This window comes from Dipteris shenzhenensis, chromosome 27 (genome assembly GCF_047967505.1).
Source record: "Dipteris shenzhenensis isolate YYH24624 ecotype China chromosome 27, Dip_SZ_1.0, whole genome shotgun sequence".
NCBI lineage: Eukaryota > Viridiplantae > Streptophyta > Polypodiopsida > Gleicheniales > Dipteridaceae > Dipteris > Dipteris shenzhenensis.
The window spans coordinates 2608364-2750838 of NC_141622.1; the positions used below are offsets into that span (position 1 = coordinate 2608364).

Below are 142475 nucleotides of genomic sequence, written 5' to 3' on the forward strand. Positions count from 1 at the left end.
GTGATGCATGAGGGTCCAAAACCATATGTCGAGGTGCCCCATTCAAACATGTGAGTCTTTGATGGACACAATACTTAGTAGAGGCCTTAACCTCATCCACTTTAAGACTTGTGAAAAGTACCGTGTCCATAAGATGTCATTTGAATGGTTCGGAAAGCATTTTTCCTTGTCTTTTACCACCCGTCAATATGAGGGTCAAAAAACACACGTTGGGGTGCCTCCTTCGAATGTGCAAGTCTTTGATGGGAATAGCCTAGTCTCTAATGGGTCTTAATATTACTTTAAAGACCGTTCAAAATATTTTATCCATCGAATATCATTTGCATGGTCAGGGATACATTTTTCCTTGTTTTGTACCATCCGTCATGCACAAGGATACAAAAACACACATTAGTGTGTCTCATTCAAATGTGCGAGTCTCCAATGGGCATGGTAATTTGATTTGGCCTTAATTTTATATAATTTAATGCCTATTCAAAGTACCATGTCCCATATAATATCGTCCTCATGTTTGCAAAAGCTTATTTTCTTATTTTCTTCCGCTGGTCATGCATGAGGGTCAAGAAACACGCATTGGGGTGTCTCGCTTGATGTGCAATTCTGTGATGGGCATATACCTTGCACAAGCTTTCATATCATCTAATTTAAAGAATTTTGCAAAGTATCATGCCCATAGATATCATTTGCATGGTTGAGGATGCATTTTTTCTTATTTTCCACCACTCGTCATCATCGAGGTTCAAAAAACCATATCGAGGTGTAAACGTGTAAGTCTCCAATGGGCATGGTACTTTGAACATCCATAAATTCATCCACTTTAAGGCCCATGAAAAGTACCACTCCCATGAGATATGATTTACATAGTTGGGAAAGCATTTTATTTATTTCTGACCATTCGTCATGCATGAGCGTCTAAAAACATGCATTGGGGTTTTGGGTCAAATGTGCCAGTCTTTGATGGTCATGATGCTTTGCACAATCTTAAATATCACATTCCTTAAGTCTCACGCAAAGTGACATTCCCAATGGATATCATTTGCATATTTGGAGATGCATTTTTTCTTATTTTTTAGCACTTGTTATGAATGAGGGTCAGAGAACTGCCCCATTCAAATGAGTGAGTCTTTGATGGACATGGTAGTTTGCACAAAACTTAATCTCATCCACTTTAATACTATGCAAAGAATCGTGTTTGTTATATTTCATTCTCATATTGGAGGAAGCATTTTTCTTTGTTCTCCACCACTCATAATGCACAAGGGTCCAAAACATGCGTGGAGCTGTCTCATTTAAACATGCCAATCTCTAATGGACATGGTACTTTTCACATGCCTTGTTTTAATCCACTTTAAGGCCCATGCAAATTATCATGCCCATTTGATATCATTTGCGTTGTCATGGATGCATTTTTTCTTGTTTTTCACTACTAGTCATGCACAAGGGTTCAAAAACATGCTTTGGGGTGTCCCATTCAAACATCCGAGTCTTTGATAGGCAAGATAATTTACACATGATTTACTCTCATCCACTTTAAGTTTTGATTTGTTGATGGACTCCCTGGTGGATCTTTCATCCTTGTGGAGCACTTTGCTTATCAAGATGACAAAAAATGTGTGCTGCAAATTTTCACCAACACTATGATTCATTTACCTTGGATATGTATGCAAGTTGCCCATGCTCTAGGCTCCATGAAGTAAATAAACCTATTATTACTAGATTGCATAATGGAAGGAATTGCTTATCATAGAATGGAATTGCCATGCCCATATCCCCTTGATTCATGGTGTTGCACATGTTCTAGGCCTAAAAATTGGAAGAAGCAACCAAGTACCATGGAGCCTACTCCTCACCCTTACCCTCAAATCCCTACAAATGCCCTCGATGGGCCATAGATAGTACATCCATTGCCAATAAGCTTAGAAAAGATTCAAAGAAGAAAAGTATCTATTACAATCAACACTACTGCACTCAACACACCCATTCCTTTGTGTTCTCTCCATGCACCCATATATTCTAGGTTCACACTTGCCCATGAAACACATTTCAACTGGACCTGTACAATTGGTACGACTACTGCAAACACTCTCATACTCTTCTTAGTGCTCGTTCACAACCATTATGCAATGACTACTCTCCTTCACCACCCCTACAATTGCCTACTAACTACTTAAGTGTTCTCCCCCTATTAAGCTTAGCATATTCTCCATTAAGAGTCTCGTTGCCACTAGTGTAGCCAAAACCATTGGTAGGAGATACCACCAAGACTATTGTGCTGAAATCTCTATGTGAAATTTGGCCACCCTCCTCTATAGCTTCTCGTCGCACCTCTATCATTGACTTTTTTAGTCTCACAACTTGAATGAAATTTCAAAACATGTTGTATGATAAGGCTCTTTTGGTTGTTGCATAAATATACGTGGATTTGATATTTAGAGGGAGATGCTAAGTTGTGGGTGATCTTTGATGAAGATGTCTTTGAGTTTGTTGGATTTCAAAGAGGCACTATGGACGTTGAAAGGTTACCATTTGACTGTAATAATGTAAAGGTGTATAGTTAAGCAATGTACCGTAACTATGACAAATATTGAAGATTATGTTTGCCTTAAACCTCCACCTCCAAGTGCTTTAAATGAGGAGACATAAATTTGAAATTACTTTAACAAATGTACTTCAAGCTTTAAAAAATATGTGTACTTATAGGGAGAGGAACTAATTTTGAGATATATAGGAGTACATCCTAGCTAAAAATGAATTGTAAACACATGTGCTACTATAAGAATATTAAACTATATGCAAAGTAGAAATGAAGTAGAGCATGTAGTAAATGAAGAAGACTTTAATGATGCAGTGATGCAAGAGTCAATTCATGCCTATTTCACATCCCGTCTCTTGATCCACACAAGAATATCCTCATCATTCCATGAGTCCCAAGGAAGAGAGATTAAAAGATTGGGCAAATACCATGATATACAAACATGCAATCAAATCTCATATTGCAACAACCATTCTTTTGATTCTAATATTTCAAGCAACTTAAGGTCTATGCATAAGCGCCCAGCAAGCAACAAGATAGTTTTTATCAAGCCACTTTTAGAGATTAGCTAACAATACAAGGGTGGGTAAGAGCCCACCACGGGAGTCATGAAGGAAAGATAGTTTCTATCACACAACCTTAGGACCTTAGCTAGCAAGTGTTGGGGTGGAGTATTTATTTATTTTACTAAGTTACATAAAGATTAGTATCTTAAGCATTTTATCTCAATCAGGATAGGAAATTTTAATTGAATCAAAATGCCTTCACAAATTGTTGATATGTCTAGAAGATGAACAATTATTACATGATATATACGATTGACGGTCGAGGAGAGTGCCATTTCACTCATTGCAAGGTGCAAGATATACTTGTGTTGTATGCAAAAAGTTTTACTACATGATATAGAAGTTAGAGAATTACTACATGATACATACGATTTTCAATTGGGGAGAGTGCCATTTTACTCATTGCAAAGTACGTGAGGTACTTGTGTTTCATGTAAAAAGTTTTACTTTTTTTTTTGCTGGGTAGGGGGGAATTCTAGACAATGTTTATATTTGGAATTGTGCAATACTTACAACATATACTTTTTGGACATGTCCCATTGGTTGTAAAAGAACATGGAATAGAAAATCCACTCTTTAACACAATGTTGTTATACAAAGTAATGCGCTCATTGAGGGCTTCATGAGATGAAAGAGGTGGCCTTGATGGCGTGAGACATTTGGAAATGATGTTTTATGGCTTGTAGGCACAACACATGGTTGCATAGTCAATCAATGAGAGAATTATACTAGATATGAATGAGTTATTTGTGACACGTAAATTAGTACATTAGTACATGCATGGAATTGTAATCTCGTGGAATCACATAGGTTGTGACCATGGATGACAATTTATGCTTCATCATGCGTTGAAATTCTTTTGCTCTTTTACTAACGATCTATGCAACAAATTGAATTAATAAACTTAACTTACCTCGTCTTACAAGCTTTAAATTCCCCTCTACATTCATTGACAAGGATAGAACTAATAAGATATCTAGAGCCAGATTGCACCTCTTATAGCCCTACACCTATGCAAGCAATGTGTCAAAAATATAAGAGAGCTCCCTATCCACCATTGACTCCTCTTGTCCCCTAAGTTAAATAGTCTCATACAAAGTGAATTTCTAGTACTGAACTTCATTTTCAAACTTTAAATTTCCTTTTACATTCCTTGGTAAATATAGGATCAATAATTCATATAAAGGGAAGCCTCCCATAACTCTATTGTAGCTCTTATTGTGCTACGCATGTGTAAGCAAACATGCCAAAATTATAGGAGGGATCCCTATCTATGGACTCCTCTTCTACCTTGAGTTCAACATCCCAAGATGATCCTAATCCTCCTCTAAAGTCATCCACACTTTGTGAAGACATTATCTCTTTTCAATGACTTTGTTTATAGTGTGAGCGCACAATGGAAACGTATGAGAAGGAAGAGAAGTAGCAAAATGGGAGCCAGTAGTTTGGTGGGTGCAAGATCACCCTAATCTTATGTATGCTCTTATTTATATGTTTGAGTATATGGATATGTGTATAATCGGGGTTACCTAGGCACCAGGGCCTTTAAAACCACAACCTCCCACTTAAAGGACAATTATCAAGAAGGCAATTAGCTTTATAGGTGATTTCCTATCTTAATATAAAAGCCTTGAGTGATTGATTAAAGCAAATCCTACAACACAAGAGGAAAATCCTCATTATTTTTATCATTCTCTCAAATTTCAAAGTGATAAATATGACCAAGCTGATATGCGTACTTAGGTTGGGATCAATTTCAATGTTTAAACTACTCTCAACTTCTTCTCCTCCTCCTCTACTATAAGTAGCAAAATGGTTTGAGCTTATTGGGGAAAATCTGTTAGTATTTAAGGCATTGTCATAATTGCTGGTTCGCCCTACAAATGTATTTGTTAAAGATGACACCAATTGACATGCTGTATGTTTTGATTTTGCCTTTTTAGGGGAAATGAGAATTTAAAATTTAAACTAGAATGGAGACCATTGGATATTCTTAGCATATTTTCCATTCCACATGTGAATCACGGGGAGCTTCAAAACATAAAGTATTTAATTCACAAGGATTTAGACTAAATATATAAGCTAACAAACCCACAATCTCACAAGGGGAAAGAATAATAATTGGTTGATTGAAACCTACTTTATGGAGATTAAATCTACATTTATTTACAGTGTATGATTTTCTTAATATTACTACATTTGTATCTAGGAGAAACACAATACCATGTCTTAGTGTTGCTTTGTTTTTTATTTTTAGAGATCAGGGAGACATAGTTTGGATGGTAGAGGCATCAACAACTCGTGCCATTATGGGAGATTATGCATAAAAAGGGATAGACTGCACCTTGGGCACCAAATGGACTAGGAGATGAGTATGGGTTCATCCTTCACTTATGGCTATACTTAGTTAGGGATTTCCTTACATGTTGTATGATATTGAATAGACAATTTGACAATGCGAGAGATTATTTTGTGGGATTTTATTTGGTGTATCCACTACGCTCTTCCTTTAAATGGTTTTTATTTTAGGGGCTTCCTTTAAACGTTTGAGATGTTTAGAGGCAAGTGGAATTGGCACTACAAAGGATATAGCGGTATGGGTCTAGGATGTTTGCATTTGTGGGGTAGAGGGACTAGGTGAATGAGAGCTGCTGGTAGTGAAAGGGGACAGCTTCGGAAGCCGCAGAGCAGCACAGCACAAGCTGAGAGACTGTAGCTTTAGTTTGCTTGCTTAGCTTAGCAGTAGGAAGAGGCAGGATGATCGTAGGCGCAAGGTGGCAAGAAGGGCTATGGCGCTTGGCACTCCCTGCGCCCCCGTCCCGCTCCTCGTGCTCTTCCCCTCGTTGTCTTGTTATCCATGGGAAGGAACATGGCCTCAAGTCTCACGACGCAGATAGCATTGGTACCGCCACAATCAAGCTCTCTGCCGATACTAAGCACCCTCCACCTCTTCCGCTGCCTGCTTCTGATGTGCCACCACATATTCCGCAGTCCAAGAGTCTGGATGGTCCCCTTCTACACCCGGTTTCCGTTGCCATTCCTTATGGAAATAGACAAGTAACGATTGTTCCTTCCCTTCCTCTTTTTTTTTTTGGGGTTTTCGATTCTGGCTCTATGGCTCATGTATCTCTGCAACAGATAACGTTGGAGACTGGTGCTATTGGAAGGCAAGCTAGCGGGTCTGTTATGGTCACCGATGGGGAGACCGTACGTTACTTTCCTTAAATGTGCGAATTTGCTGTGAAGACGCTTCCTTTGTGAGAAGAGACGCTGCACTTCCAGAATACGCGTATCGTTTGACGAGCACAGCTGGCAATACGGATGTATATATCTCTTGCAAGCCTCATCATCGCTAATTTATGCGTTCTTTTAAATAGATACTCTATGCTACTGCGTGTGCTGCTGAGGATGTAAGGGAACCCACGGATTTCATTCCTCTCTCTGTACATTACCAAGAACGCTTTTCAGCTGCTGGTCGAACGAGGTGACTACGCTTCCTCTTTTAATACTATATCAGATGAAAACAGCACAATTTCTTTCGTTCAAAAATATCTTACATTGGGGCTTATTCATGGTACATTGATGCAGCGGTGGCTTTTTCAAGCGGGAAGGCAGGGCTAGAGACCATGAGGTAAGGACACTCCTTGCGGGGAATCCAGAGCAGGAAACTTATTATTATCTGTCGAGTTTTAAGGAAAGGAGTATGTACCAGTGCTTTGCCTCTTTTCTAGCCCAAGTAGAAGTCAAGAACATATATGGGAATAGTTAAGGGACCCATGATTTCAGGAATGAATCTTGCATGTTTAAAGGTTCTGCTCTTAATGTTTTAATAGAAAAGTTCTTTTGGGGGATATTAACGGGATTAATAACGATTTGTGATGTTAAGGGGGATAATAAGCATGCTTAATATGCTGAGGTTGATATTATAGCAATGGAGAGGAACATTGTGCCGTTCGGGATGACTTGGTGAGCCTATCCCAAGTGTTAAAATAAGTAGTGGTGGATGTCTTTGACCTCTAGACACGTCAAGTCAATATAGTCTTGCGAGTCTGGTCGTCTGTCCTTTTCATAATATGCATTGTTCCCTTCAGATATCTCAGTATTCTCTAGACAGTTTTCCAATAAATGGCCTTGGGATGTGTTAGAAAAGACCCAACAAAGGGTTCACACAGCGGAAGACTTATAGTAATGCCCAGGAGCTCACACAGTGTGCGGTGTGGGTGTGGAATCGCAAACTTCTTTACTTATGTGCATACAATAGGTGTGCAGACTCATCAATAGACAATGAACCATCCAGAGAGAGAAACCACCAAAAATATATATTTCCGTCCACAAATATGGACACAATACAAAATAGACAGATCCAGAGTCCCACCAATGGTGTGGTCCTCTGATCTTACCACAAGGTCCTTCTCCTATCTGCTGGCTATCTCTAGACTTGAGCCCGCGTGCTCCACCTCGAGCGTAAGTAGACTTTCCGTCTAGATCCCTTCCACCTTGCTGTCTTTGCACCAGCCTAGGTGGGCAGCACCCTCAGCTAAGTCTGCAGCTACTGTATGCCCTCTTCTCCTCCAGTGATGAGGCCCAAGACAAGCTTCCTGCTGCTCCTTTCTGCTGGTACATGTGCTGCTCCAAGTGATGTCAAATGAGGCTCAAATGGCCTCTTTATATAGGCCCCAAGGGGGCTGGTAAAAAACCGACCAGCCTGTTACAGACTGGCCGACCAGTCTGTGGACCTAAAAGGGCACACCCCCCAGGGCTTTTGGCCCACACTTTCAGGGTCCTCTGGCCCTCCTTTCAAGGCAGGTCTCCAGCCTATAAAAGGCCTGCCTCCTGCCCACTGACAGCCACAGTTCCTGCTGCAGATCTGGGCCTGCACATCCTGCCATATCTGCGCCTCTGCCAGGTCCTCTTCCCAGCCACGTGTCCTGCGCCGTACACTGCTGATGTCATCGCGCCCTGCCAGATCAGATCTAGGGCTTGCTGTCCCCGCCTTCTGCTCCTTCCACAGGTTCCGTCCTTTGGAGCTCTTCTCTTGTGAGGTGCTGCCCATGTGGCAGCCCCCTCTCTCTTTCTTCTCTGGGCATCTTCTGCCCTAGGTCTCCCTCCCCCACGCTCTCCTCATTTGGGGGCTTACAGATGGGGAGGTGACCTTTCCAACACCCCCTCTCACTGACACATCTCGGCCCAATGCCAACACGTCGATGAAAATGCTCCAGTAACTCCCTTGTCGTAGTTCTCTGGAACCTTTCAGTGTCGAAATCTTTTCCTGGCTTTTCATCCAGTGGCTCTTGCTCCACCAGGTCCGGTTCCGCTTCCGCACACCATCCTGGTACACAAGTCCATCTCTGGTAGCACCTCCTGGTACCACCTCCTTCAGTCACGTCCCCGCCTCTGAACTTGAGCAATCCAGCCGTCACGATCTTCTAGTCGTCCCCCTCATTATGAGTGAACAACCTGGAGTCTTCCAGGCACCATGCTCTGAGGGTTTGTTTCAACCCGTCCTTCCTTTGGAAAGGTCTGCAACAAATGAATATTTCCAGATAACCTGGACCATGAACTCTTGCTGAGTTCTCAAGCAGGTACTCTTCTGGCTTCAGTACTCTTTGTCCATCACCTTCTAGCAATCTGCGTCCGAGATTTGAAGAAGCACCAATACTTCCCCTTCTGCCTTCGAAGAAGGCCAATTCCTTCCAATCTCTTATCACCTGAGACAAATGAAGAGCAAAGTCTCTCCACAGCATGCTATAAAGGCTCAAATGCAGAATATCAAATACATACCAGACTCTTGTACTGCCTGAATGTTCGCTCTGAAAGCAAACTCTCATTGAGGCACCCACCAAGCGCTTGTGTAATCGTGTATTGTCCCCTTCTGAACTCCAGCATCCATCTGACCATGAGACCCCAGGGCTTTCCATGGAATCCACCCTCGTGTCAGTGTCAACAGCCACACACCTGGAAGGTACCAAGCGCTCCATGCTGTCCTTCACCTTCACAAAAGCATCTAACTCCTCGTCGACCCACATCTCTATGTCAAACATCCTTACTGTGATTTTTGGATCAACATATCTGACCTCGGTAACACTCGGTGATGTCACCAGGAACAACTCTTCGATTACCACATTTGCTTTGGTATTTCCCTCTGAATCTGAGTCAGACTCCTGTTTGTTTTTCAGATCCGCCTTTTTCTTTCTGCAGTCCTTTGCAAAATGTCTGGGCGTATCACAATAGAAACACTTCTTCTTTTGCTTCCTCTTCGAAGTCCCCTTGTCGTCAGAGTCGTCTTTACTGGACTTGTCACCGTTAGGCTTGCCCTTTCCTTTGCCAGCAGAATGCTTTGCCAGCATCGCCTTGTCGTCTTTGTCCTCGTTGTAGAGCTTCTCCCGAGCTTCCTCGTGTAGCAGTAATGGACACAACTCCTCAAACGTCAGAGGTTTGGTCTCTGTCCTGCTGTCACAGCCGTAACAAAGCTTTTGAAACTCCGAGGCAATCTCCTTAGTACCATCAGGGCCAGATGGCATGAGTCTGTCTTCTGACCAATTGCTGCCAACTGATCCCGAACCACCTTGACCTTCGTCAAATGGCTATGTACCGTATCTCCTTCTTCCATATCAAGATTGTAGAGTTGATGTTGAAGAAGCACGATCCGGGAGGTATTGTCTATCTCGTACAGATCTTTCAGTGTGGCCCACGCCTCTACTGACGTCTCGGCCAGTTGGATATGCGGAAGAACAGAGTCCGCCATAGTCCCTATGATTATTGCCGGGGCATGGGCATCTCTTTCTTCCCAGGCTTCAAGCTCCTCTCTGTCTACTGCCATGAGTACCTCCCCTTTACTGTCCACCATGTCCTCCGGCTTTGACTCCTCTCTCGTGGTCAGCTTCCACAACTTCCGAGCCACTAAATGACTCCGGATCTTCACTTTCCAGATCGGGTAATTAGTCCCGTCCAGGTTCCCCGACTCTCCAAAATTAGGGATAGTGAAAGAGAGAAAACTGGGGGAGGAGGAAGGGAAAGCAGGGGCTGAAGAGGCTGTAGAGGTCGACATCTCTGCTGTTTATACCATACAGCAAAGTCAACCAAACTCAATTTCAGTAAACCAGAATTCTGAACGCACCTGACTGAACCTGAGTCACCCTCCTTCTCGCAAGGGCACAATCCTCCAATTGTGGAAGTCGATTCCCTAGAGCTTCTGAATTAGGGTCGTCCTTCAGCAAGGTCCCTGCCTTCAGGCTCCCACACATGTGAGCCTCCTACTTGGGCTCTGATACCATGTTAGAAAAGACCCAACAGAGGGTTCACGCAGCGGAAGACTTATAGTAATGCCCAGGAGCTCACACAGTGTGCGGTGTGGGTGTGGAATCACAACCTTCTTTACTTATGTGCATACAATAGGTGTGCAGACTCATCAATAGACAATGAACCATCCAGAGAGAGAAACCACCAAAAATATATATTTCCGTCCACAAATATGGACACAATACAAAATAGACAGATCCAGAGTCCCACCAATGGTGTGGTCCTCTGATCTTACCACAAGGTTCTTCTCCTATCTGCTGGCTATCTCTAGACTTGAGCCCGCGTGCTCCACCTCGAGCGTAAGTAGACTTTCCGTCTAGATCCCTTCCACCTTGCTGTCTTTGCACCAGCCTAGGTGGGCAGCACCCTCAGCTAAGTCTGCAGCTACTGTATGCCCTCTTCTCCTCCAGTGATGAGGCCCAAGACAAGCTTCCTGCTGCTCCTTTCTGCTGGTACATGTGCTGCTCCAAGTGATGTCAAATGAGGCTCAAATGGCCTCTTTATATAGGCCCCAAGGGGGCTGGTAAAAAACCGACCAGCCTGTTACAGACTGGCCGACCAGTCTGTGGACCTAAAAGGGTACACCCCCCAGGGCTTTTGGCCCACACTTTCAGGGTCCTCTGGCCCTCCTTTCAAGGCAGGTCTCCAGCCTATAAAAGGCCTGCCTCCTGCCCACTGACAGCCACAGTTCCTGCTGCAGATCTGGGCCTGCACATCCTGCCATATCTGCGCCTCTGCCAGGTCCTCTTCCCAGCCACGTGTCCTGCGCCGTACACTGCTGATGTCATCGCGCCCTGCCAGATCAGATCTAGGGCTTGCTGTCCCCGCTTTCTGCTCCTTCCACAGGTTCCGTTCTTTGTCTTCTCTTGTGAGGTGCTGCCCATGTGGCAGCCCCCTCTCTCTTTCTTCTCTGGGCATCTTCTGCCCTAGGTCTCCCTCCCCCACGCTCTCCTCATTTAGGGGCTTACAGATGGGGAGGTGACCTTTCCAACAGGATGGCCATCAGCTGGCTAAGAGTAGCCAATGCATGTGATAAAGGAATGTAGTAGTGATACAAAAATAAGACTGGCTGCTAGTTGTTTGTACTGGATAGTATCCACACCTCCAACATCCTTCCCTATTCTCTTATATCTTGTGTCCATTGGTCAGCATCAAAATACTGTATCTCTTATATCTTGTGTCCTTTGCAGCCTTCTTATATACTGTATTCCCTATTCTCTTATATCTTGTGTCCTTTGCAGCCTTCTTCTCTTGTGAGGTGCTGCCCATGTGGCAGCCCCCTCTCTCTTTCTTCTTTGGGCATCTTCTGCCCTAGGTCTCCCTCCCCCACGCTGTCCTCATTTGGGGGCTTACAGATGGGGAGGTGACCTTTCCAACAGGATGGCCATCAGCTGGCTAAGAGTAGCCAATGCATGTGATAAAGGAATGTAGTAGTGATACAAAAATAAGACTGGCTGCTAGTTGTTTGTACTGGATAGTATCCACACCTCCAACATCCTTCCCTATTCTCTTATATCTTGTGTCCATTGGTCAGCATCAAAATACTGTACTTCACATCCGTTGGAGGGAATGTTGGGCTGTTCAGGTAATCACTACTATGATGGTGTTGTGCGCTGCTATGGGTGGAAATGTCTCAAAGTAGTCAACTGTCTCTACCTTGTGCTTTGCTGCTCTTGCACGTCTCCCGTCTTCCTCTGAGTAGTCTTTGGAAATAAGCATGGCTTTTTACTAATTTATGCAGTGGGTTTTGTCATGCAAAGAACACTTGCATCCAGTGACATTCTTGATAGATCGACAAACATCACAATGTTGCTCTTCAAGATGGCATCAATTCAGCCTGCATGGATTCCTCCAATTTTCTTGTTTTTAAGGCATTTGACCATCTGCAACCTTCTCAGAAGCTTTGAGCTTTGTAGTTAATGTTAGAAGTGCCAATGACACCCCCTATGAGGAGGACAAGGGGTCAGTGAGTTAGGATTACATGGAGAAGGGTACTGCGCATCTGTCTGCAACTATGTGGAGACTGTCTATGTCTGAAAGCGGAGCAGAAAGAGCCGCATGGATGACAGCAGGTCTGCCTGCAGAGGGCACCACTTGAACTGCACTGCCAGGGCCTATTAGAGACCTGCCATTAGTTGTCTTCAGCAGCGGCAGTTCCAGTCAAAACAGGAGCAGTGGGGCAGTTACCAGTGAGGTATTTTTGGAGCAAGACCTGGTCTGTCCCTGCAGACACCAGTTGGGTGTTGTGCAGACTGGGTTGGCTATTTTGGTGCAGGGTTCAGCAGTCCACATTGCCTAATGCCTATCTCAACATACTTGCTAGCAGCCACTGAAGCCTCTGAAGGCTCCACATATTGAAAGGATTGTGATGTATCCATCTGTTCTGTAGTTCTCGGTAGGAAGCAATCATCCTTCATTGCTATTTTGTCCAGCATCTCTGGCTAGATGTATTCAGCTCATCCTTGAGCAGTTTTCCCACAGTTGTGGATGAATATATTATGAGTTCTACTTCTCCTTTCTATGCTGTGCTTTCTGTGTGGCATTTCAGTGAGTGACTGCTTCTATCTTTAGAGAGATACAGTGAGGATTTGAGATCATTCCACTGGATTAGGGGTTCTATTCAAAAACATCCCTTTCATTCTAACAATTGAGGGGCCCAAACCTCATGTGCCATAGCTCACCGAGCTTGGTCAGCAGCTCTCCAGCATGGTGTTTCACTAGCTTGCCTTCCACTCTGTAAGATCCTAAGTTGAGACTTACTTTGCAATGAGCTTCATGTCTTTCTTCTTGTCTTTCACAAGCATGTCCCTGCGACAGAATTCACCATGCACCCATGCACAATAGCGGAGCAATCTAACTGAAGACTGTTTCACATGTACAGCATGAAGATGAACAAAGAAGATCCCATATAGATGCTGCTGAAACAGGCTGAAATAAGAAATAGTTTAGTGGCGTCAACTGTTACTTTCGGTGCTTGTTGAATCATTGCATCCGATTCTGTAGGATTGAAGAGATCCACCTGCTCATGAATGGAATGGTGTTCACCCTTATACTTCCGTGCTGGCCCTTGTGGTGGCTTAACGATCAAAGATCTCAATCTTTAGCAGAGCTCAAAACTATGCGGATGAAAATACTTTTGAAAATTTCCATGTTTTTGCTCCCTCTTTGTGTGCTTCAATGGCTTGCCACCAAAGAGCGGCTTCATCTTGCCGATTCAGAACGTTTCCACTCACAATGCTCTGAATCCAACCCAAAAGAGCTTCGGAGGTTTATGATCATGATGATTGTGCCTAGTAGTCAAGTGTTTGATCTTGTTGTGCCACCGCTGACCCTTGAACAGTCCTAAGAAGAGGAGGATGAAGAATGGTAATGTGTATTTTTCTCACTTTTGCACTTTCTTCCTTCATGTTCAGTATCAGTGGCCAATCTTGTTTCCGTTCTTCCGGCTTTTGTTGGGAAGTATCTATGTGTGTGTGTATGCCTATGTGTGTGTGTGGGGGGTGTGTGTGTCTATATATATATATATATAGAGAGAGAGAGAGAGAGAGAGAGAGAGAGAGAGAGAGAGAGAGAGACGTGTCAAAACCAAGTACAGAACCTGCCATATCTGTACCAATGCCTGGAGCAAACGCACGCTGAGGTCGGGCATGAAAACTCAGGCTCTGTTTGCTCAAGTTCTTGCTGTAGACCTATCCTAGATCACAAGGTGCTTCACACAGGCTTCAGTAGCTGCTCTACGTGAGGCCTCCAGTTCACCCTCCTTGCTCCGCACACTGACTCTGCTATGCTGGGGTAGATCTGCCTCTGCATGAGCTTCTGGAAGGCCCAAACGTCTGCAGTCTGAACAGCTGAAAGTCCCACCAGGGGGGCCTTTTATAAGTCACTAGGCCATCTGATCTGGTGGACCGGACTGACAGATTGGCCGACCTGGCAGACTGCCAGCCGACTTTGCCATGTGGCAGTCTGGCGTGGCCTGACCCAGCAGACTTACTGCCACCCTGCAGGAGCCCTGAATCTGCTGGCCTAGTCGCCATACCTACTGCTACCGTACTACCACTGTTGTAGACATCTGCACCTGATGAAAACTTCGCAAGGTGGAATTTGCATGTCTGCTAATACAATATCTAGATGAATCCAAGAATGTGCCCAAACTCATCCTCTAAAAACACAACATAGTGCAGTTTCAATCTCATGATAGTCACTCATATGGTTGAAAACCATAAACTCCATCATGCATAGCAGGGACTGGCTACTATGATCCCCACTGACGTCATCAGTGCCCAACAGTGTCAGGGCAGTGTTTGGGGCTGTTTGGAGCTTAGCCATGAACCCATGGAAAGGGTCCAAGGGGTTGGGACAGGACAACGCATTGGAGCAGCAAGTACCACAGGAGGTATGGCTCCTGCAGCAGCAGGTATAGCTGTGTTGCGGCCTGCTGGTATTGCGATAATTCTTTCTATCTTAAGTGGTGCATTGCCCTATCAGCTAGATTTAGATGCTCGTATGGGACAGAATAAAATGAAAACGTTTGGTCTTCACAAGCAGTTGTAGCTTGAATGAAGAGAGTTTGGACTACATTTTGATTAGCCTTCTCCTTTAGTGCTAGCCTTCATCATGGCTGAGGGTGCCCTTTACCTCCGGAGTGCCGACAGAAACTCAGCACGAAGACTTTGTATAAATGGATGCTCATGTTAGAAAACAAGAGGGAATGAATCACTCAAACCTCCACCCAAGATCTCTCCAACTCTTACACACACTCAACTCAGATAGATGATCACAGATGCAACAAACACTCTCTCAGAAATAAATATGGATGGAGAGAGAAAGAGAGTATATTCATCCACCAGATGGTGGGCAGAAAAATAGCTCCAAGGGAGGAGTACAAAACACAGCAAAGTGCTGGAGAATATTGATGGACTCTCTCTCTCACCAACTGCTCCAGATCTGAGTGCTGAACATAGCCTTGGAGAGGGGCTTTCAGTCTTGCACTGGATGCTGGAATGAATGGAGGAGTAGGCCTTTTATAGGCACTGCCCAGGCCCCTTGAGTTGACCGACCAGCAGGGTCGGTACCCTATCTGGTGGCAGACCACATGGGCCCTAGAAAACCGACCAGGGTTGGCCCTGGTCGGTGGCCCTGGTTGGGCCGACTTAGCTAGCCACAGGCCCTTATTTAAGGGCGCCCTGGGCGACCAGTCAATGCTGCTCCTGGTGCCTCTGTGTGAGGCCTAGAGCCCCTTTATTCCTGCTGTTGCAGACTGCAACCAGCCCGTGTGCTGGTTGCCTATGATGCCGGCCTGAGTCTCTCTCTCCCCCCAGCCCTCCTACCTCTCATTGCCCCTTGTCCCCTCAAATCGGGGGCTCACAGGTGGGCACAGTGAGTTTCTAACACCTCCCCTCAATGTCACAACTGTGGGCCAATCCCCATTCGTTTGATGAGGTGCTCCATCTGTTCTCGAGGAAGTGCCTTCGTGAAGAGGTCGGACAAGTTGTCGGCGGTCGGGTAGTACATAAGCTCGATCACGTCGTCGATGATGAGCTCTCGAACAAAGTGGTAATGAACTTCGATGTGCTTGGTCCGCGCATGGTACACTGGATTCTTGGCAATGGCTATGCAACTCTGATTGTCGCACATCAACACTGTTGCGTCCTCCTGACACACGTCCATGTCCTCTAGAATCCACCTCAACCACAATGTCTCACAAGCTACTGTAAACGTGGCTCTGTACTCTGCCTCTGTAGATGAAAGGGCCACTGTGGGTTGCTTCTTACTCAGCCAAGGGATGGCACCAGATGCAAGTAAAAAACAATACCCTGTTGTTGATCTCCTGGTGTCAGCATCACCCGCCCAATCACTGTCACAGAACCCGCCAAGTTCGATGCCTTTGGTATAGGTGATCCCGTAGGTGCAAGGACCCTTTAGATACCTCAGCACTGGTAAACCTGCATCCCAATGACTCTTCCTGGGAGAAGCAAAGAACTGACATAATAGCCCAACTGCATAACAAATATCAGGTCGAGTATTGGTAAGGTAAAGCAAACTTCCTACCAATCGTCGGTACAAAGGAGTATTGACCGGCTGAGATGTGTCGTGAACACTTAGCTTGAGCCCGACCTCCATGGGAGTTACTGCTGTTCTGTAATCCTCCATCTGAAATCTCTTCAGAAGTTCTCTGCAATATTTCTCCTGTGAAATGAAGATCCTGTCTTTGGCCTGCTTTACTTCTATCCCAAGGAAGTAGTGTAATAACCCAAGGTCAGTCATCTCAAACTCAGACATGAGTAGCTCCTTGACCTGAGAAACATGGTCACCTGTCAAGATAAGATCATCAACATAGAGGATGAGTACCAATCGCAACCCCTTCTCAATGAACAAGTAGAGGTTTGCCTCAGAAGGGCTCCGACTTAGCCCTATCTTCTGAAAGAATACATCAATCCTTTGGTACCAAGCTCTGGGGGCCTGTTTTAGCTTGTATAGCGCCTTCTTCAACCTGCAGACCTTTAATGGGCTGGCGTGCTGCTGTTGGCGGGGCGGTGTTGCGAGCGGTGGCACGCCGCCGTGCGGGGGGTGGGTCACGGCGGGGCCCAGGTGGGTGGCGGGTGGGGTAGGGGCGGCTCTGCAAGGCGCCATCGCGAGGCGGCCGGGGGCCCGGTGGCTGCTCTACGTATACCTCCTCCTCCAGGGTTCCATTAAGGAATGCTTCAGCTCCATTCTGTCGCATTATCTCGCTTCCATTTGAATAAAGAATTGCCAGGACAAATCAAGGCAGTTTTGTGCCCTGAACATGCAAAAGACAAAGAAACTTGCACTCCAAGTGCTTGCCGAAGCATGTGCACTATTCTTGGAATATTATCTGAGCTGGTCGAGATCTTGAGAGGGGATGGGGCCCTGTGTGGGTAATCCGATGTTGATGCCATGCCATGTGTGGGTGTCTTGTTGTTCCCGCATTCAGATCAGCTTAGCTTAGCTTCTAGCCAACATTTCGACCTGCTTCTCAGCTTGTTTTTGCAATTTCCAACTCGTTTTTAAACTTGACCTGCATTTCAGCCAGCTCTGGACCTTCAGCCAGCATTTGCAGTCACTTTTCTTGGCTCATTGACTGCTGGAACAGATGCAATAGGTTTGTGCCTGCTTCTAGAGTTGTAAAACACTCCCGCAACTGCTTTTTCTTTCTAATTTAATCGCCAAAACCTAGTGAAATTTTGTGAAGACAAGTGCAAGCATCTTCTGCATTATCCCAACCTAATTTTGCCTCCATATGACCTGTCCATACAGCCATGCAGAACTGTTATTTTCACTGGCCGACTATGCTCGTGTTATAGCCATAGTTAGGGGAAACGGAAACGGGGAACAGAGACGGAAATGTTTCGGGATTTTTGGGAGTGCTGAAACAGAAACGTTTCAGGATTTGTGGGAGGGCTGAAACAGGGAAACGCCACGCCAGCAAGGGAGGGCAGGGTTTAGAAAAGGGGGTTTTAATATGAGAACACACACATTTAGAATGCTACAGCCTACAGCCTACCTATTAGGATTGAAACATTGCACAAGACGCCAAAATCAAAATCAAAATGACCAAAATCGAGCTGGCTGTGGATTTTCGCGACATTTGGAGACCCTAGGGCCGTTTCTGTGCCCTGAAACGCGTTTCAAGCTGGCTGAAATGTTTCAGCCAGCTGTTTCAGGGTCCTGAAACGTTTCAGATCTTGGATGCACTACAACCACAGCTACGCTGAAACGCGTTTCAGAGCCCAGCCAGGTCTGAAACGCCGTTTCAAGGAAGCCTGGATCCTGAAATGCGTTTCAGGATCTGAAACGTTTCAGGATCCTGAAACGTTCCAGATCCTGATCCTGAAACGTTTCAGATCCTGAAACGCATTTCAGGATCCAGGCTTCCTTGAAACGGCGTTTCAGACCTGGCTGGGCTCTGAAACGCATTTCAGGATCCAGGCTTCCTTGAAACGGCGTTTCAGACCTGGCTGGGCTCTGAAACGCGTTTCAGCGTAGCTGTGGTTGTAGTGCATCCAATTAGTCCAGCTTCTGCCAGGCTTTGATCTGTTTCAGTTGATATTCTCTACTACAAGATCTTTTTCTGCTTAGTTTTGCTGTTTGAAGTCTGTATTTGCAAGATAGTCAACCTGAGATGACTTTGGGACTGTCAAATCTGTCACAAGTTAGGGCTTTTGGTACATTTGTCGTCTAATGCAATGCACTATATTTGGCATTGGGAGCATTGCTCTCTTTCGAACTCAAGTATGGAGGGCTTTTCTCTGAAATTGAGGCTTTAGCCTAATTTCCTGCACATCTGTAAATTTGTTGCCTACAGAATTTTTGCCCCCCCACACTTTTTGTGCATTGGTCCCAATGCATTGGGCATTTCATTTTCAGAGAGATTTGAGCACACATTTCTTCAATTTGAGGCTGGCCCAGAGTTTTCTTCGACAAACATTTACAACTTTTTGCAGTCAATCTTTGCAGGACAGATTTTGGGGACAGATTTCTGCATTTGGCTCAATGTTGAGCAGCCCATTCCGCATTCACATTTGTAGAGCATTGCTCTCATTTTCACCGGACATTTGCAAGGCACTTTCTTTTTCAGGGGATTGGTATTTGCTTGGAATGCTGTCCGCTAAGGAACAAGCTTGATGGCACGACCAATCCATGTGGTCATACATGGTGCACCACTTGTTGGTATCCAACAAAAAGCGGGGAGCTGAATAGCCCGTATTTCTTTTAGTTTCAAAAGAGAGTTTGATTGAGTATGCATGTGCTTTCTAAGTTAGGAATGTAGTTCTGCATCTTTGTAGGAAGCCGTACATGAGTGTAAGGGATCCATTTAGTTTTTTATGTTTTAAGAGAGAGAGAGAGAGAGAGAGAGAGAGAGAGAGAGAGAGAGAGAGTTTTTATTCCTGTTTTTTGGAAGATTTTGTTTTTTGATTTGCTTGTTTATTTTGCTTAGTCACCTTCTTCCTTTCTTCTTTATTTCTTGTTTTCTCTCTCTTTTGTTTATTTGACGTATTTTAGTAAAGACACTCCGCGGGTCTTTAGAAACCCGGGCACTGATGACGACATAAGTGTTGCTTTGCTTACTAAGTATGTCTCCCTTTTGTTACCTCTTTTTTCTTCTCTTTCGTTTTCTCTTTTATTTTTTGTGTAGATTTTTGGACTTTAGAACCATGAAAAATCTAAATTTGTATGATTGGACATATTCTAGTCTTACAAAGGTATATTGTTACTGGATCTGAGCCCAGACCTGTCTCTCAAGCACAAGCACATGCTGCCACTTCCATCACTACAAGGCGTGCTACATCTGCCACTTTTAGATCCATTGCCGTAGTGCCTCCCACATCACAGGGATGCATAGGCACATGCCTTGATTGCAATGTCTAGCAAGAGGGTTGTTATACCTCACATTTGGTCTTGCAAGACAGCCAAGGCTGCATGGGACGATTTGGCCAATCTATATTTGCGCAGGCAGCTAGACAATGTCAAGATGAAAGTGGACAACATGGATGCATATTTCACATAGGTCAAGGACTTTGGAGATCAGCTAATCAATGTTGATGTGATTGTGCGAGGTTCTTAGGTATTGTCCAACCATGGTTGCCAGAAACGTCAGGTACATTTTAGTATTGAGTACCTAAAGTACCTAAAGAAACGTATAAGTAAATAAATAAGTAAGTAAATAAATAAATAAATAAATATAGGATATCTTATTAGTTATTAGTAATTTATAGTAGATATCGAGATGCATCATGCTGCATGTGCCATGGCCCATGGCCCATGCACATTGCACTTATTACTAGAACATACATGATACATGATACATCATACAATATACTACATGGAAAATTTCAAATTTGAGTCCTTTTTACAAATTAAATTTAGAACTTCAAAGTACTTTAACTGATAACTGAAGTCTCACAGAAATAATGAATGATGAATCATAAATCTACTTAGTACTTACAACTATCAACATGCAAAGTTAAAACTTAAATTGAAAATTAAATAGATTGTAGTACCATGAATCATACATGCATCATGATTCATAATAAAGAGTAAAGTTAAAAGTATCAATATGAATCATGACTTTGAACTCAGTTAGACTCGGGTCGTAACAATGAAAAGAGAAGTCTCAAGCTGAAAAATAAATAGTGCCAAGTAATACATACTACTAGTAAGTACTCATGACTCAAGGCTCATCCTCATTAGATGAGTCATTGGATCTAAAATCCCCGTTTGTGATAGTATTGCCGTCACTATCATATTGTGGCTCCACTACAGCTATATGAATGTCATCTTGCTCTGAGTCTGACTCATCGTCACCCAGCAGCAACGCCACATCATCTGGCAAGGAGACCTCCCCATCTGTCAAACTGTGAAGTAGTGGTTCTCTGCTCGTTGCCTCGACGAGAATAAGTCCTCACTGCTTCTTGAGATCCTCCTAAACCACGTCGAATAGTATATCCATGTCCTCGTCCATGACCTCTACCTTGGCCTCTGCCTCTCAATGTTGTAACTACAGCTCTATGACGTGAACGAGTGACACGCTTGTCAATGGTCTCAAGCTCCCTATGGAGCTGTGCGTATATCTGCTCCTCATCATCTTGCAATGGAGCATAAGCACGTTGCTTGTTGATGTCAATCGTAGTGGGATCTACCTGCAAACAGATTCCAATGCAAAAATGGATGGATTACATATTCTATTTTCTTAAACATTGTTCAAACTGTAACCATTTTTTGCTTAACTAATAACATTTACTATACCTGCATAGGACCTTCCAATGCCTTCAACTTTTTGATAAGCTTCAAGTTGGCACGACAATATACAAGTCGCTCAAGCTGGCTCGTGGTCAACTTATTTCTTATCTTTGTATCGTTGAGGGAGTAAGAGCTCCAGTTTCTCTCACATGCCCCTGCTAAGCACTCTTGTTGCCATGGACATTGGAGTTGAATCTTGATCAATGCAAAGTGCCAAAGGCTAAAGCAATAACTATTAACCATACTATAGTTATGTAAAATAATAAATCTTGAATATTATAAAAGTATTGTAAAACAATTGAAGATCCTAAATTCTAATCCCCACCTGTAACAAAATACGAAGAGCACAAGCTTGCTGCTCGTAGCTGAGGAGTGCAACTGCGAGTCAAGCTCCAACTGCATGTCGTCATTGTAGACACGGAAAAAGTATGCATCTTTGTCTGCAAGCAATGTGGGCTTATTGAACAGCTCCGGAGACCTGAAGAGTGGATGCAACATACTTGCAAGGCCATGGATAGGCCTTCGCATCCACCTCCATCTAGTCTCAACAAGGTCTCTTATTTCTTGCAGCCTATAATTGTCAATAGCCCATCCAGCATTGGTAAGATTCAGCTTTCAAAAAGCATAAACTATAATACTATTAAAATTTAAAGCATAAACTATAATACTATTAATATAGGGGAAAAGCATGAAACGCTTACCTCGAAGGTGTGAGTATAAACTATAATACTATTAATATAGGGGTGTCACATCGCTCTAGGGAGGCTCGCAACTGATCCATAAAGTGAGTAACAAGCTTATTGCTTCCCTCCTTATCAGATATCCACAAGACAGCAAAGAGAGGATGAGGGGCTTTCACTATGGCTTGCATATCACTCCAAAATGCATGATCCAAGCACATCCTTTGAACTGCCACACTCTCTGACCGAGTAGAGTTATTCCACTCCAACCACATTTGTGACACAACTGTCTGTCGGAGGGCTGCATGTATGGCAAGAAGACGCTCCAACACAATGTGCATATAGGCAAAGCGCGTCTTCGATGGCCGAATGATTCAATAGTACTATGCTCTTTGAAAATAGCCAATGCTTGTGGTTTCTTCTTAAAGGAGGTAATGGTAGTAGCATCCTGCATGACAGTAGCTATCCATCGAAGCTTGTCTATGTCCTCCATGAGGAGATCTAGGCAATGTGAAGCACAAGGTGTCCATACAATGAATGGAAAATCTTGCTCAACAAGCTCACCCATCCTCACACAGTTACTTGCATTATCTGTTATGACCTGGACCACATTCTCAAGACCCACCTCAATAATAGCCCCGCAGATGTGCTGAAAGATAACCTCTCGTGTAGTGCTAACACCGCACTTCCCTGTGTCTACAGCCTTCAAGAAGTATGTGCCAAGGCATGAGGATACTAATATGTTGAGAATGCCCCTTCTCCAAATGTCACTCCAACCATCAGAGAGAATGCTACAACCAAACTTTTTCCATCCCTCCTTAATGGGATCAATTGCTTTGTTGATCCTAGCTATCTCCCTGTCAAGCATAGTGGTGCGCATCGCCTTGTAGGGAACCCCTGCCCATGTGTCTGAAGGCCCCACAGCTGCAACTGCCTTAATCATTCTCTTCCATTGCGGAGTGTTCAAAACATTGAAAGCAAAATTACATTCAATGACTGTCCTGCCAATCTCAATATCTGCAATGCGTTGTCGCTCTTTCCGCCAACTCTTTGAAGTCAATGCACCTGGTATAGTTGTAGTGTGACCTCTAGAGGAAGATGGAACAAGGGAAGGGCTAGACTGAGGACTAGGAGCTGTTCTAGCCCTCTTCTCTACCTGAGAAGACTCACCACAAGCCCTCCTCTCTACCGGAGAAGACTCCCCACTAGCTGTGGAATCTGCAGCCTCGTCGTCCAGATCCACCATCAAACTCTCCTCTTGTGCAGCTCTATCCAAGGAATTAGGCTCACAAAAACGGCATGGATTGTCTATAATAATTTTGTGTGCAAGATTGGGGGTAACTTTAGGACATCCACCAGTGCGTCTGCCACCAAGGCCCGATAGATGGCGAATCAATCGTGTCACCAAGCTCACGGCAAGCTCTCCACAATAATTACATCTCCTCTCCTTTGCACATGTCCCTATTAAAGGATTTGCGTCTAGTATAGTGGGGATTCACAGGTTTAGGCATGCTGCTGAGCTGCTTGCTTTAACACCCTCAAGGTTCAACTACAGTCTAAGTCTGCAATAGAATTTTAAAAAGAGGGAATTAGATGATTATTGATAGTGGTAGGCTGGTAGCTGCTGTTCAAACTTGAGTTGCAAAAAAAAAAAAGGAAACAATGGCAGCAGCACAAAAAATATAAACAATAAAACATATTACATTGCAGAAGTGTGCACAGCAGCACAGTTTCCAAGGCTGCTGGATAGCAAATGCCAGAAACTTATAGTCTGCTAGACTGCAGATTCCAATTCAAGCAGCCCTCACCTGCATGCAGCATCATGCATGGAAGTGAACAGTGCTACATGAGAGCAGCCCTCTACCAATAAATGAGAGAAGCCAACTCAGCCAATAGAGCAGTCCCAAACCAGCCCAACAGAGCAGCCCCAAACGAACCCAAAACAGCAAGTGACGCAATAGCAGCCATGTGTGACGATAAACGTATTCAGGGGGTGATAATTTAAATCGAAATTACTTGTGAAGGTTGTGACTTGAAGCTTCCCTCCAATGTCCACACAAAAGAGCCAAGGCTGAAGCGTTGAAATCAGACGCAACTTGCAGAAGATTGCGTTGAAAATTGACGTAGCTTGCAGGGCTCTCCACACAGGGCTCCACAAAATCCAAGGCAAGTACTCAAAACTTTGCTGAGGGCAGGCTGAAAGCACACAGGGCTTCAAAATCGACACACGGGATTGCAGGTTTCATGCGTTGAGCAGCTTGAGGCGTTGGAAATGGGGCCGTATGACGTACGTCCGTCAACCTTACCCAAGGTGTAAATTTTGGGCAAAAGCCCTAAATTTTAAGGCAGGTTTCTAATGTTTCTAACGTTTCTAAAGGTTTCTAACCTTTAGAAATGCGTATCTATCCAACACATTGGATGGTCTACCTGATTCATATCAGGGCTTCACTACGACATTGAGGTCAGTGGCCATGGGTAACTCCAGATATACACCTTTAATCAGCTTGTTTCCTTGTTCTTGCAAGAGGAGTAGAGCCGTCAAAACCAGATTGTTTCCATTCATGCAAGTCACGCCTTTGCCATGGATCACAAAGGCAAAGGCAAGGGGGGAAAGAATTTCAGCAAGCCCAAGCCTACTTTTGTACCTCATCCTCTTTCACCTTGGCTGATAGGAAGAAGAAAACAAAGGACTCTAATTATTGTAGGAAGCCAAGACATGACATCTCCGAGTGTTGGAAACACGTCGCCTCGAGAACGGAAGAACAGCATCATCAAGGTCTTGTAGTGAAAAATGCCCCTGCTTCCCATGTGCACAACCATGGGCAGCACATATGGCCCATGATGAGTGGGCGTTTGGTATGACTTGCCATTACTATCCATTAGAGCATGATGCAGCTTTGTCAATTTTGAGATTCTATGTCCGATTGGTATTTCGATTAGTATTCTATGTCCGACTAGAAGTGTTATATGTTCCAAGTATAAAAAAGAAGCTGACTTCTATCTCAGCCATCCCCACAAATGGCTTCAAGGTTATTTTTGACACGTCTCCTTGTGTTGTGTCTGACAACTGGTACTTACTGACACACTTTCTAGAGGGCTGTACCATCTTGATGCAAATGAAAATCAGATTGTTGCAGAAGCAAATGAAGCTGCTGAATCTGCCATTTCATACACACAATTAAGGCATGAGAGATTGGGACATCTGACTTATGGAAGGACATGGCACTTACTAAACATGTCTGTGAGGGCTGCTTGTCGAGAAAAATTGGTTCTCATTTCCAAAAGATGGGACTGTTGGTGCATCCAAGAAGTTGCACCTAGCACATAGTGATGTATGCGGGCCTATACGAACAATATCACTTGGAGGCTATTTATACTTTGTCACCTTTGTGGATGACTTCAGCAGACTTACTTTGGTTTATCCCTTGAAGTCCAAGTCTGTTGTCCTCCCTTGTTTCAAGCACTTTCTTGCCATGGCTGAAAACGATAGTGGAAACAAGCTCTTGACTATTGGTTTATCAGATGCTACTAAAACTCACTAGATGATGCATGAAATGCATGAAACCTCACATAAAATGTAAACTGCAATTTATACGAAACAATAAAAAAGCTTCCATCACAAAGAAAGATTTCGGGACGAATTCAAACACCTTTTATTACCAAGAACTCAGAATGAAATGGCTCAATGACATATATCTGAGAGCCTCACCCATACGAGGTTTGTTGGCTCTTACAAAGAGGAGACTCATGATGCGACCTAGACCTACTAGCAGCTGCCTAAGACTGTATCGACTCTCATAGTGAGAGCTTGCACAAAAGGAAGGAGCTCTTCGTTGTCGCATAGATTTGTAGGAGCCATGCCTCGCCTTTGGAACAATCCCTGCACCGCCTTGCCACGTTCAAAACAGCCACATGTAAGCCATGCATTGGATAACACCTCGACCAGCCAATCCTGAACGTTTCAATTACATGGGTCAATCATAATGCTCTAACTGCCACTCCTTCTATGTAATTGGAACCTAGTAGACAGAGCTCGTTTTAGACAACCTAGGGTTCGGTAGAAACTCACCATGGAGGCTTTGTTTATTTGAATTTAATTTCAAAATCAGCAAAAGGGGATGTCATAAAAGTTTTGTAGGGCATGACGAAGCTCGGCTAGTTTGTCCCTTTTGTAGTTGGCCACTTGTTAAGGGTTTATAGCCTTTAAAAGGAGGGTCTAAGCCCTCAATCCACCATCAGCTCCGGTAGTTGTATTGACAAGGCGATAAGCAATAGAGCAATGGGTAGTTAGAATAATGGAAGTCTTCTATTGCCAGTGAGATTTGCATGTGTTGGCCATAGTAGGTGTGATGCTATTTGTAGTTACCATGCTTTTGGGCCAATCTTTGTAGCTTAGTGACGAGATCTATTATAGGATTGACTTATGTGGACAAAGAACAAAGGACCAAGTCACTAACTTATGATTCAATTTGTTTAATGTAATGGCGGAACATGAATATGCCATCAACTGTCTTGACTCTAGCCTATTGACTAGTAACAAGAGAAGTTCTAAAGTATCAATGGTTGATAGTGGCATGCAATTTTCTCTTAGCACGTTTTGTCATATAGTTTGAAGAAAGTATCAAGAATTTGTGGTCTTATGCATAATGCTTAATTTTCTTGTTATTTGACATTATGCAGCTAGTTTCTGCTGTGCAATAAGTGTGACTAAATCTAGTTACCTTTTGCAGATCCTTATTTGTAGGCTGATTGATAGGCCTCTACGACCGATGGTTCCAAAAGGTTTCAACTATGAAACACAAATCCTTTCATGGGTAAGGTGTAGGGTTCCGCTTGTGAATTGATACATATGCTTACCTATTTATTATTTTAAGGCTGTCTTTAAAATGTAAGATTCCTAGCCTTTGTCTTTTTGCGATTGTGTGCTAGCTTTTTGTTGATGAATTTTTGGGAATACGTGCAAATCTTGTGATGTAAAAGATTTATAAAGGCATGGCATATTTGACTTTTAGAATTGTTTCCACATATTTTTTTGTGAAGTTAAGGGTCATGAACCTGGATTTCTACATTGAGGTTCATATGTGCTAAACTTGTCTTGAAACTCTCTCTTAATTGAAAGACATACACAATTGCTGCATGAAGATAAGGTTATTATAATGGGGCATGCTACTTGACCTATTATATTGATTAGCGTGATGATGATATCTTGAGTGAAGTTGTTACATCCTAGGGTTGGGCCTAGGAGTAGCGGCCCCGGCCCATGGGTAAAACAATGGGCATAAGTTAGCGTAGGTATGTGAAGTTGGGGCCTTGGGCTAAGCACTAGAAGTTAGTGAGGGTTACCTTAGTAGAAGGACCCCTAGGAGGCAACAAGTACTCTAAACGACGTCTTTCCACACCCGAGCTCAAGTTAAGCCAGAGGTGAGTGAGGTGGCAGCCACTTGGGATTCCAAGGACCTTCTCCATAGTGAGAGAAGGGTGAAACATGATGATGGGTTGCGAAAGCAATTTTGATTTCGGGTGAAGACTAGAGAAGTCAAACTGCTGGTGTGGGTCGAGGGGACGCTTCACTGGAATTGGTGTAGTTGTATGTCTTAAAAGAATAGAATTTCTACAAACCTGTTGTATTGGGATTGACAAAAGCATCCAGGGGTCACGGACCGACCATATAACCTGATCCAAGAAGTGGAACACCCTAGCTGCTTGCTCCGGTTGGCAGGAAGGGTCGGAGAGGGGCCACTACTCATTATTGAGGTTCGATAGAAAACATAAGAAAGCAATAGATAACATAGGGGTATCAAAGCCCAAGCGGTTGGATGTGAGAGTTTTTCCGAGCAGCATTACTCTTGTTGACAAAGACCTTCGTTGCTTTGTTGGTGTACACGATACATCCAAGTTGCAAGCTGATGTTCTGATGTCGTTGGTTGTTAGTGGTCAATAGATGGAGGTTCGAATATGTTTCAGGAAGACAACTCTGCTTGAAGTTTGTTTTTGACAAGCAAATATGATGTAAGAATCATAGGCTGGCTGATTTCCATCAAATAGTACCCAAATGAATGGAACTTTGACAATTTTGATGATTCAAGAGAAGGGGGTTTTATTTGCAAGTCTCATTTCTCTTGTCTCTATTATTAATATAGAAGTAGAGCTATATGGAAGCTCCATACACCTAGTCAGCTCAGTGAATTCACGTTCTTGTGAAATTGATGTATATATGTATGTTTAATGCTCATCTTGACATTGGTTTGACATGGTTTTTGGATATGACAATAATTTAAGGTGTTTTTACGGACCAATGCGATTAATATGCACTTTGGTACATGTATTTGTTTACCAGCTAGGGAAAATTGCAATATTAAACATTCCTTACAGAAATCATATCACAGAAATCCGACTGACTTCTCATCAATAGGCTCACAGAAATTGGCATTAAAAAATAGGCTCATATAGGCAACAAACAAGTTTTTGAAGTGCATCTAGAGCAATCAATATAGATATTTGCTAAGATAAGGAAGGCTTCATAATCGTGTTGATCCTTGTGGGTTGTAGAAGAGGAGTGAGATTTGGCTATATTACATCAGCTCCAAGTATTAGTGGGAGTATGTGCTGTTTTTCTCTTGTTGTTTGACAATATAATTTGAAGTTGTATCCTTTTATTGGGACTTTTTGTGAAAGAAAGAATGCACAAAAATCTTTCAGTGAAGATATAAAGTGTTGTATAATTATTATAAAATCATGGCTAGTTTTAACAAGTTTCAATACTTTTCCTAGAGGGCTTTTGACTAGGCTGATTGAGAGGTAGATGCTTTGCATCTAGTCAACAAGGGTTTACCTGTTGAGAATCACATAATGAAAGCTTCTTAACAATTATCTCTAAGGACGTGACTAGCTAGGAGTAGAGAAAGAAGAACGCTTACGGTGTTTAACTAATACAAAACTTTTATTTTGGAACAGACAGCACAACAATGATGACAAAATGGAACAAGTCCGTAAGTCCATAGACATCTTAATGGATGTTGTTTATAAGCTACATGATTCATGAAGAAAAATCCGTGTTATGGGTCAGCCCATAAATCAAAGTATTTGTGTGTAGGCCATCCCATAGGCTACCCATTGGTGCCTTCTATTCCTTGGTATGGGACATATGGTACATTTAGTATATGTACCAGTTAGTACACTAGGTACTACTAGGACACCTTGTCATAGGGTTTCATTATATTGGGTGTACTTTGTACTTGTTCATTCATTCCTGCAATTCATTACAGCAGTACGGATTTGTTCCTTGGCTTCCACCTCCATTGCTTCATTGCTTGCCCTAGTCTACAATGGTATCAGAGCAGCTCAAGGTCACACCCCTCAGCCATTTCCAGCCACCCCGAGCTCTCTAGACCTCTTTTGCGGCTGTTTGGCGGCCTGTTCATCTGCTGGTCGGCATGTTTTTCTAGGTGCCTTTGCATGTGTGAGCATTTATAAGCATTTCGGAGCTTTCCATCGTCGGAAATCGCCTTTCTTGCGCTGCTGCTGCATAGGCAACTATTCCAGTGCTGCATTTCGGCTGTTTTTGGCCCTGGTCAAGCATTTCGAAGCATCTACAGCCACCGCCTTGCTGTTCCATCGCCTACAATTGCTCCAGACCAGCCAACTTGCACATTTGTGACCTGCTGCTGCATTTCGGAGTGCCCTAGACCAGCCGACTTGCACATTTGTGGCCTGCTGCTGCATTTCAGAGTGTCCTCTTGCAGCCGCCTTACTCTCCTGTGCTGGTTCCTCACCTCGGGCTGAGAGCTTTTCAGCTCTAGCTGGTGCTGCACTGATTATGAGGTCTTCTCTTGCTGGCCTTCACTTGTGGAAGCTTCTAAACAAGCTCTTGAGTGCTATACAGCATATACCCTTGCTGTAATATCATATTCCAGCTTCTCTTAGCACCCTCAGCTGGCATTTGCTGTCAATTTCACCTCTCCTACAAGGGTGATTACCTGTCTTCGAGTTCGGAGCATTTTTCCTTGCTGTAATTTTGGTCACAGTTACTTGGTAAGCTCCTACTACATTCACTTCTTTTATTTCCAGCAAAACAGTCTTTTTTTTGGTTCCTTGGAATTGTGAAAAGGCTCCGTGTTGCCTTTGGAAGTCTTTTTGCAGCAGGTACACTTTGTGACAGCCACATATTTGCAGTGGAAAAGCTTTGAAGCTTGTGCAGTAATTTGCCTTTGGATTTGGGAGATTGCACCCCTTTTATTTGCATTGTCAGTTGGTGCTTTTGCCTTGCATTTTTGCACTATGGCTAGCAACAAGGATGATCTTTTTGTGATGCTTGGATCTGAGGACAAACTTGATGGAACAAATTACCCATGTGGGCTTATATGATGGGGCATGTCTTGGTTGCCAAGAATATTTGAAAATTTGTTGCAGGTAATGAGGTCAGACTCACTAGACCTAATGCCTGTGGTACATTTGGTAATGCCTCTGGCTCATTTGGTGATGGGTCTAATGCTTCTTCCACTACAGTTGCCTCTTCCACTAGATTTGTTTTGCCTCGTACTCAGGAGCAGATTCAGTGGGATAGACGTGATGCCAAAGCACATGCCTTGATTGCTCTTTTAGTGAAATGGTTATTATCCCTCATATCCGTTCATGCAAGACAGCTAAGCAAATATGGAATTAGCTTGCCTCCTTATATTAGGTGCAGAATGAGGCTAGAGTGGCCTAGTAGTTGAAGGATTTAAAGCTTGAAGAGGGTGGTAATATGGATGCCTATCTTACCAGTGTGAAGGATTTGAAAGAGCAGTTAGCAAATATTGATGAGGTAGTCCCCGTTTCTCAGCTTGTATTTATCACAGCTTGATTCCTACCAGGGCTTGCTACTACTTTGCGGTTGGTTGCCATGGGCAATGCACTCCTTTGACCAGCTGGTTGCCCTTTTATTACAGGAGGAATAGAGCCGGGTTAATAGAAATGCTTCCATGGCTAGCGATCAAGCCTTTTCTGCAAAAGCATAAAAACAACAGCAAAGGGAAAGTTTCAGCTAGTAAGCCCCTTCATACACATGCTGGTCATTCCCATGATGCATCTACTTCTGGGGAGAAGAAGAAAAAAAAGAGACGTAACTATTACTGGAAACCTGGGCATGACATCACTGAGTGCAAAAAGAGAATCGCATCTGAAAAGAAGGAGCCAGGTCTTGTAGTTTCTTGTGCTTCTAGTACAGATGATAGGCATGAGACGGCCAATTTTGCACATGATCAGTACTGGGGTTTTTTTTGTTACTTGTCAGTATAATCCTTCCATTCATACTAGTTTCTGATGGTTATGATGTATGGTTTTTTGACAGTGGTGCTAGCAAGCACATCACTTCCTGCCGGAAGTTATTCAGCTCGCTTGCAGATGCACAAAAGCAGGGAACCGCTACATGTGCAAATAATGCATTTTATTCAGTGGAAAGCAGTGGGCAAGTTGCCATTACTTGAGTATCTCGTGGTCTAGTCACTCTAGACAATACTATATGTACCAGGAATTTGCCAAAACCTCATATCCATTTCAGCCATAGCTACTTGTGGATATCAAGTTCTTTTTGATGGTGTTAGGTGCGCAATCTATGATGTTACACATGCCTTTACCATGGTGTTGAGTGGCACATTGTAGACTTGATGCGTATGACAGATGCTTGAATGATGCTGGACTTGCAGATGCAGAAACTTATGCTCTATGGTTGTTGATCTTTTTAAGATGCATATGCCTTCAAGGCGTGTCTGTGAAGCATGTTTACTTGGAAAAATGACCGGTTTGCATTTTTCAAGGATGGGAGAGTTGGTGCACCTCACAAGTTGTGGTCCCATGCAGGTTGCAGCTATTGGAGGATATTACTATTTTGTTACTTTTATTGATGACTTTACTAGATACACTTGAAATTTTGCTTTAAAATCCAAATCTGAAGTTTTTGGATGTTTCAGACATTTCATTGCCTTGGTAGAGAATGAAAGTGGGCTGAAAATTACCAACATAAGTACAGACCAGGGGGGTGAATACATTTCAAAAGAATTTGCTAATTATTTGGCCTCACGCGGCATACATCGTCAATGCACTGTGCCTTACACTCAGCAGAATCCCGTGGCTGAAAGGAAGAATAGGTCAGTCATGGAGATGGCCAATTATATGCTCAAAAGGAAGCACTTGCCAAACAAATTGTGGTTGGATACAGTCATGTGTGCAAATTATCTTTTGAATAACCAAAGCATCGAAAACCATCACACCTTATGAGGCTTGGACAGGCCATAAGCCCAGGATTTCTCACATTGCTTGGCATATGCTCTTGTGCCTTTACAGACATGAACAAAGTTAGATGACAAAGATGTCAAAAGAATTTTTATTGGGTATAGCTCAGAAAGCAAGGGCTACAAGCTCTACCAGCCCGCGCCTTACACTCAGCAGAATCCCGTGGCTGAAAGGAAGAATAGGTCAGTCATGGAGATGGCCAATTATATGCTCAAAAGGAAGCACTTGCCAAACAAATTGTGGTTGGATACAGTCATGTGTGCAAATTATCTTTTGAATAACCAAAGCATTGAAAACCATCACACCTTATGAGGCTTGGACAGGCCATAAGCCCAGGATTTCTCACATTGCTTGGCATATGCTCTTGTGCCTTTACAGACATGAACAAAGTTAGATGACAAAGATGTCAAAAGAATTTTTATTGGGTATAGCTCAGAAAGCAAGGGCTACAAGCTCTACCAGCCCGCACGGGCAAAGTTTTTGTTAGTAGAAATGTTGTTTTTGATGAGTCATCATCCTTGCCTTTGCTGGACTGTCAAAAACAGCCCACCGTTGATGCATTAGATATTTTTGACGGCTTGATGCCTTTGTTTCAGTTAAATCCCATGATGATGCTACATCTGAGGTTCCTCCTTCTCCTTCTAATGGTCATTTACAGCCACTTGTGCAGTCTGAAAATCAGCAACATTTACCGTCTGATATGCCTCCGATTGATTAGGATATAATGCACAAGGCAATTGACCAAGAGAGCTCTAAAATTCAGGAGCCTAAAAGGCTTCCCGGTTGGCTATTTGACACTCTCAAAGACAATAAACAAGATGCTCCTCTTCCAGCTCATACTAGAGCAATTGTTAGAAAAGAACATGGTAATTTGGTTGCTTCTGCATTGGTTGCTATAACATGCAATGAAGAACTGCTATGTCATAAGGATGCCTTTCAAAATGATTGTTGGTTGCAGGCTATGCAAGCTGAATTGGATTCAATCCATGAGAATAACACTTGGGAATTGTGTGACTTGCCTCCTGGCAACAAGTGAGTATACAAGGTCAAATGGAAAGCTGATGGTTCAGTCGATCGTTACAAAGCCCGTCTTGTTGCAAAGGGCTATGCACAGCAACAAGGCATTGACTTCACCATCAGAATTGTTATTGCCTTTGCTGCCCACTTTCATTGGGAGTATCAGCTTGATATTAAGACAACATTTCTTCATGGGCACTTGCAAGAGGAAGTTTATGTTACCCTTACCATGGAGGGGGTTTGTAGGCCATCCCATGGGCTACCCATCGATGCCTTCTATTCCTTGGTATGTGCCTTGTAGGCCTAGTTATAGGCAGTCAGGACATATGGTACATTTAATATATGTACCATTTAGTACATTAGGTACTACTAGGACACCATGTCCCAGGGTTACGTTATATCCAGTGTATTTGGTAGTAGTTCATTCATTTCTGCAATTCATTACAGTAGTACGGTTTTGCTCCTTGGTTTCCACCTCCATCGCTTCATTGCTTGCCCTAGTCTACATTGTGTTCCTCAAAGAGCTGTTACTAAAATAACTATGGCGATGAACTAGGATACGTTTGAAAAAGGGATGTTATTTTCCTTTCAATGACACATGTGAGTTTGTATAGAGTATGGTTGGGAGTCCATAGATTTTGCCCATGGAACCCCAAGTTTAGTGTTGCCTCTGTAAAAATATCAGAGAAATTAGTTGGAAGTTTAGTGGGTAAGAAGGACGGACTCAAATTATAATGGTTGAAATTTGACGAAGCGATCTTTTGAAACCCAGATGGCAGCTTATGCTTGGGTACTGATGAGAACATACGCTTAGCTTTGCTTACTAAGTTATTATTTTTTATTTTTCTCATTTACTCATAATTTTCTCTTAAGTTGCTTACAAAATCCCTTTTCTTTGTTCTTTCGCTTGTTCTATCAGAAATTGAATAGGTAAGATTGGATATATTCTATTCTTATGAAGTCATATGTACATATGGTCATTCTCTTTGCTACATGATATGTACATGTACTGTGTAGTGTGCTGTTTTCACCTAGTAAGTCAAAATATGAAGTCCCTAGTTTCCTAGCTATTAAGCTCGGTGACTTTTGCATGCTGGGAGGTTTTTTAGCATTATGGGATTTTAATGTGAGAATAAGGGATTGTTATGTGCCATAAATCCACCCCCCCCCCGCCCCCCCCCCCCCCCCCCCGAGATTTTGCCAACAATAGCACATCCTGTGTTATTATTGTTCTCTTTAGTCCAAGATATGAGCATGTACTTATTATGTTGGAGATGTGAATGATCTTCTTATGTAGAAAGCCTATGTTTCTATGATGGTCATGGAAATCTACATTCTTCATTGATGAGGTGAAAGACAATGGTTGTTTAAATCATGAGAAAAAAGACAAGGGTTGCAGTTGACTACTTGATGGGACAGCCGTCCTTGATCTCCATCACATATTTCCCAATTTGTTGCTCCTTGGAACTGGACATGTGAGCAATGAACAATGGTGCAAAACCTTTGGCTACAAGTTAGCATAGGAATGTGAAGTTAGGTCCAAGGGGTGATCACTAGAGTTAGTGAGGGGGTGCCTCACTAAAAGGATTCCTAAGGCCAAGTACTCTTAAGTAAAAGCTACCCATGGTCAGTGAAGCCTAGGGGGTTGATGTGTGGTTTTGAGCAACGCTTGAACATCCAATTTGGAGGGTCCTTAAAGATAGCTTTGCTTAGAAATACTCATGTGGGAGAGACTAAAATGAAATCATATAGTATTATCGGCAGTTGTATCTTGAATGTAAGGAATGTGGATTACATTTTGATTAGCCTTCTCCTTTAGTGCCAGCCTTGGGTAGCTAAGTGTGCCCTTCACCTTCGGAGTGTTGACAGAAATTCAATACTCTCAGCAATTCAATACAAAGGCTTTGTATGAATGGATGCTTGTGTACACAGCTGTGTGGATATGTATGTGTGAAAGTATATGTTTATACTGTGGTCTAGTCTCGATGTTGGTGGGGATGTCATAGTAGCTAGTCCTTGTTGTGCATGATGAAGATTATGGATTTCAATCTTGTGAGTGACTCTTATGAGATTTAAATTGCATTATGTGTTGTGGTTTTTGAGGATGAGTTTGCATATATGTTCCTAGATTCATCCATGTGTGTGTATGTGTATGTCTCACTTTGAGACATCTACAAATGTAAATTCTTTTAATGAAAGGTTCTATTAAAAAAAAAAGTGTGTGTGTACATGTACATTTACATACATACATATGTGTATACATATACATTTATATGCATACGTATATGTATATGTATATGTACGTGTATATGTGTATGCACACACACACACACACACACAGAAACCGGCCTTCGATAAACAAAAGGGTAGTGATAAACTTCATAAATGGCCACAATGCAAGCTTCAGTCACTTCAATCACTTAGCACAACTTAGAAACAAACTTCAATAACAACAAAGGTGAGGCTAGAATGCCCTTGCTCAATGAAAATAGTACACAGTGCAGCCATTGGCCCCAGATGCCTTTGCGCCCCTTACGGTATTTATTTAATGCTTCTGAATGGAAATGCTTTACAACAGGGGTTCAACCTTGCATCGTTCCTCTCTGCAAATCCTCTACTTGTCTTCAAGGCATCTAATCCAAGTGCACCACTAGAATTCCCACTGGCAAGGCATACTCAAGCATCCATGCCTCTGACAAACTGAGCTTAAGGCAGCTCAAGACTATCACATGCATCCACACTGTCCTTAGGCCTTCCACAGGATCACCCTTGCCTCTGGGTGCTTGCTAGAACCTGTAGGAGTTTTGAAAGGACTGCAAACAACATGCATGCACTGCAAAAAGCTGCAAAGCAAGAAAGAATAAGGAAAAACAGAACCTGGAACCAACTACCGTTGTCTGTGGCAGAGGGGCGAGCTCCTTCCTCGCACCTATCCTCTGTCCAGGCTCCCTGCAGGGTGCAGGTGTCTTCTAGCAATCAGGAGAAGAGAGAAACGAAGGTAGAGAGCGGAGGGTGAACAAGAAAGAGCTGTAGAGGAAAGATGGTCCACAGATCTGCCCCGAAATGATTGCCTCGGGATCTGTGCCCGAGTCCTCCTAAGAGCATATGCCAAAAGTAGTTGGGAACGTTCCTCCTGCAGCCTGCACTGGCCCAGAACAGCTCCAGAAGCCACCACTCAGCTAGAGACACGACGTTTGCTCAATCCATACACTGAGGTGACAACCGATTGACCGTATGGTCATGTACTTCGAGCTACCAGCCCATGGATACTCTGTACGAAACTATATTTGTCCGTACACTCTATCTGTCCATACATTGAATGCAGCAATAGTCCGTACGGTGGTACACGTCGTCCATACAACAGCTTTGTACACAGCAAACCGTACTATGGACCCGTACATAGCACATTGTATTGCACGTCGATATGTTGCGATTTGTACTGCAAGCCGTACTGCAGATCCATATACTGCGCAACTTCATGGGCTCGTGGTCCGTACGCACTTTGTACAACCTAGCCGTACGAGCAAGGAATCTAAGGCTCCTCACACAACCCTACAACCATGATGATTGAGGTTCCGTACAGCTGTATTGTCACTGGCATCAATTGTTGCAAGCTCCAAAAATTCTCTTAGTCCTTGTCGTCCATCACCCGCGCTACGTTCCCTTCCTCCTGGGACCTTCCGTAGAGAACCTTGCTAAATGGATCATGGCATGTGAAAATGCCACGTGGCATTACCCCTTCATTTGCCCCTTGCCCCTCCTCTAGTGGGACCTTTTTAAAGCCAAACCAATGGCCAACTTTTGGATCCTAAGGTTCTTTGACCCCTCTTGGGTTTAAACCTCTCATCTGCCCCCAAGGCACAATTCCCTAAGGGGGAAAACTTGCACATCCACACCCCGTGGCCTTGCTCCTTAGTTCTCCAGGGTCCTGCCCCACGCAAGTACAAACTCACGCCCTTGTTACACCTCCCCTCCTCTTCCCCCTTTCTTCCGCCCCCTCCGTTTCATTTGGGTGGACAGCAAACCCTTGAGTAAACTGGTCTCAGACAAAAATAATTCTTTTCAACACCTTTAAAGGTTTCTCCTTCTCTTTTGATTCAACAAGTCTGGAACAGCTTTCTTTGAATGAAAAAAGAAAGATCCTGGAGGCCATCTATGCAGTAGGTACACATGATTGGGTAATGGATGTGACAGGTCATGTAACATTCGATGGTTCACTTTATGTTTAGAGAGCCTTGTCGCCGCTAACAATCCAGGCTTCATAGGAGGCAATCCTTTGAGAAACCCACATCTTCACATCGTGTGAGAACCTAGGTATACCAAGAGCCAGACATGCCCTCTTAATGAACTGCATGGAGGCATCTTCATACAACTAAAATGCAGAATATTCGTGTGGTATACCCTAGTGTGAGCTGGAATTCCATCGTTGATCATACTATTTGAAATCCAATTCCAGCCTCTGAAAACTCCTTGAAGCATTATGTTGGGGATTACTCAGTTTGTGATTGATAAAAGGAGACTTGTTGGATTTAATTGTGATCAAGATTGATTTTTCAAAAGCATTCTTAAGACAGTTTGTTAAGATAGATAGTTTAAGTAAAAAATGTTTTGCTGGAAAAGGACTCTGGTTTGTTTAGTGGCTTTAGTGAAATTGTTGCCCATGGTTTCTTTGCAGGTCTTGAGCTATGATGCTGAACATTCCCCTGAGCCATTAGCAATCACAGTGGCTAGTGCTGCCTTGTAAGTGGGAGAGGAGAAGACATTGAACGTAGGCATTTTCGTGCATTTTAGGATCTGATAGAGATGATTGGGGACTTGGTCAATACAATACATGAATTTGTGAGAAAATCAAAATTAGTATGAAAATGTGGTAAATGGGGTGTTCTGTGAACTGGTTGTTAATGCAGCTTCATTAAGTACCTTTTGGTATTTCCTTTGGAAAATGAAATGATCAGACTTTGCTCTTTACCTTGCAGAGCACTCTCTGATATACCCGTGACAAAGGTAGTTGCTGCAGTCCGTGTGGGCATGATAGATGGGGAGTTTGTTGTAAATCCTACTGTAGGAGAGATGGAGTTGTCAAGGTTAGACATGATAGTTGCTGGTGCTGCAGATGCTGTGATTATGATTGAGGTACACGCGTGACATGATTAACAGCAATGGTCTTATTTCTCTGAAGATTGATGTCATAGCATCCTGGAATGCCGTTCTTTACTATATTGGTCCAACTTGCGCTACAATCGTGAAGTGCAGTTATTGCAGATGCATTCGATTCTGTTGGAAAATCTGCTTAGAAAAATATGTCATTCACAATTTTGAAAATTTTAAGAGTTTATAGTGAATTATGTGACAAATGTCGGATCCTATGAACGTTTTGTATGCATGTATGCCAAGACTTCTGCACTCCACATTTCTGTTTGTCTTGTTCTTTTTTTCAAAAGTGTTGGTGAGGGGGGGTGGGGTGTTGGTCCATTGTAGCTATCACATTAGCTTCCTTTGGAAGTTAACAAAATCAAGCCTTCATTTTTCGTTTTATCTCAGAGTTTTAATGTGTGATCTGCATGGGCAAATACTTATTTCGATGCTTGGTCTACATGGTCAGGGCTACTGTGACTTTCTCACGGAAGAGGAATTACTGCAGGCAATATCCGTGGGTCAGGTACAAAATTCAGCAAAGGGTTCTTTCAGATCTTGCCCTTGATTGTGCAATGTATGTTAGTGTAGTATAAGATTTTCATGACATGTGACTGTTTAAAAATGTACAGTTTGTTGAACTGTCTGTAAGGTTTGTGGTAAAACCAGTTCTTCATTTAATTCCCAGGATTGCTTTGAATATCTCCCTATCTCTTAAATGTATTGAATTCACGAGTGTCACAAAAAAATAAATTCTTGGTAACGACAAATAAGGGTGAGCCATATATTCTTAAGCCCCAAATGAGGAGAACTAAGGGGCTTGACAATTGCATCATGTTGTGGATAGATGCATCAGTATGGGGTGGGAATGAGGCTGCCACACAGACAGCAAGATGGCTGCTACATGGACAGCAGAAATTATATCTTTATTGGAGTTATTTTAGTGCAGCCAATAAGGCCTACCCTGGTCATCAGAGGATGGAAGTGTGGAAATGGTCGTAGCTCTCCATATGGTCAAGCCATCTGATAGTGAAGTCTGACGGCTGACCAAGCCCTTTAAGGTACCAGAGATCTGGAGTCTGTTTCAACCCGTCATAAAAATGGCGCAATACGTGCCCCGGTCCTGAATTCCCCGCACAGTAAGATCCTTGTGGCTGGTCCACGTTAGGAATCCCTCAAGTTTTCTAACAGACTGGACTTTGAAAGCATGGAAGTATGGAGAGCTAAGCCATCTAGTAGACTGAAGTTTCAGTTATGGAGGATGTTATTCTGCAAGTTTCTTGTGAGGGGCCGCCTAGCTAAGTGTTTTAGATCTCTCAATTCTGCCTGTTATGCAGAAGTTAAATAAGAAAGTCATTTTCACCTTTCTGGGAATGCCTGTGCGTTAGGCCTGTGTGGAACAGAAATTGGCAATGGACTGAAAACGCTTTGTAAGGCTGGGAATCACTTGGAAGAAGGAAGTGCAGCTTTGTGTTTGGAACATACTGAGATCAGTCATGATACAAAACATTGCAACAATGCTACGTTTGCGAGAGAGAGATCCCCCATACTTTTAGGTGAATCCATCAGTTTCGAGATCTTACTCGTCTTTTGTTATTTTGGTCATAAGGACTTTGTTTTCAAACAGTTTTATGAAGTTTTGTCAAAGGTAAAGCCTGCCTAGGCTTATACTTAAAGAGCTTGCAATCTCTCTTTTCCATTTAAAAAAACAAAAAGATCTTAATGTATGGCTTATTCTTTTACCGCAAACAAAGTGGTAAGGATCAAGGCCTTACTTGTTTTGTGAAACATAGCCAGCCTCCCAATTTTAAGAGTGCAACATTCATCCCATTGTACCAGCTATTACAAGGTACGGTCCTAGGTGGTGGTGGACGGGTAGAGCGAGTGGCGTGAGGGAAAGCGTGAAGGGTAGTCTCGTGTAGTGAGGGGGTGATCAAGGCAGCACAGTCCTCTAGTAGGGGTATGAAGTCAATATATGTGAGAAGTATGTAAAGGCGGGCTGCGTATATAGGTGAAAGATCGCGATCGAAACGTATGTCAGGATAGGTGGTGTAGGCAATCTGTGAAGTGGAAGATGCTGTGAGACGGGGTGTAGAGATGCTAAAGAAGAGGTATGTATGATCAGCCCCTGGGAGAGGAGGTACGACAATAAAATCTGTGATTAGAGATGTGAAGGCAGGGGGTCCCATGATGTAATCGACAATGCTACAGCCCCCCGTGTGGGAAGCACGTGGGACCACCTGAAGTGGGCCATTTATCAAGACCATTATAGATAATGAGATCATGCATCTTGCCTAGATCTAATAACGCTTGTCCATAAGGTGTGATCGGGGCTCACCTGTTATCCGAAACACGTAGCATACCTGCTCCCTCAAGGTCAATGTCTGGCAGTAGAATGGAATCGTCCCTGAAGTCGAGGAGTGGTACCTGTGAGGTTGAGGGTTTGTTTGAGAATCTTTACCGTTGTCTTTAAGAAAGACCAATGCATGTGTTCTCCCAACGTTTTCTTTTGATTCACAGTGATACCTCTTGAAGGGGAGGCATTATGCAAGTTCATGGCTTACCTTAACAAAGTTGAGAAGATGGAGACCAAGAGGATACCTCACAAGGCATTCAAAGCCACAGAAACCATTGGATGGCACCTAGACAGGATGAAATGGATAGATGTAGTGGTTGGTGAGCTCCTTTATATTGATAACAAACTTTATCATTGCCACTAGGATGTTTCCTTGCACCAACTCGAGCGCTTCAGACACCTTCTTAGGTCCCCATAGTAATTGCCCCACAGAACTGAGTGAGTGGAGAACAATTGTCAAGCAATGGTTAGCATGGTCGATTTGTTCTTGTGCAAGGCCTTCCTTTGAGAGCGATCTATATTTTGCGATGATCGCATCCTTCTCATCATGTTCCTTTTCCTTTGCTTGCAGCCTTCTTTCATAATCCTGAAGCTTTGACCAAAGGGCTTCACATTCTTCGATTTCTTTTAGCAAGGCCTCCTCTTGTTCAATCGCCTTGTCCAGGAATTGAAGTTTTTCTTCAGACCACTTGGGGGTACAACAGCTGCGGATATACCAGAGGATGCATGTGAGATCATTAGAGGGTTAGTGACACAAAAGATGCTATAAAAGTTATGGCAAGACCTAGGGGCAAAAGTGCAATTCTGCAAGTAGGAAATGAATCCATTGAATAGCTATGGAATGCAAAAATACCTTGGGGAAGACATATCAATTTTTAAAAGGCATGTAATACGCAAAATGACAACTAGCTCACATGATCTAGAAGTGCAGAAGGGAAGGTGGGGAAGATCTAGGTCCCAAGAAAAGATAGAAAAAGCAAAATCAGCAAAATGAGTAGCATGCACTCCTAAGATGTCAGGCCTATGCACGCATCAGAGAAAGATACGATGACAACAATGGTAATCTGAAAAATCTATTAGATCACCGAAGCTATAAAGCTAGAAAGTTGCCTAAAAGAAGGTTTGGAACGTTGCAACAAGGTTGGGTACAGGAAGCAATGGAATAGGAGTTGAGTGCAGGAAGCAAACAACAAGCTGGAGCAAAACGTAGTACTGCTCAAATGGATAAGAGGAAAATACAAAGGGTGGCCTATATGGCCCCCAAGTCAACTGTAGGGTTGACCAAAGAAGTCAACTCATAGAGTTGACTTGACCTACAAGGCTCATACCAGGGCTGAGTGCTAACAAACCCCTCCCTCCATGGTATGGCTGAAGTATCCAGGAAATATCTCAGGAATACTTGGAAACTACATCATGGTTGCACATATTCGTCGCAGAGGGATATAGCAACCTATGATATGTACAGAGTGATCCCTCACGTAACAAAAGGAGCCAAGTGTAAAGCATGTCAAAATGCCTCAAACTTGGGCCGCGGTAAAGCTTTCGTGAAAAGATCTGCCAGGTTGTCCTCGGTGGGGACATAGGATAACTGGATGTCTCCACCAGACTCGTTCTCGAATATAGTGATAGCGGACTTCAATATGCTTTGTGCACGTATGAAACATTGGGTTTCTAGCAACCGCCAAAATACTCTGGCTGAAGGTGTAGATCATAGTAGAGTCGGGCTGAATGATTCAAGATTTGCAAGTAACTTGCGAGGCCAAACACACTCTACTGTAGCTGTGAAAGCTGCTCTGTACTCAACCTCACAATTGGATGTGGCAACTGTAGGCTGCTTCTTGCTGAACCAAGAGATGCATGATGCTCCAAGCATAAAACAGTTGCTGCTGTGTGACACCCTAGTGTCGCAACGTCTTGCCCAGTCGCTGTCCGTGAATGAAGTGGGGCCTCTGAACCATAGAGTAAATCCAAATGTTGCGTGGCCTTCAAGTATCGAAAGACCCACTTCACTACTTGCCAATGCTGCGTACTAGGCTTGTGCATGTACTTGCTGAGCTGGGAAATGGCATACTGAAGATTAACGAAAGCCAGGCTCCAATGGAGTAGAAATTGGCTTGCAATCCTGGAACTGGAAGCGATTAAGGAGCTGTCCAATATACTTGGACTGGCTCATCATTATACCCCCCTCAACATATGCAAACTGTATGCCCAAATAATAGTGCAACCGGCACATATCTGTCATGGCAAACCCCCAATTTATGGAAGGGCAAAACTGTCAAATTTGGGGCAAATGATCAAAAGTCCCAAATTTTGCTGAAATAAAGCAAATGTGACAAAATAACCCGCAAATCTAAAAATATCCTACAATCTGTCAGCAATAGATCCAAAATTCCCAGTGTCGGAGTGGAAATGAAGTCAAAATAGGGCAAATATTGCAAAAGCCCCAGAATGTGACCAAAAGGAGCAAATGTCACTGCAAAATCTACAAATGTGACACAAAAGCCCCAATCTCTAGAGCAAAATCACCTTAATGTCACCGCAATGTGTGCAAACGTGACATAAAAGAGGGTGAAAATCTTCAAATCCAACTGTACCAGGTAGATCTGAGTCAAGAGGGAGAGAATCCCAGCCAAATGGTGCTAGAGGAGGTTGGAGCCCCTGGAGGAAGGCCCGAATTACTGAAAAGAGTCTAGATTTGAGAAAAAACCCTCCGAAAACAGTTCGAAATTGCTCGAAATCAACTTCTGACAAGTTGTATGGATTTCTGGCAGCATAGTGCACTTGTCCGTACGGCAGTGTGGACGTTTGTACAATTGTGCAGGCATACCTTGGCAAGACCAGAGAGAGAGAGAGAGTTGACTTTCAACCTTGGCAAGACCAGGGTTTAACACCCTCACGGGCAGTACTTCATCGACATAGCTTCACTTACCAAGGAGAGGCGGTGGAGGTTGTGCAGTCATACGCTTACCACAGGGCAGTCTGCACAGGATCAGTTTAGGGATTAGAGGAGGTGGTGTGCTCGGATATGCCAAGATCATCTCATCCGATAGGGCTCAAGAATCTCGGATGACAGGGCTCTAAAATCTAGAAAGGGATGGCATTGTCAAAGAAGGAAATCAATAATAGAATAATGCTGGGACTTAGCATGACTAGTCTACCCAAGTCCCTCTCTCCCCATGTCTAGTCGTGAAAGAAGATGTCATGAGGTCCTTATGTGGTCCAATCTGTCTAGTCATGCTCTACTGCGTCTCATCTTTTGCCCTAAGGTCTTCAACTAGGCTCTCATGGTTCCCCCTTTCCTCTCCTCTCCGCCCACAAGAGATGATCTCTATGTCATTGGACTCGAGAAGAAAGCTCACCACTCGTCGTGGATCATAATTATAACAACCCTCTCAGATGATGACTTGGTTCATTCCTTCATAGGTGAGCGAAGGGAATGGCGACTCAAGGCTATACAGAAACAGTGATAGCCTGTCCATACAAAGTCCCAAGCCTGCAAACTATCTTCCATGCCCTGCTGCCTGGTGGAGTTGGTCCAATAGATAGCATCCAAAGGTCCCGTCACTGGTATTGATGGATAGTTGACGAGGGGGCTAGTGGCCAGGGATCTCACTCTCTATTCTCACCGGGGGTTTCTTTCTCTTGCGCAGCAGCAACACGATATAGTTACTTTCTTGTATCAGACATTAGAGCCTCGGGCTTGGGTACTTGTTTAGTGGTCTTCCCCTTAAGGCTTAGCTTTCTTTTGTATTTGGGTTTTTTTTGTCCATCTCATAGACCCTTTGGTCTTTCATAGACTTTTATAAACTTTTATTCATTCATTCAATCATTCATTCATGCATTCTTTCCTTATGGCCCTAGTGGCACACCCCATATGGGGGCTAATGGGTGGGGTATTGACCATCATTATCCATTACCCATTGTCAATGGTACACTGTGGCCTGATACTAACTCCCTTGAAGTATGTCTCCATCAGCTCTCTTGGAGAAGATTTTAGGAACAAGTCGAGGATGTCCTTATCATCTAGTCCTCTAACCTGCACTTCCTATTCTCGAGGTACTTCTCCACATCGTCCAAGAACAACTGGATCTATTCTGGAACATTGGTACAATTATTCGTCCATATCATGAGTATCCGGAGTTTTTAAAATCCCATAGCGTTAATAGATCCATCCATCTGTCCCCTTCAGAAGTTACGTCTAGCTTCTCAGTCTCAATAATATTTGGAATGAGCAAAAGGGATCCCATGGCAAAGGGTAGACTACTTGAAGTATTTTTACCCGTTTCTGCACTCACTAGAAGTAAACACATCACACTTGAATGTGGTTGCTGCTCCCTCCTTGGCAAGGTCACCTCTCTTTAGTTTGGATAAGGCCCTTTCTTGTGGATCTCCAAGACACTAAAGCTCATCAATAGCTTGGCTCTGATACCATGTTAGAGAAAATGAGTCGCTTGTTGAAGCCAACTTCACTTTATATGCTTGTATGTATAGAGAAAAAACACTTCACACACGCACACGCGCGCACACATTTTTTGTGTGGAATTACACACCTGCACGCATGCATGCATGCACGTGTGTGCGTGCACACACACGCACAGAGAGAGAGAGAGAGAGAGAGAGAGAGAGAGAGAGAGAGAGAGAGAGATGTCTGCAAGAGGCCTCGCGGGCCTATGAGACAAAGTGTGAATCCAAGAAGTACCTCATACAAGCCACTGAGGGCTGAAGCAAAGGGTTCACTAAGACCCTTGCTAAGAACTAAAGCTGAAAAACTGACTGAAAACAAAAGCTAAAACACTAAGATGCTCAACTAGTGAACAAAATACTAGAGTAGCAGAGTAATAGGAGCGTGTCACACGCTTCGGGCTAGCACTCCTAGTACGTGCTCAGGTTCCATATATCCAGGTAATTTGGTGGCACTCTGATGAGATGTGAGAAGCTCTTGTATCTGTGTCTGTCGGGCTGTCTCGCGACGTGGGGGAGGGCGTGGTCTCCTCGATCTCTGGATCCGGTGTGCTATGTCAAGGGTGTTGCCTCCTCTCTGGCGGTCGCCTCTGAGAAGGGATGAGATAGACCGGACCTTGATCGTACGTACTCTGGGCTCTCTCCGCGTCGCACGTGGAGTGTGCGTCCCTCATGCACCCCTACCGCTGATCCATGATGTTCTCATCTCATCAAGCTGCTCTCCCTCGGCTATGCTGGCAGTTGACTCAAATGCATAGAAATCTGTGACACAAGTCTGTGATCTGTCGATGGTGACCTGTGGCATCGGCCCATGCTACTCTCTGGCCTGTCGCATCAGTGTGTCTCTCTGTCGGCACATCTCAAGCAAGTAGAGCTTAACACAGACGTGATCGTGAAATTGTATTAATCATGTGAGTGGGCCAAAGCCCTGTCCCTCCTGAAAGAGGCAATGGTATCGTCCTTGAATCTCATAGTAGACTGGGCAGACACATAGAAAGTGTTCCTCTGTCTCGATCTCCCCCATCTGGCATAGTGTGCAAGTCCTCTGCTCTTTGGGTATGCCTGCAGCTCTCCCTACCTTGATCCGTAGCTGATGTGATGAGACTCGTAGATGACCAATGGCGATCATCAGTGCATGTGAGACTCTCCTGTCCTCAAGATACTGTGGTCTGATGACAAGACTATGCTCCAAGATCCTCAGGAAGTGATCACGGTAAAACTGGATCTTGGTGGAGAGCTCCTCTCCCCCCCAAGCCCTAGATGTATGGAGCTGGAGGAGGTCCAACCGTATGATACGGTTGATCTCATCTCGTGGGATCATCTCGGGTGGTGCGTCAAGGCTATACTGAAAGGGAGGAAGTCTGTCCATCTGAATGCCGTGGCTATCAAACCATGTGGATACCCGTGCATACCATGCTGTATCGACACCACTCTCCGTTAGTTGCGTGGAGGACTCTAATGCTAGTCTCGGTAGTCTCCACTGGGATAAGGACCAAACTCTGTGGAGAAACGTCACCATCTGGAAGATGGCATCAACCTAGAGGGGGGTCATGGCGAACTCTTCCTGTATAATCTGATGAGGGACTGAGGATTTACTCTAAATTATCCTGGATCCCATGGTCACCTGTAATCTCTCAAATCTCTTCCATTCTGTCGCTGAAATGTCACTCCCCCAGAAAGGTGCTGCGTACATGGCAGTCGGTCTCACCAGTTTGTCAAAGAGCCAGCCCTTCGTCGGGGGGTCCTGGAAGTGTGCTTGGAAGCATCGCCTCTCTAGTTGGGCCAGAGCACCCCGTCCTTGTGTGAGTCGTGTCGTATCTGCATGGATCATCGTGAAACCTGGTCCAGTGAACACTATCCCCAAATATGTGTAGGACTGCACTATCTCCACAGGCTCGCCCCGGTATGTGAAACTATGGTGACGGGGTACTATTGCTCGCAAGGTGTTGAAGATCATAACCTTGGTCTTCCCAAGGTTAACTGTGAGGTCTCTCTCTTTGCAAAACATCTCCAAAGCCTCTAGATGTTTCTGTAGTCCCTCTGCGGAGGATGATATGCGAACTATGTCATCAGCATACAACAGTATCTGCGCCATCATGTCAGCTAGGAGCGAACCCTCTCCACCTAATCGATCGACGAAAGAAGTGATCTCGTTGATATAGAGCCCGAAGAGAGTTGGTGGTAGGGGGCAGCCTTGCTTTACTCCGATGGTGCTCTCAATCCAGTCTGATAAGCCTCCTGGGGTGCGTATCTTCCCTCTGACAGACTCATATAAACTCATGACCCCCCAAATCATGATGGCTGGGAGCTGTAGTTCCTGTAATCTCCAGATCAGTCGAGAGCGTGGGACAGTGTCAAATGCCTTACGAAAGTCTACGAAGCAAGTGTAGACTTTCTGGTGCTTCGACTTCGCCTCCTCAATAATAGCCCTCAGAGTGAAAATGTGATCCAGGGTGGAGTGCTGTCTCCGAAATCCTGCCTGGCCAAGTGCTCGTTGTCCGTGGCCCTTTGTGTGACTGCTGATCTCCCTCTCTAGTACCGACCCATAAATCTTAGCCAAAGTATGGCCAATCATAAGAGTATGATAGTTCCCAGTGTGCATGGGATGGCCTGCGTTGTGTATCGGTACTATGGTGGTATGCTCCAGGTAGTTGGGAAGCCATGGCATAAATCATGATTGAACAGCTGTGCTAATATCGGGGTCAGGATCTCTTGCCCATGCACAAAATGCTCAGTGCGTAGTCCCTCATGATCCGGTGATCATCGGTTATGAAGCCGGAGAAGGGCAGCTCATACATTCTGTGGAGTAAACAAATGGCATGTGGTGGGCTTGGGCATAGAGGACAGATCAGGTGGTGCCTGGCCTGGGACATCATATAGGGAGCATGCATATGTGTGCCAGACTGTGGGATTTGTGATGGGAATGGGTGATTTCCCTTTTGATAGGAGTCCCCATCCAGTGGTAGGATCTCCTCCGCGAAAGGAACTGATCACCTCGTCCATCCTGCGCATGAGAACAGCTCGCTTCTTACGCCGTGTCACTCGGCGTGATATCCGATGTGCCTTTGGCGGAGTCAAATGTCCCAGTTCTATCTCACGTGTAAGGTGGGCTCTCATCTCTTTGCACTCATCATCAAACCATGGATTTGAGGGCATCTTCCCATCTGGAACACGTGCAGATCGTGTCGTGGGAAAGGATTTGGCGGCAACATCTTGTATCACCGATGTGAGAGTGTCTGATGCATGTGCGAGGTCCATCTCATCCTCAAGTAGTACTGGAAGCTCGGAAGCCAGGTGGCTCACGTACACCGGGTCAAGAGCACGGTCAAAATGAATTTGGACACAAGCGGGTGGTGGAGGGGCCCTCCTCATGGCTGGTGTGGCGACTGATATGCAAAAAGTGAGATATGAGTGGTCAGCCCCAAGTGGAGGAGGTGGAACCATAAAATCATGTATTCGTGGGGCCAATGCTAGTGGGCCGAGCAGGTAGTCTATCGTGCTACTTCCCCCTCCATGTGGGAAACAGGTGAGGCCACCAGATGATGGCCATCTACGAAGACCACTATATATGATCAAGTCATGTATGGCTCCCAGCTCGAGTAAATGTCTCCCATATGCTGTCACTGGTGCTTCTGCATCTGCCAACTGCCTCACAATCCCCAGCTCTGCTGCATCCATCTTTGGTACTATGAGGGAATCCCCATCAAAATTGAATAGGCCCACCTGTCTGTTCCCAGTTTGTGCATTGAAGTCAGCGAGGAGGAGAGCGTCCCCATGTCTGGAGAACTCCGTGATATCATCATGAATAGTCTCATATGGGCTGTGCCCATCAGTGGTGACCTCTCGTGCATAGGATGATGTTTCTGGGGGAAAATAGCATACTGCAATGAAGGTCAGCTGTGTGTCTGGTAACTGGATGCGGATCCACATGTGTCGTGCATGCTCCTCCTTTCGTACCATAGTGAGGAGTGGCCTCAGATGTGATGTGAAAAGGACAGCCACCCCTCCGGATCCTCGTACCCCACTATCCCTCCTCAATTCCCTCTTGTGGGCAGACTCCCACGTGTATCCTGTCACTGTGGGTAGCCCTCTCTCTGGGCTTTCATGTGTTTCAGTATAGAAGGTCACATCTCTGTTATGGTATGTCTCCAAGAACCCCCCTGGGTCGGACCATAGGGTGCCATTACAATTCCACACTGCCATCCTCAATTTGTTTTGCATTCTCACGACATCATTCAGACACCGTCATTTGCTGCTGTCCCCTTCTCCTCCTGGTGCATCTCGTGCTTCTTTTTCTACCCTCTCACAAATGATCACCCTACCATCTCTGTAAACCGCCCTTTCCCCTCTTGCCTTGCAGCCATCACACGTACCATCCCTTCCCTTCTGTGCTCCTGTTGTAGGAGTGTGAGATCCTCATCTAGAAAGATCCTGGTCCCCTTAAATGCTGCCCGTGTACTCATAAGGGTGGATCTATCTGTGGATGTTCGCAGCTTTACCACCAAAGGCCTCGTCGGTGCATCTGTTTTACCCACTCTCCAGGCTGATTCACAAGTGAGGTTTATTCCCATTTTGTCAAAGAGGATTTTGGTGTCTGCCATGGGGCTATCACCAACTGTTAGGCCTCTGACCAGTACATTTAGACTCTTGCTGTCCCGTCGTTTTTCTTGCTCAATTATTTCAGAAATGATCTCCCTTTTCTTTGGTGTTGTGTCTTTCTTCAGTACATCTTTCCATGCAAGCATATCCGCTGTCCCCTTCGCAATTTGTTGTGTGAACTCAGCATGTTTCGCTTGTACTGTTGTTTGCAAAGCTGCCATTTCCTTTTTGAGTTGTTCATTCTCTGGTTTCAGCATATCAATGATCTTGTACCCTTCCTCTGACGTCCCCTTCACATTCCTGAGTTGCTGCATTTGCTCTTTAATGGTGTTCAGCTCCTCGTTAAAAGGTGGCTGAAACTCCCCTTCTTCCCAATGAGCACTTGCTTTCAGTTTGTCATTCTCATTTCGGAGGGCATCAACCTGGGCTTCCAATGTCTCAATTTTTGATGTCAAGTTGCTGTTTTTTTCACCCAAAGCATGGGTAATGTCTTGAATCATTTTACCTTTCTCACATACCCATTTGCTTTGCATCTCCTCTTGCCATTTCTTCATTTCATCTTGCATTTGGGCTCGAAGGTTTGAGAGCTCTTCTTCTCTAGTCTCTCTCAACTTCTTGCGTAGGCCTTTGATTTCTGTGTCTTGCATCTTGCATATCTCCTTGAGTGTTGATATGCAGGCCTTGGTGTTCGGGTCTTCTATTTTCTCCGCCTTCGTCCAGATGAGGCTGTACTTCCGATCCTTGTCACCCCGTGTTTTCTGGTCGGGTGAGCTCTCCTTTGTCCCCATAATGTCACCACTTCTTGGTCTGATATTTTCAGATAGACTTCTTGATAAGCTGCTAGGCGTAGATTATGAGGGATGGGGTGGGCGCCACCCAGCTAACCTTGGTGTTTTGCAGCCCAAGGTTGCTTTGCAAGCAACAACCAGGTGCTATGGGCCTCCGTGGCGGGTCAAGGCGCAGCAAAGGCGGGCAGTGGTGCAGCAGCAGCAGCAGCAGCAATGTCGAGGTGGGGCAGCAAGCGAGAGCGGGGAAGAGAGCAGGTGCAGTGCGACAGCGTGTGGGGGGGGTGCACGCAGCAGCGCGAGCAGCAGCAGCAGAGGAGCAGACGGGGGGGGAGGGAGTGCGCTAGTGGGCAGGCTAGCAGGGCGAGCAGGTCGGGGCAGTCTAGAGAGGCGGGGAGTTGGGGCATGGTGGAAGGTCGCAGCATGGCAGGGGGGAGCTGGAGCTGGGGCGTGGGAGGCGGGGAGCAGCTCCAAGGAGAGCAAGGAGGCAGCATGGCGGGGAGAGAGAGAGAGAGAGAGAGAGAGAGAGAGAGAGAGAAAGGGGGGGTGGGGACACAAAAGAAGTGTCCTAACTATGGTTTTAAAAAAACTGTTTAGTACACAAATCAATGTATGTGTTCTTATTAGTACCAAAAGTTGAGCTGCTATGTGGGTAAATCTTTGTTTGTAACAGGCTGACGCATGGTTGCAATCTTCAAATTTTTAGGGGGGAGAGAGAGAGAGAGAGAGAGAGAGAGAGAGAGAGACGTCCACGGGAGGCTTCATGGGCCTATGGGACGAAAGTACACAAAAAGTGAACTCATACAAGCGTGAGTGGGCTGAAGCAAAGGGTACGCTAGGACCCTTGCTGATGAGTACTAATCTATGCTAACAAAATCATAATGATAGAAAAAGTCAACTACAACTGCATAGTGGGCCAGCTCAATCAATCTATCCAGCCGCTGGGATGAAACCAAAGCCTGGTATAGTGATGGCTCTTTGGTGGGCTGCGAAGATGTCTCGTATTTGTGTCTGTCGAGCTGTCTCGCGCTATGGTGGGGGACGCGGTCTCGCTCTCTGGACTCTCTGGGCTATGTCTAGAGTGACCCCTTGTCTCTGTCGGTCTCCCTTGAGGAAAGTTGTGATAGGTCGGACCTCAATAGAGTGTACTCTGGGGACTCTCTGTCGCGCGCGTGGTCTTTGCGCCCCTCTCTCAGTGGTACTGTGCTGGCTGCTCATCCATATTTCTCTCATATCGGCTAGCTCCTCCTCCTTCACTCCAATGTGTCCGGGGGCTGACTCAAATGTATAGAAGTCTGAGACGTGTCGCTGTGCCCGATCACCCTCTATGTCCTGCAGTGGTCTGACCATCCCTTGTTGCTCTCTGATCTGTTGTAGAAGCGTCTCCCTGTGTCGCCGCATCTTCATCAGATAAAGTCTGATACAGACCTGGTCATGGAAATTGATCAGTCGTGACAAAGGACGGAAGCCACTCCCCTCTAGGTAGAGACAGTGGTAGTGTCCCCGAATCTTGTAGTAGGTTGGGCAAACGCATAGAAAATGCTCCTTTGTCTCAACCGCCCCCAGCGTACATAGTGTGCAGGGCCGCTGCTCTTGGGTATACTTGTTGCTCTTCCTTGCCTCGATCCTCAGCTGATGGGACGAAACCTGCATCTGACCTATGGCAATCCTCAGTGCATGGGAGACTTCTCTATCCTTGAGATACGGGGATCTGATGATGAGTCCCTCCTCTGATACTCTCAAGAAGTGGTCGCGATAAAACTGGGTCTTGGTGGGGAGCTCCTCGTCCTCCCCCCAAGTCCAGGATGTGTGAAGCTGGAGGAGGCCTAACCGTATGATACGGTTGATCTCATCTCGCGGAGGTACATCCATGCTGTACTGAAAGGGGGGAAGCCTGTCCATCTGGATACCATGCCTGGCAAGCCATGTAGATATGCGTGCATACCATGTGTCTGCCCGGCTCTCTGCGAGTCGTCTAGATGACTCTTGGGCCAACCTTGAAAGTCTCCAGTGGCGTAAGTCTCAGACTCTGTGGATGAAAGTCACTGTCTGAAAGATGGCATCAACGTGGAGAGGTGTCATGGCGAACTCTGCCTGTACTATCTCATGTGGAACTGAGGGCTTACATCGGATCATCGTGGATTCCATCGTCACCTGTAGCCGCTCGAAGCTCCTCCAGTCTGTCCTCGGAAGATCTCACCCCCAGAAAGGTGCTACATACATGACAGTCAGTCGCACCAGCGTGTCAAGAAGCCAGCCCTTCGTCGGTGGATCTTGGAAGTGTGGAAACACTGTCGCTCTAGTTAGCCAAAGCACTACGCCCTCGTGTGAGCCGTGCTTGTGGGCTGCATGTTTCATCGTGAAGATGGGTCCTGTGAAGATTGCTTCCAAATATGTGTATGATTGCACTATCTCCACTGGCTCACCATGATAGGTGAAAGTAAGTCGGCGAGTCACTGCTCGTGAGGTGTTGAAGATTATAACCTTAGTTTTCCCAAGGTTGACCGTCAGATCTCTCTCTGTGCAAAACACCTCTAATGCCTCCAAATCTCTCTGCAGCCCCTTCGCCGAATAGGATATAAGGACTATATCATCAGCATATAACAATATTTATATGAGGAGATCACCCAGTAATGAACCCTTGCCACCTAGGCGATCTATGAAAGATGTGATCTCATCAATGTAGAGTCCAAAGAGAGTCGGTGAGAGAGGGCAGCCTTGCTTCACCCCAATGGTGATCTCGACCCAATCCGATAGACCGCCTGGAGCATGGACCCTACCTCTGACTGACTCATATAAGCTCATCACACCCCAAATCAACATCTTTGGGATCTGTATCTCCTGTAGTTTCTTGATCATGCGGGATTGTGGAACAGTGTCGAAGGCCTTTCGAAAGTCTACGAAGGATGTGTAGACTCTCTGATGCCTGAGCCTCGCCCCCTCAATGACATCCCTTAGGGTGAAAATGTGGTCTACAGTAGAGTGCTGCCTCTTGAATCCTGCCTGCCTTATTGCTCATTGCCCCTGTGCCTCTGTATGACTGCTTATCTCTCTCTCTAGTACCGATCCATAGATCTTGGCTAGTGTGTGGCCAATCATGAAGGTGCGATAGTTCCCGGTGTCCATGAGGTCTCTTGCTTTGTGTATTGATACGATAGTGGTGGTGCTCCATGCTGGTGGGAAGCCATGACAAACTGCAAGGTTAAAAATATGTGCAAGGATCGGTGCTAGAACCTCCTGCCCATGTGCGAAGTGCTCCGTCCAAAGGCCTTCGTGATCTTGTGCTTTCTTGTTGTGGAGCCGGCGAAGTGCAGCCCCGCACATTCTGTGTATTAAATAGATGACAAGTAGTGGGCCTGGGCGAGGCGCGCGCGAGAGAGAGAGAGAGAGAGAGAGAGAGAGATGTATTACGTCCGTGAGAGGCCTCACAAAGTACACAAAGAAGAAAACTCATACACAGAGAGAGAGAGAGAGAGAGAGAGAGAGAGAGAGAGCGAGAGAGAGAGAGAGAGAGAGAGAGAGAGAGATGTATTATGTCCGCGAGAGGCCTTACAAAGTACACAAAGAAGAAAACTGATACAAGCCTCAATGTGTTGGAGCAAAGGGCGCACTAGGGCCCTTGCTGGGTACTAAGTTATGCTGATCTAATGACCTCAAGAGCTCAAGCAAAATCAGATACAGTCTGAAGCAAACTAAGAGCTAGGACTCAGAAGCTGAAGCCCAGCACCGTGGTGGCTCTCTTGTAGGCTGAAAATATTTAGATCTGTGTTTGTCTAGTTATCTCACGTTGTGAGGGGCGCGGTCTCCTCGATCTTTGAATCCATTGAGTTATGTCCATAAGTGACCCCTCATCTCTGGCGGTCTCTTCGGAGTTACGCTGTGTCAGGCCGGACTTCAATAGAGTGAGCTCTAGTTGCTCTCCGTGTTGTGAGTGGTCTCTACATCACTGTGTTGGCCCGCTCTGCTAATCCAGATTGCCCTCATATCAGCTATCTTCTCCTCCTCCATGCCCGCTTACTCAAATGTATAGAAGTTGTGATGCGTTGTCGTGCTCGGTCAGCCTCTGTATCATGTGGCGTGGTCGACTCTTGCTACTCTACAATTTGTTGTAGTAGCTCCCTGTGTCGGCGCATCTCCATCAAATAGAGCCCAATGCAGACCTGGTCATTGAAGTGGATTGGTGGTGAGAGTGGACCGAAGCCACTCCCCTCCTAGTAGAGACAATTGTATCGTTTTCAGATTTCATAGTGGGCTGGGCAGGCACAAAGCAAATGCTCCTTTGTCTCAACCACCCCCAATGTGCATAACCTACAGATCCACTGCTCTCTGGGTATACGTGATGCTCTCCCCGCCTCAATTCTCAGCTGATGGGATGAAACCCGCATATGTCCAATGGCGATCCTCAGTATATATGGGACTCCTTTGTCCTCGAGATACTAGGGTCTGATGATAACTTCCTTCTCCGATACTCTCAAGTAGTAGTTGTGATAGAACTGGATCTTGGTGGGGAACTCTTGGCCCCCCCCATGCGCGAGATGTATGGAGTATGATAAGATCTAATCGTATGATACGGTTAATCTCATCTCATGGGATCGACTCAGGTGGCGCATCCATGTTGTACGTAAAGGGGGGAAGCCTGTTCATCTAAATACCATGCATGGCAAACCACATGGATATACATGCATACCATGTGTCTGCTCCGCTCTTTGCTAGACGTCTGGATGACTAAGGCTAACCGCAATAGTCTCCAGTGAGGTAAGTCCCAAACCTTGATTAATGTCTTTGTCTAAAAGATGGCATTGGAACGGAGAGGTGTCATGGCGAACTCTGCGTGTACTATCTCATGTGGGACTGAGGGCTTACTCCGAATCATCCTAGAACCCATAGTCACCTGTAGCCACTCAAATCTCCTCCACTTTGTCATTGGGAGATCAATCCCCCAGAAGGGTGCTGCATATATGGTAGTCGGCGGCACTAAAGTGTTGAAAAGCGAGCCCTTCATTGGTGGATTTTGAAAGTGTGCCTGGAAGCACTGTCTCTCTAGTCGGGCCAAAGCACTCTGGCCCTGTGTGAGTCGTGCCTTGGCTGTATGAGTCATCGTGAAGACGGGTCCTGTGAAGATTTCTCCCAAGTATGTGTAGGACTTCACTATCTCCACTGGCTCACCTCGGTAAGTGAAGCTATGTCGGTGAAGCACTGGCGTGAGGTATTGAAGATCATAAGCTTGGTCTTCCCAAGGTTGACTGTCAAGTCTTGAGATTGGCATCGGTAGTCTCTAGTGAGGTAAGGCCCAAACTCTGTGTATGAATGTCACTGTCAACATGGAGAGGTGTCATGGCGAACTCTGCCTGTACTATCTCATGTGGGACTGAGGTCTTACTCCGAATCATTGGACCCTATGATCACCAGTAGCCACTCAAATCTCCTCCACTCTGCCACCTGGAGATCACTCCCCTAGAAGGGTGCTGCATACATGGCAGTCGGCCACATTAGAGTGTCAAAAAGCCAGCCCGTCGTCGGTGGATCGTGAAAGTGTGCCTAGAGCTGGGCCAAAGCACTCTGCCCCCATGCGAGTCATGCCCTGGCTGCCTAAGTCATCGTGAAGATGGGCCCTGCGAAGATTGCTCCTAGGTATGTGTAGGACCGCACTATCTCCACGGGCTCACTCTGGTAAGTGAAGCAATGTCGGTGAAGCACTGTGCGTGAGGTGCTGAAGATTATAACCTTGGTCTTTCCAAGGTTGACTGTCAAGGTTGATGATGCAGGATCGTGGGTTAGTGTTGAAGGCCTTCCGAAAGTCTACAAAGCAAACGTAGATGTTCTGGAGTGCGGACCTCACCTCCTCAATGATAGCCCTCAAAGTGAATATGTGATCTAGAGTGGAATGCTGCCTCCGGTTTGCTACCTGTCCTAGTGTTTTGCTGCCCCCAATCCTCTGTATGACTGCTGATCGCCCAGATGTACAGCCAAACAATCTCATATAGAGATATCAGATCCAAGTACATATTATCACCTTCACCAAATGTTGGCTGAGGTAGGGCACCAGGATCAGACTATGTCGGCTGTTCCAACTGATGTAGACCTCTCCTAGATTACTGCACCTCCTACAGACTGCACGCTAAAAATACCCCTCAATGCACTAAAGTGCTATATTACATGTTTATGAGTGATTCCCCGGGATCATTGCCAAACCCAAATGGGACTGCTGATCTTGCTGTGCACTACAATCTTGCTGTTCTATTATGGGAAGATCAGCCTTTGTGTGCCCCTAGGCTCTGTGAATCTCTTGCAGAACTGACTAGTGGAAGTGCCCCCAAATGGGCCTTAATATAGGGCTCTAGGCCCTCTGCTCTGGCTGACCAGGTAGCCAACCTTACCTTAATTCAGATTCCCTTGTCTGGTCGTGATCTGATATGGTCCCTTCTTTTGAGCGGACATGTACTTGAGTAGTTGACTGCGGTTTGCTACTGTTCTTGACGCAGTCTGCCATATGGCATAGTGCCATTGGCCTGCCTGTGTTGCCATGCTTCCGACCTGGATCCTGTACTGAGACTGGCAGTCAGCTTTCCTGCCACCTGCAGGCCTATAGACGCGATCTCCTGCCCAGTGGAGCTGCTGTGCAATTTCCCAGCCCTTTGGCCCTTGTGATGCTGTCCTGCCCCTTCCCAAGAGCCTTGCAATGGACACTTGGTTAGGCTATATACAACCCCACAACCAGCCCTTACTATGGCTTCACTGTAGCCATAACTGCTGACTAGAGTGGTCTCATTGGCTGCCCTAAACCAAACAAAGAGCTCACGTGGAAGTATTTCCCATTTTCCCACATCACGTGCCCATATGGCACACTGCTTACTGTTTCCCTTTTTCCCACTTCATGTGCCCATCTGGCACACTGCTTACCCATATCGTAGTTGCAATCAACGCGTTTGGAATAATTCTAAACGTGTGACCAAACTTCCAAACATTTGGATGTTTCCAAATGTGAGTTTTTTGCAGGTGTCGACAAGAGAGGGCAAGTCTGCAATTTTGGGCCCTGATGTAATTTTCAATGCAGCAGATGTACGTAATATTATGAGACTTTGCATGTGCTAAATGCATCATAAAAGGAAAAAAAAATTCAAACGTTTGAAAAAGTACCAAATGTTGCAAACGTTTGCTAATGCATTTGCAAGCGCGTGGTTTCCATACGTCTGGCAATTATGACCCATATTACTAAGGTAAAGCATTGATCCTATTTATCCATCATTTTGTTGTCTGTAAACAGCCCATTTTCCCGCGTTTTCCTGTGTTCCTTACTTCCTTTCCTTTGATGACTTTCGTGGCTCTTTGTTTAAGCTGGTAAGGAGTAAGCTCCTCTGGTATGCAAGTCTTCGTGCCTTTCAATTTATGCGTTTGTATAAGAATGTTTATCTTTGCTGATTTCACTCCAAATTGGGTGTCTTTTCTATGAGGCTTTTGAACTTATTCGTAGAAACCAAACAATATCATTTCTTGCTTCACGTTCCGTTATTTTCCCATGAAGGTCCTCTTTGTTAATTTTGTTCTCCACTTCTGCTGTCATCTTTTCTTCCGATTGGTGGCTAGAGTGAGTGACATGGGGTGATGCCTTTATGACACGTGTAAGGCCACATGAGATAGACTAGTGTCAGTGTGCACAAATAGAATGCATTAGACACATGCAATGAATGGAATACTTGCATCTGATTGGTGCCCTAGAGTGAGTGACATGGTGAGTGGTGCCCATATGACACGTGTAAGGCCACTTGAGATAGACCAGTGGATTGGTGTCATGTTGCACTCATCCCCTTCAGCTGTGAAGGATGCATGTGGGGCCCCGCCACATCATGTGGCCCCTTAACAATCTCTAAACCTGTGTCCATGACATAAGATCATGGATGTCCTAACCTAGGACCTAAGGTCTACCTACCACTCTGTTTGACCTTTAATTAATCCTACGCCAAAGATACCCCAAGGTGCACTCACTAGTTCCTCATTATTAGCAATGATGTCGATTTCATCATCTTATAAGACAATGAGAACTATATTGCGTTTCTTATCATGGTTTTTTATACAAATTATAATCAGATGAACTCTTATTGAAGCCTATAAACCTAGAAATGTTAATTAACTTATGAATGAGCACTAGGTGCTAGTTTTGAACCATACAAAGCTTTTGTGTAGTTTGTATACCTTTTCCTCCTTGCCTGTATCCTGAAATCTACATGGCTGGTCTATATAGACTGCCTCTTTTAGATCATCTCTTAGAAAAGAGGTTTTAACGTCCATTTGATAGAGAGGCCCATTGTGATGAGTGGCAAGGGCTACAATCATTTTGATAGTGTTATGTCGAGCTACTGATGCAAAGGTCTGATCATAGTCAATGCCTTCTTTTTGGGCATTACCCTTACACTTCATCACTCTTCATTTTCATTCAATGGACCCATTTGTTACTGATAGAAATCTCCCCTAGTGGTAAAGCCACTAGCTCCCAAAGTTTTGTTTTGTATGATACTATCATACTCCTCTTTCATGACTTCCGGCATTTTGTATTGTCGTTAGCATACTTATATCTTTCGACTCATATTGAGTCTATTAGGTGTCTTTAGGACCCTTGTAGATCTTCCAAGTCCTTTCCATAGTTACGAAGGAACGAGAACATTCCGGGAACGTCCGATGTCGGAACAAGAATGTATCGGGATGGGTGAACATGGCAGCGGGTAGTGGACACCATGTCACATGTCACGTCATCAAATGGCATGGAAATATACCACAATATGAAAACAAAAGGGTGCTGGCATGGAAATATACCGCTGAGTGTGGGCTGACCTATGAGAGAAGGGGGCTCGGGGGCGGCTCCTGTTTTCTCCGCCCGCTGCCCCCTCCTCCTCGTCGCCCCTCCTCCCTGCCTCGCCCTTGCCCTCGCTCCGCCTTGCCTCTTCTCCTCCACTCTGCCTTGCCCTCCCCGCTCCAACTCCACCCCCCGCCCTGCCTTCTCCCGCCTCGCGCCGCCTTCCCTTGCTGCTCCCCCGCCTTGCCTTCTCCCCCGCCCTACCTTCTTCCCCGCGTTGCCTCACCTTGCTCCGTCCCCCGCCCTGCCTTCTCCCCTGCTCCCCCCCTCCTTCCGCCTCCTTGCCTCCCACTCCCCTCCTCGCCGCCCCGCACATCCTCCTGCCCTTCTGCCCTCCCGCCAGTGCACCCCCCTCACCACTTCGCCTCCCCCTTCCTTCTTCTTCTCCTCTTCTCCTGCCTCTCCCGTCCTCCTTTCTCCTCTTCATTCCTTCCTCCTTCCTCTCCTCCCCTCTACTTTCCCTGCCGCCCTCCCATTCTCTCTCCTCCACCTTTTCGCCTCGCCCCGCCTCGCCTCGTCGTTCTTTCTTTTCCTTTTTCATTTGCCTCCCTGCAGCGGGAGCATTCGTGTTTGTTATTGCGAAAGAAAATCTTGGTGGCGACCTTTGGTCTGGCCAGAGGGGCTCTATGGCAGCACCCTCGACTCCCACAGTCGTCAAGGTTCTTTTTGCTGACAAGCAACACGTACAGCAGGTAGTTCAATCCCTCCAGGACAAGGCGCTAGTGGATAGAATTGTGGCCTTAGTGTTCCTCGTGCCGTCTGAACCTAGCGAGAGGAAGTGCCGTACCAACTATCGGAGCTGCCCAATGCATCCTTTGTGAAAGCACCAACAGGAGGCAATATACCAAGCAATGGCAAGAAGGACCTGGTTTGCCACTAAGGCGCGACCTGCGAGGGAGAGTTTGGCTGAGCTCCAATAGAGAAGCTTGCGTCGAACACTCTCAAGGACCGGGGCAATCTGCTGCTCTGTTGTGATGTCAATACCCACCTGGCATCTGAAGTATCTCGCTGTCTGGCCTCGTGGTATCCATCTGAAACCAAAGTCACTATCCCACTCATGGATCTCCTATGTCTCCTCAAAGCCCGTGAAGAAGCCTATGGATTTCGTCCAGTTGATCTGTGCTCCCGAGGCCTCACAATAGATAGCCAAGGTGCCTCTGATTCTCTCTAGACTTGCTGTGGTGCCCTCAACATACAAGGCCGTGTCATCTGCAAACTCCGAGTCAAGGAGCTCCTCCTCCTGTCTGATTGGGAGCCTCAACCCTGTGAGACCCGCCACCTATGATCTCAAATAGTAGCCCAGAGCCTCCGCTACAAACAAGAAGAGGAAGGGAGCTAGTGGGTAGCCTTGGCGGACCGAGCGAGAGAGAGGAAAGGCCTCGCCTGTGTGTCCTCTGATAATCATCTGACTAGAGCTCCCTGCGTATAGCGTTGAAACTCCTCTGACCCATCGGTCTGAGAAACCCAATCTCCTCATAGTGCCCTCGAGGAAAGACCACTCCACCCTGTTGTAGGCCTTCTCGAAGTCCAAGAGAAGGATGGTCAATGGCTGTGACTCCTGCCTAGACCAATCCACTGCCTCCGAGAACGTGAAGATGTTGTCGAGGATGCTGCACTCCTCGACAAACCCAGTCTGTGTGTCATGGATGATGTCGATAAGATGAGGCCGTAACCGCAAACTCAAGACCTTGGCGAGGATCCAGAAGAAGGCCGAAGTCAAGCCATCCTCCCGCGGGCATTTTTGGGTCGGGAGAGCCTTGAGGGCTTCCTAGAGCTCCTCAACTGTGAAAGGCTCCTCAAGTCTGCTGCATAAGTCCAGCAAGACTACTGTCGGAACGTGATCCCAAACTAGCTCTCGGGCCACAAGACCAGCTGGGGTCATCCTCTGTGTCTGAAAGAGCTGGCTATAAAAACCGGTGGTCATGTCAAGAATCTCCTGCGGGTCAATGTGCATGATGCCCTGCGAGTCCCGGAGACGCTGTAACTGTGTGCTGGTCGATCGGGGTCTAGTGGTCTCCCCTGCTGTACCCATCGGGCCCGGGAGGAATGGTAGGAGAACTCAGCCCGCCGCAGCTCCGTGTCTTGAAGCTCGAGACGAGCGCTCTCCAATCTATCACTAAGCCACTGAGACACTGGGTCCTGCTCCCTGAGCCTCTCGATGGAGGCGAGGTCTCTCCTCAAAGCCCGCTCGCGCTCCTGAAGGGTCCTTTGCCGCCTGAGGGCGTGAGCCTGCAGCTCCACACTGCTCCTCTGAATCGCATCGGCAACCCACGCAGCCCAGCCCTCACTCGGTGCCATCTCTAAGTGCTCCCAGATCTCTGCCATAACCTCCTGAATCTCCTCGTCCCACAAGAGGTCCTCTGGAATGCGGACGCCCTTCTGGAGGAGACCTCGGCGGGGCTAATCCAAGTGAAGTACCACTGGAGAGTGGTTGGACAACCTGGTACCTGCCAGAATCCAGTAGCGTCGCCTCTGTGTAATGCCCAGTCCCCAACATAGAAGCGGTCTAATCTCTCGAGCAATCCATCGTGTCTCCTCTGTCCAAAGGAGAAGAGAAGGCTGCCAGGAGTCGTGCTGAACTCTGGCTCTCTCCATGGGTCTCTACCACTGATCATGAAAATGAACTGCTCCTAGGTACTACGCTCTGCTGCTGGCATCTCAGAGAACGAGGCGCTGCCCTAGTTGTCTTTCCCAAACTCCAGGTTGTTGAAGTTCCCTCCAACAATCCAGGAGTCAACATCCAGAAGACACTTTGGCAGCCTCCTTCAAAAGACTCAAGCACTGTGCCAAATGCCCGACCAATGGAAGGGAGGATGGCTCGATACTCCTTGGGGAGCCCTGGGAAACGGAGTGTAACCGAAAACTGTGGAACATGGTGTATCCTATCCATGTCCTCCACTGTGAACCCATGATACCAACAAAGAGGTAGACAAGGTGCGGGCCAAGGAGTACGGCTGGGAGCGTGGGACTCCAGGCTCCAGGGCGACTATTGAGAGGCGTGCTCGTTTCTGCAATGCCCCCACTTGGCTGTCAGCCCTAGTTCCAGAGATCCCCTGGGCAGTGAGCTGGGCTTCTTTGGAACATGCAGGTTTTTCTTTCAGCCTTTTTCGGTTTTTTCATACTCAGCACCTTCGGGGCTGTTGTCTTGTATGAAATCTTTGAAGCATTAATAGAAGGTTCCTTTCTTTGAAAAAAAAAAGAATAAAAAGAAGGGGGCTCGGGGTGGGCTGAGCTGTGAGGGCTGAGAGGCTAGTAGAGATTGAGTAGGTAGTGAGGGTTGACAGGGTAGGATAGGCTGAAACCGGCCTTTAATAGTTTAAAGGGCAGTAGATTACTAACAACCAGCCAACACTGTTACATTAACAACCAGATTGGGAGCTAGAGTGCCCCTACACCAAGATAAAGACACAGAGTGGCTTAAACCTTGGCCCCTCTTTTGGTATTTCTTTAATTAAGTTAGAGGCCCTGAATTCGAGGCTACATAAAGGATACATTATTTCTTGCATCTAGGGCATTCCACATCCCATTAGGCATCCACATGCCCTGAATAGCCTTTGCTGTTCACCACTCTCACCAATCCTAGCAATAGGTTTGCATCCCTAATCCGGGAAGCTTGCACACAGATCGGTACTGTTACTAGTAATTACACTTGGATACATAGTTCCCATAGTTGTCACTAGTGTCCAATTAGCCACCTATCTAATCAAAGTAGAGAAGGAGAGCTTTCTCCACTGTTCAGGACTTCCACTACCAATAGTCTCTCCAAGAGCACTTATCAAGGCCTTCTCCCTTGATCTTGATTTGCAGAAGTGCTTGACAAAGCCTTACCCCTTCACAATCATCTTATGTGCCCACTTGGCCACCCATCTACTCAGAGCGAAGGGAGAAAGCATAATCACACAACCAGCATAAAAAATACTGTCCATCTCTTCCAAGACATGTTGCAACCAGTCCAGACAAGTTCTCGACCAAGTAAGCAGTGTAAAACGAAGCCCGTCTTTGTGACCAGCTAGGGTCCTAGACCAACACTCGATGTAAAGACTGGCCTTAGCGACTAGGCAAGCTCTCTTGAGCTAATTTGAGAACTCAAAGGAGTCCTTCGTGACCAGCTAGACCCCTGTAGCAACCCTGTAGCAACCCGCAAGAAGAAGACAAAGAATCAAGGCCTTTGAGAATACACTAGCTCCCATAAGCTTCGTCTGACTAAGCTTTGACGATCAGCCACGCAAGCACCATAAGTGCTCGTATGATGACTAGCACGTAACTCCTTATGCGCGCCGTAAGAGATGACTTTCCATACAATCACCAGTAAGTTCTCCTTTTGCACGCCGTATGAGATGGTGAGGAGCATGTATATGCTTCCATACAAGGTCTGTACTCAGTCGTTGCTGTGCTCCCTGTATACAATCTCGTGCTTTCCGTACATAGGCCAAGAACAGTCCGTACGATCACCCGTTGAGCCCATACATCAACCACAGACCATCTCGACTCTATCTTGCATGATCACCAGCACACTCGTGCCTTAAATCACTGTACGGAAGGATGTTCCCCACGCCTTTTAGTTCACTCCTTTCGTTACGTGCCTTGTGTGATTTTTCCTTCTAGGTGCTTTCCTAGGCACCAAATTCATTCAAGGCATGGTGAAATTCTTAGTGGCCTCCCCTCTCACTTGCCCCCATTGCCCCTTTGGTGGGGCAATTTTTGAAACCAAACCAATGGCCAACTTGGGTTCTTTGTCCCCTCTTGGGCCAAAACCTCCCAAGGCACAATTCCCTAGGGAGGACTTTGCACGCTTTGCTACCCAAGGCCCTGCCCACTTTATTTCTCGGGGTCTAGGCAACATGCATGTGCTAAAATTCACGCCCTCGTGATCGCCGGAGCGAGTGAGCGCAGAAATGGGCCCCAACCCCAAATCCCAGAACGTCATTGACTACATGGGAACACGTTCCCTGGCGTACCGGTACCCCTTCCTCCACGGAAGTGTTCCCCTTGTTTGGGAAGGTGGAAAAGCGCTCTATGGTAACTATGGTCTTCTTTGATGGGTCATAAAACCATCTCGGTAAGATCCTTGACTCAAGTTCAACATTACCAATATCTGATGAAGGTTCTTTGGAAACATGTGATTCAGTGTCTTTTTCTATGACTTGCTCAATGATAGGATAGAATGATGCATCTTGTTGTGAAATATAACCAGCTCCTCTTCATCAAATATTACGTATGTGGTAGGGTGATATCGTGTGCTTGGTTTCCAGATCCTATAGGGCTTGTGGTCATCAATATAACCATTAATTGATTTATTATCCAGTTTCATTAGGTTGGCATGATGGATTCATGCATAAGATGTGCAGCTAATTATTGAAGGTGATCTATTTTAAGCTTTACGCTTGTGAAGGCCTCTTTGGGAGTCTTATTCAGTATGGCTTTTGTAGCACTCCAGTTTTGAAGATATACAGCTTTCTTTCTTACTTCAGTCTATGGTAGTTTTGGAATATTTGGTGTGGTGAAGGGAAGTTGGCAGCAAGACGGGCTGAAGAAGGGAAGGTGAGCCTTAATAGGAACAGCAGGAGGCTACAATGAGGAGCAGCTCTATGGAACTCATGATCGTGTTGTCTTAACGGCTCATTAAATTGATATGAACTCTTTATTCGTGCTAATTCTGTGTGTTTCATCACTAAGAGAGACCTCAATGCATGCATTATCACCCAATCAGGTTTGTCTTACCTAAGTCCTACAAAAATTTTCTTGATGAACTGTGGCTTTCTAATACAGGGACACAAACTCTTCAAAGTTTAAAATCAGATTGATTTATTTTAAAATTGGTCAGAATATATAGGTTGAATATCGTCTGTTGGTTTTATTTGTCTTATTTTGTCAAGGGATATAAGATCTGTTGGCTTGCCTTACATGAATTTGTAGTGTTATGCTGGATACAGTAGATATCTCTCTGATTGTCTGTGTTAATTAATTTGCAGGAAGCAGTATCTAAAGTGTGTGATGGAATACAAGAGCTTGTTGTCAAAGCTGGCAAACCTAAGAGAGCTGGGATTTATCGTCCACTGGATATTATTGGAAATTATATTGAAGTGAGTATCTTCTATTTTATATAAACTGGGCCAGTAGAGTCTCTACAATATATATGCTTTTGTAGAACCAAAAGGCATAAGGGGCTGATGTAAGGGGGACATGATGCCGCCTTCTTCAGCAAACTAATTAGAAATAGGCAGTCTTTTTCAGAGACTAACTTGGCCTTGATTCACACACATCTAACAGGTTTCCTAAGCCTGATACATTGGGAGCAGTTGTAAGATCGCAAGCACACTTCAAGAAGCTGATTGGTCTTCAGCATTAAGTGCAGGGAAGGAATCACAAAGCACTGAAGAATAGAAAAAGATGATCAGCACCAAATTTTTCTCGTATGAGAGCTTATTTACTCATTTTGGTCCAGATGAGATTGGTTGTTACTGCCAATGAGCTGGATGGGGTTTACAGCAGCCTTTGTTATGGATCTATTCGAGATTTATGAGTGACTGAGCAGCTTGGAGCTCAGAATTTGCATGGCCTTAGTGTGACTGTGGTGTGTGTTGAACCAGCTTTACACCTTAGCTAAATATAGGTTTTCTTGTGAGGGAGGGGTTAGTCTAGTCAAGTCCCACTAGGAGGCGACATTGTGGTTCTTTTAGTTGTATTTATGATTGATATTATATTTCTCAAATCAGCTTCTAAATTGAGATTTATGTTGTTGTAGAATATAAAGATAATTGGTTTTATAGAAGATGTTTTACTAGAGAATAGCCATGGAGACTATTCTGTTTGTTCAATATCACCCAAATTGAATACCTTGGTATGTAGAGATCTTGCCCTTAGCAGCCCTAATAGTCATGATAGCCAAGGTTAAGTTACACGGGAGATTAGACGTACATTGACATCACTATTGATATTTCAGTTGACAAGGAGTATATCATCCATTCTAGCTAGCTCATCATACCAGAATCACAAATCCCCCCCCCCCCCCCAATAAAAAAAAGAAAAAGAAAAAAAGAAGCCTCCCACCATGGACCACCCCCATTCCGATCACGTCCACAACAATTTCCAATGGGTGCTCTTTTTTTAATTGATCTTGTTGAAGGCTTTAGTGTGCATGTAGGAGTCAGGTCATAAGAAGTGATCTATGCACCGAGAATAAATGCAAAAATCATCCAAAAACACCCTCATGAACTTTCCTAAGTAAGGCTTAAGCACTTGACTCATGAACCTTTGAAATGTAGCTGGTGCATTGGTCAACCTAAAAAGCATCACTCTATAAGCAAAAACTCCCCAAGGTGTGACAAATGATGTTTTCTTTTGATATTCCTTCCGAATACGAATTTAAAAGTACCCTAAATACCCATCACATACAAAATACATCTCATGCCCTACTACTTGGTCTAGTATTTCATCTTGGAATGGCAAAGGAAAATGATCCCTCTTAGTGCATGTATTAAAAGGACGAAAGTCCACACAAACCTGCCACTTATTTCCTTTCTTTGGTGTGATAACTACATGAGATAGAATCCATCCTTATGAAGTTTTCCTTTCAGAAGACAAAACGGATCTTGTCATAAATCGAACATCCAAAACCATAGATGAGTGTTGGACAAGCAAATGAAAGAGTTTCAAAAAAGGCTAGAGTTGTTACGCATATGTTTGCGTATAAACGTGGGTAGTGTTACAAAGGTTAGGTAACCTAGGGGTACATGCCCTAACCGTGGGACAATTAGGGCATTTTGTACCCTTTGTATATTTTGGAAGTGTGAATGGATTGAGACTTTAGACAGCTTGTGCCTATAAAAGAGGGAGCTTAGGCTCATTTGGGCCATTCTCGAAAGTGGGCCCTGTCGAGAAACGTGCTAAATGTACCCACAAGATCCCATAGGTCAGTACTTAACCAATAAGACACTATTGGATTAGGCTAGTGGCTCACCGCTCACCTAAAGATCCCTTAGGATCACCCCCGATCTAGAGCCGAGGCGACGCGCAACCTCAAGCTAGCGTACTCCAAAGTAAGATTATGTGTCCCATACCACGTAGGCCACATTGTGCACAAGTGTCGTTAGGGAAACATAGGTATGGATGGGCTCGTAACCTAATGGAGTCGGTCCTAGATTCTTCAGGTTAGAGGTGTCTTACCTTGAGGAATGTTTTATTTGGTATTAGAAGACCTGTGGGTTTTCTAGAGCTTGATAATTGCTGCAATCTAATGAGAGGGCTCTCATAGTGAGCTGTATGTGAAAGCAAAAGAGGATGAGTTTGGCCATGTCATTGGATTTGTATAGTATATGTACATGAAAGCAAAAGAGACCATCTCAAATTTTGACTAGCTGTTCTGCTGCATTTACGTGCTTGCATGTTATCTGAGATTGCACTTACATCGGAGGCCACGTGGGGTTAAAGATTTAATCTTATGGTAAAGAGTTACTTAAAATCTACAAGTAAAGATTTAATCTTAAAGGTATACGGACCCAATTGAATTGGAGGCTGACACTGGCTGAGGGGCCAAGATGAACCCCTCTGCCTAGAAGCGCTTTATTATTGCAGTACAATCCACGTCTGTGCAATGAACAAACAAGACGATGGGAACCTTCACATGAACAAGATCGGACTAAACATGGGTGAGCCATGCCCGTTGTAGCAGGCTTTGCCTTAAAGACACATATGAAAGTGTATGAAGACCTTAAAGACAACCTGCTGGCCAATTTTCTGAAAGGACGTGCAGAAGAAGTCTGTGACTTTTTCTGATACGTTTTAAGCAAAGTGAACTGAGAACTTTCGCCTCAAAATGCCACAAAATATGCAAACGAACCAGGTCACTGTTGCAGCAACTAGGGACTTCAAAACAGCCAAGAAGGGATGAGAACAGTTCTGTCTCGGAGCAGCAAATGTCTGATTTGATTGGGCCTTCAATCGGGATTCGGAACAGGTATTTGGCCACAAAGCTACCTCTAAGACTTCAGAATAGTGTCCACAAATGTCCTCAATTCCTCAGATCTATGTGCAAATGTTCTCTAGTAGAGCAGCAATGAAAGTTCCAAGTCTAGCACACACTCAGAAAAATCCTTACAAAATGAAGTTGCTGTCTTCTCTGCTCAGTCCTGGATGCTGTGCAGTTTGATTAACGAGGAAATCACCCTTGTGTACTAAGGTACCCACGAACTGTTGTAATTGAAAAACCAGCTTCAGGAATTCACGTAATTAATTGCCATGTTGTAGGAAGGGGTTGAGAAGGGTGTCTTCAGCAAAAGTAGATGATAGAATTAGGAGAGGTGGGGCTATGGTGTAGCTGCATACGTATGGGAACAGAAACTGCAGGAAACAAAGGCGATTTGGGGAGGAAAGAAGTGGTAGAAAGCATAGGTGACAGAGAGGGGGAAGTAGGAGCTGATGGAGCGCTAAGAAGACAAGCAGGTGATGCTGAAACACAAAAGATGACTACTGCTATTCTAAATGGGGCCAAGGGGGTGGCGAAGATGTGGAAGAGAGCTGCTGAAAGAACATGCGAAATTCAGAGGGGAGCTGCTGGGATGCTGTTGGGCTGGTGATCAGCAGGAGGGAGCTGCTTGAGAGGCAGGGGTGGACTCGCACAGCAACCAGAGGAGGTAAAAACGTGGCAGCAAGAAGGCGACTTGAAGTTTTGCACCAATGCCTGGCATATGTGGCAGCAACAACCAGCTGCACACGCATCAAAACACAGCAAAGTTGCAGGCCCTTTTGGGGCAGTTTGGCAGCCAATTGGCAGGCTGTCCAGGAGCAACCTTCGACAGGGACCAAGTCGGGTCAATTGACCCGACCCAAGCAGGTCGGTCAACCGTCTGGTCGGCTAACCGACCAGCAGGTCGGCTCGTGTTTGCCTATATAAGGGGCTGTTTGTCCCTCATTTCAGCATTCAGCTCCCTCTCCCTCAGTGTCATGAGAACGTGAATTCTAATGTGATTGAATTTACGCATGAATACCTTGGACCTTGGTGGCACGGGAATTCCGGGAGTCCTAGTACTTGTATCAGGCTCGGGGAATTAATTCCTAGTGATCCCAAGCAAATTGTGCTCGTGTTGGTGAATTAATTGTGCCCTGGGGAAGTTTTTGGTGACCCAAGAAGAGTGTTAAATATCCATTTGCTATTTTTAGCTCAAAATCCTGCCAATTGTGTCCATGGGCCAAAAACAGCCCAATTCAGGTGTAATCAGGGCAAAGTCAGGTCACTTGCATGCAGGCTGAATCCTGCTGATTTTGGTGCGAGGGACGAAAGGCAATTTCACTTGGAGGGGATTCTGGCTGATCCAGGTGCCGAGGGCGTTTTTCTTCTGCGGATGATTTTTATTGATTTCCAGGTCTGGTGGTAGGGCCATTTGACTCTAGGGCTGCACAGGTGCTTCTGGAGTGTGCCAGATCAGGGGCTTTTTGGGCCTTCCGGGCTGTGTTTTTGTTGGCTGGCCTGTCTTTTGCTGATTTCTAACAGAGACCGGGATGTGGATGCTGTGGATGCTGTGGTTGGTCTGTTGCTGGGTAGTAGAAGGCTGGTTGTTGAGATTTTGGCCTGATTCTAGTCTGGAGCTGCCTTCCAAGTGGTTGTGCGGTGAGATTACTCACAATTGGTCCGTTGTGGATGTGAGAGAAGGGTGAGTGAGAGAGAGCAAGAGAGTGTGAGAGCTGGAAGCTGAAAGCTGAGTTGCAATAGTAGAGTGTGAAGAGTACAACTCACTGAGAGAGAGATAAGGTTTTGTCCTAGTGACAAAACCTTAGTAGTCACTAACCATAGTTAGTGAACTAACTGCGGTTAGGGGGAAAAACCTTTTAAAGAGGGAAAAGTGCCCCTAACTAGCTTATTATATTACATTGGTCACTGCTGAATTATATCTATAATTCTAACACCCCCCTGCAGTGCCAATGTCATGTACAAGGCTGATCAATCACCAAACTGCGAAATGCCTCAAACTTTTCACGTGGTAGTGCTTTGGTGAAAATATCTGCAACGTTGTCATGAGTGGACACAAAGATCATACTGATCTCTCCTGCATGCAACTTCTCTCTGACGTAGTGATAGTGAACCTCAATGTGCTTCGTGCGAGCATGAAACATTGGATTCTTTGCCATTGCAATGGCACTCTGACTATCAATGAGAATTTGAGAAGGACCCTCCAAAGACAGATGAAGACCAGCAAATAGACGTCGCAGCGAGACACATTCAACTGTTGCTGTGAAAGCTGCCCTGTACTCAGCTTCACATGATGAGGTAGCCACTGTAGATTGTTTCTTGCTCAGCCAAGAAATGCAAGATTTACCCAAAAAGAAACAATTGCCACTAGTGGACTGCCTAGTGTCATAATCACCAGCCCAATCTGAATCACTGTAGGCATGCATCTGCAAGTCACCCCCCTTGGGAAATAGCAAGCCAAAAGACTTCGTGCCCTGCAAATAATGGAAGATGCGCTTAACTGCCTGCCAATGCATAGTTTTTGGGCTGTGCATGTACCTGCTCACCTGAGATATTGCAAACTGAATATCAGGTCTAGTGTTGCAGAGATATATGAGGCATCCAACAGCCTGACTGTAAAGTGTGGCATCAACTACTTCTCCTGCATCATGCATTGTGAGTTTCAGCCCCAACTCCATGGGAGTGGCTATGGGCTTACACTCATGCATGTTAAATCTGTCCAAGAGTTTCTGAACATACTTGGACTGAGACATAACAGTGCCACATCTCTCATGAGAGAACTGGATCCCCAAATAAAAGTGAAGCAGCCCCAAATCTGACATGTCAAAGTTGGTCTGCAAATCAGCTTTGAACTCTGCAATTTTGTCTTCATTGGACCCTGTGAGCAGTAAGTCATCGACATAAAGAAGGATGACTAAAATTCCCCCCCCATCCATCTTGATGTAGAGGGTGCTCTTAGTAGGACTATTGTGCAGCCCCTTGCTGGTCAAAAAGGCATGGATCTTGGCATACCATGCACGAGGGGCCTGTTTCAGCCCGTATAAAGCTTTGTTGAGCCTGCATACTTGAAGTGCATTTGCTGTAATTTCAAAGCCCGGAGGTTGTCTGACATACACCTCTTCCAGCAAGTCTCCATTTAAGAAGGCTGTTTTTATGTCCAACTGATGAACATGCCACTCAAAATGTGCAGCCATTGCAATAACTGATCGGATGGTGGTCATCCGGGATGTGGGAGCGAATGTCTCCTCATAATCTAAGCCCTTTTTCAGAGCATAGCCTTTAGCAACCAGCCTGGCCTTATATCTGTCAATGGAGCCATCTGGCTTCGGTTTGACCTTGAAAACCCATCGTGTGCCAATGGCATGTTTACCCGGTGGCAAGTCTACAACATCCCAAGTCTGATTTTTTGCAATGGACTGCAACTCATCGTGCATGGCATTCATCCAATGCACATTATCCTTTGCCTCTTCGAATGTGGCAGGCTCCTCCTCATCAAGAAGAGTACCTGCATATGCTGATTCCACTGAATTAGCACCTTCCATGTGCCTTGTTGCACTGCGAGTCCTGCCAGATAACGGAGCATCAATTTTACTCTCCCTGAGAGTCTGTAACAGCCAGTTTGGGACTGTTTTTGCTGCATGTATGTCTGCAATTTCTTGCTGCACCACCTGTTCCACTGCCTGTGGAGGGGGCAAGACATCCTGTGGCGGAACTGAAGCATCTGAAGGTTGCTGTAAATTCTGATTTGCATCAGAAAAATCAGCAGGGGAACCAAAGGCAATGGGTAGCAACCCCTCAAAGACATCCTTTGAAGACGAAGGCATTTGAAATTCAGCCTGAGTGTGAGCTGAATTTTCAGAAAATATCACATCTCTACTTACTATGATTTTGCGTGTAGCAGGATTGTAGAGACGGTACCCCTTGCTTTCTGCACTGTATCCAACAAATATGCATTTGATGGCTTTATATGACAACTTGTGCCTAAATTCAACTGGCACATGAGCATAAGCAAGGCATCCAAAGACTCGGAAGTGATCCACTAAAGGCTTCCTGTCATTCCAGACCTCATAAGGAGTTTTTGTTTTTAAAGCCTTAGTGGGAGCCCGATTCAAAATGTAATTGGCACACATCAAACCGTCTAGCCAGAATTTGTGAGGCATGTGTTTGCTTTTCAGCATACATCTGTCCATCTCCATGAGGGTTCTATTTTTCCTCTCAGCTTTGCCATTTTGCTGAGGGGTCAGCCTGACTGTGAGCTCATGCACAATACCCTTGCCTTTCAGAAAAGCATCAAATTCTGCAGACAAGTATTCCCCACCTCTACCTGTGCGCAATGTCTGTATCTTGAGTCTGGTTTCATTTTCAACCATGGCTGAAAAGTGTTTAAACACCGTGAACACTTCAGATTTCTGTTTTAGCCCATAAACCCAAGTAAAATTGGAGTAATCATCAATAAATGTAACGAAGTAGAGATGACCACCCAACGATGGAGTCCTCATGGGACCACAGACATCAGTGTGTATAAGCTGTAATTTGCGGACAGCTTTAACTGAACCATCCTTCTTGAAGGGGAATCTATGCATCTTGCCTAAAATGCACCCTTCACAGGCATGTGGAGGAGGTATCTCAAGAGGTGGCAATGCATCAACCATGGAAAACTTCTGAAGTGTCATCAAGCTGTTGTAATGCATTTGGCCATATCTGGCATGCCATAATTCTGCATTCTGCATGTCAGTTGTAGGGGTAGAAACTGCAAGAGCATGGGCTGCTCTTTTCTCAAAAATATACAAAACACTCCAAGAAAGGCAGTATGAACTGAAAACTCTAGAAATTGCTCTCCCAACACAAAAGCCCCAATTTGTGGCTTGAAATTGCAACCAGAAAGGGGCAGATTTACTAAAAGTCCCAAATCTGCAATTTCTGAACAAAAGCCCCAAATTTCAGACTAGATCTGCAGATCTGTTTGCAAAAGCCCCAAATCTGTAATGTGTCTGTCAAAGCTCCAAATGTATTTCCAAAAATACAGCCAAACAATGGCTATCTGCAAACAAAGCCTGCCCCAAAAACTAACTGCTCGAGTACTTGCAGAAGTAAAACTCTGCACAGAATGCCTGCAGCAGAAGTGTATGGACAGTGAGTTGACAGTACGGAACTGTCAGTGTACGGAACTGTCGGGTACGGAATTCGTACGTTGTACGGATGACCGTACGAATGTACGGAGTACGGACGGCGGGAGCTGTACAGAGTACGGACGACGGCGCTGTACGGAGTACGGATGGCGAGGTACGACGAGCAGATCTGCACGGCGCTGATCTATACGGCGCTGTACGGCGGAGCAGTACGTTGTACTGAAATAGAACCTGTACGAAAACATGTACAGATACCTGTTGTACAGTGTGTACGCGCAGGTACGATAACAACAGGTACGTGCGTGCAGTACTTGCTGTACGGAACGTACGGCGATGAACGGACAGCTCGAGTTGTACGGACGCAACGTTTGACGCAGGTACGATTTGGTACGGCAGGATTCCGTACAGTCGTACGGACTGTACGGACGAGGTGTAGCAGGTTGTAGCTGGAGCTCAACGGAGAATGCGTAGGGAGCTGGATCTAATGCTCTGATACCAAATGTGAGAGAAGGGTGAGTGAGAGAGAGCAAGATAGAGTGAGAGCTGGAAGCTTGGAAGCTGAAAGTTGAGTTGCAATAGTAGAGTGTGAAGAGTACAACTCAATGAGAGAGAGATAAGGTTTTGTCCTAGTGACAAAACCTTAGTAGTCACTAACCATAGTTAGTGAACTAACTACGGTTAGGGGGAAAAACCTCTTAAAGAGGGAAAAGTGCCCCTAACTAGCTTATTATATTACATTGGTCACTGCTGAATTATATCTGTAATTCTAACAGTGGAGCCTTGTTGCGGATTGCAATCCACTGGTTGTTAGTCAAGGGGCACCGTAACAGCCAAGGGCCGAGTACTGGCCTTGCTTTCCAAGAGATTGATGCCGTGATAGCTTGGCAGGGCTGAGATTGTTGGGCGATATCCACTGTGAGTGCGGGAGGGAGGTTGTTAGAAGGGTTTTGCCCTAGGATTTGATGTGTGTGTTGTGATGATTAGCTGAGTTTACTGGAAGCATAGGTGATGCTTGTATCTGGATGCCTACAAGAAGTATCCAGAACTTGTTGTAATTTGTTTTCAGTGGAATAAATAATCAAGAAATATCGGAAGGGGCGCCAGTTGATTTGGGGCCAATCGGTGTAATGTGATTTTAGCAGGAGCATTCTAACTCCCTTGTGTTATTGTTTTGTTTTGGGTGTGTTGCTAGTGGGATAATACTTGGTAAGTTGTGTTTCTACTACCCTTATTAGATCTATTATTGGCCGGTTGCATGGTTCCGTTGCCGGGACATCACCAACGTTCTAAGAGGTGAACTCGTGGCTGTGTTGGGGAAGGAAGTATTAGTGGCTGAGTCATAAATCACAGCAAGGTAGCTCACAGGAATCATGGCACATATCAACTCAAGCGAGTAATGGTTGGGAGGATGATCATTCAGAAGATGGTGATGGAGTCTTTGGTGAAGAGCAATCTATTAATGAAGGAACTGCTGCATGCGGATATCCACTGTGAGTGCTGGAGGGAGGTTGTTAGAAGGGTTTTGCCCTAGGATTTGATGTGTGTGTTGTGATGATTAGCTGAGTTTACTGGAAGCATAGGTGATGCTTGTATCTGGATGCCTACAAGAAGTATCCAGAACTTGTTGTAATTTGTTTTCAGTGGAATAAATAATCAAGAAATATCGGAAGGGGCACCAGCTGATTTGGGGCCAATCGGTGTAATGTGATTTTAGCAGGAGCATTCTAACTTGTGTTATTGTTTTGTTTTGGGTGTGTTGCCAGTGGGATAATACTTGCTAAGTTGTGTTTCTACTACCCTTATTAGATCTATTATTGGCCGGTTGCATGGTTCTGTTGCCGGGACATCACCAACGTTCTAAGAGGTGAACTCGTGGCCGTGTTGGGGAAGGAAGTATTAGTGGCTGAGTCATAAATCACAGCAAGGTAGCTCACAGGAATCATGGCACATATCAACTCAAGTGAGTAATGGTTGGGAGGATGATCATTCAGAAGATGGTGATGGAGTCTTTGGTGAAGAGCAATCTATTAATGAAGGAATTGCTGCATGTGGATTCAGATGTCGAAGCAAGAAGGTGATCAATATGCTGTTGGTGGTGTTGCACGAGCCTTATCAAGTAGTGTCGGAGTGTTTAAGTACTGTCCTACGAAGTTTTGCGAGTATGGTTAGAGGTGTTAACCTTGAGGGGGTGTCTCAGTTCCTCGAACCACCCTTGAGCATGAGGTAAAGACCACTGAGCGCGCTAGTCTGACTAAAGTTCGGGTCATGTGTCATGTACTACATGCCCCTTCAACTAGCCTACTACTACTTACATCTATTGGTCCCATGGTCTTTGGAAACTCCTGCTACTACACCAATGAGCTGAGCCCCCAACTTGTATTTATGAGCTTCATCCCTGCATTTTTTAACATTAGATTCTAAACATACAAGTAATGTCCCAATCAGCCATAAAGCCTCGTTTATTTTGGATTAGCAATGACCATAGGATCGAAACCCCATCCGTGCTAGCTCCAACTTCAACCTTTGGTTATACTCACCTATGGTAAGATTGTGCCCTAACTTATGATTACCTAAACATGGTTGAATCTCTCTCTAGTCCTAGTAGGGACATAACAATGTATCATCTTTATGCTAGGTGCAAATGCTTTTCTCCTATTTGGCAATCAATAGAACAGTTAAGATTTATTTACGTGTTTGTACCCTTGTGTCCTTGTAGATTAGGTATTGGATCCTGAAACGTTAAGGTGAACACTTGGAGTCTATGGTTTTGGATTAGTTTATTACTCTCAATGAATGATAATGTCCATAATGTAGAATATTTTGTAGTTTCATTTTTGGCTGTCATCTCGTTCATTGTTAGTTCTGGCATTTTTGAGAAAGGATGTAATATTAAAAACGATATTAATGTCCATAATGTATAATATTTTGTAGATTCATTTTTGGCTGTCATCTCGTTCATTGTTATTTCTAACATTTTTGAGAAAGGATGAAATGTTAAAAACAATAAATGCTTAGATATTTTTCCCTTCAGTTTCTTGACTTATATATTGTGTTAATGGTGCTAGGATTTGGTCGGAAGAGAGCTGTTGGAGGCTTTACAGATTCCAGCGAAGGCATCACGAAAAGCTGCTCTTAGTGTAGTGGAAAATAGAGTAATGTCTTCTTTAGCTGGAGTAAATGACCCAAGACAACAACCTGTAGTGAAGGCAGAAGAGGAGGTGTTGGATTATCATGAAGATGAGGTTGGCTTGGAAGATGGAGAAGTTGATGAGGGGGATCTTCATGTCAAGCCAATATCCAACAAGGCAAGAACTGAGGTACAAATGATGAAAAGCTTGTTGATTGCTATTACTCTTTTTGCATGATTAATTGATTTTTAAAAGATATATCTTTTGAGTTATTGTAGTCTTACGACTATATGCTCGTACCTTGGTCCATAGTTTTACTTCATTTTCTAAAAAATATTTTCTCCATTGTATTTCTATTGGATTACGTTTTTTAAAAACTAAAATTGTTTAAGTAAGGAGTTCTTGTTTTGTATTTTCTATGGATGGTTCTGAAGTATGAAATCTTACTATATTGTATGGATCGGTGTTTGAATGGCAGCTCTTTAGTCCGATAGATGTGAAATTGGCACTTAAGGAGGTCACTTCTAAGTCCTTGCGAAAGCTGATTGCACAGGTACTAATGTTGTTTCAATGTTGCTCTTTGTAACATAAGTATGTCATTTGTTTCACGATTGCCATTTGCTAATCGTAATCACCCCATGAGACATGAATTTGATGTAGGATGGTTTTCTGCGGCTTAGCGTGGAGTGTAGTGATTGATTGAGTTTTTACCATTGTATGCTCTCACCAAGAGAGGTTCAAGCTGAGAATGACAAGCCACCTCCATGTAACTACCTTGAGTAAAAATCAATTAGACCATGAAGGAAGCTAATCTGCTTGAAGATCAGGTCATTTGTCCCATATGACATGTTTCTTTCATGGGTTACACAAAATTGGATCCCAATTTGTGGGCATACAGAACCGCTTTGAAGGTCACCACTAGAATGACCTTTTTGATTGTTTACGAGCCGAGGCCATTTTACCAATGGAGTTCATCTCTTCAAGTTTACACATCACATGAGAGAAGATGAGTCCTGAGGACTTTTTCCACACTCGCCCTTTGCAGCCAATTTCCTTCCGGTCTGTTGCATCGACCTTCAGTTCCCGTGCGTGCCAACCAAGGAACTGCTGCGCGCGAGAACCTGCAGACCAACTTTCTGTATCCCGCACCTTTCTCTTCGCCTGCCCTCCGTTCGCGCACAGCCTTTGCACGTAGCACTCCGCTCTTCTTGTGCCTCCCATGCTGCCTTCCTACCGCGGTTCTCTTCCACGCATTCTTCTCGTGCCCTCTCACCCTCTATCCCGCGCACTCTCTTGCTGTCCCGGTAGTGGATCCTCGATGCCCTGATACCAAATGTGAAAAACCAGAGTTTTCGCGAATGCAAATGTGTGCAATGCATGCAGAATTTGAATGCCGATTGGCCCTCCAATGGGGAAGAGCGCCCTCGTGAGAGTACTTGTTTCTATTTCGACCTGCATGCAAGGTGTGTGAGAGATGGCGGATGAATGCAATATGGTAGAGAGAATGCTACATGAGATTTACAATGAAAGGGTGATGCCCTTTCATTAATGTCCCTTGAGATCACTCAAGTTCCATCTTCCCATTTACACCTACCCTTAGCCTATGACCCATGCATCTACCATTCAATGCACCGTAATGCACCCTTCCCTTCCTATTGCCCCTAGGACCTAGACGCGTGTGCACATTTCTATGAATAGAATAAGTATCAGATGTCCAAATTTGATGCCGTTTGAAGCAGTGGCTCCAGCTCGACTAGTCCTATCTATTGAGATGATCCACTGCCATAACAAATCGGTAGGTGCCCATCATAAATACATATACATGTTACACCATTGGCGTATAATATAGAATAATGTTTTAATGTCTACTATTCATGAATAGTGATTTCTATTGTCATGCTCTGGGATGGCTTATACAAGTTGCTTTATATGAGGGAAAAATAAATGGCATCCAACTATAAAGAGCACGCCAGATCATCAGCCAATAGTTTGTAGATGATGCCAACCTTACTCCCCACAGAATGATGCAGGGTTAGGAGAGTCAATTATTCAGTGTTTGGACACTTTCTATACGGCTTCTGCATCAAATATTAATGAGTTTTGGGGACCAAGCACCCGCTGCCAGATGTACTATTAGAGATGGGATGCAAGTGCCTAAAAGAGGGTAGGATTTTTTGACTATTGGGCATATCCATGGGATTTAGATGTTCGAACAAAGATAGGTGGGATTGGGTTGTCTAGAAATAAAACGGAAGATGGAAAAATGGTAGGGATTTCAATCCACCATGGTCAGAACAAAGTTCATATTAAATCATTACATATATCCAACAATTGTTTATTTTATATCTTGCTGGTCTCCCTCAAGGAAGGCCTTTGACCAAATCAATTCTCTCTTTAGGAATTAAAAAGTGGGGGTGGAACAGAGAAATGCAGCGAAGGTTTTATTCTATGCCTAGTGGTCTGGGAATAGTATACAAAGAAAATCATCAACAAGATTCATGGGGCAATGGATTTTAAGGGCCCTCCTCAATCTAGACTCAATGTGGTCAAAGATGGTTAGGTGGAACATAGCCAAGGTCAAGCCTATCCAATGCAGGAACTAGAAGCCCCTGCTAGAAGGAGCTGCTACCAGTGGAAATGAACAGTGCATGACGAAGGGGTCAGAAATATGCAATGGAATGTGGAGAGCCTAGAAAGACCTATTTGGTTTGGAAAGGTTTTTCTAGAAGGATGGGAATTTCCTATAGTAGGGGCTGCATCTGGCTCTCGGGCAATTGGAGAGAAGCACCAATCAGAGAGGAGGCCATTAAAGGAGCAGTTTGACTTAACAAGAAGGGAATCAAACTTTGGTAGGACTTGTGGGGTAGAGCTTTAGCAGCATCGAAAGATGCTCCCTAATGGGAGACTACAGGATTAAGCAAGTTTGGCTTAATACTCATCCAAGAGAGAGTGTCTTTGGGATAGGGACAACCTCGCCTGGGTAGGGGGGTGGCTTGAACCATCTCCCATAGAGTTTAGGTGAGAAGGAACATCTCCCAGTTCTAGTTCTTATAGAGGGACAAGATGAGCTAACATTTTAGTGGCCAATAAGTGCATGTCCCTAGCAAGTGTTTGTTCCTTTAACATCATGAATACGGAGCCTTTGGCTTCTTTTTTTAAGCCTGCTCTATGATCTTTACCATCCAAAGGAGTTATTCCCTAAGGAGTATACTTTTCGTGCTTTACCACCCAACCCCTATTCTAGGAGTTATGCCTTAAGGAGTATTCTTTCTCCATAAAGACCATGCTTTTCTTGCCTCGAGAATTTTGAGTCCTTTAGTGCAGCGCCACCCCCTACCTTGGACCTCCCCAGCGGATAAAATTCTCGTCAAGAGCCAGCCTTGGAAAATGTAGTATCCACTTCTTTTGTGAGGCAAAGCCCCTATTGGAATCATCTTCTCCCCAGCTAATACTCTTCCTTCGCCCTCTCCTTGTGAGACGAGGGATGAGCTTACAAACGATTCACCATCTTTCTCTTCGACATTTTGTGGCGCAGCGCTCCAAGTGATCAAATATCTCAGCCTAGTTAGATATTTTGGCTCCACTACATGAGGCCACGTAGGTTATTGTGGCTGGCCCTATCCACATCCATGACATTAGGTACCAAGGGAGATAGAGATTTTGGTAAGCTTGGACATAGATCGTAGTTCAGTGAGTATTTAACTCACCATAGAGTTTTAGGGTTTATCATGTTCATATCCCTCTTGTATCTTTGGAACTTCAATTCACTTCAGCTCCACGGTTTGAGCATTCTTTTTTTTTTCTCTCCAGAGAAAGGAATTCCTATTAAAGCTTGAAAATCACCCATGCAAATCAGCAAAACTGAAAAGTGTTGATCATGGAAAAGAAAACAAAAAAGTGGTTGTCACAAAGAAACCAGCCTGTTTCTAGATGACCCAGCTCACTGCCTAGAGACAGGGGCGACCAACCAAGGTGATGGTCTATACATCCAGCAAATGCCACTTGTAATAATGTAGGCCAAGCCTTGTAGAAATGCTCCCGCCTCTCACCAGTCGCTCTAGAATCTGGAGTACCACACTCCCAGATGGCGTGCAAGGTGAATATGATGCCTTTCTAGATGGTGCCGAGGGTAGCTGTCGGGGAGACGTGATGGCCTCTATTGCTTGACTACAATGGGCGATCCTGATGTTCCAAGCAGTGATGCTGGACACCGTCTCCCATACACTATCCTTTGAGAATGTCTGAGGGCGCAGGAGGGAGGCAATGCATCATATGCCTCAAACTAGCCATGGATCTTGTAGGCTGGAGAATCCTGAAAGCTGTTGTTCATATCCTTTGCACTGCTAGATAGCTCCACAAAGATAGTGGGGGATCGTCTCTAACACTTCGTCTATACAGCAAAGACACCTTCCATCCACCCACATCTCCAATGAAGGGCCGATGGGCAAGCCTTCATGTGTCATAATCCAGAAGAAAAATGGTATCTTCCGTGGCCTCAGGCTGGTTTAGAGACGAGGCAAAAAATGTGAAATAACCTTGTGGGGAACGTCTTGCTCAACCCAATGGCGCTTCCTCGAGGGAGTCAGGCTGTTGCTTGGAGCTGATAGTATCGGTCAATGCGGGTCGTCCTCTGCTTCCCCACGAAGCTGACTCCAAACCCCAAAAGACCTGCCTGCCAGAGAGAGTTTGGCTGAGCTGAATACAAAAGCTTGCACCGCATACTCTCCAGCACAGGGCGATCTGCTGCTCTGTTGAGATATCAATGCCCACATGACTGCGTGAATACCTCGCTGTACGACCTCTTGATTCCATTAGAACCTGGATGTATCCCCCCACTCTAGAGATTCTCTTGGGTCTCCTTAGTTGCTGTAAGGAAATCAATCGACTTGGTCCAGTCGATCTTGGCCTCTGAGGCCATGCAATATGTCTCTAGGCCCCGCAAGGTCCCTCCAGATTCTCTACAGGTGCCCTCCACAGAGAGCGCCATATCATCTGCATATTCAGAGTCTAAGAGCTCGTCCTATTGGCAATTAGGAGCCTCATCCGTGAGAGACTTGTCTGGGAGCGAAGCAAATAGCCAAGAGCCTCTGCAATAAAGAGGGAAAGGAAGGGAGCAGTACATGTCCATTTCAGAAACAGGGCAAGATTTTCCTGGATGGTGCTCTTCGCTTTTAAGTATTATGTGGAGAGCTTGTACTTGGCATTTCTTGGGCTCAGGATTCTCCAGGGACAGCTTGTTTCTTACAATGAACCCAAATAATTTAACATGGGGATGCAGCCACTTCAGTTTGTTTTTCTTTATTGATTCAGTGTGGGCCTGGCACTGTTGTCATAATTGGTTAACTGAGAACACCACTCATTGTTAGGCTGGCTGTAGGTACATGTTAAACACACAGAAATCGAAACCATTGGATCAATGAGGCATAGTGAGGGAGGTCCTGTGATATGATGAGCTAAGCACTGCATTGTAAGAGTGGAGCCTGCGTCTATGTTTAGTAAGCGATTCACTAAGAGATTTTTTATGCGAGTGCACAATTCCTTTAATAACGTGGGCTATTTTCTTTGGCCGAAGTTTTTAGAAAAGGTGGTGAGCATCCTTGAAAGAGTGATATAAGTGGTGTGGTGAAGTTTTGTACTGCTAACTTATGTTTGGTAATATGTTTGGTGGTGTGTGGTTGAAGGATGCCATCAATCCGTTTTTTTGATGGGAGTTGTGCATGCAGAGTAGGAGGAGAAGTGATGGGAGAGGTTTGATGGAAATTCGGCCCATTCAGTGCTCATGTGGCCTGCTGCCTCGGGCTCATGGAAGCGCACTTTTCACTCGTGGAGAGACACAGGTCAGGTCTCTGTTGCTGCTCATGCTTTCATGCTCACTGATGATTTTGGGTTTTTACTTGCTCTTATCTGATCCTTGATGTTCAAGCTTTTCATTCTGCAACCTATAAGGGTAATGGAATGTATGTGTGTATGATTTGATGTTCTATCTATCAGCTTGCTAGATATTAGTACTTGTGTAAATGAGAAATGTCCACTTTGTGTACTTGCACACCTGTATAGATGTATACAATAGCTTTGCATGTATTCATATTGACTAATAATGGGATTGGATACATGGGGGTTGGTGTTTATGAAAACATACATCAAGGCAAGCCGTTTTCTTGCATTTTCATCCTTCGTATATTCACATACATAGATGCTTGATGATATCTAGCATAAGATATTATGTTATCTCGTATCTTTCTCTGTTGGGTCGTCTCTCGCTGAGGTGGGGAGTGTGGTCTCCATCTGACAGCTGAGATATGTTGGGTACGTGCATTGGTCTGCTCCAATTCAGATAGGCATGCACTTTCTCGGCAGAGTAGACCTCTCAAATGCCAAGAAAGTGCGTGCTCTGCTGTGCTCCAAGCGGGTTGATGCATAGATCATGAAAGTGGATCTGGTCTCTGCGTCCCTCTCTCAGTGATCCAGCCTGACCGAATATCACTAGCTCCTCCTCCTCCACCCCGCTGTGTCCTGAAGCTGACTCAAGTTCATAGAAGTTTGTGATGTGTCGGTGTGTCCTGTCAGCCTCTATATCCTGTGGTCTGGTCGCCTCTTGCTGCTCTCTAATCTGTCGTAGTAGAGTCTCCTTGTGTTGGCGCATCTCAAGCAGATAGTGGCCAATGCAGACTCGGTCATGGAAGTGGATCAGTCGTGAGAGTGGGCAGGCACATAGAAAATGCTTCCCTGTCTCAACCACTCCCAATGTGCATAGCATACAGATCCGCTGCTCTCTGGGTATACGTGCTGCTCTCCTTGTCTAGATCCTTAGTTGATGGGATGAAACAAGCATTTGTCCAATGGCGATCCTCAGGGCATGCGAGACTCCTCTGTCCTTGAGATATTGGGGTTGGATGGTGAATCCCTCCTTCCATACTCTCAGGAAGTGGTCGTGATAGAACTAAGACTTGGCGGGGATATCCCCCCCCGGTTCCCCCTAAGTCCGAGATGTATGGAGCTGGAGGAGATCTAACTGTATGATACGGTTAATGTCATCTTGCGGGATTGACTCAGTGGGTGCGTCCATGCTATACTAGAAGAAGGGGGGGAGCTTGTCCATCTGAATACCGTGCCTAGCAAACCAGGTGGATATACATGCATAACATGTGTCTGCTCCATTCTTTGATAGTTGTCTAGATAACTCTAGGGCCAGCCTCAGTAGTTTCCATCAAGGTAAGTCCTAGACTCTATGGATGAATGTCACTATCTGAAAGATGGCATCAACTTGTAGAGGTGTTATGGCGAACTCTGCTTGTACTATCACATGTGGAACTGAGGGCTTACTCCGAATCATCTTGGACTCCGTAGTCACGTGTAGCCGCTCAGATTTCCTCCACTCTGTCATTGGTAGACCACTCCCCTAGAAGGGTGTTGTATACATGGCAGTCGGTCGCACTAGTGTATCGAAAAGCCAATCGGTGAGTCTTGTAAGTGTGCCTGGAAGCATTGTCTCTTTAGCCGAGCCAATGAACTTCGCCTCCGTGTGAGTCATGCTTGGGATGCATGTGTAATCGTGAAAAGGGGTCTTGTGAAGATTGCTCCCAAATATCTGTAGGACTTCACTATCTCTGTTGGCTCATCAGGGTAAGTGAAGCTGAGTCGACGGAGCACTGCACGTGAGGTGTTGAAGACCATAACCTTGGTCTTCCCAAGGTCGACTGTCAAGTCTCTCTCTCTACAGAACACCTCTAGGTCTTCCAAATATCTATGCAGCTCCTTCTCCCCAGAACGGTGTTGCATACATGGCAGTCGGTCGCACCAGTGTGTCAAAAAGCCAGCCCTTCGTCAGTGGATCTTGGAAGTGCAGTTGGAAGCACTGTCGCTCTAGTCTAGCCAAAGCACTATGCCCTCGTGTGAGCCGTGCTTGGGCTGCATTGGTCATCGTGAAGATGGGTCCTGTGAAGACTGCTCCCAAATATGTGTACGACTGCACTATCTCCATTGGCTTGCCACAATAGGTGAAACTAAGTCGGCGAACCACTGCTCGTGAGGTGTTGAAAATCATAACCTTAGTTTTCCCAAGGTTAACCGATAGGTCTCTCTCTGTGCAAAACACCTCTAATGCCTCCAGATCTCTCTACAGCCCCTCCGCTGAAGAGGATATAAGGACTAAATCATCAGCATATAACAATATCTGTATCAGGAGAGATCACCTAGTAATGAACCCTCGCCCCCTAGGCGATCCATGAAAGATGTGATCTCATGGATGTAGAGTCCAAAGAGAGTTGGTGAGAGAGGACAGCCCTACTTCACCCCAATGGTGCTCTCGACCCAATTTGATAGACCGCCTGGAGCACGGACCCTACCTCTGATTGACTCATATAGTTTCATCACACCCCAGATCAACGTCTCTGGAATTTGCATCTCCTGTAGTCTCCTGATCAGTAGAGATGTGATCTTTGCTGGACATTCAGCTTCTCCTCTTGTGGACTGCAAAGCAAAGCCAGAGATTGACATGTTTGATGCCTTTGAATCTTGGTTACCTCTACCATCATCAGAAGAGGATTTTGAGCAGCAACATGAGCCTCCTGCAGGCCCTCCACTAAGCAATAATCAGCCACCACCTCATGCTGATTTGCAGGTTTCTCTTCCGGCACAAAATGATCCCACTACTCATGATGCAGTCATTGAAGAAAGAGCTGTCAATAGACAGCAAAGGCAAGTTCCCAGATGGCTTCTTGACACATTGAGGGACAGCAAACAAGATCAGCCTTTTGCTGCCCGGACAAGATCAGGGAATAGACAGCATGGTCACTTTCTTGAGTTTGCACTCCTTGCTACAGCTTGTAATGAAGAGCCTTTGTGCCATAAAGATGCTTTTGACAACAAAGAGTGGATGGATGCAATGAGAGCTGAGTTACATTCCATTGCTAAAAATGATACATTGGAATTAGTAGATCTCCCTCCTGGCAAGCATGCCATTGGAACCCGGTGGGTCTACAAATTAAAAAGGAAATCTGATGGCAGCATAGATCGATACAAAGCCCGTCTTGTTGCAAAAGGGTATGCCCAACAACAAGGCATTGACTTTGGGGAAACATGTGCTCCCACATCCAGGATTACTACCATTAGATGTGTCATTGCCATTGCAGCCCATCATCATTGGCAAGTGCACCAGCTTGACATCAAAACTGCTTTTCTTCATGGGGATCTGCAGGAAGAAGTCTATGTCACACAACCTCTTGGCTTTGAGGTTGTTAATTCTTAAAATAAGGTATGCCGGCTTAGAAAAGCCCTTTATGGTTTGAAGCAGGCACCTAGGGCATGGTATGCCAAAATTCATGCACACTTACTATCCCTTGGTTTTCAGAATATTCCCTCAGAACCCACTCTTTATGTCCGCGGGAGTGGATCTGATTTTTTAGTGCTGACTTTATATGTGGATGATATGCTCATCACGGGCCCAGATACTCAGCAAATAGCAGCTTTCATCGCTGATTTGCAGCAGATTTTTGACATGTCAGACATTGAACAGCTCCATTATTATTTGGGCATTCAGTTTGCTCATGTTGAGGGGGGTATCATGATGTCTCAGTCCAAGTATATTGGACAATTCCTTGATCGTTTTCAGTTTGAGGATTGCAAGCCAATCTCTAATCCAGTGGACCCTGGCTTCAAATTCTCAGCTCATGATGGGAGCCCACCATGTGATATCACTCTTTATCAGCGGGCTGTTGGATGCCTCATTTATTTATGTCACACCAGACCTGACTTACAGTATGGAGTATCTCAGCTCAGCAGATTCATGCACATGCCCAGTTTACAGCATTGGCAGGCAGTGAAGAGAGTCTTGAGATATCTCAGAGACACTCAAGATTTAGCCTCTTCTATGGTGATCAGGGTTCACTTACCATGCATGCTTACACAGATAGTGGCTGGGCAGGATGTTCCGACACCAGAGTGTCACATACTGGCAATTGTTTTTTGCTTGGCAATTCATGTATCTCTTGGCTTAGCAAGAAGCAACCAACAGTTGCCACGTCTAGCTGTGAGGCTGAGTACAGGGCAGCTTTCACCGCTTCAGTAGAGTGTGTTTGGCTTCAACAATTACTTACAGATCTTGGTATACGCCAGACATCCTCCACTATTGTCTACACTGACAGCCAGAGTGCTTTGGTCATTGCGCATAACCCAGTGTTTCATGCGCGTACCAAGCATATTGAAGTTCACTATCATTATGTTCAGGAGCGGTCGTCAGCAGGAGACATAGAGTTGTCCTATCTTCCCACAGAGGAGAACATCGATATGTTTACAAAGACACTTCCTCGTCCCAAGTTCGAAGTCTTCCGACAGGCTTTACACTTGGTTCCCTTTATTACATGATCTGAGATTCCTTGTACATTCATAGGTGGCTATATCATTTTGGATGAACATGTGCCACCATGACCAGAAACTACCAGGTATTCTGAGACGTTTCCAGAGTACTTCAGCCCATCCCATGGAGGGGGGTTTGTAGGCCATCTTTTGGTGGTTCTAGTGATGCCCTATAGGCCATGGTATGTGCCTTGTAGGCATAAGTGTAGGCACTTATAGTGTTAGTGTCTTCTATGCCACATATGACACTTAGTCCTATGTGACACCTAGGACACTTAGTCCTAGGCCTAGGTACAAGTACTTTGTACTTGTGTTTTTCAACCTTATCTAAGTTTGACGTGACTTCTCTTTCGACTTGTCTTGTACCTGCACTCTCTCTCTCTCTTTGACTCGTACCTTCAGTAGAAAGTATGAAGTGCATCCATGTGTCGCTGGAGCCCCTCTGCTGAGAAGAGGACTGCGTCATTTGCATACAAGAGAATGTGGAGCAAGGATCTGGCTGGGGAGCATCAAGCCCCCCCTAGAGTCTCAATGTGTGTGACTATTGAGCTCCCTCTCTAATACCGACCCATAAATCTTGGTGAAAGTGTGGCAAGTCATGAGGGTGCGATAATTCCCAATATCCATAGGGTCCCTGACTTTGTGTATGGCACAATAGTGGTGGTTCTCCAAGCAGCTGGGAAGCTGTGGCGTACAGCCTGGTTGAACATTTGTGCTAGGACCGGAGCTAAGACCTCCTGCCCATGTGCAAAGTGGTAAGCTCGTAGGCCCTCATGATCCGATTGTGTAGTTGACGGAGTGCAGCTTGTACATTTTGTATGGTGAACAATTGGCAAGTGGTGGGCTTGGTCAGCTCTCCGATTGTGTAGTTGACGGAGTGCAGCTTGTACATTTTGTATGGTGAACAATTGGCAAGTGGTGGGCTTGGGCATAGAGGACATGTCCAGTGGTGTTTGCATCGGGGCATCATAGAGGGAACATGCATCATTGAAGCCTTAGAAAAGGAGGGTGTCTCCCTGTCTGGAGAACTCCGTGATGTCATCATGGATCGTCCCATATGGGGGTTGTCCTCTGTAGTGACCTCATGTGTATAGGAATGATGTGTCTATAGGAAATTAGCACACTGCAATAATGATCGCTTGGGCATACGGCATCTGAACTCGTATCCACATGTGTCGTGCATGCTCCTCTCTTCGTACCACAGATATGAGTGGTGTCAGGTGTGATTTGAAAAGGACAGCTACCCCCCGAAAACCTCGTACTCTGCTATCTCTTGTCAATTCCCTCCTATGAGCTAACTCCCATTTGTATCATTCTAGGCTCTCATGCGTCTCGGTGTAGAAGATCATATCTTTGTCATTGTATGTCTCCAAGAACCCTCTCGGATCAGACCATAGCGTGCCATTACAATTCCACACTGCTATTTTCAATCCAATGTGTGCACTTGTCCCATGGGCTTGACACCGTCATAATTCCCGATCTTCCTTCTCCTCCTTGTCTCCTCTCTCTCGATTGATTACCTTACCATCTCTATATGCAGCCCATTTCCCTGCTTCTCTTGCTGCCATACCCTTCCTTCAGTGCTCCTATTCTAGGAGAGTGAGGTCGTCATCCAAGTAAATTCGGGTTCCTTCAGAGTCGCCCTCATACTCATGAAGGCGTTCCTGTCCATATCTGTCTGCAACTTCATCACTAGTGGCCTTGTAGGTGCCTCAGGTTTGCCCATTCTCCAAGCTGTCTCGCATGTAAGGTGAGAGAGAGAGAGAGAGAGAGAGAGAGAGAGAGAGAGGCTAATCTCCTTGATGGAAATGGTCATGCAGGCTTTGGCAGTGACAACATTAGGAGGTGATGATATGGGCCAAAGGCTTGATAATTTGACTGACACAGAGACCAAACGTTTTTATTTTCAGGTGTTCTTGTCTTTCAACTTGGTATAATTGTGCATGTCATTTTTCCAATATGGATGTAGTAGTCAATCTCTTTGTTTAATGGAGAGTTGGAGCTTACATTCATTGTAATTCATGTGCGGAAATATAATTTTAATGTGAGGAATCAGGGCATAGCCTGAAAACGTCATAATGGCGGCTTCATGGGAAATGCAGTACGGCTTTCCACCTGCTGCTGTAGGTGAGGCTGGTCGAATTGGAGCACCTAGTCGGAGAGAGATTGGCCATGGAATGCTTGCGGAGAGGGCGCTTGAACATGCACTTCCATCAGGGGAGGATTTTCCGTACACAATTCGTGTTGAGAGCACAATCACCGAAAGTAATGGATCCTCTAGGTTGGAGTCTCACTTTCATATATTAAATGGGCCTTTTCATCCCTTGGAGAGCAGATGTAGTTTTTGCCTTTATGGTTATTTGTTTTAACATTCAATGAGGCTGTTCTAATTGGTGTGTATTTCATAGCATGGCATCTGTTTGTGGAGGGTGCCTCGCAATGCTAGATGCTGGAGTTCCCTTAAAGAGTTCCGTGGCGGGTGTAGCAATGGGATTAATCATTAACACCGAGGAGTTTGGAGGAGATGGAGAACCTTTGATATTGAGTGATATACTTGGAGCAGAGGATGCATTAGGGGACATGGATTTCAAGGTGTGTTTCTTAAAATCCAAGGTGTGTTTTTGGGTGCAAGAAGGCAGCAAATTTGTTTATTCTTTTAAGAAACACATTTTAAGTTGCCAAATGTTTCATGGTCATTACAGTGAGCAAGTGCTTTTACCTTAATGTTATCTGTACCTTGTGCGGCCCTCCTTACCCCTTCTTTATAAAAGAAGTAAATAGAATGAAATAGAAAAACTCGTATTCATCATTTGATGCTTGCGTTTGTTATGTAAGATATACCTTGATTTCTTAAAGAAAAGATAGGTCTACAAATGAGAAATCAGTTATTCCCAAAAAAGAACAAACAAACTAATCCACACATACATGCACACCTTAAGTGTTGTGGCTGTGCCTTGTTATTCCTGAAGGAAGGACTTCATACCCCTAGGGTTTGCCTACGGCCAAGACTTTATGAACGTAGACGTCTCTAATAAATTTGCAAGTATGTTCATAGTCTTAAGAATATCTATGAATGAGACTTGCATGGATGGGAGAAGATGCATATTTTGAAGCATTCTACCACGCATTCACCTTCCTCAAAGTTCTCTCTCCATTTTTCTCGCACCTGTAATGTGATCAATACCAAGGACTATTGTGTGGCTAGCCAGTGGGTCTAATATTTGGATGTCAATTATATTAAGGAAAAAACACATAATATGCCTTGATTATTTTTAGACATGGTGAGTTGCATATGAAGTAGAGAAGAATATTCTCCAACTATCTCCTCCCACAACTGGAGAGAGAGTCCAAACCCACAAATCGCGTTCTAGTGTACACACACACACACACACACACACACACACACACACACACACATATATGTTCAATTGCAACATACTTTACTGGAAGAGGGCCATCTCATCAAACCTTTGTAGATAATCAAATCATGCATCCTTTTCATGTCTACGAAATTATGCCCATATGAGGTGATTGGGGATCGTTTCTCTATGGAAACTCCAGAGACACATGCCTCATCTAGATCAATGTTAGGCACTAGAATTGAGCTGTGATGAAAATCAATGATCGGTACCTGACGTCAACGGTTGTGGCATTCAAGTCCCCAAGAAGGATAACTTCCCCACTAGTCGAGAAGTCTATAATATCGGGATATGAGCCAGCATACGAAGGTGGCATTACAGTTGTGTGTGTGCGTGAGAGAGAGAGAGAGAGAGAGAGAGAGAGAGAGAGAGAGAGAGAGAGAGAGTTTATCAAAGTCTTTGGAAGACAGATGGGTCTATGAGACCATGAAAAACCTGATACAATGAGCTGTGGTAGTGGAGCTACTAAATGAGTATCCACACCAATGCAGAATGCAAGAAACGCAAAATGGCAGTACTAAGTCCTAAGTACAACATAGTCATGTTAATAGTCGACTATATATCAATCTCAGCATCATCGTCATCATCAACATCATCATAATCATCATCATCCTCATCATCAGCAGCGGAAAATCAGGATGGATGAGGCAGTGGAGGCTTGAGGTCAGCAATAGGGCGCTATCGGCCCATCAAGGGTGCAACATACTTTACTGGAAGAGGGCCATCTCATTAAACCTTTGTAGATAATCAAATCATGCATCCTTTCCAGGTCTACGAAATTATGCCCATATGAGGTGATTGGGGATCGTTTGTCTATGGAAACTCTAGAGACACATGCCTCATCTAGATCAATGTTAGGCAATAGAATTGAGCTGTGATGAAAATCAATGTTCGGTACCTGACGTCAACGGTTGTGGCATTCAAGTCCCCAAGAAGGATAACTTCCCCACTAGTCGAGAAGTCTATAATATCGGGATATGAGCCAGCATACGAAGGTGGCATTATAGTTGTGTGTGTGCGTGAGAGAGAGAGAGAGAGAGAGAGAGAGAGAGAGAGAGTATTAAAGTCTTCGGAAGGCCGATGGGTCTATGAGACTGTGAAAAACGTGATACAATGAGCTGTGGTAGTGGAGCTACTAAACGAGTATCCACACCAATGCAGAATGCAAAAAACGCAACGTGGCAGTACTAAGTCCTAAGTACAACGTCCTAAGTACAACATAGTCATGTCGATAGTCGACTATATATCAATCTCAGCATCATCATCATCATCAACATCATCATAATAATAATCATCCTCATCATCAGCAGCGGAAAATCAGGATGGATGAGGCAGCGGAGGCATGAGGTCAGCAATAGGGCGCTGTTGGTCCATCAAGGGTGCAATCCTCTTACGTCTCCTGGTTGTAGCTCTGCGTCTAATCAGGGCCAATGTGACCCTTGTCGGTCGGGGGCTCTGACCCTAAACAAGGAGGGGATGTCCCCGAGTATGATCTGTGTGTCAACCCTTTGTCTGAGTTGTCGGGTCACGGTCATGTCGAGGTCTTGTCTCGTGGGGGTCTCTGTGATCTGGCTGAAAGAACTCCGTGATAGATCCGAGAGAGAGAAGTAGAAGTAGAAGTAGAATTTATTAGCGTCCTCGGGGGGCCAAAAATGACCCATGGGACCCGTCTCGATACGATGTAAAAAGAGTCTCCTCAAGGAGAGGGATCAGGAGTCTATGAGTTCCTGACGACAGGTAAAAAGACGAGTGACAAAAGATCCCAATGCTGCCGGAGAGGCAGTGAAGAGAATTGATGTCAACTGAGCGGAGTCCCCCAGTATCTGCCGGTAGTCCTCCCTGATATGTGCATATCGGGGACACTGTAGAGCTACATGTGCCTCCGTCTCAATTGTTTGCATGTCACGAAGGGTACAGACTCTAGCATGTCTAGGCTGGTGTATCCACGCTCCCTGCTCAATGGCAAATGTATGAGATCTGGTACGGAACCTGGCGATGTTTCTGCGATATAGAAGGGGGATAGGTGTGCTAATATAAGACTGAGCATGAGTCTCTATGGACATGTATGTAGACCAACATGTGGGATTTATGTTGTCTTGGTAATATTCCAGCTTTACCCTCTTTTCACTTGTCAACCAGTGATTCCGCAAAGTGCTCAGTAAAGAGAGAGAGAGAGAGAGAGAGAGAGAGAGAGAGAGAGAGAGGGAGGGAGGGAGGGAGTTTATTAAAGTCTTTTGAAGACCGATGGGTTTATGAGACGAGAAACTTGATATAAGCAAGCTGAAAGGGTGGAGCTACTAACTGAAGCATCAACACCCATGCAAAAAGCAAAACGCTAAATGCTACATAGTGGCGTTCACAATGTTAGACTGCCTCATAAATAAACGCCGCCAAGCATCTTGGATATAGAAAAGAGAAGAAGCGGGATAACAACTCGGAGCTTCTCATACTCATAGTACACTGGACGTGTGAAAATGAAATGCTTCTCATACTCAATCTCTTGTAGGTCACCTAAGGTGCATATGCGTCTCTCGCGGAGGGTTAAACCCTCTGCTCAACCACTCTCAATATGGAGTCTATGTGAAGAGACCTGAAACTGCCCAAGAGAGATCCTCAGTGAATGGGGTAGATGAATCCGCGTATATTCTGGTGGGTCAATATGTGAGGAGATGGTGAGTGAGAGAGAGCAAGAGAGAGTGAGAGTTGGAAGCTTGGAAGCTGAAAGCTGAGTTGCAATAGAAGAGTGTGAGAGTACAACTCAATGAGAGAAAGATAAGGTTTTGTCCTAGTGACAAAACCTTAGTAGTCACTAACCATAGTTAGTGAACTAACTGCGGTTAGGGGGAAAAACCTCTTAAAGAGAGAAAAGTGCCCCTAACTAGCTTATTAAATTACATTGGTCATTGCTGAATTATATCTATAATTCTAACACCCCCCTGCAGTGCCAATGTCATGTACAAGGCTGATCAATAACCAAACGGATATAAGTTCAGGGCACTGCGAAATGCCTCAAACTTTTCACGTGGTAGTGCTTTGGTGAAAATATCTGCAACGTTGTCATGTGTGGACACAAAGATCATACTGATCTCTCCTGCATGCAACTTCTCTCTGACGTAGTGATAGTGAACCTCAATGTGCTTCGTGCGAGCATGAAACACTGGATTCTTTTCCACTGCAATGGCACTCTGACTATCAGTGAGAATTGGAGAAGGACCCTCCAAAGACAGATGAAGATCAGCAAATAGACGTCGCAGCCAGACACATTCAACTGTTGCTGTGAAAGCTGCCCTGTACTCAGCTTCACATGATGAGGTAGCCACTGTAGATTGTTTCTTGCTTATCCAGGAAATGCAAGATTTACCCAAAAAGAAACAATTGCCACTAGTGGACTGCCTAGTGTCATAATCACCAGCCCAATCTGAATCACTGTAGGCATGCATCTGCAAGTCACCCCCCTTGGGAAATAGCAAGCCAAAAGACTTTGTGCCCTTCAAATAAGGGAAGATGCGCTTAACTGCCTGCCAATGCATAGTTTTTGGGCTGTGCATGTACCTGCTCACCTGAGATACTGCAAACTGAATATCAGGTCTAGTGTTGCAGAGATATATGAGGCATCCAACAGCCTGATTGTGAAGTGTGGCATCAACTGATTCTCCTGCATCATGCATTGTGAGTTTCAGCCCCGGCTCCATGGGAGTGGCTATGGGCTTACACTCATGCATGTTAAATCTGTCCAAGAGTTTCTGAACATACTTGGACTGAGACATAATAGTGCCACGTCTCTCATGAGAGAACTGGATCTCCAAATAAAAGTGAAGCAGCCCCAAATCTGACATGTCAAAGTTGGTCTGCAAATCAGCTTTGAAATCTGCAATTTTGTCTTCATTGGACCCTGTGAGCAGTAAGTCATCGACATAAAGAAGGATGACTAAAATTTCCCCCCCATCCATCTTGATGTAGAGGGTGCTCTCAGTAGGACTATTGTGCAGCCCCTTGCTGGTCAAAAAGGCATGGATCTTGGCATACCATGCACGAGGGGCCTGTTTCAGCCCATATAAAGCTTTGTTGAGCCTGCATACTTGAAGTGCATTTGCTGTAATTTCAAAGCCCGGAGGTTGTTTGACATACACCTCTTCCAGCAAGTCCCCATTTAAGAAGGCTGTTTTTATGTCCAACTGATGAACATTCCACTCAAAATGTGCAGCAATTGCAATAACTGATCGGATGGTGGTCATCCGGGATGTAGGAGCGAATGTCTCCTCATAATCTATGCCCTTTTTCTGAGCATAGCCTTTAGCAACTAGCCTTGCCTTATATCTGTCAATGGAGCCATCTGGCTTCCGTTTGACCTTGAAAACCCATCGTGTGCCAATGGCATGTTTACCCTGTGGCAAGTCTACAACATCCCAAGTCTGATTTTTTGCAATGGACTGCAACTCATCGTGCATGGCATTCATCCAATGCACATTATCCTTTGCCTCTTCGAATGTGGCAGGCTCCTCCTCATCAAGGAGAGTACGTGCATATGCTGATTCCATTGAATTAGCACCTTCCATGTGCCTTGCTGCACTGCGAGTCCTGCCAGATAATGGAGCATCAATTTTACTCTCCTTGAGAGTCTGTAACAGCCAGTTTGGGACTGTTTTTGCTGCATGTATGTCTGCGATTTCTTGCTGCACCACCTGTTCCACTGCCTGTGGAGGGGGCAAGACATCCTGTGGCGGAACTGAAGCCTCTGGAGGTTGCTGTAAATTCTGATTTGCATCAGAAAAATCAGTAGGGGAACCCAAGGCAATGGGTAGCAACCCCTCAAAGACATCCTCTGAAGACGAAGGCATTTGAAATTCAGCCTGAGTGTGAGCTGAATTTTCAGAAAATATCACATCTCTACTTACTATGATCTTGCGTGTAGCAGGATTGTAGAGACGGTACCCCTTGCTTTCTGCACTGTAGCCAACAAATATGCATTTGATGGCTTTATCTGACAATTTGTGCCTAAATTCAACTGGCACATGCGCATAAGCAAGGCATCCAAAGACTCGGAAGTGATCCACTGAAGGCTTCCTGTCATTCCAGACCTCATAAGGAGTTTTTGTTTTTAAAGCCTTAGTGGGAGCCCGATTCAAAATGTAATTGGCACACATCAAACCCTCTAGCCAGAATTTGTGAGGCATGTGTTTGCTTTTCAGCATACATCTGTCCATCTCCGTGAGGGTTCTATTTTTCCTCTCAGCTTTGCCATTTTGCTGAGGGGTCAGCCTGACTGTGAGCTGATGCACAATACCCTTGGCTTTGAGAAAAGCATCAAATCTTGCAGATAGGTATTCCCCACCTCTATCTGTGCGCAATGTCTATATCTTGAGTCCGGTTTCGTTTTCAACCATGGCTGAAAAGTGTTTAAACACCGTCAACACTTCAGATTTCTGTTTCAATCCATAAACCCAAGTAAAATTGGAGTAATCATCAATAAATGTAACGAAGTAGAGATGACCACCCAACGATGGAGTCCTCATGGGACCACAGACATCACTGTGTATAATCTGTAATTTGCGGAGAGCTTTAACTGAACCATCCTTCTTGAAGGGGAATCTATGCATCTTGCCTAAAATGCACCCATCACAGGCATGTGGAGGAGGTATCTCAAGAGTTGGCAATGCATCAACCATGGAAAACTTCTGAAGTGTCATCAAGCTGTTGTAATGCATGTGGCCATATCTGGCATGCCATAATTCTGCATTCTGCATGGCAGCTGTAGGGGTAGAAACTGCAAGAGCATGGGCTGCTCTTTTGTCAAAAATATCAAGCTGAAAAAGCCCACGCAGCAGAGTACCAGATAGCCTTAAGGCATAGTCATCTTCCCGGTCTCGGACAGCACATTTGTCATCCTCAAAGATGACCTGAAATCCACCTCTGTTAAGAGTGAACATTGAAAGAAGATTTTTGGTTATGCCAGGCACATATAAGACATCTGAAAGTCTGAAAATTGAGCCATCAATGGCAGTAAGCTCAACATCTCCTGTGCCACGTACTGAATATGATGAGTTGTTGGCACAAGTGACTTTCTTACCAACGGGAGGTGGATGCAAGGAAGTAAAAAGACACTTCCTAGAAGTGATGTGCTTGGATGCACCGCTGTGAAAATACCATGTGTTCAGTGTTTCATTAACACTGAAAGCAGATGCATCTGTAGAAGAGTCATAACTGCAAGTCAAAAATGCATATGTATCATCACTGCAAGTGGCTGTACTATCCCGAGCATCTGGAACAGCCAACCTAGAATCTGAAATGCAAGATAAAAAGGCATAATCCTGTCCAACAAAGTTGGCTGTAGCATCCCCACGGTCAGATGCATGAGGAGCTGAATCTGAAACAGCCATACCCGAGCTGTTTTTTTTTTCTTTTGCAAGCCTTTTCCTGCATTCTGCTATGTGATGACCTGGCTTTTTGCAGTAGTGACAAAAACCCTTCTTCTTGGGCTTACTTGCATCATTTTTAGCCTTTTGTGAAGGCTGTCCTGACCCACTGGAAGGCTGATTTACTGATGTCTTTGCCTGGCTCTTTGTTTTTGATTTAAATTTTGAGAGCATGCACGTGAAGCCAAATTTTTCCTGGTCTGCTCTTCCTGAAGCAGAAGTCCTATCAACTCATGAAAAGTGAGAGGATTTGCACCCCCCCTCAATGATAAGTTCAGCGAGGTATGAAAGCTGAGATAAGACTCAGGAAGAGAATTCAGAGTGGTTGTAATCATCTCTGAATCAGGAATAATTTCATCTATGTTTAACAATTGCTCTCTGAGATCCTGTAGCTTTGTGAGGTGGACTGACATGGAGTCACCCTCTTCCATATGTGTATTACTCAACTCTCTTTTCAAGAAAGATACCCTTGCATCATTCCGAGCTGCATACATGCTTTCCAAAATATCCCACGCTGCCCTGGAGGTCTTACACGACCGGATATGCGGAATGATAAATCTTTTCACTGAAAGAGAGATGCATGACAAAGCTAAGGCATCCCGTGAATCCCATCTCTTCTGCTCTGGAGTAGTGACTGTAGCTGCACCAACAACTTGTCCTGCAGCTGCACCCTGTGCACGACCTCTTCCACCTCCTTGCTGAGGAGGGGTAGCAGGTGCAATATCTGCTGGTCGGATCTCATCCCCATTGACATAATCCCATAAATTGTGAGAAATCAGAATATTGCGTACCATGAAACTCCAGAGGGAGTAGTTGGTACCATCCAACTTGTCTTCCTGTGAAAGACCACCGAACTGGAAGTCATTCTGATTTTGATGGGCCATATCTGAGAAAGAGATTGAAGCAGATACAAAGCTGAATTCCCTCACTGGGAATGAAATGCACAACTCCCAAAAAAGACAGCCAAGCACGTGCTGTAAATGCAACTTAGATTTCTGTACTTGCACTGTCAGAAATTTGTCCAAGCATAAAAAACTCTCCAAAATCTGCCAAAAGTGCTTCAAACACTCCAAGAAAGGCAGTATGAACTGAATACTCCAAAAATTGCTCTCCCAACACAAAAGCCCCAAAATAGGCCTGAAATTGCAACTGGAAAGGGGCAAATTGAACAAAAGCCCCAAATGTTGCAAGAATTGCGCTCTGTCTGCAAAAGCCCCAAATTTTACTCTAAAATTGCAGTGTAATCACAAAATCCTCAAATTTTTTCAAGAAATTGTACTGCAGAACTTAAAGCCCCAAGTTTCGTGCTTGAAATTGCAATCAGAAAGGGGCAAATTCACCAAAAGCCCCAAATTTGCAATTTCTGAACAAAACCCCCAAATTTGCAGATCTATCTGCAATGTTTGCTTTGCAAGTAACTGTGAACCTGCAGATGAAGGAAATGCCGTACGGATCTGCAGGTACAAATCTGCCACACGTGCGGATGTACGACAGAGTACTGATGATGTAGAACCGTATGGCGATGACAAGGTGTACTGAAATAGGAACCTGTACGGAAACAGGTACAACTACCTGTTGTACAGTGTGTACACACAAGTATACTGATAGCAGGTACTGCAGGTACAAAATTCGTACGGAAGGTGACGCAAGTACGGTTGCAATAGGTACGGTACGCAGGTACGAAGACAGGTACGGTACACGATGTACTGCGCTGTACGGCGAAACTGTACGGTACGCGGGTGTACGGACGAGCAGTGCGGTACGCTCTGTACGGACGACCACGGCGAGTTGTACGTACGAAAGTGTACGGGGGCAGAGCTGTATGGCGAAATTGTACGGGAGCTGAGGTGTACGGCGGAACTGTACGGCAGGATTCCGTACAGTCGTACGGACTGTACGGACGAGGTGTCGCAGACTGTAGCTGGAGCTGAACGGGGAGGTTGGAGCTGAAGGCAAAGAGCAGGAGCTGAAAGGAGCAGGGAGCACAGAGCTCTTGAACCCGCTCTGATACCAAATGTGAGGAGATGGTGAGTGAGAGAGAGCAAGAGAGAGTGAGAGCTGGAAGCTTGGAAGCTGAAAGCTGAGTTGCAATAGAAGAGTGTGAGAGTACAACTCAATGAGAGAAAGATAAGGTTTTGTCCTAGTGACAAAACCTTAGTAGTCACTAACCATAGTTAGTGAACTAACTGCGGTTAGGGGAAAAAACCTCTTAAAGAGGGAAAAGTGCCCCTAACTAGCTTATTATATTACATTGGTCACTGCTGAATTATATCTATAATTCTAACACAATAAACCCCTCATCTGAGATAGGTAGGCAATGATCTCTGTAGAAGCTGAGCTTCACTGGGAGCTGATTTGGTTCCAACCCGGTCTGGAATGTGTGTAGCTGCAGAAGATCCTCACGTATGACGTGGTTGACCTCATGATACCGGAGTGGGATGAATGGCGCATCAATGCTGTACTGGGAGGAATTTTATCTATGTGGAGCCCCAGTGGCTCAAACCACCTCTTTGTGTGTGCAAACCGGCATCTCTGGTCACCTCTAACTTATAGTGCCATAGAAGAGGACAATGCCAGCCACGGTAATCTGCTGCGTCCAAAGGTTTCAGTCTCTATACCCCCTAACTCAATATAGGTAGGTGATGACCGGAAATGTTACATTGAGCTGCAATGGAGATGTCCCAAACTCAGCCTGGATGATCTGGTGAGGAACGGGCGGCTTATTGCGAATCATCCGTGAAAATATGAGAACTTGAAGGTGCTCCACACGAGCCACTATGTATCTGACAGATTCGGCCCCTAGCAAGGGCTGCCATACATTCCTGCTGGGAGGACCAGGGAGTCCAAAAGTAAGCTCTTGATCCAAGGGTCCTGAAAGTGTGAGCGGAAGCATTGCCTCTCGAGTCTGGCCAACAAGGTGTACCCTCTGCTCAAGCGAGGTTGCACCGCCGGTCTCATAGTGAAAATAGGTCCGGAAAAGAGAACCCCTAAGTATGTGTATGACGAGACAATCTCGACCGGTGACCCATCAAAAATGAATTGCTTTCGATGCATAGCGAGACGAGATGTATTGAAGATCGTAACCTTGGTTTTACCAAGGTTGACATTCAAATCATCCGACTAAGTGCCTTTGGAGCTCATCTAAGTGCCTCTTCAACCCTCTGCTGAGGAAGAGAGAGAGAGAGAGAGAGAGAGAGAGAGAGAGAGATATGATATGATTGTATTAAAATTAGCGTGAGACCGTTTAGGATCTATGGGACTGGCAATCACTATCAACTAATAGTGATTCCTTACATCTTGTGAGAGAAAATAGTACAAACTTGTTAAGAAGTACTTGTTAGGCTAGCTTGTGAGCTAGTCCTACTACCTTGGTGCGACGTTCCAAACTCTTTCAGGTGGCTTGCTATCTTTTTGGCATCAACAGGTTTTATACCCCTTGATTCCATCCACTTTATTCCCTCTGTGTGTCAACCTATGGTTTGCGTGGCTACAATCGCCTTGTGTGGTATCCTACTGGTGTCTATCCTCTCAACTTTGTTGAGGTAAGCCATGAATTGATGTATAACTTCCCCTTCTAGAGGTATCATACCTGTTTCAGCTAGTAGGATGGGTAGGGTGTCCGTGCCTTACCCGTAACTCCCCTATTAGAAAGCACTTATGTAAAGTTTCTATTCTTTCTCAGTATATCCTTGAGATCCAGGGTGCCCAAGCGAGGCATCCGTAAAGGATAAGGATTGCTGTCTGCACAAGCATGGTATATAGAAACTTTGTCTTTTCCTAATTCCACAGATGTGCTTTTCTGCATTTATTTTGGAAGCTATATAGAGCTTTCAACCCCCCCAGAATCGTCCTTTCCACACATGCATTCCGTTTGTAGTTGTCTATGAAATCCAATCCTAGATATTTTATATGTGTTGACTGTTTTCAGGGATTCCAGTTCAAATATGACATCTACCTGTTTGTTACGCGTCCCGATCACCATTACCTTTGTATTGTCTATATTGACCTGCATTCCAGAGTGTTTACAGATTTCTCGCAGTGCATCTAAATGTGCTTGCAGTCTCTCCTTGTTCTTTGGGGTGAATACCGCATCAGCTGCATAGATAAACTTAACAAAGCGTACTCTACAATCCAAACACCTCCCTTGCTGTGCACTCTCATCAACTCTTCCAACTCATTGATAAACAGCCCGAAAAGTGTTGGTGAGAGGGGCCAGCCTTGCTTAACCCCTATGTCACTCCTTATTACAGCTTTCCCCTTGGAGCACGACCCATCCACTAGTGGCTGTACTAATTCAGCTAGAACCTTCTCTCTCATATATATATATATATATATATATATAGAGAGAGAGAGAGAGAGAGAGAGAGAGAGAGAGAGAGAGAGAGAGTGACTCTCGCACAAAAGTTATGAACTTAGCAGTCTAGTAATCCATAAGGCTGCCTTTGAGCCTTTAGGTGATTTATTATTTAGAGCAATTTAAGTGATTCAATTTCTTTTGATTATTAGAGTGATGTAAGGTGACCCAATTACTTTCGATTAACAACGGGAGATTTAACTCAACCAAGTTATGAGCTTGGGACTTCGTGAGGTATATGCACCTGATGCTAGTAAGCTGATTCATAATTGCTTGGTCAGTTGGGTATTGATGTATTTTCTTGCAGATTGCAGGTAACGAGGCTGGAATTACAGCTTTTCAGATGGACATTAAGGTGAGGTGATTATGCATTCATGGATGATGCTGTAGCCAAATGAGTGGTGCCTTTTATGAGAACTTTTATCTGATTCTGGACAGGTTGAAGGTGTAAGTTTGGATATTTTAAACAAAGCTCTTCTACAAGCTAAAAATGGAAGGTGCCATATTCTTGGTATGGTTTGGGCTCTCACTACCATCCCAAATTCCCATTAAATGTGCATACTATTATTTTCTCCTATACAAGTTGCAAGACGTTTTACTGTTTTACGGTCAGTAATAGTATGATCAAAAACATTATCTTGTAACTGCATACAAGACTTCTTGGAATAAACACCGTTTTAATACAATGCAAAGATATTGTACATTGTATTTGTAGGCCATCTCCTGGTGGTTCTAGTGATGCCCTATAGGCCATGGTATGTGCCTTGTAGGCATAAATAAAGGCACTTGTAGTGTTAGTGCCTTTTAGGCCACATAGGACACTTAGTCCTATGTGACACCTAGGACACTTAGTCCTAGGTCTAGGTACTTGTACCTTGTACTTCTCTTATTCCTATTATCCAAGTTTTGACGTGACGGCTAAGACTTGTGCTCTCTCTCTCAATCGATCCTACAGTGGTATCAGAGCTGATGTGAGTCCAGGTGTAGGAGAAGACGAGTCAAGCCCTGCTCTGATACCACTGTAGGATCGATTGAGAGAGAGAGCACAAGTACTAGCTGTACGGACAGCTCAAGTACAGTGTACAGCGATTGTACAGGATCAAGTACACTGTACGATGTAAGGTGTACGGCCGTACGTTGTACGGAGATCTGAAGTACTGCAGTTGTATGGAGTCTCCCACGTGCAGGTACGGAAGATGTACGTATTATAGTACGACGATCAGTACGGACAGTAAGGCAATGTAGGTATTGATCTGTACAGTGGCGCAAGTAGTGAAGGATCTGTACGGTGATTGAAGTACGGAACTGTACGGCGAAGCACAGTACGATACCCTGTACGGACAGGTACGGAGAGCAGTACGGATGTACAACAGGTGTATTGATCGCAGGTACGGAAATGTACAGCGGGTGTACTGATCGCAGGTACGACGGATGTACGGACAGCTAATACAGAAATGTACGGGCAGTTGGTGTTTTTTGGGGCGTTCAGTTCATTTCACCTTATTTGGTCTGCAATCTCTTGTTGTTTGCAATACATTGGGACAGATTGGAGAACATTGAGTCACATTTGCTAGACATTGAGTCAGATTTTCAAGACATTGAGTCAGATTCGCATAGATTGGGTCACATTTGCAAAATTTCAGCAAAATTTGGGGCTTTTCTGTATTTGCCCTCTTTTTGGCCTATTTGGCCTCAATAAATTTGGGGCTTTTGCCAAATTTGCTGTTTTTGCAGTGAACATTGCCTGCCACAGTCACATTTGGGTCAGATCTGCATTTGCCTTTTGATTTGGGTCAGAAATTTGCAGATATTTGCTGTCATTTTTGGACAGCCAGCTTTTTGCAGTGATAGCCTTGAGGCTTTTGGGTTTTCAGGTCTTTTTCAGGGTATCACATTTGCTATGGTTGGGAACAATCAAGATTTATTTGGAGTTCTTCGTGAAGATGATAAGTTGGATGGCACCAACTATCTGATGTGGTCTTATCTCATGAAACATATTCTTGTTGCAAAGCATTTGTGGAATATTGTTTCTGGGGCTGATCTGAGGCCAGCCAATGCTACAGTGGTTGCCTCTACTGCTGGTCCTTCTGCAGGGGGTACTCCTCCTGATGCCTCTTCCTCTAGCACTCCTGCTGCTGCTGTTCCAACTCAAGAACAGTCAAGACGGGATGCAAGAGATGCAAATGCACATTCATGTATTGCTTTATCATGCAAGAGAATCATTATTCCACACATCCGGTCTTGCAGGATAGCAAAGGATGCTTGGGATAAATTGGCTTCTATCTATCAAATTCGCAATGAAGCTCGTGTTGCATATTTGAGAAGGCAATTATAGGAAGTCAGTATGAATGAAGGTGACTCTATGGATGCATACCTGACAAAGGTCAAGGACCTCATGGAACAACTTGCCAACATTGATGAGGTGGTGCCAAATTCACAGCTTGTCAGTACCACATTGAATGGACTGCCAGATACATATCAAGGGTTTGCTACAACCCTTCGATTAGTGGCCATGGGTAATCTAGGCCTCTATTCTTTTGATCAGCTAGTGACTTTGCTTTTGCAGGAAGAGCAAAGTAGAGCTAATAGACAAGCCATTATTCCTGATCATGCATTTGCTTCACAGCAGACAGGAAGAGGCAAGGCTTCCAAGCCTATGGGCAAGCGCAAAATCTGCGCATAGCAGCTGCAATTCCTCCCATGCATCTAAAAATACAGCAGATAAGTCAAAGAAGAAAAGATGCAACTATTGTCACAAGCCTGGACACGACATTTCAGAATGCAGGAAGCACATTGCTTCGGAGAAAAAGAAAGCAGGATTGACAGTTAATGCCTCTCATGCTATTGAATCCCATGAGCTAGAAGATGCTTCACATGCACATGCTCTTCAGGATGATTGGGCATGGGCTGTCCATTGCTCATTTGATCCCTCCAAAGCTCATGCATTCTTTACTGCTAATGATGCTCAGTCGTGGTACTTTGATAGTGGTGCTTCCAAGCATGTCACATCTTGTAGATAGTTGTTTCATTCTTTAGCTGATGCACCTCGAGGGGGGACTGTCACATGCGCTAATAATGCTTCATATGCTGTAAAAGGAATTGGAGATGTGCAGCTCACATCCATTTCAAGCCATCCTGTTACTCTGACAAATGTTCTTTTTGTGCCTGGAATTGAAGTCAACTTGATTTCAATTTCAGCAATTGCCACTTCAGGTTTCAGAGTTATTTTTGATGGCTACAGATGCCTAGTTTATGATCTTCGTGATGACAATGCCATAGTTCTCACTGGCACTTGGCAAAAAGGGATTTATCACCTTGATCATCACTCAGCTGCACTTTCTATTGAAGCATTGGCTATTTCAGATTCACAGCTTGCTGAAACTCATCTTTGGCATGAGAGAATGGGCCATTTCAATTATAGAGCTCTTCAAAGCTACATTCACAGCAGATGGCAAATGATGTACCTCAAACTCACATAGTTTCCAAACATGTGTGTGAGGGTTGTCTTTTGGGTAAGATGCACAGTGATGTCTGTGGCCCAATGAGGACAAATGCCATTGGGGGGTACAAGTATTTCATGACTCTCATTGATGATTTCACAAGATATTGCTGCACAAATTCTTTAAAAGCCAAATCTGAAGTTTTCCTATGCTTTCAGAGGTGGCTGATTATGGTTGAGAATGAAACAGGATGCAAGCTTGTCACCCTCAACACAGATAGGGGGGGAGAGTATATGTCAAAGGAGTTTGATGCATTTCTATCTTCACGGGGCATTATTCACTCATGCACTCCTTAGCAGAATCTTGTTTCTGAAAGAAAAAATAGGTCCACAATGGAGATGGCTAGATGCATGCTTAAGGCCAAGTTTTTGCCCAATAAATTTTGGCTTGATGCAGTGATGTGTGCCAACTATGTGCTGAATAGATCACCTACACTGGCATTGAAGACTGTTACACCTTATGAAGCATGGAAAGGCAGGAAGCCTTCACTTTCACACATGAGAGTTTTTGGGTCTCTTGCATACGTTCATGTACCATCTCAGCTGAGACATAAGCTTGATGACAAGGCAATCAAATGCATATTTATTGGTTACAGCTAGGAGAGCAGAGGGTATCGGTTATATCAACCAAATACTGGGAAGATTATTGTCAGTAGAGATGTAATCTTTGCTGAACATTCAGCTTCTGCTCTTGTGGACTGCAAAGCTAAGCTAGATGTTGACATGTTTGATGCCTTTGAATCTTGGTTACCTCTGCCGTCCTCAGAAGAGGACTTTGACCAGCAACATGAGCCTCCTGCAGGCCCTCCACCAAGCAATAATCAGCCACTACCCCATACTGATTAGCAGGTTTCTCTTCTCGCACAAAATGATCCCACTATTCATGATGCAGTCATTGAATAAAGAGCTGTCAATAGACAGCAAATGCAAGTTCCCAGATGGCTTCTTGATACATTGAGGGACAGCAAACAAGATCAGCCTTTTGCTGCCCGGACAAGATCAGGGAATAGACAGCATGGTCACTTTCTTGAGTTTGCACTCCTTGTTACAGCTTGCAATAAAGAGCCTCTGTGCCATAAAGATGCTTTTGACAGCAAAGAGTGGATGGATGCAATGAGAGCTGAGTTACATTCCATTGCTAAAAATGATACATTGGAATTAGTAGATCTCCCTCCTGGCAAGCATGCCATTGGAACCCGGTGGGTCTACAAATTAAAAAGGAAATCTGATGGCAGCATAGATCGATACAAAGCCCGTCTTGTTGCAAAAGGGTATGCCCAACAACAAGGCATTGACTTTGAGGAAACATGTGCTCCCACATCCAGGATTACTACCATTAGATGTGTCATTGCCATTGCAGCCCATCATCATTGGCAAGTGCACCAGCTTGACATCAAAACTGCTTTTCTTCATGGGGATCTGCAGGAAGAAGTCTATGTCACACAACCTCTTGGCTTTGAGGTTGTTAATTCTTAAAATAAGGTATGCCGGCTTAGAAAAGCCCTTTATGGTTTGAAGCAGGCACCTAGGGCATGGTATGCCAAAATTCGTGCACACTTACTATCCCTTGGTTTTCAGAATATTCCCTCAGAACCCACTCTTTATGTCCGCGGGAGTGGATCTGATTTTTTAGTGCTGACTTTATATGTGGATGATATGCTCATCACGGGCCCAGATACTCAGCAAATAGCAGCTTTCATCGCTGATTTGCAGCAGATTTTTGACATGTCAGACATTGAACAGCTCCATTATTATTTGGGCATTCAGTTTGCTCATGTTGAGGGGGGTATCATGATGTCTCAGTCCAAGTATATTGGACAATTCCTTGATCGTTTTCAGTTTGAGGATTGCAAGCCAATCTCTAATCCAGTGGACCCTGGCTTCAAATTCTCAGCTCATGATGGGAGCCCACCATGTGATATCACTCTTTATCAGCGGGCTGTTGGATGCCTCATCTATTTATGTCACACCAGACCTGACTTACAGTATGGAGTATCTCAGCTCAGCAGATTCATGCACATGCCCAGTTTACAGCATTGGCAGGCAGTGAAGAGAGTCTTGAGATATCTCAGAGACACTCAAGATTTAGCCTCTTCTATGGTGATCAGGGTTCACTTACCATGCATGCTTACACAGATAGTGGCTGGGCAGGATGTTCCGACACCAGAGTGTCACATACTGGCAATTGTTTTTTGCTTGGCAATTCATGTATCTCTTGGCTTAGCAAGAAGCAACCAACAGTTGCCACGTCTAGCTGTGAGGCTGAGTACAGGGCAGCTTTCACCGCTTCAGTAGAGTGTGTTTGGCTTCAACAATTACTTACAGATCTTGGTATACGCCAGACATCCTCCACTATTGTCTACACTAATAGCCAGAGTGCTTTGGCCATTGCGCATAACCCAGTGTTTCATGCGCGTACCAAGCATATTGAAGTTCATTATCATTATGTTCGGGAGCGGTTGTCACCAGGAGACACAGAGTTATCCTATCTTCCCATAGAGGACAACATAGCAGATATGTTTACAAAGGCACTTCCTCGTCCCAAGTTCGAAGTCTTTCGACAGGCTTTACACTTGGTTCCCTTTGTTACAAGATCTTACATCCCTTATACATTCATAGGTGGCTATATCCTTTTGGATGAACATGTGCCACCATGACTAGAAAATACCAGGTATTCTGAGACGTTTCCAGAGTGCTTCAGCCCATCCCATGGAGGGGGGTTTGCAGGCCATCTCCTGGTGGTTCTAGTGATGCCCTATAGGCCATGGTATGTGCCTTGTAGGCATAAATAAAGGCACTTGTAGTGTTAGTGCCTTTTAGACCACATAGGACACGTAGTCCTATGTGACACCTAGGATACTTAGTCCTAGGTCTAGGTACTTGTACCTTGTACTTCTCTTATTCCTATTATCTAATTTTTGACGTGACGGCTAAGACTTGTGCTCTCTTTCTCAATTGATCTACAGTATTTACAAAATATTGTACATTGTATTTACATTGTACACCATTGTAAACCGAGTCACTCGCTCACTTCACGAGGCCGCTCTTCACGTCTTCCCCCACACCACCCGCCCACCATCACCTGGGACCGTACCTTGTAATAGTTGGTACGATGATGAGTGTAAGGCTTTACATCGTCAGCTCAGATTCAAAACAAAAAACAAGCTTCCGAGCAAACCAGAGATGCTACGAGAGTACCGTCATCTGGTACGCACCAAGAAACTTGACTTCGTGCGTCGGAACGAGGAGCTACCGAACATTCTGTTCAGTAATAACTCTAAGGACTTATGGCGGAGATTTCTAGAGGGGCGGTCCCTCCCACCACTCACTAACACTCAGATGTGGTATGATTATGCATGCACGTTGTATGATATCCCAAATCAGCCAGCCCCTAACTTATCACATATGCCACGCCCCACATCCTAGACCCTCTTCACTAGGGGGGGGGTAAAAGGATGCCGTAATGAAACTTCATAATGGCGAAGCGAAGGATCATGAGGGACTATGCACTGAGTTCATTGCATATGGGATTAATCTCCTAGCCTCGATCTTAGCCAAGCTCAATGTACATACACAGAATATTTTGCTTGGTAGTTCATTGCACATGTACTTGTTTGGCTTCTGTTTAGGACCTATAGACTGTATGAGCAGAATTGATACATGGTGTACACCCATTGTTGAGCACTGATGAGGTTAGTGAGGATGTCATAGGAGCTAGTCCCTGCTATGTGTGGTGTTTTTAGAGGGTGAGCTTGGGCTTGTTCTTGGATTCATCTAGATTATGCTTCTGCCATATTAGTGGACATGCAAATTTTCGTCCATGTTGCGGCCTGCTTATTTTGTTATAAATTATTTCTATCTTAAGTGTTGTGTTGCCCTATTAGCTAGATGTTCTGAGCATTTTTTTGCTTGGATGCTTGTTTGGGACAGTCTTCACAAGCACTTGTAGCTTGAATGAAGAGAATGTGGACTACTTTTTGATTGGCCTTCTCCTTTAGTCCTAGCCTTTGTCATGGTTGAGTCTGCCCTTCTCCTCCGCACCTTCTCCTCCGCAATGCCAACAGAAACTCAATACAAAGACATTTGTATAGATGGATGCTCAAGTATGTGCGAGTGTGTGGATTTGTAGGTGTGAGAGCATATGCTTATACTATGGTCTATAGCCGTTGCTGGGCGCTGCTGACATTAGTGGGGATGTTTTTGTAGCTAGTCCCTGCTATGCGTGATGGAGTTTATGGTTTTCAAGCTTATGAGGGACTCTTAGGAGATTGAAATTGCACTATGTGCTGTGTTTTTAGAGGGTGAGTTTGGGCATCTTCTTGGATTCATCTCTCTCTCTCTCTCTCTCTCTCTCTCTCTCTCTCTCTCTCTCTCTCTCTTTCTATGGATTCATCTTCCTGAGTTTACGATGTGCGATTGCCAAGAGGTTGAGTCAGAGGAGCACTTCACACTCAGATGCCCCGTGTACTACGAGGTCCGTGGTCGCTGTCATTTCTCTTTAGAGACGGCTTTGGGCCCCTCTCCAGACTCCCGTTGTACCCAAACCAGGGATGCCTCACCGCTTTCATTCATGAGGTAGTTCGACATAGAGAGTACTTACTCATGATATAGGGACAGGGGTCATGTATACCACCCGACTCTTCTTAGAGCAGGATCATGGAGTTCTTCTAGTCAGATCGTATGGACCACACAATCACCGATGGCGGACTTAGTAGGGATCTGGAACCGGAGGCACGGCATACTCGGCAACAGACAGACATGTAGATTACACTGGGTGACTTCCCATCCTGGTTTTGACCTAGAACATAACCCACGGGTGTTACAATAGCCTTGGTTAGGCGCAAAGCCATTGCCAGGAGACCAAGACAAATAACACCCACAGACAGCCGTCAAGGCTCCATCATTGGCTATGCTTCAACACGACCCTGCTCCCTCACGAGCTCCCCTTGACATTTACACCATATGAGGCCTCGTTGTACTGGGTAGAGCCGGCATGCCTTGGCGATGTGGATTGCGATGAGGATGATGATGATGATGATGACGATGTGTGTAGGACTGCACTATCTCCATTGGCTCACCCTGGTAAGTGAAGCTATGTCAGTGAAGCAGTGTGCGTGAGGTGTTGAAGATCATAACCCTTGTCTTTCCAAGGTTGACTGTCAAGTCTTTCTCTCTGCAGAACTCCTCTAGGGCCTCCATATGTCTCTGCAGCCCCTTTGTTGAAGATGATATAAGGACTATGTCATCATATAGCAATATTTGTATCATGAGGTCAGCCAATAGTGATCCCTCTCCCCATGACCGGTCTACGAAGGATGTGATCTTATCAATGTAGAGTCCGATACGGGTCAGTGAAAGAGGGAACCTTGCTTCACTACTATCATGCTCTTGCCCCAATCTGATAAGCCTCTTGGGGCATGAACTCTCCGTTTGACGGACTCATATAGGCTCATCACACCGCAAATCAGAGTCTTTGGAATTCGCATCTCCTATAGTCTCCTGATCATGCGAGATTGTGGGACAATGTCGAAGGCCTTTTGAAAGTCTACAAAGCAAGCGTAGACTTTTTGGTGTCCTCATAGTGAAGATCTGATCTAAAGTGGAGTGCTACCTCCGAAATCTTGCCTGTCCTAGTGCCCACTGCCCCGAGCCTCTCTGTATGAGTGCTGATCTTCCTCTCTAGACCGTTTCATAAGTCTTAGCCAATGTGTACCCAATCAAGAGGGTGTGGTAATTCTAGTATCCATGGGGTCTTCTGCTTTGTGTATCGGTACGATAGTGGTCAGGCTCCAAGCAGGTGGGAAGCTGTGGCATACAACATGGTTGAACATCTGTGCTAGAACCTGAGCCAAGACCTCCTATCCTTGTCTAAAATGTTCAATCTGTAGTCCCTCATGATCTTGTGCTTTCTGGTTGTGTAGCCGAAGAAGTGCAACCCCTACATTTTGTATTGTGAACAAGTGAAAGGTAGTGGGCTTGGGCATAGAGGGCATATTGGGTAGTGTCTGTACGTGACGTCATAGAGAGAGCATGCATATGTGTGCCATACTTCTAGATTAGTGAAGGGAATAGGTGGTTTCCCTTACGACAGAAGGCCCCGTCCAGTGGTCCGATCTCCTCATCATCGAAATGATTTGATAATCTCATCCAGCTTGTATGTGAGGAAGGACCGCCTCTTACGACGTGTCAATCATTGGAAGATCCGTTGTACCTCGTACGATGTCAAATGGCCCAAGACTTGCTCTCGTGTGAGGTGGGCTCTCGGCTGGCATCTTCCCATCCCGGACTCCTATGGATCGGGTCGTGGGGAAAGATCTGGTGACATCATCCTATGCCACTGAGACGAGGGTGTCCGTAGCATGGTCAAGGTCGATATCATCTCCAAGTAGGGTAAGAAGCTCTCTGGCTAGGTGGCTCTAGGTATGTGTGCTCAGGGGAGGGGGTACAGTGAAGTCGTGTATGTGTGAGGAAAAGGCTAACGGGCCAGTAGGTAGTCCACTATGCTTTCCCCCCCACCATGTGGAAAACAAGTGAGTCCCCCAAATAATGGCCGTCTCTGGAGACCATTACAGATGATCAGGTCATGGATTGCTCCTAGCTCAAGTAGATGTCGCCCATACCTTGTCACATGTAGGGCGTTTGTGGAGTGACTCAGTGTCTTGAGCTCAGTTGCATCTAGTTCCCGAACTATGTTTGGATCTCTCATATGCGAAGTCTATCCAAGCCTACTTGTCTATCTCCTGTCCGTGCATTGAATTCCCCTAGAAGGAGGGTGTCTCCCTACTTGGAGAATTTTGTCATGCCAGCTTATATCGTCTCATATGGGCTTGTGTAGATGGTACTAGCCCCTCAGCTGTGTGCGGCACCGCACACAGTGGACTCCCTGTATTGACGCCCCCTATAGTGACCTCACGTGTCTGCAATGAATATCTGTCGGGCATCTGGTAGCAGGACTCATATCCACATATGTCGTGCGTGCTCCTGCCTCCGTACAATGGATATGAGTGGTCTCACGTGATCTGAAAAGGGCAGTCACGTCCCCCGAGCCTCATACTCCACTGTCTCTCCTCATTTTTCTTCAGTGAGCTGACTCCCATGTACATCCTGTCACTGTGGGCAGTCCTCTCTCCGGGCTCTCATGTGTCTCAGTGTAGAAAAACATCAATATGTTGGTGTATGTTTCTGAGAACCCCCCTCGGTCAGACCATAGGGTGCCATTGCAACTCCACACTACCATTTTCAGCCCACTTTGTGCACTATTCCCATCAGTCTGACACCGTTAAAGTTCCCCCTCTTCCTTCTCTTCTCTTCCACCGCTATCGACTCTTTCCCGAATGATCACTTTGCCATCCTTGTAGGTTGTAGGCAGCCCATTTTCCTGCCTCTTGCTGCCATTACGCGCACCATTCCCTCCCCCTGGTGCTTCTGTCGTAGGAGTGAGAGGTCGTCATCTAAGTAAATCTTGGTGCCCTTCAAGGTTGCCCTCATGCCCATGAGAGTGGACCTGCTTGTCACTGTCCAGAATTTCAGCAGTAGTGGTCTTGTTGAAGCCTCAGTCTTGCCCACTCTCCAAACTAACTCGCACGCGAGATTAACATCCATTTTGGTGAACAACTCCCACTGTGAGATGTTGGACCAAAACATTTAAGGCTTTGCTGTTCCTTCTTTTGTCCTCTTCCAAAGCATCCGAGATGAACTCCTCCTTGGGGGCAGCTGAGCCCTTTCCTTGCATGGTGGCCTGCAAGGATGCCGGGTCTTTTCTGAGATTTTCATTCTCAGATTTCGGCTCTTCCATTGCCTTGTATGCTCCTTCCAGAGCTCCTTGTGCATCTCTCAGCTGCTTCAATTCAGTTCCCATAGCTTGCATTTGATCTTTAAGGCTAGTCCTCTCTGACTCCCATGATACTCTTTCCTTCTCCCACTCATCCTTCTTGTTCTTCTCCTTCTGCCATTCCTCTTGCATCTGTGCACCCTGCTTCTTGACCTCGGCTAAAGCTTTATCCAGATGTACTTTTTCATTGAGTAGACCCACATTGGTGGCTTCTAGGCTGTCCACCTTTTCAACCAACACAAGACAAGTTTTATGAAAGTGAGAGATGATATCCGAGATACCTTTGGGTGGCCCTCCTGCTGTGTAGGCATTTATGGCTGCTTGTAGTGCTTGTTTCCCCCATGCGTCTTCCACACACCCATGTGTAGCCATTGTGTCAAATAACTCTGCAAATCTCTGCTGTTTTTGAATGGAACAGTTTTCCCTTTGCTCTCGTTTACTTGCCAGGCATGTTTGTGTTGTGTTCCTCTGTTTTCTCTCTATATCCTCTTGTCTTCCATGCCTTCTATGACATTGTCTCTTCACATTCTGCATGCCTGCCTGCAGCTAGGGCCTGGGTGCATCCGTGTCCTTCAATGGAAGGTATTTGGTGAGTGTGGGACCTCCAAAGGTTGATTTCCGGTCGTTTCTTGATTTTCTTGGGTCCTTTCTTGTTGCTGTGCAGATCAAGGTCAGCTGGAACGACTTTCCTAGAGCCGTGCAGGTCCAAATGATGGGTTGAGGCTATGGTAGGGGGGGCGGGCAAGCTCCCAGCTGTCCATCACTTTGTAGAGGGGATGCGAGGGCTGGAGACAGACCTGCTGTCTGCTGTAGGGGCGCACAAAGCCTGGGGGCTGGAACAGCCCTGCATGTGGCATGGGGCAGTCTTGTGCTGCTAAGGGGACCCCAACCGGCTCCAACGTCAAGGCAGGGGGCCTGGATGGCAGTACGCTGGAAGGAGCAGCTCATGGGAGGCAGGAGCAGCTCATGGGGGCCCTGGAGGGCAATGGTGTAACAGTAGCTTTGAGGCCCCTCAACAGATCACGACAACCAGGGGGGCCTGTAGCTGCCACCCCGTGGCATCAAGAGAGGTGGAGCAGGCTGGAGGTGATGCGGAGGGGGGAGGGCTGAGGGATATCAGGGGGGGGGGGAGAGAGAGAGAGAGAGAGAGAGAGAGAGATGTGTGTGTGTGTGTGTGTAATGATGATTTTCAACAAAGTAGAAGGGAATGGATTCAACCTGCTCCGGAACTCACTTACAAAATGAAGTTGCCTTCTCTTGTGCATCCTTTGAAGAAGCTCTCTCAAATGGCAGTTATCATCTTTTTCCCAAGCAAAATTCCCTCTGCTAATGATGTGGGACAATGGGTGAATTCTCTCCTAGGTGGATGCTATGTAGAAGGAGTCTATTTTGCCTCCCGAGGATTTTATGAAGTTCATCTTTTGGATGCCTTGACAAAACAAAAGATGCTGGAAATGTCTCCTTTATTTTTTGGTCGACAAATGGTGCATATCATGCCCTGGTCCCCTAATAAGGACTATCAGAACCTCATCAAGCATCATTGCCCTGTATGGGTTGAAGTGGTTGATTTTCCAGATTACATGAGAATAGAGCTTCCAGGTTTAGCTATGACATTGGGACAAGTGATCTGTCCCCCTCGTCCCACAGGTAATAAAAATCGTTTTTGCATCTTGTGGGATACTGATAGACTGACCCCCTTCTCTATTGCAGTTGAGATTGAGGGTGTTAATTTGGGAAATAAATATTTCACTTTAAAATAGGGCATTTTTGCTGGAGCTTGTTTTTCTTGTCACAAGTTTGGGCATCTTGCTTCAGAGTGTCCCTCTATCCTTCATCCACCTCCTCCAGCAGCTATTCCTCTACCATCTAATAAAGGAGGTCAGAAGACATATGTGGAAAAGATTGAAGCTAAAGGAGCAAAGCCTTCAGTTCATACAGGGAGCCAGGCCAATTCAGCTCAAAATAAGGATAAAGGAAAAAGCAAGTTAGGGGAAAATAACCCATCTTCTCACGAGGGATGGCAGACTGCAAAGAAGACGGTGCCTCTCAAACAAAGACCTCTCCATTCTTGTAATTGGGATGCCTCTGCTCCTTCTCCAGGACAATCTTCTACCTCTCCAAGCAACCCCATCTCAAAGGCATGGGTTAATGCAGTCAAGAAGGGTCTTCCCCTTTGTGAAGAAGATGATATTATCAGGGAATTGGATGCTGAGGGTCAGCAAGACCTTATACAGGGCCTCTGCAACCAGAATAAATGGAGGCTTCTATGGCATTATATAAATACAACTCATCCGGATGTTGTGTGTCTGCAAGAGCATAATCAGCATTTTTTTGCTGGCCAACATGGGTTTTTTTCTGGATATGATATATTTTATTCAGGATCTGAACAATTCTCTGGGCTGTGCATTTTAGCCAAACATGATCTGCAACCCTGGATAGCATATAATGATCTTGGTGGATGATGGATGATTATCCAATGTATGATTAATGCAGAGATTTTTGAAATAGGATCTTTGTATGCCTCTCAAAATTCAGCTTCCAGAGCTCAAATGTGGAACTCCATCAAGCAATATCCTTGGTCTTCAAATGCACTACTTTGTGGTGATTTCAACAATTCTCCTCACTGGAAGGACAATGCCACACATAAATCCCATATGCTGCCCTCTGAAATCCAGCAATGGGAACATATGACATCATCACTTCAATTTGCAGATTTATGGACAGCAACTCACCCATCAGTTATGGGATTTACATATCATCATAATGCTTTTACAGAATATTGGGCCAAGCTTGATAGATATTATCTCATTCATGCTCAGCAATATGATGAATATACATGTCAAATGTGGACTGATTATTCACAACAATTATCTGATCATACTCCACTATGGCTCATCCTTTCTTTTGGTATGCCTCTGGATGACTTGCAGCTCTCTTCAGTCAGAAATTTACAGGTCAACCAATTATATCTCTCTCATGAAAAATTCCAGCATATGATCAGATTGGCTTGCAGGCCATTGCTTTTTCATGCTCAGGAGGATCTGGACTTTGCTTGGACCTCTTTCATACATCGTATTCAAAATGTCATTAAGGAATATGGAAGATGGTACATGGCAGAAACCAGACAGCATATCTAGTGGGCAGAATCATACAAGCAGTATTTGGTACAGATTAGTCATCAAAGATCTCTATCTGCTTCTGAGCAGCATTTATTGTCTTGTGCTTCCTCCATAATTGATGCCAATGATAAACGCAAGCTGTCCAAATGGCAGATCAGGGCCAGAGCTAAACCCATGCTAGATAAGGGCTGTTCCTCGAAATCTTTTTTTCGGAACTTACATGCACATAGACAAAGCCAATCTATCATGAGGGTCAGGAAACCAGACGGCCTTTGGACCCAGACTCTATCTCAAGAAAAACAATGTTTGGATCATTTTCAGCTTCTCTTTTCTCAGCCATCTTCTTCTACACCTCAGGTTATTTCAGCTTGTAACAGATTTACTGAGCTTGTTTCTCCTATTGTCTCCTTGCAAAAAGCCTCAATGCTGGAAATGTCTTTTTCAGATGTTGAATTGGATGAAGCTCTTAGGCATTTGGGTAAACATAAATCCCCTGGCTGGGATGGTTTGACGGTTGAATTTTTTCAAGCCTTTTGGCCTGAATTGAAGGGTCCAATTCTGCAGTTTATAAATGTAGCCTGGCAGCATCAACAGCTTCCCTCAGCCTGGAAGCATGGTCTGGTTAAGCTTGTGCCCAAAAAACCTCTATGTGAGACTATGGATGACTGGAGGCCCATCACTTTGATGCCGGTTATATACAAACTGATTGCCAAAATGTTGGTACATCGGATAAAGGATATCCTTCATGAAGGACTTCATCCCAGGCAATATGGTTTTGTTCCAAGACGGCACATACATGACAATATCTCTAACACTATCATCGCAATGGAATATGCAAAATATTCAGATCAAGATGTGTTGGTCATGCAGGTGGATGTGGCGAAGGCATTTGATATAGTACAGTGGGATTATGTTTCTCAAATCATGTTAAAACTTGGTTTTGGGCCAAAGCTAGTTAATGTCATATATTGGCTTTACTCAGATTCCACTGCACAATGCTTTATAGGGAATCATTTGTCTGAGTCTTGGACTCTCGAACGTTCAGTTCGACAGGGATGCCCTCTGAGTGCTTTGCTTTATGCCATCGCTTCACATCCTTTGCTTCTTTATATGGATCACATGGTTGATACTGGACAGCTAGAGGGGCTTCAGATTTCTGGTTCACGACCCTTCATTGCACAGGCCTATGCAGATGATTCATTCTTCATGCCAAAGAATAGTCCTTTGGAGATTCGCCTCTTGATGGATACCCTTTCAGATTTTGGGTTAGCAGCTGGTCTTAAAATTAATTTTCAGAAATCAGAACTCTTGCCTCTCAAGCATTGTGACTGGCATGCTATTTTGTGGCCAGGCCAGATTATTTATCCGGAAAACATAGTAAGACATTTGGGCTATCCCATTGGCTGGAAAATCAGCAATAAGCAACAAATGTCGTGGGTGGCAAACAAATTCAGAACAAATTAGAATATTGGAAGATCTCCACTTGGCCTCTGCATGTACGGCTTCGAATTGTGCAGTCTATTGTTCTAGCTTATGTCCAGTTCTACCTTCCTCTATTACATTGGTCATCTCGAGATCTCACTTCCTTTATGTCTCAAGCCATGGAGATTTTTTGGAAAACTAAGCTTCATAAAAAAGCTTTACGGCTGCTCAAAATGGACTTGCTTTGCTCACCAAGAATGCATGGTGGTTTGAATATAATAAACATCAAATTTCATGTGTTGGCAAGAAAGATCACTATGCTCAAGACATTTTTTGAACAAGAGCAGCCTTGGTCTATCATGTTGGCAATTTTGTGTGGACAGATGAGCACAAATGCTTATGGACATTGGCTAGTTGATCCATCGGAAGTAGTACTTGGCAAATTGCAAGGTAAAATCCCTGGTTGTCCATTTTCTAATTCCTTGATTCAGGACTGGAAGCAAGTACTCTCTCACATCAAATGGTCTCCCCATCCTACTTCTATAGTTTCCTCACTCAGAATGGAAAGTATTCATTGGAGTGCTGTGTTTTCCTTTCCCCTTGCTGTTCAACAATCCATCAGAGCTTACAATCTTATGAAAATGGGTATCCGGTTCATTGATGACGTGGTAGATATGCAAGGAAATATTCTCACTTTTTCAGTAGCATGTCGATAATACAATCTGGGGATGCCCTATTTGGAAAGCTATTGCTGATCTCTTACTCCCTCTGGTTCCGATTCCGACATTGAATGTCAGAGATAGGCTTCAAGATTGGCACCTTTTGTCTTCAAATACAAGCATATCCTCTAGGCCTTTGAATTTATTGACTTCTATACAGGCTTATCGATTGATATTACCTCCTCCCTGGATTGCCCATCATGCTAATTCTCTATGGCATTTGAACAAGTCATTAGCCTGGTGGAAAGAAAGATTGCAATTGATATGGAAGTTGAAAATGCCATTGAAGCAACGACTCTTTCTATGGCGATGTATTGTTGGTATTCTTCCAGTAGGGGTGAAATTGGCTCAAAGAAGGATAGCTTCACTTTTTTGTCCAAGATGTCACCTTACATCTGAGAGTATTCCGCATTTACTGTGGTTTTGTTCATATTCCAGAGACCTTCTAGACAGAATCTCCTATTTCTTATCTCTCAGATTTCCATCACACAGGTTCTACAGGTTTTTCTGGATGTATGGCAAACTATCAGCTTCTTTGTCACAGTATTCTCTTTTCTTCCACTGGATCAGATATTGGGCCTTATGGACCCTCTGGCTACAGCGCAATCAAGCATATCTGAATTCTCCCCTTCAGCATCCATATGAGTTCTTCCGAGCCTCGTTGCGGCAGTCTTTATATGATGCCTTACATGAGGAAGATTTGGATGTTTCTTGTATTCAGCTTTTCTTTTACTGCTTCTGATGGATAGAGCTTTGGCTCTCTTTTGAGCTCTGCCCAGATGTAAATGAATGTTTCATAATATAAGTATCTTGGTTTCACCAAAAAAAAAAATGTGTGTGTGTGTGTGTGTGTGTGTGTGTGTGTGTGTGTGAGAGAGAGAGAGAGAGGGCTAAACTTTCTTCTTCCGATTTCTTGATACAGGAGAGATGTCAAAGTGTAAGCCACCGCCTGCTAGGAAGCTTTCGAAATATGCTCCGTTGATAGAGTTTATGAAGGTCGTTAATTCAACATCAGACTTTGAGTTTGCTCAGAACATATTGTTGTATTCCAACCTGTCAGTTGGGAGCAAGCTGTGATCTCTCTTTGGAGTGAGCTGATCTTTTTGTACGGCATAGTACATAACCTAGCATGTCAATTTGTGTAACAGGTTGAGCCAGAGAAAGTCAATGGTGTTATAGGCACTGGTGGAAGGACCGTCAAGGCTATAATTGAGCAATCTGGCGTTGACTCTATCGACTTGGACGATGATGGATCTGTATGCCTTCTCTTTTATTCTTAAATTTTAAGCAAGGATAACGATAGCTCTTACTCTATGCCTTATGTTATTGGCTCCATCAGGTTCGAATCGTGGCAAGGTCTGTCCAAAGCTTGCAAAGTGCAAAATCCAAAATTTTAGGATTGACCATGGAACCTACTGTTGGGACAATCTACAGGTACATAATCATGTTCTTTATAAAAAAAAGCATGGACTCTTATCTTTTGGGTTTTCCCTGTCAAATTCGCGATAGTCTGGTTGGAAATGCCTAGCATTTTATTCTGGAAGATCGACAACGAACCTTAAATGGAATCTACTATAAAAAATGGTCTAGGAAAGTTTGATTTTGGTTGTTTTCTGTGTTTCAAATTTCATGGCATTTCTCTGTGGTATTTGGCTCTTTCTTGAATGATTTCATGTTGAATCAGGGATTGTGCGGTGAAATCCATTCTTTCATTTGGCTGCTTTATTGAAATAGCTCCTGGACGGGAGGTAAGGAACATTTCTGTTGTACGCAGATTTACTTTTCCTAATCGTCTTGAAGTTCCTGGTTTGGAAATTTGCTTTTTCTGTTTTTTGGTATTTTTTTTTTTTTTTGGCTAGCTTAGTTGTCTGCATGGTAAATATTCTGATGCGGTACTGAACGTAATGTATAGTCATGTATCTTTTCAACAGGGACTTTGCCACATAAGTGAAGTGTATACCAAGAGAATAGCAAGGGTTGAAGATGTAAGTGTGGCTTGTAACCGTCTCCTGCTTTTGTATGTCTAGATGTTACATTGTCGCTCAGCTTCTGACGGATGCAGTACATTTTGAATCTAACTGGCAGGTTCTGAAGGTGGGAGATCGTCTTGATGTCAAGCTAATTGAGGTAAATTAGGAAAGTATTTTGCACTGCTTTTGACTCTGATGTCAGATTCTGCGACAAAGTAAATGCACACAGTTAGAAGATCTTGCTACAGTGTTTTTTTACACCTGTCAAACTCAAAATGACTTTTCCAGATCAATGCGAAAGGCCAATTGAGACTTAGTCATCGTGCTGTGTTGCTTGAGGGACAATCAGAGATGCAGAAAGAAGTTCAGATCAATGGAGAGATGACTAGTGCCTCCACGGATGTTTAACTGTCGAAGGATCTTGCCCACTGTCCTCATTCTTGGATAAAAGATCAATGAGCTATCCAAGCATTGGGTTTCTGATCAGGTCAGATTTTCCAAAATTATGGAGCATTCGGGCGGTTTTGGTTCTATAGAGACTCAACTGAACTGTCAGCGCAAAAGTTTTCAGCAGCTACGAAAGATGTGTACATGTCACTGAGGTCCTTGTGGGGCAATTGAATGGCCCATGGACAATGTATATTACCAAGTGGTCTATTTAAAAGAAGTAAAAACACTGACATTTAATCCATTGGTTTTTAGCGTGGAAGGAAACTGGGCAAGATTTGCTTGTTCAGATCATTTTTGGGCCGCTAGGGCAAATACATGTAAGTCAATAATTGAAATGGAAGAAGCAGGGTTCTTTGTGATTCCCGATGAAATAAACTATTCTGTTGCAAATGGTGGGGATAATGATGAAGGTTTTCTGACAAAGGCTGACCTCTGAGTACTCTGGAAGCCCCGTCTGTAGTGGTCCGGACCATTACAGTGTCAGTTTCTTCTAATGGATAGTGTTCTGGCTAATGATCTTTTTTTGTCTTAAGAGTATGAACTGCTTGACAAAATCAAACTTTTCCATATAATATTTTCTGCCACCATCCTTCAAAGTCCTGAGAAATTAATTTAACAAAGAATCTAATGATTTGAACCTCTACTTCAGTGATAGACCATTTAACTCGGACTACCACACAAATTTCATGATTTGTCATATCAAATTCGATTTTGAATGTGTCGTTGATTATCAGGACATCTAGAGTTCATTAATGGTATAAGGGATGATGAGTTCCCATAGCCCAGAAACGTTTGTAATGTAATTTTTTTGCAAGAAGAATTGTCGGAAATGAAGCCCTATTTCCCTTATTGCAGTAGATTTTTGCATTCATCTTGAATAATTTGACAACTACTTCGTGAGGGTATAGTTCATGTTACATAGATAATGAATAACTATTTGGTTTCACAACAAAAGAGCTCAGGATATCACTTCTTACTTTGATGGAAGCTAAGTTTCCAGTGATGATGGCATCATTCCATAGGCGCTACTATCAATTCATCTTTTCAGGGTCTGGTATCGTGCCTTCCTTTCTCTAAGAGGGATTTATTCAGCTTGGCCAAAAAGAGTGACAGGCCTTGATAGGGAAATAAGGCTTCTGCCTGCCTCTTGCTCCCTTTCTTTATTGCTTCGTAGCTGAGGTGAAGAGTCTACGGAGGGGGCACCTATTTGAGTCTGTTCCCTCAGATTGGATTGAAAGAAACAGGCCACAAATTCGTAAGTGATATAACAAGTGCCTCTCCTATCGTGCCAAACAAAGGTGTGCAATCCTCTGCCAGATCCTGCCTCTTTGCAACCCAAATACAAGGTAGGATCTCCAGAGTTGCCTCGAAAAGTGGATTTGCATGGACAAAGTAATACTGCAAGTATGCTCTCTGGGTGGATATCCACACTGCAAGCTGCAGAGCTGGTGTTATTTTGCATTTCTGATTGTGCAGTCAAGAAAAGAGTGTGTTAAGAAGGAATCTCTCACATTAATCCACTCCCACTTTCCAAGATCCCATGTTGGGTGTAGGGGTAGGCATCTACTATAGCCGGTGTGATTGGATTCAGAGGGATGTGGAGGCACTCAATATAATCGGCACAACAGTAGACAAGGTAATTGAGAATGCAAACACCACAGCCAAAGTGTGGAAGATATTGAAGGACCTGTACAAGATGAAGATACTACCCCTTCAAAATTAACTGCTCATAGTGAAGTTGAAGGGTACAAATATTTGGATATCTAAGGAGCTCACCCCGATTCAACTCAAACAACAGTAAAGGAAGCATGGAAAATAGGAAATCTGGCAATTTATAGAGATGGGCAAGCATTGATTAGGGACTTCAAATTCAATCCCAAAGACTCCAATCTTAAACTTATGTTATATTGACCACCTTATGGTTATAATAACTCGCGTGGGAGCTGGCTTTGTTCACTCCCCCGATTCTCTGGTTATCCAGTGGGAGCTGGCTTTGTTCACTCCCCCGATTCTCTGGTTATCCAGAAGTAGCAAGTCACTTTTTGCCCTTAGTACTTGGTCTTATAGACCTGAGAGTCATTTCCATTCAAGAGTCATTTTCCCTAGTCTAACATCTCAAAAATCCTCTCTAAATGCTCAATTGATTGGACTGCTGCTGCTCCCCGCTCCTCCTGCTCCCCTCCTCACTGCTCTCCCTGCTTCCTGCTGCTGCTGCTCCCCCGCTCCCTGCTCCTCCTGCTCCTTTCCTCGCTGCCCCCTTTCTTCCCTCCTGCTGCTGCTCCTTACCCCGCTCCCTGCTGCCTCTCTCCCCGCTCCCTGCTGCTTGCCCCCTCCCTTCCCTCCTCGCTTCCTGCCCTCTCCCCGCACTGCCCCTTCCCCCGCACTGCCCCTTCCCCCGCGCTGCAGCCTCCCCCCCCTGCACTGCAGCCTCCTCCTACCACTTCCCCGCCCGCTGCTGTCCCCGCTCCGTGCTGCTTGCCCCCTCCCTTCCCTCCTCGCTACCTGCCCTCTCCCCCGCACTGCCCCTTTCCCCGCACTGCCCCTTCCCCCGCGCTGCAGCCTCCCCCCCCCTACGCTGCAGCCTCCTCCCCCACCTTCCCCGCCCGCTGCTGCCCTGTGCTGCAGCCCGCTGCTGGCCTGTGCTGCAGCCTGCTGCTCCCCCCCCCCCCCGCACCCGCTGCTGTTCTCCCCCCGCTGCAGCCTGCTGCTCCCCCGCCCCCCCCCCCCGCTCCTGCTGCTGCTTTCACCCCGCAGCAGCCTCTCCTCCCCTCTCCTTCCCCTCTCCTCTACTCCTCTTCTCCCCCTCTCCTCCACTCCTCCTCTCCCCTATCTTCCCCTCCTCTTCCCTCCTCCCTTCTTCATCACCCTCTCCTTCTTCTGGGTTACCCCTATTCTCCTATAGGGGTCTCCTGGGGTTCAGGAAAGCGGACAGAGTTTCTATTTTTTGTGTTTGAATCGGACAACACACCTCGATTGACGAATGGGTTCCCATCCAGTCAATCCGTCTCCGCTCACACCGGCCGTGAGAATTGTCACTTTTTCAAAAGACGAGCTGCAACAGTTGCAAAAGGATTTCGAACATGAGTGTTCCACGACTCTCTTCGCACGCATTCATGGCTCACACCCTTCAAGGTTACAAGCTAGAGATTGGATGCTGTCGGCACGCCCTCAGGACCTCGCCCCCCACCTCAAGGATGTTCGTTTGTTGGGACGGGGTTTCTTCCAAGTGTGCCTAGATTCCCCCGACGTCACGAGAAACCTGCTACAGGCCGGGTTTCTACTTCTAGGCTACAGGAGGATCTTCTTGTTTCCTTTCCAACTGGGATTTGACCCAGTTGAAGAGGACAAGCATAGAGTTTTTGTTTTCATCAAGTTCCTTGGTCTTCCCTCAGTTTATCACTGGCTTCTTTCAGTTATTGGCTAGAGGTTTGGTGTGGTGGCAGAGATCCCCCCTCTCCCTGGCGAGTCCTCTTCGGCTGCTGAGGCAGTCAGGATGGACGGGGTTCCCAGGGTTAGGGTCATTGTCTAGGACCCCAATATTTCAGATGACCACATCATGCTACAGCGACCCGATGGATCTTTCTTCCGCCAGAGATTTGAGGTTGCAGGTCGGCAGGACCAGTGCAAGATTTGCAGATCCTCGGGGCACTTCGCCAGAGATTGCCGGAAAAAGAAAGAGGCCCACAAAGCAACCAGCTCGTACTAGTTTACGACAAAGAGTTGGAGCAGGACATACCGCTCCACAGACACGACCTCAAACACGGGCTCCCCCCTCTCCTAGGGCTACTCGAGTCCCTTCGGCACCCCACACCACCTCTAGCCCACGGTGGGTTCCGGTCGCGGCTAGGCCCTCTACTCTAGTTCACTCCTCCACCTCTTCGGAGGCTACCCCCTTGGAGCCTCGGGAGGAGACTACTGTTTAGGAGCCTTGTTCGACTCCACCCTTGGATCAGGCTGTACCTTCCTCAGCAGCGCAGGTTGTTGGCACCTCGTCTGTACCACTTTTTGATCAGGATCCAGTACAGGTGCCTCCCTCTTTGGACAGAGGGAAAGGGGTTCTACATTCTCTTCCTGCTTTGGTAGGAATCCTTCGTACCCCCTCTCCAGGACTGGCTCAGCGGAACTCTTTTTTCGCTTTGGAGGACCTCTCTAGCCTCCCAGATGATGACTTTGTACCCTCTACTTTTGGAGAGCCAGTTATCGGCTTCCCGGTTGAGAGATCCTTTTCTCTCTCACCTGTGGACTTTCCTCCCCTCGGACCTCGTGTGTATGGCAGGAGGTCTGCTCCGGTAGAGGCTTCTGTTTTCGCCACCAGGTCGGGTAAGGTATTCCAACCCACTTCCTCCCGTCGATGAGGATAGCCAGTTGGAATATACAGGGATTGAGCGGCATCCCTCATCGCCGTCGCAGACAGCTGATCAGGAATCAGCTCCATCCAGGTGTTTCAGGTGGTTCCCTAGACATTCTTTTTCTTCAGGAACACAAATTGGATATCAAAGATTGCTTTAAGTCAGGTAAGCTGCTCTCAGGTCGGACTTTTTGGCTTCCTGCCGTGGGAACCAGAGGAGGTACATGCATTTCAGTTTCAGACTCTGTTCTCCCTCTGATCATTGGACACGGTACCATAACCCCCTCCAAGGCCCAGTGGGTTTTACTTCTGATTGATGGACGTAAGGTTGGTTTCCTCAACCTTTATGCTCCGAACAACAGAGGGGACCGTGCTTTGTTTTGGAAAGAGTTGCTCTCGTGGGCTGACATTGCGGATTCATGGATTATTGGAGGTGACTTCAACGTGGTTGAGGCACCTTCGGAGAAGAAAGGGGGTAGAGAAGGTGGTATCCACTCCCTTGAGAGAGCAGCCCTGGATGCCTTCTTGTTCAGGTTCAGTGGCAGAGATGTTTGGTCAGATGATGCATTTCTTGTTCAGTCTCAGTCACTTTTGTTTTCATGGTCGAACCATAGGGTGCAGATGCCTATCCATGCTCGGATTGACAGATTCTATGTGGGTGACTGGGCTCTTGATAGAGGGGGGACAGTTTGCATTGCACGTGGTGTTTTCACTTCAGATCATTTTCCGGTAATTTTGTCCATTTCAGAGCCTCATTTAAGAGGACGTTCTCATAGTATCCCGATTTCAGACGCCTTATACACGGATGAGACTCTCACAGAGGCAGTGTTGGAGATCTGGGTTTCCCATATGCAGGGGGGGTGGTCGGTCCTTCACATGTGGCCACAGCACTTGACAGTATTAGCGACTTCTATCACTCAGTTGCTAGTGCTCGGCGTGGTGAGGTACTCAGGCGAGAGATCGGTATCCACCGGCAGTTGGCAGTCCTTCAGAGGGAAGAGCAGAAACGACCTTCAGATGCTTGGATACAGGAGCGCCTTGCTGCGGCAAGGGCTCACTTGTAGACCTTGCTTGATGGGAGTATGTCTTCCATGCACGGGAGTCCTTTTGGATACAGATGGGAGGGAGAGTCAATAAACACTTTTTCTCTACACTTAGCCCCAGACATAGTAGAGAGAGTGTCAGGCAGCTTATTGACTCTGACGGCGTTTTGCAGTCCCATCCGGAGATCGTCATGCACTTAGCAACAGATTTTTATACCTCCCTTCTTTTCGCAGATCCGAACTCAGGCCAGAGAGGTGGCTAGAGATGAAGTTTGGCAGAGTTTACCTGTGTTGGTCACCCCAGAGATGTTATGCTCACTTGATGCACGCTTTACCAACACAGAGTTCAAGACTGCTCTTTCTGCCCTTCATAAGGGCAAGTGCCCTGGTTCCGATGTTCTTACTCCCTCTTTTTTTATAGTCTTTTGGGATATGATAGGTGATCATATTACTTCAGCCCTGCAGGGCATTTGGGACTCGGGCGAGATGCCCGACTCACTGACTGAGGAACTCATTCACCTTATCCCGAAAGGTGGCAACAGGAATTTTGTATCCCATTGGAGACCCATCACTCTTTTGGGCACTCTTTACAAAATCCTTGCCAAGGCGATCAGCATCCGACTTCAGCCCTTTCTTTCAGATCTCATACATGATACTCAGACAGGCTTTGTGCATGGCAGGAGCATTTTTTATAATATCTTTTCCTTTTGGGAAGCCACAGAATGGACTATGCAGAGTGGACAGAGGCTAGCAGTTTTACTCTTGGACTTCGAGAAAGCCTATGACAGAGTAGATTGGGGTTTTCTTGAGGGCACTCTTCTACGGTTTGGATTTTCAGATGCTTGGATCAGAGGGGTGGCCTCCCTTTATAGATCAGCCCACAGCTAGGTTTTGATTGGAGGGGTAAGGGGTGACAGGTTTCAGATTTCTAGATCAGTTCGTCAGGGATGCCCTTTAGCCCCCTTCCTCTTTCTTTTTGTGGCAGAAGCTATGAGTATCTTCCTTAGATCTCAGGCTGAGCTTTTTGGGCTGAGACTGCCCTTGAGACAGGAGCAGGAGCTTTTTGACTGTGAGTTGGCTGATGACACTGCTATTTTTATTCAGGCCTCCTTGCAATCACTTGATTCTTTCCGGACAGCCTTGGATATCTTTTGCTCAGCTACAGGGGCACACATTAACTGGCATAAATCCTTTGGCTTTTGGATCAGTGATGAGGACACTCCAGGCTGGGGAGTTGACATTGGTTTTTCTTGGATTCAGAGGGGTGTTCCTATCAGGTATTTGGGATGCCAGGTAGGATTGGACATCTCTCTAGCATAGTAGTTTGCCCCAGTACTAGAAAGTATAAGGAAAAAGCTCCATTTTGGAGCTCTGCCAAACTCGACCTTGCATCTAGAGTTGCGGTAGTGAACCAGGTTCTCTTGGCCACCTCCTAGTTCATGTGTTCTTGCTGGTGCCGGTCTAGGGATTGCATCACTCAGCTCATCAGACCAATCAGGAATTTTTTATGGAGTGGACTTGATGGCACAATAGATGTTGCAGCAAGGGTGGCCTGGGAGACTATTATTCTCCCTACATGTGAAGGGGGCCTTAATGTCATTGACCCGGACTTGTAGTGTAGGGCTTTGCTTTGTAAGGTGGTGGTGAGGGGACTCATGCCTGGGCAGGAACCTTGAAAGGATTTTTTTTTTGGATGCATTCAGGCTTGCACACCAACCTTGGGAGATGATTGGGTGGACAGCCCTCGATGGATTTTCACATCAGCCTCTCTCAGATCTCCTGCCTCTCCTCTCATGACTGCCATCCTGAAAGCTTGGGGGAGCTTCAGGAACACTCTTCGAAGGATTCCACCTTCTACCATCGAAGAGATTGATAGGCAGCCGATCATTTGGAATGATAGTATTCTCGACGAGCATGCCAGACCACTGGGCACTTCCCATTACATGCCACTGTCTAAATGGGAGAGGGAACCCGCCTACATAGTAGGCACTTGGAAATCTTTTATCAGGCTACCTGTGGATCAGAGACTGTAGTCTGTGAGTCACCTCAGAGGGGTAGCACACAGGATTCAGCAGCAGCAGATAGATGCAGCCATCCCTCTGGAATGGACAGTTGAGCTGCCTATTACTTCCACCACTTGGATGGGGGCTTTTTCGAGGACATCAGTTCCTTTACAGGTGATCGCTTTCCGAGGTCTCGGGGAAGATGCACTGGTCTTTGATGTTGGGGATGGAGGTTTACTTTCTACATCCAAGGATGGCATTCTTCTTGAGATTGCCTTTCAGCCTGTCAGGATTGCTGGTTTTGTGGACCTTGGAGCGGGCTTGCAGTGGTACTTAGACCCCGACCCTCTGCCCTTGGCCTTGGGATCCTGGAGGTTGTGGTTATATGGAGGTGCACCTATCAGGTGCTTGCAGTGGGACCCAGGAGAGTGGGAATGGATAGATCATGGGCACCGAGAGAGGGGGATTCCCTTCTGTGGTTTCACGGTTGGTAATGCCAGGAGGTTTCAACTGAACTGAACAGTAGGGGTTGGATTCCCTCTAGAGCCCCCCATTGGGAAAGCTTCTTCATCACTGCAGACTTGCGTAGAAATTTCTGGAGGAGGCTCTGGAAATCCCTCAGAAATAGAAAGATCACTCTTTTCTTTTGGCTTTCTATTCATGGAGGAATTGCAGTGAACCTGTGGAGATCATGATTTGGGGCTGATCCCACTTGTCCTCGATGCCATTCTGTAGAGGAGTCAGTGCGACATTGCCTTTGGGACTGCAGTCAGGCGAGGACTGTTTGGAAAGGGGTTGCTTGGATACTCAGCATCTTTCACACTTCCCCTTTCTTCATGACTTGGGGCTCGGCCGCATGGTTATCTCTTACCGGGCCCCAGGTGTTTTATGAGGTTGTGCCTTCTTCTTGGGCACTCTCGGTCCGCCGGCAGGTGATAGAGCCCTGCTCTCTACAGGATGTACCACTTACTCCCTTTAGAGCTTCTCATGTTTCAGTGGACACCTCTTGGGAGATTTTGGCTAGCATTTCCTCTTGGCATATTTGGAGAGCCAGATGTACTGAGGCCTTGCATGGCACCCAGATACACCCATTACAGGTTTTCATGGGTATTTGGTCTGACACGGTTCACACTTTGATAGCCATATGGGCTAGCATGCAGGGCCCTTCAAGGGCAGCCTCTTCTAGAAGGACTATATTTCTTCGAGTTTGGAGAGGTTCTCCCTTTTTCTCGGAGGTTTCTACCGGATTGAGATGGCACTATCAGCCTCAATCCTTTCTTTTTGGCTCTTGAGCTTTTCGTGCATTGCATGATGTATCCCGTATGGAGCTTGCTCTAATGGTTTTTCTTTAATACTTAATAGAAGTCTCTTTTTGCAAAAAAAAAAAAAAATCCTCTCTTTCTATGCAAACTAAACTTTACAAAGAGATTTGAAGATGTAGACAAATCTTTTATGCACCTTGTCTTGTATGACTACTTAACTACATGATTATTAAGGATAAAAGTGACTCCAATTTTTGAAGTTTCATGTAATGGCAATATGAGAGTGAATATAGTTTGATGTAATGGAAATATGAGTATATAAAATTGATACCATGTTTTGAAGTTGATGAAATGGCAATGTGAGAGCTAATATAGTTTTCGACATAAGTGCAAAGGGGTGCAAAGATAGTGCATTTATTGCAAGGCATGCTTGTGCAATTGTTGCTCTAATTTTGTGACTATCATTAATTCTTATCACAATAAGAAAAGGCATGATTGCCTCTTAAGTTTGTCATAATTGCATGATGAACTAGATCCTAGATGCAAAAGAAAGATCAAAACAAACCTAAGAATTTTTTTTAATGTAATATAATTACTTAGAATAAATGAGATGTAAGTCATGATTCTCATAACTTGTGTATATGGTACTCTTTTCCTTTTCAATTTGATTGGCATTTATATGATCCCAAGTTCTTGCATCTTTGTTATAGGTTCTCGTTCATCTTCATCATCCACATCTGTTGTGTATATTTTATGACCATGAATTGGCATATGAACTACCATTGGGCATGTATCATGAATGTTAAGAATGGTGTAAATTGCTCTCTCTCTCTCTGTCTCTCTCTGTCTCTCTGTCTCTCTCTCTCTCTCTCTCCCAGTTTATCATGATATCAGAGTCCCTCTCCACTTTATCATGATATCAGAGTAGTATGTGCATGTGAGCACGGTGACTATGTAGTGGAAACTTGTACAATGAATACAACTTATGTGATCTTGTACATAACGTGTGTTTTTTACTGTTAAGTTGTAGATCATCCTTCACCTTTGGGAACAAAGCCTAAAAGATAGACTTAAGGGACGAGGAAGGAAAGCCAAAAAATAAGAAATCCACTTGGATCTATCTTGTGATCTTTTTAAACATGTTTTGCATGTCTAAAAGCCATTTGTCCTTGCCTACTTTCTTAGATTCAAGATATCTTTCATGGACTTAAGCTCAACATGTACACTCTTCACATTTAGTGCTGTGACTGCTTTTAAATTGTTGATTTAGGTGCTTGAGATATAGTTTTTTGCTTCTTGCCTTCTCTGCCTTTACTCCTCAACCAACTTTTTAGCTTCCCCTACTTGGCCCTCAGTTTTCTCTTATGTGTATTGTACGTTGGTGTGTGCTTGCTCTACCTTGGCTTTAACACCCTTCCTAAGGTCTCTCATACTCTACACTTGAATTTGCTTCACTACCTCTCATCTTTAGCCTTCTCATCTCCTCTTTCCATTGGCACATTCTTGGTTTTAGGACCATGCCCAACTAGTGCAATCCAATGCTCATGGATTGAGTTGATAATTTCAACTTGCCCTCACATGCCATCCTCAAGATGGTGTGTAGTTTTAGCAGCGACCTTTGAATATGAGACCTCAAGTCCACCTACCTAAGCTTGCAAAACTTCACAATTCCTCAAATATCCAGAAAGAAATGGCTTTTTTGCATTATAATATCATAAACTTATTTTGACAAGCTCAAAGCATTAAATCCACCATTGTTTAATGAGTTGCACATCATGGAAATCCATAAAGAGATCATGTTTCTTCCATGCATCCTCGAAGTAGCTTGCAAGTACCTTCAAGGATGATGAACACCTTCTTCATTATGAATTCTTTGATGTTCACTTTCTTATCCTGATTAGGTAATGTATCCCTCCTTCACATGCACTTCTATTTAGAGCTTGTGTAAGGTTGGTAATGGAGAGACTAGGGGACACATTAGAATGGCAAGATTTGATGATTGATGGAGGAGCAAGCTTGCAAATTTTGGAGCTTAAAGTTTGCAAAGACATCCATGATGTAGGAAGTAAGGAGTAGTCTCAAGAGGCTTGCTATTAGGGGAGGTTTGAGGTCTCAAAAGAGCCTCGCAAGACATGGATCAGTCTTTTCATTAAGGACTTAAAACTGATTAGTAATTTACATATTACTATAGGTTAGGGAGGTAAAGTTAAACTATAGGTGGTTTAAGGTGCATTTGTAACAGGTAAAGGTAAGAAGCTTGACACATGAGTAGCTTATTTGTGGGATGGATACTATGGGCCCATGAGCAACAAGAGGCAAGTTCAAGTCCTATTGAATGGAGGTGGGGCTCACAAAATTTTAAATTATTGGGTGGATTTCCAAGTGTCAAACTTGCCTACAACCCATCCACTTGCATATTGATAGCACCCAAATCTTGTCCAAGTAGCGCCTTCAGCCTACCCACCATTTTTAAATTTTGGTGGGGGAGCTTGCCACTTGTCACAATCCTCTTCAACTTGCCCAAGAGTGCATTAAATTTGATCCCACTTTCACTCCCCTCATCCCACAGTCATGTTCCACACAAAACCACTTTTAGCCATCGCCCATGGTTTTGTGCTCCCTCAAAACTCCTCTACGAGCCTAGCAGATGGTTTTGATCATCATGAAAGCAAGGCATAGTAAGTTGAAGATGCCACCTCAACATGGCCTTGACCCACAAAATGGAGCACTTCCATTTTTCTACATCAAGTCTCCTTGGTAATTGTAGGCCATTTTCAGGCTCAAATCTCCAATAATGAGGGAAGAGAATGAGAGCGCAAGTCTTGTGGAGCTTGTAATGAAGTAGAAGAAGGTGAATGGCTTGTAGGGCTTGTCGTGAAGAAGAGGAAGGTGTATGGCTTGCATGGAGGACACAGATGCAAGGCTTGTAAGGCTTGTAGGGAAGATGGAGCTGCAAGGGGGATGCAAATGGCCTCAACAGTAGCAAGTGTGGAAGAATAAAGTTTATTTCATGAATTAATAAGGTTGAAAAATTAGGTGTGATGATGATCAAGATTAGAGCATACAATTTCAAAAAGTGTGGTGGTTGAGTGGGCCATTGTAGTGGATAATCTAGTACAAAGACCAACCATTGCACAGATGTGGGCATGTCATCATCAATATTAGACCATCCAATTTTTAGACACCATGATGTTCGAGGCGGGCCATCGAGGTGGAAGGTCTAGTGAGAACCAGCCACCACATGATAGAGGATGCGACATCATGCAGGTTTGAAAGTCATGATAATTTAACTCCAATTATTTAATTTGGCATGGGAGATTAGTCTCAAATGAAATTCTAGCATCCCACCACCACGATTCTAGATTGGGATACCATGTTGGTTTTCATTAGATGATTGTATGAATGTGATGAATCAAACTCCAACTAGTTAGCCACTGGCTTGGAATGAAATTCTAGCCACCACTACTGTTCAATAGGGTCCATATATGTATATTTTAATTGCATACTTGTATTAATGATGATGGAAAATGGAGATCGGTGAGATGTTCATCAAGATGGGACATGTTGTCCATCATGATGGAGGCCGTGGTCTACCTTGTTGTTGAACCAACCCCACTAGTGTGTGTCTATTACCCTTTACCACCTATAATAGAACAGACATTTCCCATGTAAATTGGGAACGTCATATACACAAATGGGTTAGGCATTGAATGTATTTTTCAATCTTGTTTTGATCCCCTAATTGATGTTGATGAAGCTATGAGGATGTATATGAAGCATTCTTTCAAGTTGCCCTTTAGGAATACCCCCAAAAGAATAGCTTAAATCCCTTTTGTAAAACACATGTATAGGCTCCCTTTTTATTGCTTTGTATAATGACATCCTCTATATATATTGGACAATCAAGAACATAATCAATTTCTTGATATCTTTTTGTACAATTTTGTTATAATTTGCAGTGTGCTTCTAGCATATGTGTGCATATCTCATGGATATGATGCTATGAATCAGCCTTAACATGAGTATAATTCATGCACGTGGAATGTTTTGATGTGGATTGGATATCATCTACATGGTTGGGCATGCACATTTTCACAATTCTTACCATGGATCATGCATGAGTGTTGAAGACTATGGATTAGTGTGCTTTTAGCATGTGTATATTTGATGGGTGTGATACCTTGGTCGGGCCTTAATGTGAGTATGATCCAAGTGCTTGAAAATTTGATGTGGACTAGATATCTTCTACATGGTTGGTATGCCCATTTCCTTGTTTCTTAACATGCATCATGCATGAGTTCTAAAAAATTTACATCTCTATGCTTCTAGCATATGTGGATTGGGTATCATCTACATAGTTGGACATGCATATTTTTACGTTTCTTACCATATACCATGCATGAGTGTATGCATCAGTGTGCTTCTAGCATACGTGTGTGTCATGGTTGAAAAGGGGGCACACACACACACACACACACAGAGGAGAGAGAGAGAGAGAGAGAGAGAGAGAGAGAGAGAGAGAGAGAGAGAGAGAGAGAGAGAGAGAGCTATTCATATTAGGTTGTTATATATAGCTTTACAATATCTCGAGAATGCAAAAATAGTTGTATCTCGAGTAGCTTGGGTGTATGAAGATGATAAGATAGCTCTAGATATCTCCATGGGTGCTCAATCAAGTAGTGGGGGCTATGTGAAAAAAGAACCAATACGGTGGTCAACATAAGCGAGTGGGTTGGTCTATGACTTTGTTCACACCTCTAGGAGCCTCCTCTAAAAAATCTCTAAAATAGATTTGTTATATAAACCCAAGAAGGTATCTCCACATGTCCTCACGAAGCAGTAGTGGCTTGCACATGATAGCATTAAGAACACATGCGCAGTGATCAAGATGGTCTAACAAGTTGGTCTATGTGCCATGATGAGCCTACAAAGCACCACATGCCATGCATTAGTAATTAGAATGATGGTCGACATGGGCTAGCATGTTGGTCTATGTGCCATCATGGGGCATACTATGTCTTGCATCATGAATCAATAAGATGGTCCACATGGTCAAACAGGCTTGTATGTTTGCCACCATGAGCCTTTGAAGTGCCGTGTCTCACATTAGAAAATAATGTGGCTGTTCACGTGATAAATATGTTTGTGTATGTGAGATAGCAAAGGGACACAAGTTATGTGGCATGAACCGACGCAATTGTTGACATTATGAGCCATTGGGATGGTTCATGTGTGCCACCTTGATCCTGTCAAGTAGAGGCCTACATGGTGTTGCACGTTCGTGTCTAGAGCAAAAATGAGGATGCCTGCAAGAACTAACTAACTAGCTTGATAGATGGTAATTGGAAAAATAATGGGATGGGTTGGATGTAGGCACCCCCCAATTTGACAAGAATTACTTTGTTCTTACCCAACAGTGTGATGCAGTGCATCCCCAAAATGGTTCTATAATTGGCTGCATTCACTGTGCTTTGACCCACATACATACTTAAATTAATGCTTATATATTTGTATATATACATACATGCCATCATGCATGTTTGCATGCACACAGGCGTGCATGCACACACACACACAACAATGTTCTATAGCTTTTATTTTAAGATTTGAGTTTCTATATCTATAACTTAACTATTATGACTTGATTTTTTTTAAAATAGCCTGGTCCCATAGCTAGTATTCAATCTCCTATAGCAAAATGTCAAGTTAAAGACATGGAATTATTAATATTCCTAAGACAATAAGTTTATTAGTGCATGAGTGTGCAAAGTTTCAATCTCGTTGTAAGAGTAAACAACAAGCTTCCTTATATTACCAATGTCAACCATGAACATGTCAAAGTCTAAAGAACCTTCCTCATATTACCAATGTTGCTATGGTAAAATTTTGTGTATAATAAGAATCTTATGTACATTAGAGATGCCTAGTTGTAATTTCCCCGCAAGCCATTAAGCTCCTGGATAGTGAGCTACCTCTCTATGATAAATCTCCAATAGGGTTACGTACCTATGTAGAGCACTTATAATTAAAGGGTATGTCTCTCCAATATGGATACTTGTGGTGTGTGTTTCCCACCACCATTCTCCTCTTTGGACCTACCCATTTATGATTCCCATTTGTGGCTTCTTAATGTACTAGTAGTTGGGCATGTGATAACAATGTCCACTTCCCATATCCATGCAGCTCATGCAGTGAATGAGTAGGAGATCCTATGACTTCTCTAGGCTTCTGAGTGACCATGAACAAGCTAATGATGGACTTGCAATTGATTTTAAGAGCTTCAATTCTCTTCAATAAGGACTGAAAAGGGCCTTTAGACCTAAGGAATACAACTCAAATTGTTGCTGATGATGAATTTACACCTCTTTGTGCAACTTTGGCGGTAGTGCAAACAATGAAATGCTTCCCCTTTGACAAATCATCTATTACAATAAATGTAACTTGCAATCTCATTTGTTCCACTTCCGTGGTCTTCTCCACGTAAGCATGTTGTACATGAGAAAAAGTAATACAGTGAGAAATTGTGACAGGTTTAGGGTGCATGTAAATATCACCTAATTTCTCCAAGAATATAAATCTCAAGAACAATTAGTCAATACATTCATCACCTGTGCTTCCTTTAACGAGGTCTGTAGTTTGTCATATGATTCCACACCACAATGATTCGTGTAGTGCAATCCTATTCGTAAGCTTGCCGCTTCATCTTCGAGCTGCTTTAGAACAATAACATCAATCAACACTACAACTTTTGCTTCTTCCAAGGCCTTCTCTAATGTACATAGCCTTTCCATGAGGCCTGCCAACATTAATCCAAATAGTCTCTCATTGCGATGCAGCTCGCACTTTGCACTCTCCACGTTCCCAGTCCATGTATCAATAAACTTCACCTTCATAAGGCATACGATTCTTTCATCTTTTGTGTACTCCTCCTTGTCATAAGACAACCAAGGTAGTCTCTTTCTTGGGTGAGGTGACTCTAGTGGTTATCATTTCCTTGACTGTGGAAACAAGCATTCTCTAATGCCATTACTTTATTTGTCTCCTTGTTGTCATTCTTTCTTATAGTCTCACTCAAAAATAGCAAGTTCTTGCATAGTTCAGGCACATGAAGAAAATTGGACGATACCATTTCCTTGCCTGAGTTTGTCATGAACAGAGTGCCCTCGATGCCTTTCACATGGCAATTTTTGTTGTCTCCAAGATGCTTGGGATGTGCATGATTCATCAATTTCAACCAATCCTTTATTTTTTTAACATGTACTTTAGATCATCATTGTCAACGTTTCAAAAATAATTATACATTGGATGAGCAGAGCAATGTTGGATAGCTAGAGAGAGATCCTCTATAACATTTGTTGATATATATGTGTTGTCTAACTTTTGCTACCCTCCCTCTAAAGTAGACATGTGCTTGTGTGCCATTTTGACCCATATTACACAATTTTTTATCCATTCGACTTGTGGTACTTCCTTCTTAAGACATATGATTATATCATCCATGTCTTTTTCCTCATCATCATGAAGGAAACCATCTTTCAACCCATCAACCTATAAGATCGTTCTATTTTTCACTCTAGAATACAACGATCATCTTTATTTATTTTGTTACTAGCATAAGCAATCATCCTATAGGTCACATAGAGTTCAAATGCGGTCCTCTCTAGGTATGCGTAATGTGAGGTACATAGAACTACCTAATCATAATCCTTAAAGAGTGGGGGAAGTGGATTCACGTGTCACTTGGGTGGATCAATGAATCCCTCTTTTCGAATATCCGTAAGTAGTGAATTTTGTACAAGTTGAGCTTCACAGGAAGCTCGCTAGGGGCTAACATGTCCTGAATGTATGTTCATATCCTCATGGATAACCTAGTTAGCCTCATGGTAAGCAAGCAAAAGAGAGGGGTCCTCAAGGCTATATTGAAAGGGCGACAATAGCATATGCATGTACAAGCATACCAACACCTCTGATCGACGTCAACTACTAATATCATGGGTGGGGGTACCCCAACCTCAATCAAAATGATCTAGTGTGAGATTGATGGCATATTGTGGATCATCCATAGCAAGGAAAGATTCGTATGTATTAAAGCGCATGGCATTCCCCTTGATGATTTGGAAGTACAAAATTGTAAGCCAACATGCTCTACTATGAGATTATGGGGTATAAAGATGAGAAGGTTTTCACAAATGACACATGTCATTGCATGGCATTCCCCTTGATGATTTGGAAGCACAAAATTGTAAGCCAACATGCTCTACTATGAGATTATGGGGTATAAAGATGAGAAGGTTTTCACAAATGACACACGTCATTACATGCTATGAAGTAATAGCCACATGCACCTTAAAGGATTAGGTGGATATTAAAAAATGCATGGCAAGGATTTTCGTGTTCCTGATGCCCAAAAATGTATATCAATGATCTATGTAGTCCAATGTTCTTCCAAACTACCTAAAACATTATTCATTCAACGTGCTAGAATCATATTTGTGTTGGCAACGCTTTTTGTGCATGGAAAAACTTAGTACATTTCAACATTTTCATTATGATTGTTGTACGACCTCAAGCTATGGGTGAGTTTTGTACATATGTTAAAACTTAGAACTTACAATATGCCACTATTTGTAGGACAAGCCATCAAAACTTAGAACTTACAATATGGTGAGCCCATTTTTCAAAGGTCTCCATCAAATGAGCTTGTATCTGATTTATCCAGTTCTTCAAAGCTCATGTTAAGAAGTAATTTGAAATGACATGGAAAGTGAAAATTTAGGTAACCAACAAATATGACAAAAAAAGATAGATTGATCTTCTTTCTTGTCCCCTCCTCTCTTTAACTAGGCTAGCCTCAAGACATATGATCATTGAAGTACTATCATCAAGCCCATTAAAGTAAAGGTTTGGCATGCAACCAACTCCAATATAAAGAATATAATCATTCTACTCCATAAAATATATAAATCTCACTAAGGTAAAGGTTTGGTAAGCATCATTTCCAACTTATAAAATCGAATCATACTACTCCATATTTTGTGTAAAATATAGTAAAGCATTGACTTCTTTAATTCGGTCTCATATAAACTAAGAAACTACAAATGTATATAGGCTTTTGCATCGAAGAGTACCATATGATTTCTTGCATGAATCACACATTTATAACAATTGAGGCTTTATAACTCTTTACTTGGGAAAAACTTAAAAGGCATTCAACTCTGTACACCATGTTTGTGGTTTAGCCAAGGAATTTATATCATTTGGCGAAGGAAGTCCATTAACTGATGTAGTAACTTCTCTATCCTTCTCTCCCGAACAAAAATAAAAATAAGAGGTTGAGCCAAGGAATCTATATAAGATTCAATCTTTGAGTAGGGGGACAAATTGACTCTACTTTCTTCTAAAATAAATAGCAATCTATAACTAAAGCCAACATTTTTTACTCTTCCATATTAAAATCCCATGCAAAAAACCCATTCAAACTACTTGAAATTCACATTCATTAGACCTTTATTAAGATAGTGCTAATCATGTAAACAATATTTTCTAGCCTAACCTGAACTACAGTAACCCAACCTAACCTAACTAACCCCACTTTCTAAATTAACATACCTCAATCCCACCTAACCCAATGCACCCCAACGTAAGCTAATGTAACCCTAGCAAATGTAACTTAAACATAAGCTAACCAAGGACATAAGTTGACCTGCCTGCGAAGGGAGGGGAGGGGAGGCAAGGCAAGATGAGTAGGAGGGGGAGAAAGAAGTAGGCTTAGTTTTTTAAATTTGGAAAGAGAAAGAGAGAGAAAAGGGGAGAAGGGGGGGAATTTAACTTCATTTATATAATTTTAATAACAAGGAGAAACTAAGTAATTGGATTATCACCAAGAGAAGTGTAGGGGGGTATATTCTAGCCAAGGAACTCCATTACATGAATCTACTCAGAAGTCATGGAGCAAAACTTCCTTGCTACATACCCAAAGCAAGCAAGGGGTTGTCCTAGCAAACATATCAAAATATGCGTTGAAAGACAAAGACTAGTCAACCCAAGAGAGTACCTTAGCATTGTTGTTTCAAAAAGCACAAGTTTATATGCATAAGGATATACAATTTCCAATGAATATTAAAACCAAAGCCGCAAAGAAACCCTTTTCTCATTCTAACCTTTTCATCAATCCTTACTAAACCTTCATTAACAAGAGAGCATGAATGTAAAACATGGACTGGTGTTGAGCGAGAGAGAGAAAGAAAGAAAGATGTACTAACATCTGCGCGGGGCCTATGAGACAAAGCACAAATAAAAGATGACCCATACAAGATGTTGTGGGGCTGGGGCAAGTGCTCGCTAAGGCCCTTCGCCGAGTACTATGCTAAAGTCAAAAAGTAAAAACTAAACTAGTACTCAATATCAAATACTCAGACTCAGAATCTAAATACATAGCCGAAATATCTCGTATCCGCATCTATCGGGTCGTCTATTGTTGTTTGATGGGCGTGGTCTCCGAATCTCTATATGCGGTGGGCCATATCCAAAGTGACACCTCTGCCTGGGCGGTCCTCTCCAAACAAGGCAATAATGGACTCGACCTCCATCGTATGTGCCCTGGTCTGCCTCTATGTCGCAAGTGGTCCTTGCTTGTCTAGCTATGCTCCGCCTCACCATTGTCTCCTTTCGCTAATCGATGTGGCCTGCAAATGAAAAAGAGAGAAAGAAAGAAAGAAAGAAAGTTTATTAAAGTCTTCAGAAGACCATGGGTCTATGAGACTGTGAAAATCCTGATACAACGAGCTGTGGTAGTGGAACTACTAAACGAGCGTCCATACCAATGCAAAATGCAAAATGCCAAAAATGCAGAGTGGCAGTACTAAGTCCTAAGTACAACATAGTGATGTCGGTGGTCGATTATATATCAATCTCAGCATCATCATCAATATCATCATCATCGTCATCCCCAGCAACAGCAAGATATCAGGATGGATGAGGTAGTGGAGGCATGAAGTCGGCAATAGAGTGTTGTCGGCCACTCAGAGGTGTGGTCCTAGCACGTCTCTTGGTCGTAGCTCTACGTCTAACCAGAGCTACTGTGACCCCCGTCGGTCGAGCTCCAACTCTAAACAAGGAGGGGATGTCTCCAAGTGTGATCTGTGTGTCGACCCTCTGTCTGAGCTGTCAGGTCACGGGTTCTGGGTCACGGTCATGTCGAGGCCTCGTCTCGTTGGGATCCATGTGATCTAGCTGAAAGAACTCCATGATAGAGCTCTGAGAGGGATCAACCGAGGAAGAAGTCTGCTCCTGTCTCCGTGCTCGGAGTATCCTCTCGTGGTGTCTAAGTGCCTCATGAATGAAACCTGCCAAACACCGCTGGTCTGGGTAGGAGAGGAAATGGGCTAAAATCCCATAACTATCTCTGAAGAGGCAGTGGAAACGTCCTCGGATCTCATAGTACACAGGACACCTGAAGATGAAATGCTCCTCTGTCTCAATCTCCTGTATGTCACATAGTGTGCATATGCGCCGCTCCCTGGGTAGTCGCTCTGCTCTACCGCTCTCGATGCGAAGTCTGTGTGAAGAGACCCGGAACTGCCCAAGAGAGATCCTCATCGAGTGGGGTAGGTGAATCTGTGTGTATCCTAGTGGGTCAATGAAACCCTCCGCTGTGATATGTAAGAAGTGATCTCTGTAGAAGCTAAGCTTCACTGGGAGTTCACTCGGTTCCAACTAGGTCCGAAAAGTGTGTAGCTATAGTAGATCCTCACGGATAACCTAGTTGACCTCGTGTGATAAGAGGGGAGAGAACGGAGCATCCATGCTATACTGGAAGGGAGGTAGTCTATCCATGTGGAGCCCCAGTCGCTCAAACCATCTCTCTGTACGTGCATACTAGCACCTCTGATCTCCTCCTGCTGCAAGTGCCATAGAAGAGGATAAAGCTATCCATGGTAGCCTGCTACGCCCCGAGGTATAATCCCCATATTCCCTAACTCGGTACAGATATGTGATGACCTAAAATGTAGCATCTAGCTGTAAAGGGGGTGACCCAAACTCAGCCTGAATGATCTGTTGAGGAACGGGTGACTTACCACGAATCATCTGTGACAGCATGAGAACCTGTAGCCGCTCCACACGGGCCCACTCTGTATCCGATAAGTCTGGTCCCCAACAAGGACTGCCGTACATCCCCGCTGGGCGAGCCAAGGAGTCAAAAAGCAACCCCTTGGTGCGTGGATCCTGAAAGTGTGAGCGGAAGCACTGCCTCTCTAGCCTGGCCAATGAGGCATACCCTCTACTCAAGCGTGCCTGCATCGCGGGTCTCATAGTGAAGCTCGGTCCAGAGAAGATAACCCCAAGATAAGTGTATGATGAAACTATCTCAACAAATGACCCCGCGAATGTGAATTGCTCTTGACGCATGATGGCTCGAGATGTATTGAAGATCATGACCTTGGTTTTACCCAGGTTGACCTTCAAATCATGAGACTCACAAAAGGACTGTAGTGCGTCTAGGTGTCTCTGAAGCCCCTCTGCTGAGGAAGACAAGAGAGCCACGTCATCTGCATAGAGCAAAATCTGGATCAACGTGCCTGCAAGAGAGCAACCTACACCCCCCTATGTCTGCTTCACTGTCTCAAGCTTATCAATGTAGAGGCCAAACAAGGTAGGCAACAAAGGACACCCTTGTTTGACCCCGATGGTACTCATGATCTCGTCTGTCCACACGGATCCTACCCGAACTTTGCCAGAAACTCTCTCGTAAAGTGCCATGACAGCCCAAATGATCTCCTAGTCATAACCCAAGTCCTGTAGGCGCCGTATGAGGTGGGCTCTCGAGACTGTGTCAAATGCCTTGCGAAAATCCACAAAGCAACAATAAACCCTCTGCTTCCGTGATCTCACCTCCTTGATGATACATCTGAGCGTCAGAATGTGGTCCATGGTTCCATGATCACGCCGAAATCCGACCTGTCCTGCTGCTCTGAGTCCTCGACGCTCTGCAAGTCTGCTAACCTCGGAGTCAAGTACTGATGCATAAATCTTGGACATGACATGTCTAATCATAATGGTCCGGTAGTTCTCCGGGCTCATGGGATCCCCTGCCTTGTGGATGGGTGAGATAGTGTTAATGGTCCAAGTGTGTGGAAATCCCAAACAAACCGCTTCATTAAAAAGCTTTGCTAAGATCGGGGCTAGGAGGTTAATCCCATATGCAATGAACTCAGTACATAGTCCCTCATGATCCTTCGCTCGGCCATTATGAAGTTTCATTACAGCATCCTTTACCCCTCCTCTAGTGAAGAGGGTGCAGGATGTGGGATGAGGCATGTGTGAGAGACTAGGGACTGGCTGATTTGGGATGTCATAAAGTGTGCGTGCATAATTAAACCAGATCTGGGTGTAAGTGAGTGGCGGAGGGGACCGTCCTTCTAGAAATCTCCGCCAGAAGTCCTTAGAGTTGTTACTAAACAAAATGTTCAGTAGCTCCTCCTCGTTTCGACGAACAAAGTCTAGTTTCTTCCTTCGTACCAGTCTACGGTATTCACGTAGCGTATCTGGTGCACTCGGAAGACTGTTTTTTGTTTCGAATTTGAGTTGACAACGTAAGGCCTTACACTCATCATCGTACCAACTATTACAGGGTACGGTTCCAGGGGTGGTGGGCGGGTGGAGCGGGTGGTGTGGGGAAAGGCGTGAATGGCAACCTCGTGTAGTGAGCGGGTGACAAGGGCAGCACGATCCTCTAAAAGGGGTA

General features: G+C 44.8%; 1 protein-coding gene and 1 pseudogene across 1 annotated transcript; one reads left to right on the forward strand and one right to left on the reverse strand.

The window, feature by feature from the left end:
* The first annotated feature begins 5759 nt into the window (after positions 1 to 5759).
* Positions 5760 to 120614, forward strand: LOC147883734 (putative polyribonucleotide nucleotidyltransferase 1, chloroplastic). The gene is made up of 24 exons (XM_087398392.1): positions 5760 to 6156; positions 6238 to 6306; positions 6477 to 6583; positions 6688 to 6730; positions 26567 to 26650; positions 37798 to 37862; positions 38099 to 38255; positions 38725 to 38781; positions 65277 to 65387; positions 76464 to 76715; positions 77005 to 77079; positions 82250 to 82363; positions 88700 to 88789; positions 88982 to 89160; positions 89288 to 89471; positions 101373 to 101420; positions 101504 to 101576; positions 118578 to 118651; positions 118804 to 118911; positions 118995 to 119089; positions 119340 to 119403; positions 119587 to 119640; positions 119741 to 119782; positions 119914 to 120614. Exons 1-24 carry the CDS (start codon positions 5857 to 5859, stop codon positions 120031 to 120033), a joined length of 2565 nt encoding a protein of 854 aa, XP_087254518.1. The 5' UTR covers positions 5760 to 5856; the 3' UTR covers positions 120034 to 120614.
* On the reverse strand, positions 20588 to 23082 carry LOC147883735 (uncharacterized; annotated as a pseudogene).
* Positions 120615 to 142475: the final 21861 nt, after the last annotated feature.

Coding starts and splice junctions, on each gene's coding strand:
- LOC147883734 (XM_087398392.1), top strand. CDS start 5,857: ATGATCGTAGGCGCAAGGTGGCAAGAAGGGCTATGGCGCTTGGCACTC. Junction 76,716..77,004: donor CCAACAAGGCAAGAACTGAG/GTACAAATGATG, acceptor TTTGAATGGCAG/CTCTTTAGTCCGATAGATGT. Junction 82,364..88,699: donor TCACTCGTGGAGAGACACAG/GTCAGGTCTCTG, acceptor ATGGTCATGCAG/GCTTTGGCAGTGACAACATT.